Source organism: Natator depressus, chromosome 10 (assembly GCF_965152275.1).
Source record: "Natator depressus isolate rNatDep1 chromosome 10, rNatDep2.hap1, whole genome shotgun sequence".
In the NCBI taxonomy this organism is placed as follows: Eukaryota; Metazoa; Chordata; order Testudines; family Cheloniidae; genus Natator; species Natator depressus.
In genome coordinates, this window is record NC_134243.1 from 71,873,677 (window position 1) to 71,996,820 (window position 123,144).

General features: G+C 44.3%; 1 protein-coding gene and 2 long non-coding RNA genes across 11 annotated transcripts; 2 read left to right on the forward strand and 1 right to left on the reverse strand.

The window, feature by feature from the left end:
- Positions 1-10,912: 10,912 nt before the first annotated feature.
- Positions 10,913-11,484, reverse strand: LOC141995358 (uncharacterized). The gene is made up of 3 exons (XR_012641309.1): positions 11,306-11,484; positions 11,109-11,206; positions 10,913-11,022 (listed from the first exon to the last, which is right to left on the reverse strand). It is a non-coding gene; the product is annotated as an uncharacterized LOC141995358 (long non-coding RNA).
- Positions 11,485-12,531: 1,047 nt separating this feature from the next.
- LOC141995357 (uncharacterized) lies at positions 12,532-27,328 on the forward strand. Of its 5 annotated transcripts, none has more exons than XR_012641304.1 (5): positions 12,532-12,659; positions 15,279-15,355; positions 16,159-16,252; positions 20,827-20,884; positions 26,988-27,328. It is a non-coding gene; the product is annotated as an uncharacterized LOC141995357 (long non-coding RNA). The 5 variants fall into 5 exon arrangements; XR_012641305.1 differs by having other exon boundaries at positions 12,582-12,659; positions 15,283-15,355; XR_012641306.1 differs by lacking the exon at positions 12,532-12,659 and adding an exon at positions 13,187-13,239.
- A 2,591-nt stretch (positions 27,329-29,919) lies between these two features.
- On the forward strand, positions 29,920-114,731 carry CHD2 (chromodomain helicase DNA binding protein 2). 5 transcript variants are annotated; one of them, XM_074966509.1, is made up of 39 exons: positions 29,920-30,439; positions 30,774-30,902; positions 46,350-46,581; positions 50,987-51,073; positions 57,482-57,543; positions 59,086-59,208; positions 59,757-59,906; positions 60,746-60,879; positions 62,096-62,321; positions 66,114-66,214; positions 66,909-66,953; positions 67,093-67,268; positions 70,073-70,197; positions 71,113-71,329; positions 71,976-72,065; positions 73,181-73,371; positions 78,485-78,673; positions 79,537-79,699; positions 81,172-81,324; positions 82,359-82,430; positions 84,059-84,208; positions 85,129-85,277; positions 86,643-86,739; positions 87,597-87,689; positions 88,271-88,444; positions 89,575-89,750; positions 90,822-90,863; positions 91,776-91,915; positions 92,815-92,953; positions 93,100-93,250; positions 99,244-99,366; positions 101,020-101,148; positions 101,872-102,012; positions 103,476-103,610; positions 106,427-106,605; positions 107,500-107,599; positions 108,458-108,674; positions 109,334-109,583; positions 110,380-114,731. In XM_074966509.1, the coding sequence occupies exons 2-39, from the start codon at positions 30,841-30,843 to the stop codon at positions 110,711-110,713; spliced, it is 5,517 nt and encodes a 1,838-aa protein (XP_074822610.1). In that variant the 5' UTR covers positions 29,920-30,439; positions 30,774-30,840; the 3' UTR covers positions 110,714-114,731. The 5 variants fall into 5 exon arrangements, with proteins under 5 accessions (XP_074822610.1, XP_074822611.1, XP_074822612.1 ...); XM_074966510.1 differs by having other exon boundaries at positions 108,461-108,674; XM_074966511.1 differs by having other exon boundaries at positions 91,776-91,909.
- The last annotated feature ends 8,413 nt before the right edge of the window (positions 114,732-123,144 follow it).

The following is a 123,144-nucleotide window of genomic DNA, read 5'->3' on the forward strand; positions in this document are numbered from 1 at the left end:
GGCATACCAGCTTACTTTCACCTCTGGTCACACACAGAAGACATGGTCTCTGCCCAGAAGAGCTTACAAACTGTATAGTGGCTAAAACAAATTCCGAATTCCATCTTCCCAAACTCTGTGAAAGTTCAGAACTGATGTGAATCTTGAACTCCCAAGTTAAAGAACATGCAGGTCTTGAGTTTTGGTTTTGGTCCACTGACAAAAATTACACATCATATAAGAGAAATTAAAGCTATTGAGACAAATCCTGATTCTCTTACACATGCCACTGTTTCCAGTGGGACTGCTCATGTGAGTACAGTGAGCAATATTTGGGCCACAAAATCAAACTTCCAGACAAAGTAGGTTTATCTCTTACAGAAGTTTCAAAATGAATGGAGAAGTTTGCACCATGGGCCTGATTATTCCCTCATTTACACTGGTGTAAATTGGAATTAATTCCACTAAAGTCAATGGAGTAACATTGCTGTGATAGAGTAGTAAATCAGGCCCATCAACTCACTTTTTTGTGCATTTGTTCAAGCTTCATCACTTTAATTTGGTTAGGGTGTAGCATATTTATACACTACCTGAAAAAACAGTCAAATGCAATACAAAATAAAACTAAAACTAAATAAATATACAGCATAAAGGATGTAACATAGCCTTTATCTTGCTAAGAACTAAGTAATGTTTAAACATTTTCTGCATGGGGAATAAAGATAAAAAATGAAGGTAAAGCTTTTCTGATAGAGGGTGGGGGGAGAAAAATGAGAAGTGAGTAAGATGCTGTTGCCAAGAGTAATGCCTGAAACACCAGAACAGCTGATAAAGCTATTTGAGTACTGTGGTCCCCGACAGAATAAAACTGTAGCGGGATACTGTTTTTTTTTACCCAAAACCAAGAAGCAGAAGAGGAATAGATATTTAGGCTACAGAGCTGAGAACTCTGACATCCACATGTAACTCTAGAGACATTAAAGATTCCCTAAATAAAGACAGGATTTTTTTGTGGACATGTAATTCCAACTTGTGGGAGAGATTCTTGAGAGACACAGAGCTCATCTTAGAGAAATGCCTCCAAACAGCAAGGGCAGTTGAACTGCCAGGGAAAGGATCAAAATAACATCAGCCACTAGTACGGAAGAAGTACACAGTCTCAAGATAAAGGAATCCAGGATACAGGAGAGAGGCAAAGTGATTGAGAATGCAGGCATCATGGTTCAATGTATTTGCTGTGGAAAGCAACATCAGAGACAGAAAGAAAAATGCCCAGCCTATGTGCCACAATGCAAGGGGTGTTGGAAACAGAACCACTTTGTATCCCAATGCCGCAGCTACCTTAGAAAGAAAAAAGCAGCAGTACATGAAGTGACTGAGGATGTAGAGATATCCAATGAAAAGGAGAATATCTGCAGTGTGACTCTAGCACAGGGATCGGCAACCTCTGGCATGTGGTACACCAGGGAAAGCTGCCAGCGGGCCGAGCCGGTTTGTTTACCTGCAGCGTGTGAAGGATTGGCTGATTGCAGCTCCTACTGGCCGCGGTTCGCCGTCCCAGGCCAATGGGGGCTGCAGGAAGGGCGGCCAGCACATCCCTTGGCCCGTGCCGCTTCCCGAAGCCCCCATTGGCCTGGAGCAGCGAACCACGGCCAGTAGGAGCTGCGATCGGCCGAACCTGTGGATGCGGCAGGTAAACAAACTGGCCTGGCCTGCCAGCAGCTTTCCCTGGCGGGCCGCGGGCCAAAGGTTGCCGATCCCTGCTCTAGCAGATCCAAAGCCTCTCAATGTACAGGCACTGCAAAAGAAGGCTGCCAGCCATTCAACTGTCGTATTTGCAACTATGCCATCAGAACAACGATCAGTTTGATTCCAGCTGGATTGTGGAGCCAACTACAGCGTAATCCCAGCAACACTGATAAGCAGAAATATTAGGCTGGAGAAATGTGACCAAATGCTCGTGATGTATAATAAAACCATTCTAAGGCCAGTGGGCAAAAACAAGAGAGATTATCGTTTGGATTTTATAGTAGTAGACACACAGGAGTGCCACCCACTGTAGGGCAGCAGAGGAGTGCAAGCCAGGGATCTGATCACAGTACACCAGAATACCCCCAATGTGAGAGAGGAAGGAGAATGGTCACCATGGGCCATGTCCAACATTCTAAGAGAATCTAAGGACATATTTCAGGGAGATAGACATCTAGACAGCAAGATGAAGTTAGAAATAGACATCCATGTGCAGCCCATGAGACTACCAAAATAGTTGGTTCCAATAGACCGTATAGAGCCACTGAAGAGGGAGCTGGCAAGCCTGTAAAGAAGAGGCATTAGAATTGCTGAAACTAGCACAGAGTGGATCAGCAGCCTAGCAGTGGTGAGAAAACCTTCAGCTAAACTGAGAAGCTGCATTGACCCAAAACCACTTATCAGAGCATTGAAAAGAAGTCACTAATGACTGGAGACATACTATCTAATTTATCCACAGCAAAAGTGTTCAGTGTTTGCGATGTCAAGTATGGGTTCTGGCATATTGAGCTACATGAGCCATCCAGCCACTGGAAAATCTTTGCCACACCTTTTGGCAAGTACTGCTAGGTGTCAATGCCTGTGCCATCAGCCTGGCCTCAGAGGCCGGGGAACAGATGAGCACTGACAGAGTCCAGGTGTGGTGAAAACAAAGCTGGTATAGCCTGATCAATTAACATAATGGATGATGTATTGGGGTACAATTATGCACTTGTCACAGATACGTTCTTTTTCAGGCAGCTATTTAGAGTTAATTAAAAAGATAAAATTGGTGGAACACACACATATGAGCTTTAGTTAATACAGACAACTGGCGGATACATAAGTATAAGGATAAAATAAGTAGAATAAAGTGGTTTTCTGCATTGTCATATTTACAACCTTCCATTTTGCGTACTTACAATGTTACATTGTGGAGGCCATTAGAAACAAAGATGGAAGGGAAATTTGGTGGAACACATCAAAGAGTAGCTCCTGATTTAGTTTATACCCTTTCAGGGGCTTGATGAACCTGAAAAATAGGAAACTTTATTGGATCCTCCATACTCCATCTTTATGTAACTTATCGGGTACACAGCCATAGTCTGAATGACTGTTCATTACGGCAATGTTCCAAAAATGGAAACTGGAGTGATAACTGTCTGCCAAATCATAGTGTTTTAATATAAGTTTAAAATGAAGTTTGGAGTGGTGACTGCACGTCTAGTTTCCCCAACAGTTATAACTTGTTTAATTAGTTGCTGCACAATATTGTCCATTCATATTATAGGTTACTCTTTTCACGGAATTTTCCACTTTGATAACTGCACTGGAATCGATGAGATAGAAGCAGCTGGTCCTTTTGACCTATTCTGCAGTTGTACTTCTCCTCCTGGGCACACATATAGGAGGGATCTCCTCAAACACATGACACCTGCATACATACTGATAGCCCTCCACAGAGCAAGAGGCGCATGTGGGCACTTCAATTTGGTCACATAGATATACCACCCAGGGAGGCAAATTCAGTTGTTCTTTTGAGTCAACCTACTGGATGAACAGCAGCCAATGTGTTAAAAAAATCTGTATTAGGGTCAAACACTGGCAATGAAGTAGTGAATGCCACATACAAGAATGGGTTTTAAAGACCACACACACTGGGGGTGATAGGGACTATGTTTTGGGGCTTTTGGTTATGGACTTTTGCACTATATTTGCACTATATTGTTAATAAACTATGATGGACTGGAGGATAAACTCATATGGAATTACTGGGGACCCAAAAAGGAAACCAAGGTGAGGGGCCACTTGCAGGACTGCCCCAAGGCCACATGGGGAGTGTGTGTCCAGGATGAGGCCACTCATTTACATATCCCCTACACTGGACATCTGGTGACTTCTGAGAGACTCTGACTGGAACCTGAAAATTTGAGCATTGTTAAGGAAATGCCCAGACCAAAGGATGTGAAGGGGTCCAACAGGAAAGTAGAGTCAACAGTAAAGACAGCCAAGAGACTTATGACAAAGGCAAAATAGACAGGAAGAGATCTCTACCGTGATGTTGGACCCTCACAACATATCGTCCCAGGCACTAGATAGTAGTCCAGCATTGGGAGTGATGCGCCAGAGAACCAAAACTCTGCTTCCCATTATGGGATAGACTGTTGTAACCCAGTGGAGAGCTGATGGACATTACACAGAAGCTATTAAGAAAATGCCAAGCTAAGCAGGTGGCTCGCTACAACAAATGAGCCAAGTGAGCATAGGTGAGCAGGCCAGAGTCCAACCAGCACATAGCCACACAAAGCAGTGGTAAAAGGCAATTGGCCAAGCATCAGTGGGACACAGATCACATGAGGTAGCTACAGACCCAGGACAGTGGTGGAGACAAAACTGAAGAAACTTGTGTAGTAGTGACCGACAGTCAGTATTCTCAGACACATGGCGCAAGGCCAGGACCAGGAGGACTTAGAAAGAGCTTCAAGTATCAGCTGGCCTAATGTAGGAATCAGAAGAAACAAGGATTATGAGCAATACAGAGGACCAGCAGAATGAAGGCAGCCACAGGCTGGAAGCAACTCTCCTCCCCATCCTCCCACCCAGCGATAACACAAACAAGAAATTGGAGACGGTTCAAAGACCAGCATACTTGAAGGACTATGAGCCCTTATTTATTTGGTATATGCAATTCGGTCAAGACAAGCCACAGCGTTCTTATCAACGATGTTCAAGGCACAAAGACCTCCAGTAAGTTGAGACATTTTGCAGTCCTCCACAATATGTGTCATGGTTTGTGGTTGCCCACATTGACATAGTGGACTGTCTCTATAATGCCACTGAAATTCTGCGGCATGATGGCCTGGCAGTAAAGGCCATGTCCCTAGGGTGGGCTATGTGTTAGTAACCTCTGTCCCCAGCAAGTCAGCAAACACTGGCACAAAAGACACAATAACAAAAAATTAAAAGGAAAGAGGTAACAATCTGCATGGAGCTTGGAGGAAAGAGCACCAGTTGCAGGAGGGAAGAATTTGGAAAGGGTACCAGGAAGTCAGTATGTTTGCATGACTTGAATGCTGACTACACTTGCAGTTGGTCTGTAAATAGTTCTCTTAATAAAGACCCAGCGTAGTTTTCGAAACATGGAGTTCTCTTATGTTATTACCCAGCATGCAATACATGAAACAGAGATTGTATGCAGCTAATGCAAGTTAGAGCAGCCCCCAAGATGCTGTAACCTGCACCAGGGCTGGCACAGAGAAGGAACTAATAATTAAATACATAAATAATTGTTCTTTCCTCACTAAATTTTAGGGTTTCTGCTTTTCAGTTTAAATCTAAAACAACGTATAAAACACCAACTGTATTTTTTCAATAATTGATTTTAAAAATTAACTCTGAAAGAGAAGTGTCACATACTTTAAGGAAGTTTCAGTGGAATTTAGGTCCCATTCTTGCCATCCACTGTAATTTAAAGTTATAGCGTGTATCACTTCCTGTTCATGCTCTCTGTAGTTCAGTTTTTGGTCACATGTAGCAGCAATGTGGTAAGTGGCTTTTTTTTATGGTTGCAATGTGGAAATGTAAGCTTTTGTGAATTTTTAAAATGTTTGCACTCACTTCAGTTGCTCAAATTTACTGTATGCCATCACAATTTAAATAAATGTATAATAAACAGTTTTCTAGGAAGTACCAAAATGCCCCAAAATAAATAATGGAAATGAGAGAGACTAGAAGATGAACCCTAGAATTCCTGCTATTAGTCTTACTGGGATGTTGCATCCCTCAAACCTGGCTACAAATAAATATGTAAATAAAAACTCTTGTGTGTCCTATTTTTGTTTTATTCTTGTTTTAGCCTGGATATTTTTTAGCCTGTTGTCTTTTCTCTTCTTTTCCTTTCCTATTAATGTTCTACCAGGAAGTAAACATCTAGGTTCCAACCCTGCAAACACTTTCAGATATGAATAACTACATGCGCACGAGAAGTTCCATTGAGCTCAGTGGCACTAAAATTTGCAGGTTTGGGGCCCTGGTTTACAAAACCACAGAGCAGACTTTCTGCCCTCCATGTTCACCAGAAAGCTGACTTTCTACTCCTCTATCTGTAAAGAACAGTCCTTCTGCTATATTTTCCCACCAAGAAGCAGTAATATCCACTCTTCTACCCAACCAGGGAGCACATCTGACCTTCTTTCACACTATAAAGCAAAAAGAAAAGGAGTACTTGTGGCACCTTAGAGACTAACCAATTTATTTGAGCATAAGCTTTCGTGAGCTACAGCTCACTTCATCTTATGCTCAAATAAATTGGTTAGTCTCTAAGGTGCCACAAGTACTCCTTTTCTTTTTGCGAATACAGACTAACACGGCTGCTACTCTGAAAACTATAAAGCAAGCCGTTCCACCCCGTCCTTTCCCTCTTTCAAGAAAGAACCCACCTTGTTTCCCTCTGTCACCCCTGAGGCGCTGCCCATCCAATCTGTTCAGAAGGAAATACTCCTCTCAGATCAGAATCTTTCCATCCTCAAGGACCTGTTAGTGAAGAGTGATCTGACGCCCTCCCAGCCAACCAGATTCCTCCTGCTCCTAGGTTTAAGGAGCCTGATACTTAAGAAGTCATAGTTGGCCTCCAACTGCCCAAATTCCAACTGTCATAGAACTGCTGGGGTACCATTAAAAGCAATGAAATCTCAAGGCCCTACAGTTCCCCCGCCCCCCACCCCCAGAACCTTCCATAATCTTCTTTAGCATTGGTGGTGTTCTTGTTACATCCTCCTTACACAAAATGGAGGATGAGCCATCTCACTTTGTGAACGTGACAGAACTTGAAACAATTTTAAATGGCTGAAAAAGCACAAAGAAAGAAAAAACCCTGTATGTCAAACAAACTGGGCAGCTAAAGTACGTACATGCTCATTATAGCATGCTTATATATTTTCTGGTATTTCATGCCTGGTAAAGGGGAATATCGTGACTGACGCAGTGCGGGAGATAGCAGTAGAGCAACCCACCTGAGGGGGGATATCAGTGGACAGGGTAGTTGAACATAGATGTAACTGAGTGCTGTGTGATGTGGGGATGCATATGTTGAAGAAGAGGTAGCTAAACCCAGGTGTAGTGGGTGCGCAGAGGAATAGCTGAATACAGGTATGTGTCGAATTGGGCAGATAGAGGAATGGCTAGTTAAACAGACACGTGTGTATGTGAGGGGTAGAGGGAAGACCGAACACAATGGAAGGCCAGGATTTAGTCTTCCATTGTTAGGACTAAAGCCTGGCTGGGGGATTACCCACTTGATTATTGCTGCTTTGCCTTCCAGGAAGACAGAAGCACAGGAACATGGTGATGGATGGGAGATTTAAAAAAACACAAGGCCACACAAGAGGAATTTAAAAGGAAAGTGATCTGGACACAGCAGGATTGTGAGGCCAGAAGGGATCATTGTGATCTTCTAGTCTGATTTGCATAACACTTGGCCACAGAATGAGCCAGATATGTTCGGGGGGGGGGGGGGCACCGATTTCCTAACCAGCTGCTTCAATGTAAGGTCTGCCCATCTCCAGCCAGACGAAAGGGAGAGTCCCACCTACCACTTTTTAGACATAAAGAGCTGATATCAGAATTGGGAGTAAACAACAGACAGCCATCTTGGCCAATTGTACTTCAAAATGAAGATGCTGAGTATATGTGAAATGGGACATTTCACGAACCATTTACACAGGTTGAGGATCTGGCCCTTACCGTTTTTCGTGTTGTCAATTCATGATTTTATCCAAATTCTTGTGACATTTTATGGTTTTCTTAAAACCTCAGTTCCTGGAGTCACATGCATACATGACAATCTCAGCTTTCATTAAAAAAGTATGTTTCCAGCTCTCACAGTAACTTGAAAATATAATGCATGTGTACCCCCAAAGGGTCAAAAATAAGAGGGGAAATAAAAAAAATCCTGGGTGCTTTTTAATTTCATGATTTTTAAAACAATGTCATGATACTGAGGGGCTGGATTTATAATTTTTGAACACTTGCAACTGTCAATACTGTGCTTACATTAGGGAAATGGTAATAGTTTGCAATAAGGATGGAAATATAAATTAGTGTAGACATTTTTTGAGGTGAGGAGCAAAGAAGCTCTTTTAATTTTTTTATTGCTAATTTTCTTTCACTTTTAAAGTCTTTGGAGGTGATTTAGGAATAAATAAGAAATGAAAGAATAAAGTTCACAACACAGAGGGCACCCGTACAAGATAAGGGACAAAGCTACTCACATGCAAAATAGTTAGAATATCCATGGAACAAATTCTGGGAGAGTGGGAGTGATACCCAGGGCAGGCAAGGGCACAAGATGGTTTTGGTGGCACTGGTGAGGGTAGGGGGTAATGGCCAGGCTGGGTTGGAGTGTGAGGTGGTTTCCATGGCACTGGCCAGGGTAAGGGGTGATGCCCAAGCAGAGCTGGGAAACAAGGTGGTTTTGGTGGCACTGGCTGGGGAGGCGGCAATGCCCAGGCTGGGCTGGTGCATGAGTGAGATGGTTTGGGTGGCACTGGTCAGGGTAGGGGGCAATGCCTGGGGCATGAGGTGGTTCCGGTGGTACTGGCTGGGGTAGGAGATGATGCCTGAGGCAGGGCACGAGGCGGTTTTAGTGGCACTGGCCAGGGTAGGAGGCAATGCCTGGGCTGTCACATGAGGTGGTTTTGGTGACACTGGCCAGGGTAGATGAAGCCTGGCTCAGGCTGGGATATGGATTCAGTGGCACTGATTGGGGTAAGGGGTGATATCTGGCACAAGGTGGTTTTTCAATGGCACTGGCTGGGGTACAGAGCAATGTCTGGGCTGGGGTGTGAGGTGGTTTCAGTGGCACTGGCTAGGGTAAGAGGCAATGCCTGGACTGGGCTGGCACGTGAGGTGGTTTTGGTGACACTGGTCAGGGTAGGGGACGATGCCTGGCATGTGAGGTGATTCCAGTGGCACTGGGGGGGTGTAGAGGGTGGTGCCTGGGGTGGGGCACAAGGCAGTTTCAGTGGCACTGGCCAGGGTAGGGAGCACAAGGTTGTTTTGGTGTCACTGGCCAGGGTAGGGAGTGATACCCAGGCTGGGGCGTGAGATGGTTTCAGTAGTAGTGGCTGTGGTTGCGGGCAATGCTTGGGCTGGGCTGGGCCATGAGATGGTTTCAGTGGCACTGGCTGGAGTAGGAGGCGATGCCTAGGCTGGGGCATGAGGTAGATCTGATGGCACTGGCCAGGGTATGGAGTGATGCCTGGGGTGGGGCACGAGGTGGTTTTGGTGACACTGGCTGGGGTAGAGGGTGATGCCTGAGGTGGTTCCAATGGCACTGGCCAAGGTAGGGGGCAATGCCTGGGGTGTGAGGTGATTTTGGTGGGACTGGCCAGGGTAAGGGGGGGATGCCCAGGTTGGGGCTTGAGGTGGTTTCGGTGGCACTGGGCAGGGTTGGGGGAAAAGGCTGGGTTGTGCTGGGAGGTGGTTTTGGTGGCACTGTCTGGACTGGGTCAGGGATTGAGGTGGTTTTGTGGCGCTGACCAGGGTTGGGGGTGATGACTGAGGTAGGAGCGGGTCCGGAGGTGTTTTTTAGCCGGTAACATTGAACCCTGTGTCCAGAGCGCTCCACAGGCCGACCAGTCACAACTTCTATATCTTGATGCCAACTTTTCCCAATCTAGCGCTAAAAATTTCCCAAAACTGGTGAAAAATTCCCAGATAAAGTTTTTTATTTCAAAATCTCAAAGGAACGTAATATGTGTGTTTTAAATAACTATATAATATATATTATATCCAACTTATTCTTATTCGTTCGAGATATTTCACATTTATTATAATTTTTATACATATAGACATGTTTTTCAATTTTAAACTTATGTTACTTATACAGTAAATAAAATATTTAACACATGAGGAGTAGGACTGAAATTATAAAAAATGATGTATTTTACACAAATTTCACTATTTTAAAAATAAAAGTATTAATAAGTACAGCATGTGCCCTGCAGTGTACTGTACATTAAAGTTACTTTGAAAGTAAACATATGATTATAAAAAAGCAAACAGAAAGAACAAATAACACTCTTTTATTTAATTTTCCTTATTATTATAATCTCTGAGTTTTATCCATTTGCTGACTCATAGTCTGAGTCGTCACTAGGAACATCATTACCATCATGAATATTTTTACTAGTTTTATCACTGTCATTTTTACTGTACATATTTTTACAATGTAAATACAAGTGCTTAATAGTAATTACAAAATTAGAACATTTCTCTTGCTTTGCTTTCAAAGCTGACCTTATAACTACACTAGAATTGAGTGTTATGGTTGTCATATTTATTCCCTGAAGGAGATTCATTCACAAATACACTAAATTCATTAACTTTAAATTTTTCTACAAGTTCCTCAGTCTCAGTTTGCGCCAAAACGTTGCTAATTATAGCAGTACATTTATCTTTCTTTATTGTTACAGCCTCAGCAATTTTGGAATCAGGGAAACATTTTTTAACTACTTCAGTCAAGCGTTCTTCAGATTGAATACTGACATTGTGTGCAGCAAAGTAACAGGCCATTCTAATCTCTGCATTTTTAACTTGCTTTTCAAATTTTTGTGCTTTTTTAATTTCACAATCTTGTTTATTAAACATATCATCAATTTTCTTCTTATTAGATACTGTCTCAACCTTTTATGTTTTTTACCATTAGCGTTCTTATCTATCTCACTAGTACCTGCCTGGATTTTTACATCACAACATTTGCAATAAGCTAAAAAAGATTGTTTTCTACTTTCTGCAGCAGTCTTTGTATTTACCTTCTTGAAGCCACGAGTCTTGAAAGGCTTTTTTGAAAGTACATGGCTTCTCTTGGTGGAAGTTCACCCTGAGTCTTCAATAATCTGTCGGCGGCGCTATCCCGTTGTTTTCATTTTGACGTGGACGGATCTTTGTCTACTCCTGCAGTCCTCTTCATCTTCTCACCAGCCTTACAGTTCTCTTTATTCATTTTTTACGTAGATAAAAAATGGAAAGAGATATCTGAAATAATGGAATGCCATAATTAGTATAATGTATATTTCAATTTATATTTAAATCAAAGAAAGGAACATATTATATATTACTACCTAACACAGTAGGCGAAGATATTTAATATTTGCCTGGAGGAAGGTGCTGTTACAAATTTAGGAACAGCCCAATGCTCTGGTCCACATTCTCTGTGCAACTGCAAGCACGAAATACAAAATTTTAGAGATTTAATGACTAGAAACTAATCATAATCAGTAAGTATTGCAATATATTTAATTATTGGAAGGAACCTTACCTAGAAGATACATTTGATAACCATCCCTCATTACCCGCCAGCCAGCTGTTGCTGAGGTTGGTTTGTTGTGAGTGCATGTGTGCAGGCTTGTCACTTCACTTGTGCCGTCATGATACAGTACGCTGAAGCACCACCAATAGGAGAGCAGCATAGCCCGCTTATGAAAATCACGTGACAAATATTCACCAATCGAACTGAACACATTTTGAGGGAAATTTAAAAGAAGCACAAATATTTTACTTACTACTTTTTAAGAAAGCTTCCCAGGATTTTTGAGACTTGGACAGTCTTTTACTTTTTGTGAAATTTTCAAGGTGCCACAAGTCCTCCTTTTCTTTTTGCGAATGCAGACTAACACGGCTGTTATTCTGAAACCTTTCCCAGCATGGTTTAGGTTGTGAACGAAAATTCCCAATTTCCCAAGCTGAAACATTTTACTCCAAAGTTCCCCAGATCTTGGGAAATTTCCCAGGATGTAGCAGCACGGCAAGTGCTCACATGCGTCCCACCCTTCCCCCAAGCAGAGCCTGTGTAGGGCTTCGAAGAGGGGCACAGGACGCGCGCGAGGCCGTGGGTGACGGGAGGAGGAGCGAGAGAAGGAGCGGAGCCAATAGGGAGCGGCAGACGCGGCTCGCGCTCACCACACTGTGCTGCGACCGTTGAGGTTGCGGTGGGGCGGGCAGGTTGGAAAGACCAGTGAGAAGCGGCGGCCAATAAGCAAGCGGCGGCTGAGTTGCGCGCGGGCTCAGGATGGGAGGAGGAAGGAGGGAGGAGCGCAGCCAATGGTAGCGGCGCGCGCCGGGCCCGGAGGGGCGGGAGCATCGGGGCCGGCGGAGAGCAGTGGTTGGCGCACGCGCAGAAGGCAGGAAGGGGGGTGGAATGAGCGGTAGGCTGGGGGTAGAAGCGCAAGCCCAGCCCCTTCCCCGCCGCAGTGAGTACTGACTCGGGCGGCCATGTTGTGCGGGGGGAGGGGAGGAAGGAGTTGAGAGAAGACAGGAGAGACAGACTCTCTCTCACACACACCGCACAAGATGGCCGGGGAGGCAGCCGCAACCCGGCTCTCAGGTGGTTCGGCCGCCGCTCGGGTCGCCGGAGTCGGGGAGGCACCTGGGCACCGGCCTCGCGGGCCACTTCGGGCCCGGCACTCAGGGGTTCCGGGGAGACGGAGAGCGGCGAGCCGAGCGCTCCGTACGGGGCTGCGGGCGGGCGGAGGGCGATGGCGCCGAGCTGCGAATCTCTGTCGGCGCCTCGAGCTCGGCGGGCGGGCGGCGAGCCGTACGCCGCCGCAGGCAGGGCGAGGAGGGGAAACGGCGCCCGACGCTCCGGGCCGCCGCCGCCGGTCTCCGCATTGCTGGTGAGTGGTTCCGTCTCTGCGCCGCATTGTTCTTTGTCCTTGAGAGGAAAAACAAAATGTCCTTGGAGCCGGGCGGGGGAGGGGAGATTCCTGCCCCCCCCCCCGCCCTCCGCCCTGGGCTAGGAGAGCCGGGAGCGAGCACCCTCCAGCGCTGCAACCCCTTTTCGCTGAGGGGGGCGTCTCTCGCGCTGGGGGGCCGCGGGGTGCTGCAGAGCCGGAGGGAGCCCACGGCTCTGCGAGCTCCCTAAAGACTCGGCATGCAGAGCTCCCCTCCTGTGCAGCATTAAGGGGGCCCTGGCTCCTAGTCCCCACATGGAGTACTAAGGGGGGGGGGCTGCAAACCAGTCCCTGGGCCCTAGTGCAGGACTACTGGAGAGGGGGCGCACCCCAGTCCGTCTCCAGTGCACCATGGCAAGGGGGCATCTGCAGACCAGTTACTAACTCCAGTGCAACACTAACGAGGAGTGGGGCGGTAGACTTTACTATATGTTTAGCCCCAAGTCCTAAGGTCCTAAAATAGTTCTTTAAAGAACGTTTGTAGCTCCTTGCTGCTGAAAAGGGGATCTACTCTCCCTAGTTTGTAAGAACAAAGACGCCATGTCTGTTTCTTAAAAATAAAACTTGGGTTTTTTTTTTTTGTGGGGTGTTGGCTTTTAACTCTTTCTGCACCCGTGAGCGAAAGCAGGCTGCAGAAGAGAGAGCTTCAGTACTTTACTGAAACGGTCAATTAAATTTTTAATTTATCTAAAAGAATAGTTTGGAGACAGGGCTTTAAACAAAAGTCTGAGATTTAAGCGCAGTATAGTGCTGTGGTTAAACTGGCATTATATAAACTTAGAAATCTTCTAAAACAGCCTTGTTTATGCCAACTCTACAGTTTAAAGTTTAAAAAAAATTACGGTCGTGAATTAGACTGCTCTGCAGAAGGAAAATTGGTTTCTTAAAATGAATAATATGTGAAAGTAACTAATTGCAAATGACACTGAGAAATATGTAGTTACTAAAAAAAACACCTTTGCTAAAGTGTCATTTTGTGTTTGGTATTTAATTTATGCATTTTTCTGCTACTCAGGCTGCGGTTATTTGCATAGCATTTTGATCATTGTTCAAGTGTAACTGTTTTTATAATTTAGAGCTTGTGTTCATTAAAAGGAAAAGTTTAAATGGAATATTTAGTGTTTGCTTCATATTTGCTCACATATTTAATGATTACTCACGTTTTAGGATAATGTTCAAATACCAAATCTATAAAAAGTTACTGTAGAATATTACAAGGTAAATAAAGTAGCTACTCTTGTATTAATTGGAGATGGTATGTAGCCATATTTATTGTAATTTATCTAGTGTTGAGTCATAGAAGAATATTTTAAAGTCTTTGTGCTCTTTCTCAAAGACAACAGTTGAAAGGTAAATCTACAGTTTCATGATATTCCTTGTAAATGTGAATTGGGTATTATGAAAATGAAACTTGGATATTTTTAGAAATGTTTGTTTAAAAACATGATTGTGTTAATCTTGCACACAAATTTGTGTGCCTTCATTTTAGGTTTGAATTGTAATGGTTTTATAACTACAGTTACATCTCTGCAGTATTAGGGTATGACAGTTTGCTGAAAAGAAAGTTCTAGGTGAAAGTCTGCTGTATTTTTAGCACAATGACTTTTTTTAAAAAAAGCTTCAGTGGTTTTTCCTTCAAATGCTGTTTCAGCTTCAATAGGTAAATTGGTTTTGAAAACAAAATTGCTAAACCGTTTTTTTTTAAACTTTAAAGGATTTGCATTCCATTTATATTAGCAGGTACTGAGAATTGAATTTACTCGTAAGAGTCCTCAGTGTGTAATATGTATGACTTTAAAATACTGACTCTTCATAGAATTATCTGTGAAGCTTTTACTAGGCTGGGGAATATTGAGGATGAATAACTGCCAACCAGTTAAGTTAAGCCTTTTGAGGAAAGGCAAACTTGGTGGTGTTTGTAGTGTTAAAGAGCAATGCTTGGGGACTGATTAAAGGTCAAAGATGCTGTAAGTTTTAAAAACTGTACTCTAAAGGGAAAAGCTGATATCTCACTTGGAGAGATCAAATAACTTGTGGCTAAAAATTCACAGAAGATGACGACAGCCATTTTAACATCATAGTTTGTTGATAGTGGGGATTTTATTTAACTTTGTATTGCTAAATTTTGTAAAGCTTATAAGGGCTTTTGCATTTTATGGAGTAAAGGAGAGTATTGAGGGAAACTATAAAAATACTACTTGCTTTTGCTTTATGAAATATGTTACAGTTTTGATTTCATCTTTATGGTTAATGGTCTGGTAGTGGTAAAAATAATGGGAGAGGGACAGTCAATTTACCTCTTGTCATGCAAAAAATATGGACTGTGCATGTGATGTTTCATAATCCCACCCCATCATCAGTCTGTCTCTTCAGATGTAAAAACACCAATATTTTTGTTGCCACAGAGATTATAATAACGTATATGGCCAATACTGTCTTGATTTAGTATTAACTCAGTACTCTCTTAAAAATTGCTGTTCTTTTTATATTTTTACAAGTAATTTTTACAACCTTTTTTAGAGCAAAACAGTAACATTTGTGTTTTTTTGTCTTTTTTTTAAGATAGAACTCCATAAATGTTTACCTACTTGATGGCTGACTGGCTTCCAGGAGGATTGTACAGACATAATTTTTTTTAGGTAAGAATGGGTTGTTCTAAGTTTTACACAGCATCATTACCACTTTCAGTTACTTTCTCATTCTTGGGGGTTTATGTTTAATTGTCTACTGCTGTGCTTTACTAGAAAAGGTAAAAGTGACCTTTGTTTTGCAAGTCTTATTAAATTGAATGGGGTACGCTACAAAATTATTTGGATTTTAAATGGTATGTCTTAATGTAGGTATAAGATGCAAAAAATGCCTCGTTTTAAAATTTAATGTAAAGTGTGTTTAGGCATTGTGTCAAATTAATTTTGTTCTAATAGCTTAAAAGGTGAATTCATCTATAACAGTCTTGACTGAAATTTGGTGAAAAAGCTCATCGCTTTACTTCGAAAACTTCCTATTTCATTTACCCTTTTTCCTAAGTGAAAAAATGTACTGAATTTTGTAAATCATTTGTATTCTGCATTCTAAATTTAAATAAAAACAAGTTCACCTAGGCATATTGTAGATTTTAAACATGGCATCAAAAACTGAATAACCAACGTACACACTAATTACAAGAAGTGTCTCGGGGCCTAGCTGTTTTTTGAAGAGCATGAACATTTAAGGTTCTTTAAAGAATTTATTTACATTTATTATTTCTAATTTTGTACCACGATGTTACTCTCCATGTGCTTGTTTTATACTTTAGATGAGAACTTTAATATGCAGTCACTAAAAAGTTGTGTTTAAAGAAATATACTAATACATTTAGATAGTCCTATGGCAGAAGCGTAGGTGGAATTTCTTAGATAGCTTTTGATCTTTTAAACAAACTTCTTTGTTTCTTTTTTAAAAGGGTTGTACCTGGGTACTGTTTCTTGGTTCCAGTGGCTGGTCCCTTAAACCTGGAATAAAAGGAAACGTTCAAAATTCTGTAGTGTTCATGTCAGGTACGTAATATTAGTGATTCTGTTAATCTCTTAAAATTCATTTTTTCAGCAAATAAGCAGTAAATTTATGCTGTGGTATTTGTTTAAGTCATTAAAGGGTACATAGCACAGTAAATGAATGGTGTCTTGCTCAGGAATTGCATTCAAATTTTAGTGCATAGTAAATACAGTTTATAGTATTCTTAACGTGCCCTCTAAATACAATCTTTTCTCAAGATTATGGCACAGTCCATTCAGTAAAAGGAGATGGATCTGTTTGTACCATCTAAAATATATTGCATAGTAACATAGAAATATCTGCCTTGGGTTTCTAAATTCTTTACTTTTATTTGCTATGTTTCTCCATATTAAGCAGCACATAAGTGTATATATAAAGTTAATGAGTTAAACTTCAGGAATACATTGTCCCTGAATTCATTACTTCATGATCATATTGCAAGTTTTTTCTGTTTGGGCTTTCATGCACTTAATTTAAAAAAATTCTTTTGGATGTTTTACCCTCTAAAACCCTAATGCTATAAAAATGAGAAGCCAAAGCACTAGTAGTGCCAGATACCTTGTTATTTCTACAACTTAAGTAGACTAATTTTCAACTACCTTTGAATTTGAGACACCTCTTTATCTTACCTTTTTAGATTGATGAAAGGTAATATGGTTCAAATGTAACTCGGAGTTGTCGATCTTACTTGGTGCTTGTATTAATAACAGATTTCTTCTTACAGGTTACCATACTAATGTACAAATTCAGGTCATGAAATCTTAAGATCATCTTGATGAAGAGATTTAAATTAACTGAGAATCCTTAAAATGAATCTTAATTAATTATATATGTTAAAGTGTACCCCCAAAACTGTTTTACATAAAACTAAAAATTAGCAAAAATCAACACAATTTTCATAAGATCTCCCACCTGATAGTGTACAGATATCCATTCTAGCTTAGATGTAAATTTTAGCCTGTTCCAGCTAATTGCTTTAACTGTTCAGATACAGATATAACTTTTCAAGTGTCTCTGCTTGTAGCAGTTGAAAGTCAGTCTCCATTTTACCTACACCAAGAAGTCTTGCCAGTATGACACACACATCAAACTAATTACTATAGAGAAGTGGTCATATAGCTTACAATGTAAGCACACTGCAGGAAAACAAATTTTGAATGAGGATGCTGTGTAAAATTTAACAAGTCAGTCATGTAATTGTATAATATGAAACTTGAGAATTAGGAATCCTTATAAGAAATTATCTGGCATCTTTGATAGCATGCATGTGACTTCTGATGTGAATCTTCAGTCTACTGGAACAGAATGCTACGAAGTCCAGGCCTCTCAAATAATCTACCGATGAAAAAGCCAAGGACAGGCTTGTAATTATAGTAGAACAGTGTACACAAATCCTGGTGCTAATTCTGACACTTAATCTGTGAAATTCATGATTTTTATTCCTTTGGTCAAGCCTTTTTAAGATCCAAAATCATCAGTCATGGTTGACCTATTCATAAATACAAATATAAGTTAGACATCATGGGTTGACCGGTTTGGCTAACGCACACTTTTATAAGGGCATTTGGAAAAGAATCCTTTCATCTTAATGACCTTGAACTCGTCCTGTACCACCATGGTATTCTTTGTACTGAATATATTGTGAAAACTATGGTCTCCAATGTTCTCTAATCATTTTGACTGTTTAGATCCTCACTTCTTGTCCATTTAATTCAAATCTTACATCTTTTGATCTACTATATTGGCAGCTGTTCGTTAAATACATTGTATAGACCTCCGTCAACTCTGTACACACCTCTAGGAAACCAAGGAAAGATCTGACTTTCAGACACCTGAGAGCATGTTAACGTGTCATGGAATTCATAAAACAGTTTGTTTATGCTTTGGAATCATTGTAGTCCCTGTTGCATTTAACCAGAAAACATGACATCTAAAAACAAGTGAGCCTCACCTTGACTGCACTGCATCACAGTAAAGAGACCATGTTAGACGTACAAGACTCCTTTAGAGCTAGATAGCGTGCCATCCCTTAGGGAGAGGAGCCATTGTCTATGGAGCAGACTATTCTGTCTCTAAGGCTGCCAGTTGTATAACTTGTAGAATGAGATATTAGTGCAAAGGACATCCATAAGGCTGTCTGGAAATTTCAGATACTTTGATTTGGGGAAGTGTTTTTTTTTTTTAAGTACACTTGGTCTGTAGAGTTACAACCATTAGTCTAATTGAAAATCTTATTTTTATTCAGATATCAAGTTAAACTATAAATGGGAGATGCAAATGGAATTTGGCTTAAATTAATATTTACTAGTGACCAGTTTCCTAAGTGGAATGCATGGCATAAAACTTAAGCATTTTAGTGGTGCATTTGAGTTCATTAATTGGTGTTTTTCTATGATTATAAGATAAATAGCTGTTTTGGTATATCTGAGTGTCAGTATGATAACATTTAAAGTTGGAAATTGAAAGTATAATGGGCATGTAGTTGGACAATTGTGAAAAACTATCACTAGTGAAAATGCAAGAAATATGATTATTGCCATCCCACTGCTACTTTCTCTTTTTTTTGCTGGCAACATTCTTTTTCAGTTCATCCAGTAGACACTTTTTTGACAACTATCTGCTTACCAAATGTTAGCTGCTTCTTCCACAATTGTACTGACTTTAAAATAACATTAATGTTCTCAAATCTGCTTTCTTTGTAATTGAACTGTGGTATGTCTGTGTTTGACTGGGCCATTATAACCTGAGTAGAGCCAAATGATTATTGCCCAGTAGAGTTGTCATGAAAATAACCAGATGTTTAAACGAGAACAAAAATGATCTCTGAACCTAGATAATAGATGCCTAGATAATGTGATACACTATTAGAAGTTTCTAAGATTGGACTTTGAAGTTCAACCTTTCACCATAGCTTTGTTTAGTTGCCTTTTATGAAGTCTCTAGTGCTAGCTGTTTTCTTTGAAGAGGGAAGTGATAGATGTAAACACTCAATTGGACAAGCAAACTTATCTTTGTGTTATAACACAGAATTTGAGGTTGCTTTGCAGAGGAACCTCTATCAGTTGTTTGAATGAGAAATTAAATACACTGAATAAAAGAAATACTGCTGAATGCTGTATACTGTTGGATCTAATAGCAGTGGTTGGATCACATTTTAATACACATTTTAGTCCTATAAACTCCTTATATATTCTACTTAGGTAAACTGTCAGTTGCATACGGGCTACCAGTCAAGTTTGATGGATACCCAGATGTGTGGAAAGAAACCAGGCTTTATGAACAAAATTATAATTACGTTGTTAGAACTAGTTCATTTAAAACATGTTTAAAATGGAAATCTGATGTGGGAAGGGGAAAATATGAAATGAAGGGAGTAACTTGAAGGAAAAAGTATGAAGTAAAATATCAGAATCTAGAAATCTGTACATTAAATATTAAAACTATTGAGAATTTATTATGAATACATTCATATCAAAGGTTACATTTCTCTTGAAAATAGATTTTGAAGGTGATGGGAGAAACTTTGTTGGCCAACTGCTGTTAGCAAGAGAATTTTTGACTCATTTGATATAAATTAGATTAAGGCCAGCATTAAGGAGTTAGGTGATCTAGGAGCCTAAATCCTGTTGACTTTCAATGAATCATATGCTCCTTAGTCTCTTAAATGTTTTTGAAAATTTTATTCTTAATTTTTAAATAGTTCTTTGTCATGGGGGAGATCTAGGATTCAGACAGCATCTGTATCAATTATTGGCTCAGCTGAGAAGCGTAACTTATTTAAAATTTTCTAGTTGTGTAATCACAAAGAGCTTTTGGTGTGTGTTTGCTTTCTGGAGGCTTTACGGGTGGTTGTAGGTGGAGCCATTTACTTTCTTGTCTCTGATAGTGTACTGATATTCTAATACCTATTGATATGGGTTGTCAGTAGGCTCTTACTGAGATAATCAGTTCTGAAGCTGATCACATGTAGAAAACTGGACAATGGGTATAGAGTTTTGCTATGCTGTTGTAGCTGCCTTACAAGGAAAATTGGGTGCATGGCAAAATTTGGTAAATACATGTACTATATTTAACTGCAGTATCATTTTTTTGGTAATTAGCAAACTTAAGAAAGTGAATGAAGTGAAAGATGTAGGCCGAAACCATCAGGGCATTTCACACACGAATCCATTTCAGATTCCACTGGTGCCTGGTTAGTCTTCCCATCTACTTGGTTTCCAAAAGTGCTATACATAGCCTCTTTTCAAATCGCACCTCTGATGTGTCACTGAAGATTAATGTATCCAGGATATGGTGGGTAGTTCTAAATTGTGGAAGAGTTTCCATAAGATCTTTGCCTTCTCAAATTGCCTAGCAGTACGCTGAGGTGCAAATTGTGATTAGGGCATGTCCTCTGACAAGTGCTGTATGCTTTTTGGTCTTCTTTTATTGGGTACATACTCCCCCCCCAACCACATGGGATTGTGGTGGCAGCTTTTTGCTAGGCACTTCCTGGTGTTTACATAAAAATCAGTGAATTTTAAGTTTTATTTAGTGATTTCCGATATGTTTTCTTAATGTATGTTTTCCCCTACAGGTGTGGTGAGGAATTGATCTCAGTATGCACAAAATAGCTGATGTTGCTTGAAGCACTGGTAAGTTATTCTTAATATACTTACATGTGATTTAAAATATATGATTTATAGCTATAATGTTTAATTTGTTGAAAAATTGATTGAAAATGTCCTTAAACTCGATTGAATTGAAGCATATTTTAAATAAAAATAGGTTTATTTAAAAGTACCAGAGTCCTAAACTCTTCTTATTTTGGTGATGTTATGAAATGCACTTTTTATATGGTATTTTCAATCAATCTTAAATCTTTCATATAATGCTGTGGCACTCTTGATCTTCCATTTTTGTGACTTGACTTCTTGATGAGAACAAAGGTTAAAACATTAAATCCTGTATTTGTACAGACTACAATATATCAAATATGTTACCTTGTACAAATAGTACAATACTTCATCAATATTATGTCTCAATTTGTGGTAAAAATAGAAAATCACATAACAGAATGAATGTCTTAATTATCCTATTAATACCATTAGCCAAGCGTTGTCCTTCTGTGCTCCTATCAACAGCAGCAAGGGTCCTTAAGCAGACTAGTTAGTAACTATCTCCAGGGAGTTTTCTAAGACTCAGCTCTTTTTCCCCTTCTTATTCCAGAGATCTCTAATTTCACAAAGGATGCTATATGAGTTTAGGGTATGGCCTGCCACATTGAGCAACTAGTTTATAGGGTCTCATTTAGGAATAGTCCTCTGTGTTGTCAAAATGCATAGTTGTCAGGTTTGAGTAGGAGAGAAGAGTTGATTATATCTAGTGCCACCATTTGGGATGAAAATGGGAATACAACTTCCTTATTGAATTATATTTTAAAAAGAATGTACCCTGGGACTACTTTGAATGACCTTTAAAACAGGTACTGAGAGTCAAGTTTCTTTTATCTGCCCAAATTTAAGTCCTCTTGTTCACTCCGTATCTCTGCATACCGTTATCTTTGCCCTAATTTTCAGTGCATTTTGTGTTTATGCTGAATCAAACTGCATCAAAAGTCCTGCCTTGTCTAGACAACCCCTGGAGCGTATTGTAAACAGAAAATTGGTGAAGGAGGTATACGTCTTTATTTTAATTATAAAAATAATTGGGGGTAGTGACATACTCTTCTGGCTCCTTCTCATTCATTAAAAGCCTTTGTTCTTAATTTAAATTAAGCTGTTTAGAATCTCCAAACTGCCAACCTAGAGTACTGCAGAATACAAGGAGCTTGCTGCCAAATGTAGGTGCAGCTAGTATTGTGTGTGGTGTCTTGCTTTTTTAATTCTTCACTGGCCACATATCGTTCCTATTTATTTATTTATTGTTCCTTGTACCCTGCCCACTGTACTTGTCTTCTCTTTTTTGTACTGCTTTTTCTAATGTTTCCTACACATGGAACGGTATCTCTTACTATGTCGCATGTAATCTTTTAAACCCACTTTTGCCATGCTATCCACCAGAAACCATTGTGCTGTCTTCCTCCTCAGTCCTCTTACCCTGTCTTGACCTCTGTTAAAAGTATGGGAACCTGTATAACTTCTTGGTATGTCATGGAAAGGAGGGGTGAAGGTTGACATTAACAACAAAGTTAAATTTCACCCCAACTTTCCCTATACCCTTTCTTTGTGTTCCTCTTCTTTCTTTAATTTGGATTATAAACTCATTTTAGTAGGGTTATGTTTCCCAGCAGCAGTTGAAGACATCCCAATTACCCTGTACATTGGGAAGTTATTCACTTCCTTATGGTGGTTTGTAAAAATCTCTAGGACAGAGACAGGAGCCCTGAACTTAATTTGAGGAAGAATTATCTTTAGAATGTTTTCCTTTAAAATGTGTTTGTAATTTAAGTTTAAACTTAGGGCTAGTGATTTGGGTTTGAAAGTTCTTGAATAAGAAATAAAAGCATTTGAGTTCACCATAAACCTTCTTTTTGGAGTTGGTGTACTCTACATGACATTTTGAAATTTTATGTGGGCTGTTACCTTTAATCCAGCCCAACAACTCTTTAAGGTGCTGTCCTGTTTGTGTTTGCAAATTTTGTCCTCAACTTGATTTCAGAGCTACCCTTCAGAAGTTACTTAACCTCAAAACAGTCTAGATCTATAAGATGTGACCAAAGATTCTTGAACCTTTAACTTCAGGTAGAATATAAATCCTTGAGAGCTGGAATAAAACTTCCCTGAGCTAAGAATGCCTTGTCCTATTTCAAGTTACATCATGAACATCAGTGTCATATATCAGAACCCAACAGTTCCAAATGTGTAAAGTTATGATTGGCTCATTGTCTAGTTCAATAGCCTTTCATCCCTGAGACAGCCTTAAAAAAAAAACAAAACAAACAAAACACCTCCTATCCTTACGTAGGCAAAACTCATATTGATGTCGATGGAAGTGAACTAGTTTTTCCCTTGGAGACCATCTGTAGTGCTTACCTATCCACATTTTTTAACTGGATAAAACTACAGTGAGCCTTCTGAGATCAATAAAGGACCTTCTTGTATTTTGTTCTCTTCATGAAGATTTACCTTCTCGTACGGGTGAGAATGTCACCTATTTCCACATCCTACAATGAAAGAGTGGCACTAATGTACAAGTCCATTATAGCTCTGTCTCTCTGAGGAAGACCTGCTTTGGTAAACGTTGGCAACGTAAAAGCCTCAAGTTTTAAACTTAGGAACTTGTTCCTGCCCATTTACCTTTACTGGGATTTCCCTCTTAAATAGCTTTCCTTTGTTGTGAAGTTATAACTTCTAAAAAATTCTAATATACAGAAAAGTCTAAGCATGAAAAAGCTTGACAGTCTTCCTAGTTAGCCTTCTTTGTTTGAAATAAGAATCTTATAACTTTGGTATTTTATATATACATGTTGTTGATATATAAGTATATATTATGCTTGCATGTTTGGACTTCCCTACTGTACTTTAGGGAACTGTGAAGGGTTTTTGACAAACATGAGAGGTAAAACTGAACACTTATTTTTGGCTACAAAAGATTGAAATTTTATTTGTTGTAGTGGACTCTTACAAAAAATTCATCTTTCTAAATTAGAGCAAAAAGTTAATATGTATTGTGAGAGTGTGAAGAGAAGATAAATTTAGAAATTCTAAAATTTCAAATCTGTTTGGTGCTTGAATATTTACCCAGGTATTGCAGTGGACTGTTAATAAAGTTTGGCATTTCTTTATTTTGATGATGTGAAGGAAACCTGCCAAGCATTGTATTAACTGCTTTGAGTAACCTAAATATAAATCTTGTTTAATTAGAAATAAAAATACAATAGCTAGTAGGTAAGTGTACTTCTTGAGTGATGGCTAACACTATGACTACAGAGGGACATAAAGAGAACATAAGCTTCATGTAGTAAAAAGAAGAATCTTAGTCATAGATGAGTGTGACTGTTTAAAAACAAACCTAAAGCCACTGTAGAAATCTTATTGGAGGAGGAATCTAACTTGGGAAAACGTGTTAAAATGTTTACTAGATGTACCCTAAAAACGTAACACACTGTTGTAGCTGTGTAGCTTGAAGAATTGGGTCCAAATTATTTTAGATTTACTGAATGCTGTTCATACTTTCCCCTTATTGTAACTCCTTTAATTGCAGGATCTTGTTACAAAAATAGTAACGTTAGATAAGTGTATGCATCTGAAGGTGGTGGTGGTGGTATTTTCAAGATGAGAGATTCAGATTACCACTATGTCAATTGTTTGCAAACTCATTGGTACAACCAAATATGGCTGAACCAAGCAGAGATACCTTAGGGCTGATGTCTTTTATCCAATCACTTACATTTGCTTTGCACTCAGTGGAATGACCCAACAAAAGTAGGTTTTCATGGGTTGAGCTGGAAAAAGTGTACTATGATTATCAGATCAACACTTGGCTTCCCTTATTTCTTACAACAGGAGCAGTAACCATAAAAAGAAACTTGGTGAATTTCATTATGTACTGGGTATCCACTTCACTTACCCCAGCATTCACAAATATTTGACACTGGCAAGAATTGTATCAGTGTTAGTCTCAGGGTATTAGAGAGAGAAGGTGGGTTTTATTGGACCAGAAGATGGTCCAATAAAGGCTATTATATCACCCACTTTGTCTCACTAACAAGAATTGACAGTGTGGTTATATCATATTTTGATGCCTTAGTCAGATTTCATTAGTTCCTAAAAATATTTTGAAACATGGACTAATCTCCAAGTGCCTAAATTGGTTTAAATCTAAATTAATATATACAATATATGATGCATAAAAAACTTGTAGTAAGTTTTTCAGTTTATAGAATATTAGTTGTTAATAGCTACCCCCCCCCCCCACTAAAGTAGAAATACCACTTGAATTAAAAAAAAACAAATTAATGACAAAACCTAAAAAACCTTGTGGTGTGTGAGGTTGAAGATGGGAAGATGCTGTGATTTGAATATTCTGCCCACCCTCAACTTGTTACCTATATGATGCAACTAAAAGTTGAATGTAAATAGCTGCTCCTGTATTCCACTTATGTGGAATAGAGATATATATAATGTATCTGAAATGGGGGAAAAAATCAGTTCATCCATATAGGAATACTGGGATATGAAATATAGTAAATGGCAGATTGTTAACCTGGAACAGGAAGTTTGCTCTAAGGACTTTATAGTTAGATTTTACATAGTTTGACAGGATATTCTGAAATGAGAATAGTGGCACTAGAATGATGAGGCGAAACACTAGATGATTCCACTCAATTCTGTTGTCTTTTTAATTAATTTTTTTTTGCAGCTTTTCTTACCTGGAAAGATTATGCCTGGAGGTGTTTTTTTTAGGGGGACCAGATAGTGGTAGAATTGGCTGTAAAATTAAACTGTGTTAAGTTAAAAAGCCACATTCAAAAGAATAAATCGAAAGAAGGAAATAAAAGGTCACAAATGTAAAGTTAGAATGCAAATTCACTATTGAGGAAACAATTATTGAAAACCATTTCTTGTACAGTTCAGAGGGTTTCGCTTACAATTAGCACTTCGTAGATGGCTTGTAGGCTTTTTGAGTTTTTTGTCGTTCTGCCATTTAGTTGTTTCCTGTACTTAAGGCTTATGTTTATATGGGTGCAAATAGCAGTTTAAAAAGGTACATTAGTTCATTTGTCTTTGGACCACATTTGGTTTGTGTTTCAGTAGCAATGATGTAATTTAAAGTCAAGAGGCAAGAGAACTTGACCTGTTGGGCCAAATGTCCACTTTTAATGGCAGTCACAATAATGCTTCATCTGGACACTTCTAACTTTGTCACTGATCTGGTGCCTTAAGCCTTGTTGCTGCCTTATGAAGAGCAAACATTGAGTATATGGCTGGAGGAAGCATGGTTGGACATTATGCTGGTTGTGTTAAAGGCAATGAGACAAAGCAGTGTAATTTTGCATAATTTTTATCTGATTTTGACACGTTTGCTCTTCCAGTAGCTACTGGAATGACCATTCCATCTATTTTCTGATACTTGGTCACTTTAAAATGGCCATTACCATAGGTGTTCCTCTTTCTAGACAAGAAGACTATAGCCAAGATGGCACAATTTAGGAATTTCTGTTGACTCCAGTCAACACCTTCATATAGTATCCTAGCTTTCATACCTTTTGACATTATTGGGTTTGATTACTTGTGTGTTTTAAGCAGAGAGAGGGACAATCATTGAAAATTTCATCTAATAGCAAAAAATTAAGGTTAGTTTCAACTTGATTTGAGATCATTACTGTTTGGCTAGAAGTATTGTCTTTTACATTAACTTTAGTGGATAGGTCAATCCAGTAAAGTTTGTCACCAGAGGTAAAATTCTCTGTATTTCCAATCTATATTTAATGTTTTAATAGTTCCCTATGCAAAATTTTAGAACAGAGTTCACTGTGCTCAAAAGGTTTCTTGAACTCTTAATTTTTCCTGTAGTATTTATTTGTATTTTTGGAAACTGTTACCTGACATACTGCTGGATGTGCCCATGTTAGTTGGTGACAAAAGCAGGTGTTCTGGCATGTATAATTATATTGAACCAAATTCATGAAGCCTTGGTTCTAAAATTCATGTTTAAAATGCCTTCAAGGTACATAGTTGAATGTTGTCTGTTTTAGTTTAAGGATAAATTATCTATATTCCAACAGCATTTTTCTTTTAATTTTTTTTTATAAAGAGTCAAGTCAGATGAAGAGTGTCAAATGGAGTCTACGAATGGGAAACCAAGATGGCAGTTCCACTGTTGATTGAGAGGTTGAGGAAATGGACTAATGCATGAGTGCTGTGATATATCCATCCAAGACAGGGACATTTTAACATGGACTTCAGTGTTACTAAACCAGAGAAGATTTGGGTTTGTGATCATCCTACCAAAATGGACTTGAATTTCTAAAGGGTGTTGTACAAGCGAACAGAAAATGGATTTGTTTTTGAGGTGTGGGTGGCAAAATTTTATACTCCAAGAAATTGTACTTAACAGGGGAATTAAGTTGATATCCAGTATATTACTACCTATTTGGGCAAAATGTATTGTTATGCTGTTTTTAAGTGACTTATTTAATAAATGGTTTTTTTACACTTTATTCTTGGTTTGTCTTTTTCCTGGCTGAAAAATACTTAGAATGTATTGATGTTTAGGTGCATTACATTTCTTTGATCATTGGATTCTGAAAATGAGAAATATTTTTAAAGCTGGTAAATACTGAGGGCTTTGTAAGCTTTATGAAATACTTAATTTAAATATGGCTATATTTGGTTTCAAAGACTCTTCAGTTTGTCTCAATTTCCAATATTTTATTTTTAGTTATCCATGGAGTTAAAATGTTCAGTTTTTTTATTTTGTTCAGAACCTGGTCAGTTGTCAGTCCTTTTGTTAAATTTTCTGAGGCTATCATAGGATGGTACAAATTTCAAATATATTGGCAAACCGGGCAATAAAATGCATGGTCACTGGCTTGCAGTGAAGGGTCATCCTGAACTATCTTTGTTTTTGTTGTTTGTGTGGAGGGGTTTGGGTGTGTGTGCACAAAACCTTTATAGTGAACTTCAAATGAGTTGCCTGAACAACTTCTTTGCTAAATTTTAGGTGCTTTGTGTTGGAAACTTGTTACATTTTGGATTGATTTAAAAAAACAGCCCTACACCATTCTAAAAAAATTTACTTCCATGGAGTTGAGTACCTTGGCTTAATGAGTGTTTAAACCAATCTATTAAAAATTATTAAAATTAGTCTGTACAAGTGTCCAATACATTTCATGGCCATCCTCTATACTGTGAATTTCTTGTTGACTTAATAACTCCGTACAAATAAGTGTCAAGTGGAGTTATTTTGATCTTATTACTAGATAAAAAACAACAAAGTTAACCTATGTGAGGTAGTATTTTTAAAAGTCAGTTATTCAAAAATCACTTTAGCGCTTACAAGAAACATATGTTCAACCATTGGCTACAGAGAAACAATTGTATACTTAAATTTCATCTTCAACAGGTAGCCCAACTTTTCTCCTCACAGTTGAATACCGGGATAGACCTGGTGTTAATTGAGATAATCTGTACAAAAGGGATCTCCAGATGATAAATATTATACATTTAGCATGAGATACATTTAACTGTCATTCATTGAGATAAATTGGTGGAAATCTTCATTCTTAACATATGATAATGGCTGTTCATAACTGTTTAATCTTGCAGTGTTGAATGTACACACTTACCTAGCCAGTCTTGTTTCTGCCATTTATTATATGGTGCAGTTGAGTATTAGATTGTCTAAAAAAGACTGAGTATTCAAACTAGTAGATTTTCTTTGTACTGTTCAAGTTCAGTTTGGAATTAGTGCTCTTTTTACATTGTAATTTATTTCCTTAATTTGTGGTGTGTGTGCAGAGGGTCACTAGCTTTCTTCTATATTTATATAATCACTCACCAGTCAATATTGCACTATATTGGTATAGCACATCAAATTTACACAACCCTCATTTAATTGCATTGAAGAGACAGGATGGATTGACTGAGGGCAAGAATGGGAAGGATATGGAGGAGTTGAAATAAAATAACTTGGGTTTTACTGGTAGAGCTTGCTATTGGCCATTGGTTGGGTTAGTGTACAATTTTTGATGCACTTAGTATAAAGCCCAAATCAAAACATTACCAAAAAATCTGGAACACTGACGCCTGATTCCAATATCTTGTAAAATGGATAATAACTGTGTGAAAAGTTCAGGTGACACTTATAGTTGGCTATCACTTTTGCTTGTTGGGGGAGGAGTGGTGGGCATAAGGGCATCTCTTGTGCTTAGATTATCTCCAATTCCTCAATGAGTGGTGTTTTGTCTACCAGGATGTAGTATCTGAGAATTTACTTGGCTTGTAATGAATAACTAGTTCTGCACCTTGAATTCTACATTACTGTAAAAAGTCCACTTTGGGATGTTATGGTGTATTATAAACAATAATGGGTTAAGGAATGGACAATACTTATCTGGGTGCTATATCTTCTTTGCTGTAGTGTCTTCAGTTAATGAATTAAAATAACATAGCTATTTAATTTTACTCTTCTCAAGAACCACTAGGGAGGCGCTGTTGAGTTGAAAGGGTTACTGGCAAATTGCTTTCTTTAGGGTGTAGTATCTTCCCATTTTCCAAGCTTATATTATAGGTATTGAGTGACAAGGGAAGGGATTATTGATTGAAGATAGATGTTTTTGATTGAATTTTAAAAAAAATTGCTACCCATTGGGTGGGGTTGACTTCCAAGGAGGGTTGTTGCTCAAATCTGGTTTTTACTCCCTTTTCCATTCTTTCAAAATGGCTTGTTACAGCACCACTTCCTGTCCAGGGAGGAAGTAATTTTAGCCCATGGACTGAAATATTTAGCAAATCTTTAAAACAAAAGAAACAAATTACATTTCTTTCTGGCTGGAAAAGGGTGCCTGAGCCAGATGGGGTTAAGGTGCCCCCTCAGATGGGGTGGTTTGAAGAAGCCAAGGATGTGGGGGGGTGGCAGGCACCCTTTAGGTGGAGGCTATCTCTTTTTTTTTGGTAGAAATGAAGGGGTGGGTCTATGGTACATCACCTGAGTTGTGGGGTAAATGTAGAGAGTGTCAATCAAAGGCAGAGCTCAGAGCTGGGAAGGAGCTCTAGATGGCGGCTGTGCCTTAGAGAGAGCGCGCTGAGCTCCGTGCCTTCCCAACACTTTACGCAACTTTCCCTAACTTTCAGGCAGCCTCAGGGGGCCACCAGAGCCCCTTACCTGTTCTAGGCACGAATCGGGGGCAAATTCAGCCTTTTTCGGGCAGAAAAGCAGCTTTTGGGGGCTCTCTTTTCGTGCCTTGCTGGAAAGAAGAAGCCGTGGAGAGAGCCCAGGTCGTTGTTTTTCCAGCTTAGAAGCCATGGCGTACCTCCATTTTTGTGCGCTCTCCTAATGAGCTTTTCCCCCGGACATTTTTTGTACTAATTATCGCTGCTTTTTACTTTCACGGCAGTATATTTTTGGGGATTAGAATCTATTTATTTTTTTTATTATCTGAAAATATATAGTTATCGTTTTAACCTCCAAATATTTTGGATCTGATGTTTTTCCACTACCCGAAACTAATATCGGCTTGGTCCTGGCGGTGGTGCATGGATCAGGTAGGTGGGCAATTAATATTAATTTTCAGATTTCTGCCGTTTTTGAGTACTTTGACTTTTCGACCGATTTGAGCTGTATTGGGATGACGCAATAAAATAGAGATTTTTTTGCTTCCTCTGTTACTTTGGGAAAGTTTGCAGGATGCTGCTCTGGGCTGTTTCTCTTCCTATTTTTTCTTTTTAAAATGAATATTATTGTTTTAAATGTCCGTTTTCCTGTGCTGATCAGTGTTGTGTATTGTTATAACTATCATTGCAGCGTCAGGACTTTGTTCTTGATAACGAAAGCCAATGAAACAAACTGGGACCTTACCTTTCTTTCAACTTTTGACAGTAAATACCTGGGCACAGGACATCAAAGCAAACACAGATACCCCCCTTAAATATTTAAGAATTAAAAGATGATGAGAAATGAGGACAAAAGCCAAGGAGAGGAGGGTTCAGTACACAGCAATGCATCGAGGTATGATCTATCAACTTTATTTTTTTAAAAACCTCTGAATACAGTGTTTACCTTGACAGCTTTGGGTCACTGTCCATACTTAATACAAAACATTTAACTGATTTTGATTCCTTTTTTAAGGAATGACCTTGAGATTGTTAATATGCCACACCCTAATTTTTTTTGGTAGCAATTTCTGAAAGTTGTGTTGTGACTTAAGGGCCCATGTCAGAGTCAAAAGGTAATGTACCTTTATTCAAGGGAGTCTCTTTCTCTGTTATGCTTTTTAAGTTTCTGAATTTCAGTTTTTAGGTTTTTTGTTCTGTGAAAAACGACCTTGTCGGTTTAGCCATTGCTGCATTGCACCATTTTACATACAAGGCAAATTTTTCTTTGAAGAATCTCAGAAGTCTAAACTTTAACTGAGGGCCATACAGAAGCCTAGTAGTAGTAAATTATAGTAAATAGACACTAGAGAAACTTACATGAATGAAAAAAAGTTCATTTTAAAATATAAACTAAAAAGTGCCTGTTTGATTGATGCTCCTTACTTTATATTTTATTTGGGCTTACTGAACTTTGATACTGTTTAGGTATTTTAGGATATTTTGATACAATTTAACCAAACTTTCCCCTGGTGGTGATAGTATTTCATGTTTTATAAAATCTAACCTAGGATTGTTAATGGGAACCTTGGTGTCCTTTGATAGCTTGTTTTGTATATTTTTGCTCATAATGTGTGTTGAAATAAAAGTAAAGTAATGATATTCTTTTCAGATATTTTATAAATTTAACTTTGATTTGTGGAACAGTACAAAATACTGAAAATACAGCTAATATTTGATACTTACAACAACATTAAGTCCTTTGTTTTGTTCTTCATTTAGCTTTTAACATTATATTTTAAACAAAATATGTTGGCTTAATCTAATGTTGAAGTCTAAAAACTTTGCATTGCTCTTCTGTCGTTTGTCAATACACTGCATTTTGCCTGTTTTTGTTAACTTTTATTAAATCGTGGCCTATTCATTTTTCCTTGAGTATCTTTTAAGTAATTATCAATAAAATGAATTCTAAAACTCTTTGCTATCAATATGTGCACTATGTAAGTTTTTATCAAATGTATGAATAAGATTCTTTGTCCAATAATATTTAACCTATTCTTGAACATTATATGAACTTGAAATATTGTGGTAGAAACACAGTTATGACCACGTTATTTTGTTATAACCTTTTAAAACTTAATTTTGCATGCCAATCAGGAATGTTTTTAAATTGCAATGTAATAAAAGGTGTTAAAATGGAAATAGGTAAGTTTGTTTGATTTAAAATGGTATTGTTAAATTGGTTTAAAAATACCAAATCACATACACACAGTATATACAAGGACTTGCATTATTTAAATATGTTTGACACATTCTTAACCTTAATTGTAAGGTTGTAATTATGTTTGTAAGTGAAGCTGCAAAAATCCTGACTTTGTGAAGAAAAAGTTGGTTTGCTTTTTAATCTAAATGTCACTGAAAAATGTGGGTTATTAGTAGTAAGAGCAACAGCAATCAGAATAAATACATTTTAGGAGTGTAGGAACATTATGCCAAATAAAGTGAAGTCTAATAACTGGGTATAATGGGTGAATAAGTGGGATCACACAGACACACGACCTTTGATTTTTTTTTCTGTCCCAAGGGTGTAATATTTGCATAGCATCACGTGTAAATTTTTCTCTTTTGTAGCAAAGATCATGTGTCTAGCATCATTGATAGAGCCATGTGTTTCACCGTTGTATTAAATAAAAAAGTAAAATGCCTACCATTTTTATCCCCCTTTCCTCAGACTTCACCAGAATAAACTTACTGCTGGTAATATCTACTCACCTGTAGTGTGGGAGCAATTGAAGAGAGCACATTTATAAATGAGCCTTATTTTCTGAGCTGTGAGTCAGCTGAATGTCTAAAATACTCTACTTCCTAAGGTTGACTTTAAGATATGGGGGAAATGATTTCTAGGAAGTAAAGCCTTCAGCTTGCTTTACTGTAACTTTGAAACACATTGATGTCTGCACGGATCATGCTTCTGACTTGACTCCCCTCTCACAGTTTTGTTGGACTAGCTTATAAGCATTAGGTAATGTGTGAAGTCATATTACACAATCATGCCTTGATTGGAGGCTACAGTAATGACAATGGATGAGTAAGGTGGATATGAGTGACTGGTGCCACTGATCTGAGGTTATGAGAAGCAAAAATACAGATGGGGAAACTGTGTGTTTGGTAGAGAGTGCATTAGTATAATGTCTGGGGAATATGACTGGAATTGTGATTCCTGCATTTCCATTCTTAGGAAAGGAAAAAAACCTTATCTGAACAAACACAAACTCCTCTGGGAGTTGACTTGAAAGAGACATTATTCCTGAGGGGAAATGATGTTAGTTTAACTCTTACAAAAAGTTTAGTAGAGTCTGCACATATGTAGGCCTTTCTTGGGACCTTTTGGATGAATAGCAACACCTGTTCTTCTTGTATTTCAGGGTACAGACCGTAACCTAATTGTCAAGCTTTCCAACTTAACTGTTAAGCTCGCTCACTTGATTTAAGTTGCTTCACCCAGGATGAAAGCTGGGATGTTGTCAGTAACTCAAAATTTTAAATAATGGAACAGAATGTTGGCAGTAATGTTTCTTTAAAAATATTTTTCTTGCATCTTCTGCCTTTTTTCTAATGCTTTTTTTTAAAAAAAAAAGCAGATCATGTGAAGAGGAGCAGTTACATGTACATTAGGTTACATACAATAAATTTTTAATGTAACCTAATGTTAACTTCACAAATACTGGTATCTGAAATACAAATAAGATTAAAATCTAGGAATTGGCAATCCTGTACAACAATAGTATAAATAACATAAGATAAGGACATGCCATATAGATCCAACTTCTGCTTAAATCCCTTGGAATTTCCTTATTGCAGTTACCTTCTCGCATCCCTAACCATAATGAAATGGACATGGCTTGTATTTTTATTATGTAAGAGATGCTGCAGCAGTACAAACAGTTGTATTTGCTTCCAACTTGCACTTCGTTATAAAATACAATTTGGAAATATTAGTTCTGTGTGAATGGATTTAGACCTGATTTCCATTGAGAGCTTTGAAGTTTTAGATCTGTAATCTGTTGTCCTCTTGGCAAACGGCTTCTTTTGTAGAACTGATTGCTGCAGACTTTGTAGACCAGAACACATTCAGTTTGTGGCAGCCATTTTATGAAGTAGTTTCATATAAAAGAGGATTTTATCTGGGGAAAATAAAGAAGTGAAACAAAAATTAACACTGATCTGGTTTCATCAGCAATTAGTGTTTCTTATCTTGTTAGTGCTCAAAAGGAAACTAGCCACTCTTGGAAGGAAAGAAAAATGATTAAACGCCTGGCATTTTGGTGCAGGTCCAGTTCAGTCACAAAATGGCTGTTCCTTTGTGCCGCATAGCTGACAGACATACTGCATTGCACTGTGTGTACTCTGAAAACAGCAGGAAGTTGCTGGTGGGGAGTTCAAAGGCCATCTTGTTTTTGCTGTGGAATCTGATTGGCTGTTAGCTCACTTGGTAACAGGACGGTCAACACTCTGGGGCCTCTGTGGAAGCAGAGCTCTACCTTCTAGTGATGTCAGCATAAGCTTGCTTTTCAGAGCCTCCCCCACTCTTGGCAAGAGAATTACTGCCTGCTCAGCCAGCAGGGAAAACAGCGTTTGCATGCACAGCATTCATCCCAGTGTGTGTGTGTGAGAGAGAGAGAGAGCGAGAGAGAACGTGCATGCATGCAGTAGATCTACAGTGAATTTCCTCACACCCTCTTTATGGACATTTTTAATATAAATAGTTCATTATTTTCAGAAGCAAGTAGGCAACTGAAAATTAATAGGGTTATTTTTAGTAGAATTTTCCTTTATTATTTTTTTTTAAATTTGGTGTTCCCTTTAGCGTTCCTTGAACAGCTGGATATTTTTTATAACTTTACAAATCTTAAATGGATGAAGCTCCATAAGTGTGTAAATGCTTTTAGCCTGGTCATATTTTACTCTTTTAAAGAAAACACAGGAGAAGCAATGCTGGACATGTTTAACAAGATACATTTTTAACATCGTCTGGCTACAGATTCCTTCTCTTGGTTCCTCTGTTTACAATCTAATTGGTTATTACTGTGAGTGCTTTTTGTTCCAGTCCTGCAGTACCACTTACATAATCTGGTCCTCTCTGGCCGGGCAAAAGCAGTGTTTTTTTTTAAACTTTTTAACCTTCTGCTAACTTCTAATATGAAGGGGTTTTTTAAAAACAAAAACCAAGCAATCCAGGTTATGTCAGTGCAGGGGCAGAGAAGAAAATGTGCAATAAATTTGGTTTTGTTGTATTATAATGTAATCTACATGGAACACAAAGGGGTGGTTCATTTTTATTTTAAGGAAGTAACTTATCTCATAAATACATGATTCAGAGCTTTTAAACTACAGTATTTTCTGTTTTTTGAGCATGGCTAGAACTGTGCAAAGAATATATAGAACACTTTAATTTCTTGAAGTTTACAAGAGTTTGAAATATTTTTAAATATTTATGAACTGTTTCGTTAACTCAAATAAAAACTTAATTCAGACTTCTTTGAAATAATCAAACACTATGCATTCTCTAACTGTATTATCCTGAGTGTTTTGTGTAACAGAAGTGGGGAAGACAATAAAGAGATCAACTGTGATTTCATAATCGTACAGAAACTGCCTTCATTTATCACGGCCAACTAAGGGCTCATTTACACTAGAAAATTAGATCAACCCAGCTGCCTTGCTCAGGGGTGTGAAAAACTCACATCCCTGAGCAATGTATTAAGCTGATCTAAGTCCCGTTGTAGACAGTGCTAGATGGATGGAAGAATCCACCTTTCAGGGAGGTGGAATACCTGTGCCAACAGGAAAACCCCTCCCATTGGCATAGGTAATATTCGCAATTTTTATTAAAGCTAATGTTAAATTATATAACTTATCTACACTGAAGTGCTACATTTGAACACTTGCAGCACTGGAGGTGTTTTGCTCTACAGTTTCAAGTGTAGACAAGCCCCAAGTGTGTCTTTACTGCAGAGTTTCCACAGGCTTTTTTACCTGGGTGTTGCCCCTACCTGCTCCCATCCATACATAAAATCTCTTGCCTGAGTTTAGTGATGCTTTCAACACAGGCTAGCTTTCACAGCTGGAGATGTATCTTTAGAGTCTGGGTTCTGCTTTTACTTGTCATCCTGCCCATTTTGCAGTGAGGTCTAAGTCAGTCAAGTGCTGATAATTCTGTGCCAAAGGCACTGCCTTTCTGCAGTTCCCCCTTCTGCTCAGGACAGATAAGGTCTCCCACTATTCACTGGGAAAAGAGTCATAAAGAGGTGTATCTTGGGTGTGCCCCCAGAAGTCTTAAAAGCGCACAGGGGAAGTGCAGCACCAGGTGAGAACACTAACTCATTTCAGTGCTCCTGAGCTAGGCTGACCCAAATGCCCAGTGCCAGGCTAACTGTACTGAAGACATATACTGTCTTTTGTACCACTACATTTGAAATGCACTAGTATGATGTTGAGCTGATTTGGGGCAGGGAAAGAGAGGTAATAGTGGCAAGGTGTCAGTTAACATTAAGGGTATGTGTACACTTAAACCACGATAGCATTACAGCTGTACCACTGTAATGCTTCAGTGTAGATGCAGAAGGGGTTCTACCACTGGTGTAGGTTATCTGCCTCCCTGAGAGTCGGTACCTAGCACTGTCTGTGGCCGGGGGTGGCATAGTTCGTGCTCTCACTCTCAAAAGTGTGGATTTTTCACACCCGTGAGAGAAGTAGCCAGTGTAAGTTCCCAGTGTAGATCAGCCCTTAGAAACTGAATCATCAATCCCCAGAACAGTGTCATTCCAAACTCTGCCCCCTCCCCCTTTCTTCAGTGCCTCTCACCTCTGTTCTATAGGTTTCAGAGTAGCAGCCCTCTTAGTCTGTATTCGCAAAAAGAAAAGGAGTAGTTGTGGCACCTTATAGAAGCCACTTGAAGAGATGACAGGAGATCTATTTATTCAGCCTTCTGCCTCGCAAAACACTTCACACTTAACTAAGTACTGGGTACTTTACAGCAGTGATTTTGAACAATTCATTGCTTGCTATTCCCCAACCCTGCCACACCCAAAACCAGTTCTGTATGTGACAGTGGAAAGATTCTGCCAACTGTTTACTGCTCTAAAATATTTGTGAAGCTATAAGTGTTTACGCTTCCTTACATTTCTTTCATTTTTAGGCATAGAAAGATCAACATAATTCCTTATATTTTAATATTCTGTAAAAACTAATACTGGAGTTTGTAGGAACAATTGGATATTTTTTGTTCTGTGAGGGAGTCCCACCTCTTAACTGTGAATCTGCCACCTTTTCAGATCTCCTTTCATCATTACTGTATTTGGAGAGGTGTGGCTGTCACCTGATGTCTGCAGGGGATGCACTCTAATAGATTATTGTCCTAACTCCTCCAGCCATAACTGCCTTTAAAGATCACTTGTGATAGAATCGTATAGCAGGCCTCCAGTGTCCGTGTAAACCCATTATTTCTGGGTTTTGTACTGGACACACAGATGTAACTGGCTGAAGTTTTAAACCATGAAGGGGGAAAGCCTGAGTCCAAATTTTACTTGTTCTTCTAAGGCCTGTTTCTTTAATATAAGACTTGTCAGGGTTTCATGCACAATAAAAAAAAAAAAAAAAAAAGTCTCGTTCTGGTACATACTAAAACCAATTAGCCATTTTGAGCAGAAGAGCTGTTGGTGTGTATATTTCCCCTAAAGCATTTGCATGTTCACTACACTGTGTTGCTGACTACATGCAGAGTCCCTTTTGAATTGGCCATTGTGCTTCATGCTGACTGTGCTGACATGGAGCTAAAGTGGCAGTTAAAATGATTGAGTGATGTATGAAATAGCTTCTGTCCTGCTGTCCCTTTCCTAAAGGAAAATGTGTTATCTAATGCAAGTATCCGAGGGGTAGCCGTGTTAGTCTATATCCACAAACACAACGAGGAGTCTGGTGGCACATTAAAGTCTAACAGATTTATTTCGGCATAAGCTTTTGTGAGTAAAAACCCACTTCTTCAGATGCCACCAGACTCCTCGTTTTTATCTAATCCAAAGGGCACGGATATCTAGTAGGCAAAAAGACAGGCAATCTTCTCTTTTCCCATTATGCACAGGTATTATAAGGTTCTCAACAGTGGGTGCTGCGTGAGTGGGAACAGTGAGGCAGTCACAACTGAGTTATATGCTGCTCTTGGTGAACATTAAACATGTTAGTACTTTCGGACACCACCACATTCTTGGGGAAGAGGAGATCTCTTTCAGAGCCCTGAAGACTTTCCTTTCACTCAGGGTGAACTGGAAAGAGTCTGTCTTTGGTGTTTCTCAGGGCTGGTCTATGCTACCAGTTAAGTCGATGTAACTTACATTGCTTGGGTGTGAAAAAGACACCCCCGCCCCGCCCCCCCCCCCCCCCCCCCGGTGACGCAAATTACAGGAACCTAAACACTGTCCACGCTGGCGCTGTGTTGGCGGGAGATGCACTCTCGCTGACACAGCTTCCACCTCTCATGGAGGTGAAGTAATTATGCTGACGGGAGAGCGCTCTCCTGTCCGCATAGCGTGTTTGCACCAGACGCTCTACAGCAGTGCAGCTGTGCCGATGTAGTGGTGTAGTGTAGATGTGCCCTCGGTGACATTCCTTAATCAAGTAGAGAGGGTGTGACTGCTTTTATCACTGGAATGATCGATTCTTTTGACCCCTACTAAATATCCTGTATCCTAGGCATTTCCAACTTCTAACTCATGGATCAGTGAGCAACTGAGCCCTGTTTTCCACATATTAAGGCAACTAGTTAACCAACTTCCCCAAATATTTTTATTTCTGAATACAGTTTGCTGAGCTGTTGAATGAGGCGGATGATGCTGTCTCTAAATCTAAAACTCTCTCTCTTTTAGAGAGATCTGGTGCAACTTAGATATCTTTGTTCCAGTTTTAATGAAGGCAAAGCTGTTTATTAGACAGTCAGTGTCAATGAAGAGATTGGGCAGAAACAGAGTGAGGTACCTCAAATGCTGCTTTTCAGTGTGGTCATTTTTCCTTCAGTCTCTAAATCTGTGCCTATAATGGTGAAAAAGACAATTCCTCTTTATAAAGGAAGAGGAAGAATAAACATCTCAAACCTAAAGCCAGTTAGCAGGTCTTAAAATAGTGCTCTGCTCTGAAAAGTGACTAAAAATTATGTGGATTTTCATGTTGGTCTCTCAGTAATCCCTATAGCACAGGGATCGGCAACCTTTGTCACGCGCCTGCCAGGGTAAGCTCCCTGGTGGGCTGGGCCAGGCCCGTTTGTTTACCTGCTGCGTCCGCAGGTTCAGTGCAGGCCAAGGGTTGTGCTGGCTGCCGCTTCCCACAGCCCTTGTTGGCCTGGACCAGCGAATCACGGCCAGTGGGAGCTGTGATCGGCTGAACCTGCGGACGCGGCAGGTAAACAAACCGGCCCGGCCTGCGAAGGGGGCTTACCCTGGCAGGCTGCGTGCCAAAGGTTGCCCATCCCTGCTATAGCAAATATGTTCCATTTTCCAAGATAATGGATACACTTTTGAAAAGTAAGCCTAGCAAAGTTAAGATGGTTTTCCTTCTAATATGTCGTCATAAGTAATAAAGTTACTGCAAGTCAAATTAGACCTACTACACGTGAGTAACTGAAACTTCATAAGCATTTCTCTTCATGCTTCAGAAGAAATAATATGCAGCTCACTCCCTTCTGTGATACTGTTCTGAAGTGTGACATGAGTAAGAAGCAGTAAAAATAGACCATATGATTCCAAGTGCACAAAAGGAGCAGATATGTGCAAGAAGGTACCATTCTACGAGGTCACTTTTCAGAGTGGAGTCCTGCTTTAACTTTGTCTAATATGAATAAGACCTGGTCAGATGTAGGAAGTTTGAATGAAAATTCTGCATTGTATCAAAATGCTCTTGGGAACTACTCATACAATTACTGCTTTTGCTGTGCCTTTAAGGATGGCAGTCCAGATTCTGTTTCTGTTGTGCGTGAGAGACTTCGTTTTAATAAAGCTCTTTTTCATGGGCACTCTGCTCATTTCTACCAGTGCATCTTTACCTGATCAGCAGGATCTCCTATTTTTTCCTATATTTCCTTTTGGCCTCTACACAACTCTGCAAGTGCATCTCACTTTGTAACCTGCAACACCCACTGGTATTGCCGTCCTGAACAGAATCTAGTTGTGCTATATTATGTAAATATAGGTGTAGTGTCTTTGTAGTGGAAATAATAGATTTATAAAACACCTGTCAGTCAGGATATCACACCATACTTTACAAAGCAAAGAACTTTAGAGAGAGGTATGCAGATATGAACCATTTATTTAGCTCAGTAAGTGCTTGTGCTTTGGTTCTGCCTCTGGAGCCTTAGGTGTTAACACCTATCTTGCAGAGAGGGAGGCAGTGTTGGCCAAAAGATCATGCTTTCACTTAATGCTTCACAAAAAGTGTCTTGAAAGCTCAGTTTTTCTGTGAACATCTATCTCAAGCTAGCCTTGAAATTGGAACAAGGATGGTGACAGCTAGGACACCAGTTGTGAGCATATAGTTCTTAATAATTAATTGTATTCTAGTAGCACCAAAAAGATCCTATTGTCTGGGTGCTATACAAACAAAATCAAAAACATAGGCAGTAATTTACAGTCTTACCAGTACTGGACATTAGAGCTGGTACTAAAGTCTGTTGTGTGCTTACCATGTTCTGATATAACCTGCTATTTTCAGATGCTTATAAATTTGCCAAACTTTACCATTCTGTTAGAAATTTTCAGTACTTGCTCTCTATTTAATGCTGAATTTCTTTTGAAAGTTTCAGCATAAATGGTTTAGCTTTTACTGAAAACGAAGTTGGGCAAAACAGGTTGGGTTTTTTTACATATGTTTTTCTTGAAAGAGTGTTAGAGCCTCCATCCTTCAGAGCAGGAGCTGGATATTTGGCAAGGGCAGCCTGGGATGCCTTTTGTTGTGGCCATGAACATCACATTTTCTCAAGTTAGCCTCTGGAAGTCACTTTTTGTACGTGCTCTGTAGAGGCTTGCTCCTAAAAATCTCTGAAGACTCAAGCATGCTCGAGCTCCCTCTTCCTCTTCTCTTTCCCCCTTTCTCCCCCTCCTCCCCACCCCCATCTGCACCAAACATGCTCATAGGTACAGAGCTAGAGCAAAAGATAAAATGCAGGCACTCACATAGTGAGGAGGAGGAACTGCAGCATTCCTTTCTTTCTTTTGGTGTGTACTTCTATCCATGTTATTGAGCAAGGCCTCACACCCTTGCCTTAGGAGGCAGGCAAGTATCATTATCTTAATTTACAGATGGGATACCTCAGAGTTTGCATAAGGTCATGTCAGGCTGAGAATAAAACCTTATCTCTAATTGGGGTAGTTCCAAGTCTCATCCACTTTCTCACGCTGCCTTTCATGCTCCATGTGCCCCAGGTCTATGCCTGGTTGTACTGACTGTAGCCACTAGACCACATTCCTCTCCAGAATCAGGATTAGAATCCAGGAATTCTGATACCCAGTGTTTTGCTACTGCTACCAAATAGTTGTGTAAGCCACTGGCAAAATGTGTGCTGCTACATCTTTGTGGATGGTCAGGATAATAGCCTACTGCTGCTACCAGTTGCACCATTAGCTCAAATTAAGAGGTCAGAAGTGTGGTTTGGGGTTTAAACACTACTGATGAGGGCGAACAATATGATTTTATGTGATGGAATCTTATCACTTTGTGCGTAATTTCCTAGGTTTTATAAAAAGCAAAAACTGTTCTAAAAAAAACAACCAAAAGTGGTAAAGTCAACCACTCAAAAGTTAGGAAATGCTAGAACTAAGGTTGTATGGGGAGCTTTAATTTGACTCCCTTGTGTATATGCTGGAAAGTAAGCCACCTTCTTTGAGTGCTATCCCTGTCTCCACTTCAAGGGTCGGTATGTTTTTGAACTCCTTGTTTTTTTTGGAAGAGGCCTCAATTTCAGATTTTGCTCCAAACTCCACAAAAACCTCTCTGTGGCCCTGTGAAAACATATCCCTCACCTTCACTCTCTAGTTACATCATGCAAAGAAATTTGGGGTGCTATTTATATTAAAAAAAAAAAAAAAAAAAAAAAAACTACACAAAATTGTGTTGTACTGCCCAGCTGTAAAATGGTAGAGCAGTCATTATGACACCCAACCCCTGCTACAATTTTTTTGCAGATTTCTTAAGATGCATGTTTGCGAAAAGGTGACCCAGTCAGCTCCTAGTGTTGCTGTTAAACTAGTTCTTTCTTGAACGCAGATAAGATTATTTCCTTTTATTCTTCAGCAGTGGGTCAGTTTTTCCCAGATCAGAAATATCTGCCTCATGAGTAAAGAGTTACAGACTGGAGTACATCTTGGAAATGTGGAATCATCTTTTCTGAGTCTTGGTGGATCTAGATTTGTAGACACACTCCCCATAAAGGGGCCAATCCAACTCACACTTAGCTCAATAGATGTTTGTCCTTTGACTTTAGTGGGTGTTGGGTTGGGCCCAAAGTGATTTCCAGATATGTACTATTTCTTAGTGTAATTGAAAGTTGCCTTGTTCTAGTGCCCATTTTTAGCATCCAAAAAAGATTATCTCTCAAAAATAGACACTGGAAGAGAGGGACTTTAATCTCCAATTGTGTACAGGTCTAAGGATTAACAAGCACATACTTGCATCTGATGAAGTGGGTTTTAGCCCACGCATTTTAGTCTCTAAGGTGCCACAAGGACTCCTCGTTGTTTTTGCTGATACAGACTAACACGGCTACCACTCTGAAACCAAGCACATACTGTTGGCTCATTGGCTGGGGTATATTTGCTTCCTGATATTGTTGAAGATGGCTATGATCCACTTTGTGGAATTTACTTTCATATTTTAATGAAATTAAAAAAGATTAAATTGAAGTATTAGGAAGAAAAGTTAAGGTGGTTATTGACAAGCACATGCCCTTTGTTTCACTAACAGGTTTCAGGGGCTTTTAAAAAGGGAATTGCTTGCCAGAATCTTAGAAAATGAAGAAATATAACATACTCAGCTGCAATATTTTGAGCAAGATTATATGCATGTTCAGACACACCTGCAAATGTATGGCTGATTCCTCTCTCTAAAGAAATGACAATTTTGAGATTTCACTATTCTTAATCCTTATTTGCATTATGGTATTACCCACAGTGTGGTAGATGTGGTCTCCGCCCCAGAAGAGGTCAGAACCTTGACAGATAAAGGGCTTCAGGGAGGGATAATAGGTAATTTTGTGTGTTTAAATAAATAGCAGCTATGCCACCTGGACCTCAACCCAGCCGTTATTGTTGTTTAACTTCTTGTAGCCAATGCTAGTAGAGCTGTTTGAAAATATGATTCTCCCTCCCCCCAATTTTGATTTTCAGTGGAAATTTGAATACAAAAATATTTCGGCCAAATGTTGAAATATTTCGATTTGGAAATGCTGCAGCTTTACCTCATGGGGGTTGTAGTTTGGGCACCTCAAGCTTCCATTCTCCTCTCTAGAGTGCACTCCCAGGTTGGACTGCATTTCCCATGATGCACCCTATAGTCACCTCTTAGAGAGGGGAGGCGTTTCACCGTGGGAGTCCCTTGCCATGGTGCATTTATGGAAGATGTAGGCCAGCTGGGGAGCTTGGCCGATAAAGAATGGGGACATGAAGCAATGGAATTACAGCTCCCATGAGGCACCCTGGCAGCATGTCCAAATGGAAATATTTCAGTTTTTGAGTGTTTGGATTTTTGACTAAAAATTGAAAATTTCCACAGAAAGCAGGTACTTTTCTTGAAAAATGTTGTCTTGTGGGAAAATTGGGTTTTCAGTAAAAATCAGTTTCAGCAGAAAATATTCAACTAGCCCTAATTGCTAGTAAATGGGTCTAGAGTGGGCTATTTTCAAGAGAAAGAGAGGGAGTGGCCTTAGGAATGAATTCAGTGAGGCCATTCCAAGAGAAGTGGACAAATGGGGGGGGGGGGGGTGGAATGAGGCTGGGTTTACAGCAGGGGGCAATGTGAAAAGACCTTGCTTATTTATTGGCTCAGGGCAAAGGTGGGGAGAGTCTGGAAGGTGGTGAGGACAAGAAACTTGAATCCTTCCATTGGCTTCCATTTTTCCATCACCTCAAGTTCAAGGAGGTTTGACATTTTTTGAGTGCAGGCATGGAAAATGAGGTTAGCAAGAGTTGTTTTTGTGTGGATTAGAAGTGGGGGCATAAGCAATGGGAGTGTTGGAGAGGCCAATGACAAAGTGGCTTGTCTTGTTTTTCCAGTTCTCCTATAACAGAGCAGGGAAAAGGGGTAACAGCTTCTGAATTTCATATTCCCCCCACTTTTAAAGCCAAACTGAAGTCGGCAAAGCAGACTTTAAAGATGAGCTCGTTACTCATTACTTAGAAGTTGGTCATTTCTCTTCCTCCAGGTTTTGAAATCTTCCCTTATAGCTAATTTTTTCTTTTAATTTCACATTCTTCCATTTTGAGACACAAAACAAACCAGAAGTCACAAGAGCAGGGACAAATCATAAGATGGTGGAAGAGCAATCTTCTAAAATGGTGACTGGAAGTCTGGCTGAGTGCCCAGAAGATCTGGCGGAATTTCTGGAGCAGTTTTTCATGCAGTGTTGCACTGCTGCCCTCTGCCAGCAATCTGGGAAAATGCAGTTCTGTTCTTCGGTAGTGATTTACTGTACTTAGTCAATTGTCTGGGATGTATGTATTCACGACTGGCTAGGGATATAGTCTCAGTGTGGCTAGGAGACCTGTATTTTGTAGGAAGGAGATCTAGTTTTTACAAGGACTCATAAAAGAATTCCTTTTAAAAATAGAACCCTTTTTATTTCCATATTTGAATCTTTTCTATTTATATGTGGAAAGATTTATGAATTTTATTTTATTGTCTATTGATAGCTACTGTGCAAAAGTATATTGATTTCTGAGATTTTTTTCATTGTATTATATTATGATATTCTTGCTTGTGCCTTTTTAAAAAGTACTGATACTGCTGAAATTAATCAATCTGGACAAAAACTAGATACATTTGTTCTTTTATAATTTTTAAAAGGGGACAAATTAAAAACTACGTTCCCCTCTTGGAACTGTGCTGACTCTTTTTCTTCCAGTATTCTAGGTTGTTTACAAACAAAGAACCAAAAGTTAATCTCTTTCCCATTGAGTTTATACTCTTATTTTAACAACATTCTTTTTAGTTTGTTGTAGGGCCAGGTGTGATGCCATGATCACTAACTCTAGCTGCTCTTCTTCACTCTCTGTCATGTGCATAATCTGCTGTGCTGCAATGAGTTTCTCTTCCTCGGTTGGGTTGCGGTTTGAGAGGCTGGGAAAATAGGAAAGGAAATAAAAAGTATACTAGTTCTAGGAGAGATGGGCACTGCAGAGTGAGGCCTCTGGTGGCATTACGTGAATTGTTGGATTTTTAATCCAGCATGACCTCTGTTCTCTCCCTTTGGATACCTCTGGCACTACAGATCACATACAAATGAACTGTACGAAAACACTTGGTATCTGTAGTTAAACTCCCATGCCTGATGAAGGTTCCTTTTGAATCTAAGAAAATCAGATGCTCCCATTTAGGGCAGACACGGATTCCTCTTGCCGTTTGAGTTGATTAAAAAGACATCTGTTCCAGGCTCCCTAACGTTTTTAATAACACAATAAGAGAAATCCCAGCAGCAGTAATGTAACCATTTCAACAGGAACTCAGCCAGCCAACCACATACAGAAACGCCTTTCCACCACTCCACTGTTAAACTTGCTTTTTCTGGGGCATATCTCATTATTACCACTGAAGCATCTGTTACTGGCCCCTCTCTGAGATGGGATACTAGACCAGGTGGAGCACTGGTCTGATCTGGTATGGTCCTAATTTGGCTGCTAAATTGGAAAGGGATGGAGTTCTATACCAGAGCTCATGCCCACTCATTTTTAATCTGTTGGTGTGACCCATGGAGACTGCATGCCATGCTCCATCTTGCTCTGAGCAGAACAAGTCCTTGCAATGAGAGTGCGCTTCCTTGAGGCAGCCTTGATGCTGCTCTTTCTGCAGCCGGTCTTTGGTGCTTTAGTTGACCGGAGGTAGGTACTGGATAGTGACATGAAGTCCATCTGCTTCCCTCATGTACCAAACGTGTGTCCTCCACTGGGAGAGCAATTGCATCTGGATGTCACTCTAATGTAGCAGTGCAGAGTATTCTTGTTGGACATGGGGATTTACACCCCTAGTTAGGCTTTTAAAAATGTGCCTAATATTGTACCTTGGATACAGTCGTAGCGCAGTTAAAATTAATTCCTTCTTTCTTTACCATTAGTCACTCAGCATCTGAAGAGGCCTCTGGCTCCGACTCTGCAAGCCAATCTGAAAGCGAGCAGGGGAGCGAACAGGGCAGTGAGCATGGCAGCGAGACAAACAGCAGCTCAGAGTCCTCCGAAAGCCAATCTGAATCTGAAAGCGAGTCAACAGGTTCGAAATCCCAGCAGACCCCACCTGAAACCAAAGAAAAACCAGCCAGCAAGAAGGAAAGGATAGCAGATGTAAAAAAGGTATTGTCCCTGTCACTTTAACTAGCCATGTATATATAACCTAACCAGGTACTGTCAAACCCTTGCTCAGAATGAAGGACCAGAGAGCAGTACACTAGCAAAACTGTTGTTGGCCTCCAGGCCACTTTGCCAGCCTTCTGAGAAAAAGGCACCCTCCTGATGCTGGCTTCCTTGGTCAGTCACTCCCTGTATATCTCATCCAGCTTGTGTGATGTATGCAAATAGGAGATTCCGTGTGACAGCTTGAGATTTACGCTGTGGGGCTGGGATAGATAGTGACGGGGCTGACTGACAGAATGAAGGAGGCAGACATGAACTGTCAGTAAAAAGGTTTCATTATTTCATCTGGCTCCCCCTCATGTAGGTAAAAGTAGTAAAGCTTCCTAGTGGAACATGCCCAAAGATGGGAACCTGTGTCCAATATTCATGGGTGCCATGTTCCCTTCAGCTCACTATTTTAATTCCATCATTGTGGGTCTAAAAGGAAGTGGATTTCCTGTTGCCTAATTCGTCTGGATCTGTAGTATTCAGCCTTTTCCATATTGGGCATCCCTCCTCCCAGCTGATCCCCCTCAGTTGTAGCCAGCGTCCTTGTCCCATTTAGCCATATAGGAAGGGTGGGGGATGGCAACTCCCTGACACTTGTTGGTGTACTCACCCTGGTGTCGTGTCGTGACCCCCAGGTTGAGAACTCATGCTTGGACTAAGTTTTTTATCCTGGTGTGGATACAGCCAGGACTGTAAAACAGCAGATTTATCTGGGTTATTATTTTTGAAGAAATAATCTGGTTATTTGCAGTCTCAATAGTCAAAAGCAGTAGAGAGTGAGTTGGGGGAAAAGAGGGAGGGTGTCCATTAGGGCAGGGGTTCTCAACTTTTTGATTTCTGAGGCCCCCACAACATGCTGTAAAAACTCCCATGTCCCACTTGTCCCATAACAACTGTTTTTCTGCATATAAAAGCCAGGACCAGCATTAGGAGGTAGCAATCAGGGCAACAGCCGGGGGGCCCCACACCATAGGGGACCCCATGAAGCTAAGTTGCTCAGGCTTCAGCTTCAGCCCTGGGTGGCGGGGCTCGGAGCCCTGGGTTTCAGCCCCATTCCTTGGGGCTTCGGCTTTCTGCCATGGGCCCCAGCAAGTCTAATGCCGGCCCTGCTTGGCGGAACCCGTGAAACCTGCTTGCAGCCCCCCAGGGGGCTCCATACCTCGCTGCATTTAGGGTGTGGAAACCCAGCAAATGTAGCGGACTTGCAGAAAAGGAGTCAGGTCAGACTAACCAGTCTATACATTTTGTGCTGTATGACTGTATGATTATTGCCATTTGTGGTTTGAAGTCCCAGATTGCGAAGTCCAAATACAACACATTCACGTAAGTCAGTTCTTGGAGAAAGCTACTTTGTTTGCTAGGTCTTGGGGAAGCATGGTGCCTGAAGCCGAAACTCTTCAAGTGCCTGCAGGGAGAAAAACAGTGAATTTTAATTGTTCACAATGGATGTTCCATCTCAGCTGCCTGAGAACCATTATGCTGCCTGCTCGGGTTTTAGTTAAGCCTCACATGTTAAGAGTGGCAAGGATGGATGTATTTTTTAAGGCAGTAACAGTAACACAAAACTTAACTTTCTGTTTTATTGTTGTTTAGTGGGGGCCGAAGGAAGTTATGTCTCTTCCTTTATGGACTCTTAGCAGCACATCTCTAGAAGATGAACATCAAAACATATCTGAGAAAAAACAGATCCATATGCAGGATTCTAAATAACATACACAAGACATGTAACAGGTTGGGGGACTTTCAAATGAGAAAAGTGCCCATCTTCCTTAATTCCTGTAACAGAGGACATTTTGCTTCCTGCCTCTGCTGGGTGTAGCTGTTTGGGGCTATTGGAATTACATCCACTGGACTAACCAGTGCAATGAATTTTTATCATACCGTATTCACCTTACAGCTATGACCAGCGAGACTTCAGTCAGAATTGGGCCCCATGTGTTGGCGCTGTGCAAACAGATGGGGGAGTCGGTCCCTGCTCTGAAAACCTTTCAATTTAAGAGAGAAAGAGATTTGAATGGGATTATTTCCTTTGGTTTTTTTGTATCAATAGGAAAGTGATTGAACAGGCTTCTGATTTATTTCTGGGTATGTGTATGCCCAAGAGGTATATTTTCTACAAGAAACCTCTCCTTTGTAGTGTTTCTTTATAACCACTTGTAAATGTACCAGAACCCCGTGCTGGTGACAGTCCTGCCTTCATCATGCGTTCATCCCAGGTGTCACTTTTGTACCTGTTAGTATATTTAGATATCCTTCTCTTGCTAGTGCTTTTAAGGATACTTGTGGGATGGAGGCGAATATCTTTAGAAGATCATAAAATGGAGATAAAGTCTAATAGGGGCAATAAGGGGTTGCCAGATTAGACTCAGCAGGAGCATGTAAGCCCAGGTGATGAGATCATTTACAAATTACTAATTCTTGAGGTTTGTCTCTGTCCATTCTGGCTTCAGGTGTCTCACCAACAGTGTTCCCACTAATTTTTCCCATGCATGTGCAGAATTTTATGTGCACCAATATGGAGGCAGGTCTGGGACTGGGGGAGAGGCTCTCTCCCCGCTGCAGCCCTGAGTGCCTGTGTGTTGCTTAATAGGCTGCTGCAGGGCTGTGCAGCTTAGAGGGAACTTACTCACCAATATTAGTGTCCCATGTCATCCACATATCTGTACCTACACCTTCCGTCAGGTTGTAGTTGTCTCCTTTCTCCTCCAAAGGGCCTGGCCGCACAAGTATAACAGACCATACTTTTGTAAGCAGTTTGCAAAACTCTTATTTGACATGGTTACAGCAACATGGTTCTTGGAGCACTACCTGTACCAGTAACAGTGTCTAGCCACAGTGCGTTCCGGGAAGATGTGGGCAGGTATGCCATCTGACTTTATAATGGATAGAGTACCTTGGAGGATATGTGCACAGAATAGCACCAGCACTATCTGGGTTAGGGGACGTCCTATGTCACAGAATGCTGAGAGGAGGGACTGGCCAAATAGTTATGCAGGCATGGTTGGGGGATCCCATCTACATTGCAAAAACCCAGTGTTTCACACTGGTTACAGGAAGACAATTTGACAGCTTAGGCCTCTGGCAAGCGCAATACACCGTTAGCTGCTATAGTTAACCACATTATGTGTGATACAAGCTGTGTCCAGAGCCAACCATGTTACTAGCTGTTTAGAAACTCAGTTAAAAGCTATAGAGGGGGCTTTAGAGGCAGTCAGTACTCTATAAATGCTGTGTTGAGCTGTCAGGATAATGAAGGTCACCTGCTCTCAGGCAATCAGAAGTCCAGCTGAATTCCATTAGTACAGACCTGCAAGAGTGGGTGGAATTCCTAGCTCTGCAGGAGTTCTTCTTCCTGGGCCCTGCAAGATCCACTTGGCATCTTTGGAATACAAGTGTACACTGATCTACTGGGCTTTCAGGATAGCTGAGGTGACCCATATGTCATTGAGCTGTTCAGTTAGCCCAGTGGGGTTTTCCCTAGGGGAGAAATTGGGGCAGGTGCTTCTGGTCAGAGAGATTTGTCCTTTTGAGCCTGTAGAGTAGTGGTCCCCAAATTTTTCAAGGTCATGTCCCCCCTTACACCTGTTGGTGCCCCCTCCCTTTGGGGGCCGGGAGTGGGGCGGCAGGGTAAGGAGGCAGAGTCTGGGACTGCAGCTGGGGGTTGGGGCGAGAAGAGAGATGCAGTCGGGGGCTGGGAGCCAGGGTCACGGCTGGGGGCAGGGCCGAAGCGGGGCTGGGTGGCGCTCCCTCCTCACCCCTCATGGTGGCTCGTCTGGTCCCTGCTGCGCGCTCCTCCCCCCCCAATGTTCCTCCCTGCCCCCACAGTTTCGAGACCTCTGCTGTAGAGCCTCTTGCATGGGGAGAAGTACTGAGCATTGTCACAAGTCTAATGTAAATGGAGTGGGGAATTTTAAAAAGCTTTTAGTCTCTCTAGCTGAAATAAATAGCTCAGTTTGTTCATATGAAAATGCAGAGTTGTTCCTTCTTTGGTTCGTCTTTTGTATTCCAACAGGGACACTTGGAGAGACCGGGTATTCAAATACCTGTCCTTCTACAGCATAAATAAACCTTGAAGTTTTTTTGTAGCTGTGGGAGGGACAACTCAGTATAATAAATATAGTGGGAGACTGCTGAAATTAAACATGTTATAAAACATTGCTAGGCATACAGTCAAAAATGATCCATGATCCTTTCAGTCATGTTTCATAAGTTTCCATAACTTACCTAACCATCCCTCCCACCAAAAGCCCCGTACCGGTGCCATACTGATTCATCAGAAGTTCACTCTTAAACTTATCTAAAATGATAGCAATAATTGGGGTGAAGCAGGCCTTCTGATGGTCTGTTTATTTTGCAGATGTGGGAAGAATATCCTGATGTTTATGGGGTTAGGAGATCAAACCGAAGCAGACAAGAACCATCGCGATTTAATATAAAAGAAGAGGTAAGAAAAAAAAAAAAAAAAAGATGAGATGAGGGAATATTTAAAATAAAAAAAAAAAAAACCACAAAAGAACAAAGGCAGTTCTGATCTGTGTCACCTTTTAAACACTGAGTTCAAGGCAGATTTGTGGAAGCTGGATTTTGCAAATGAAGGTCCCAATCCTGCAGTCCAATCCACTTGGACAGAGGCTTGTGGAGTCACTGGACTCTGCAAGGCCATTCAGGTCTCCATGCATGGATCTGATTGCTGGAGTGGGGCCTAATGCAAGTCATGCTCTGTTGTAGAAACGTGGATCAGAGAGAGGGAGTCCGTGTAAAAAACATAAAGGAAACTTCCCAGAAACACCTTACAGCAATAAAACAGTCTTTGCTCTTTGTCCTCGAGTGGATCGCAGTGATTAGTGTGTTTGTGTGTGAGAGTTCAGCTTTATGAACCATCACTTCTTCCCCCTCCCCCCCCCCCCCCCCCCCCCGTATTGGGGAAAATCTTACATTTGAATTTAATGCGAGGGACAATGAAAGATGAGTTTGTTAGAGTCTGGCAGCCAGAACTTTAAATGATTCCAGCCATCAAAACATACTACAGAAATGGAGAAATTAGCTGCTGTGCTTGTTTCTGTCTACACAGTGCTTTTCATCTGCAGATCTCCAAGGAGGCTAAGCATCATTCTCCCTGTTTTACAGATGGGGAAACTGAAACACAGAGAGGTTCAGGCTGAAATGTTCAAAGTTAAGGGCCCTAAAGTGAGCAGCGTGATTTTTTTTCAGAGGGGCAAGGCACTTGTAGCTCCTTTTGGAATCTTCTGAAAATCAGGCCAGTTTAGGGGTAGGTGCTTATATATGGGTTTAGACACCTAACAACTAGGTACCAAGGTTTGAAAATTTTGGCCTAAATTACTTTCACTGTCATACAGTGCGTCAGGGAATAGACTCCAGATCTCCTGACTCCTAGTTTGGTACTTTATCCAGTAGATCATGTGATCTGCACCATGCAACTAAACTCAGAAAATTCCAGACTGCTGAATGCCCTGAATAGCAGCAGCAGGAGGTAAGAAGGGCATTTAGCACATAATTGACTTAGCTTTTGTTTTCCTTTTCAAGTTCCGCAAAGTCCAGACTCGCTGGCTGCCTCTCTGTGCGATGCCCCCAGCATGCACTATGCTGGTGATGTCACACCCATCACAGATCTCCGCTGCAGACCAGAGTGCCCTGTAGGGGGCTCAGGTAAGTCCCATCCTTTTTTGTTTTACAATATTACGTGGTTTTGCAAATGTTGTTTTCTTTTCCGATATCTTTAATTCCTTACTATATAAGGTACAGTTTGAAAAAAAAAAATCCAAGATATAAAAACTTTGCTATACCACACAATATTGTAAAAAACAAAAAAAACCCAAAACCTTCAGCCGCCCTCCCACGAAACCCCACTAAAAGAATCCCAATCAAATACAAATCCATACCTTTCCCTCAAAGCAGGGCCAACTGGTTCCTGTAGGGCGACTCCCATCTGCAGCAGAGTCTGATGGAGGGTGTGACTTGGTCACTAGCACAGCGTCGGGGCCTCACAATGAGGAGGAGATCAAAAGTCTTGATTTTGGAGACAAAAAGGTTAAGGGGGGATGGGGAGGATAGTTTATTTATGGCTTGATCCTGCATGGTGCTGAGCATTGTAGTCTCCTACTGAAGTCACTGGGAGCTCAGGATGCTCTGCACATTGTGGGTGGTTGTCACCTTGTGGGGTCAAGCCCATCATCAATGATGTGCTCTGCCCACTTGCTGTTTGGGGTTTCCATCACAATGTAAAGGAGCTTTTTATCTGCCTTCTTTCCTAAAACGTTGGTGTGGCTCTAGTGAAAAGCATTGATCAGGTATCATTGCAGGCTCACATTCTTTCACCAGATGACTTATCTGATTGAGAGGACAGTTCAGTCTCTAGGGACCATTCAGTCATAGGTCTCTCTGCTGAGACTGCCATCAGAGATGGTAACACTGACCTGGGCTAGAAGATCAGGAAGTGAAAGACAAGATTTATATGTTTGTTAAACATCTTTGCGAGACTTTTAGTAAAACATCCAGGAACTAGAGACTTTTGAAACTGTGTGACAGTGTGCAGGAAGAACCGTGCTCACCCATTAATTCTCTTGGTATTTAACAGAACAACAGTAAGTCATACTCGTGGGAAGTGGGAATTTCACAGCGGTTGCCCTTTGGAAATATTCTAAGGCATTCAGTAAATCAGTATGGGCTAACGGGCATAACTCTTTTGCGATAAGAAAGTTGTCTCATGATTGGAATGGTTAGGAGCCTGCAAAGCTGAGCACTCTTAGCACCCATATAATGAAAGAGAGGACTCTTGTTCTACCACACAACATATGTTGCTTTATTTTAAAAAACAATTCAAGAAATTGATTACTTTATTAATTCTCTGACTTATTTTAGTTTTTAAGGTTCAGATACTCCTGTTACTATCTAGTGGGATATTCCATCAAGCAGGAAAAAATTAACCTTTTCATCAATCTGGATTCCTCAGCATTTTGAGAGCAGCATAAAAGGACAACTGCAGCAAAGCTAGATGGTTTAAGAACCCAGGGGGTGTAGGAAGCCTGAATGATGATCAGCTGTAGAGAGCATTATTGGTGTTCATTCCTTATTAAATTGTTACAACGTGCTTGGGCCAGTACAAGACCCAAAATGAACAAATCCTTGTCTAGAAGAAATTACCACCTAAAACATGATCTGCAGTAGTTACCTGATCTACCATAGTGATTCTTAAACTTTTTAATACTGTGAGGTGAGCCAAAGACACTGTCATGGGCCATGCTAGGCTGCTTGGTTCTAAGTATTTTATTCTGTGGGCTGTCAGGAAGGTCTCTGTCGACCACAACTGTCTAACTGTTCTAACTGTCCCCTGAAGCAAATGGGGAGTTAGCAGAATTAGAGGGTGAGGGATGTGCTTATGGAAGCTACTCCCCTCGTTGGGGTGGGGTTTTTTGTTGTTGTTACAGCCGACTACACAGGCACGTTAAAGCACTGCCCCGGCAGAACTTTAACATTGGTAGTGAAGACATACCCTTAGAAAGAGTGTGTGCAACAAAATGGTATTGTTGTTCTCTTCCAAACTGGATTATTTTCTAACCCAAATTCCTGTGGCGAGAGTTTGACGGAATAAACTTAGCCCATTTTATTCATGTTTTTATCAAAAGATGAAGCAAAAAAATAGATGTGGTGAGGAAAGGGATAAAGCCGTTGCTTGAACGGGTCCCAAACCGGGGGCGGGGAAGGGGAGAATTACAGCATACTTTAAATAGTTGAGTGAGAAGGAAAGATCGCTAATGAAGGGCAGGAATGCATCCTATAGAAGTTTTTTAACCAAGCTTTATTCTTGGCAAAATAATAGAGAATCGATATCTAGTAGTGATTCATACATTCTCTTGCAATGACAGGACTGAAATCCATGGTGGATTCTGCTTAAACTTTGTTGCAGTGATATGGTTCATCATGTTTATCAGCCTGATTTACCAGATTGTTTTTTTTATTTTTAATTTTATGTTGATCGCAGTCAGATGGCACAATGCACGGATTCATAAACACAAGTTCACTACAAAATATTGTCACAGATAAAACTGTCTCAGATCATAGGGAGAGTTTTTCAAACAGTTGGATACAGTGCAAATAAGAAAAGAAACCAATGAGAGGGAAGAATGAAAAAGATTGAAGTAAAGGAATAGGAAGAAAGCGGAAGTGAGGGGTGCATTCTCCAGCGTCCATGAGCTGTCTCCTGAATGAACATTCCAGCTTACGCTGTTTCACAAAGTTCTTGTATTAATGTCACTGAGGTGTAAGCTTTGTTTGGTTGTTCCCTGCATTGTGACATCGGGCTGGATCATGCACTGGGCTGCAGGTGCTCACACCTCCCTGGAGGATTCAACCCCTTGCAGCTTCCAGCCTGCACAGTATTAGCTCTCAGGTTGTGATATGCTCTCAGGTTGTGGTATGAGAAATAGTACACCAAATTGGGTATACCTGGAATATTAATATCCCCTCATGCCTTCCCCAAACCAAATAATGGAGGCCAAATCCGTGTTTCAGAGGGGAAGGTAGAGAAAATATCTTTGCTGGGTGTTCTCTCCCAGGAGGTTTTAAAAAATTATTGCACTGGAAGGCTTAATCCTCAAGAGCTCGTGATAAGGTATGATATGGTTGGGTAGGTGGTGCAAATTGGAGTGCCAGCATACGAACAGTGGACACCATCTTTGGGTGTGTCAGCACTTTGAGCTTGGGGTGTAATTCCCCGCTTGAGGAGACATACCTGCACTAGCTCTGCTCGAATTAGCATGGTTAACGATCGTGTTGCTGTGGTGGTGGGTGGGGCAAGCCACTCTGTCTGAGATGCTAGGCATGTTCTTGTGGTGTCTAGCCCCTTCCCACTGCTCGTGCTGCCGAGGATATATTGTATCTGTAGCATGCTAGCTTGATCAAAGCTGGTTGTGGGTCTGTCTCCTGGAGCTGGGAATTACAGCCCCAGCTTGAAGCGGCCCTTTCTGAACGACAAACCAAAGCGATGGTCAGTTGTGACATGTCTATATATTGCAGCAAAAAGCAGTTTCCAGAGGAAGATTACAAATCAGCAAAATGCATAGAACAAATAATCTTTGCATCTCTTTCTGTAATTCTAATATGATCTTGAGAAATTTCTCATTGGATTCTGTGTCTTCCCCCCCCCCCCCCCCACTGATATGGGTGCATTGTGTTTTATATGTGTGTGTCAAGTGCACTAGACAGGGCGGTTTGTTCATGTGGGAGTGCCCTGTATCTGATAACCTGCTTATATGACTGGACCATGTTAAATAAAATAGGGTTTGGTGCGTGAATCGGTTGTCTTTTTTTACATTACCTCTGAGTTAATGACACCTTGGTAAAAAAGTATTACAGCAGTAGTCAGAGAATACATCTCGAGCTAAGAGCTAATCAGGAGGAATGACTTGATTTCAGGGTATTGGAGCATGCAGATTAAGAAGCATGAATGCAGCTTTTTCCTCAATCATCCAATTGCTGTCTTGTTGAGGGAGTAAAGAACAATAAAGTACAGACACATGATTCTAGTGGAGAGAATAACCTTTTTAAAGAAAGTTTCTTCCCTTTATTTTTCTCCCATACAAGATTTCTTGGTTCTGTCTGGGAACTGGAGGACTAAGAACTTCATGGTTTTAGCTTAACTGTACTGTTTTTACATTCGTAAAATGTGCCCATCAGACACTTAGTTCACATTCATAATTTTAAATAACAAAACACTCAAGTTGTAATGATCAGTGGCCTGCCCTGTGAATGGAACTAAACACAATTTTGCCAACCCCAAATGTTCAGAAATCGTGAGTCAGGCCCCAAAAACTCATGAGATTTTTTTTTTTCTTAAGAAAGGGTCCTTTGTCATTGCTGTCTTGTTTTTGCAGCTTTAAGACATGCCAGTGTCACATTTTCCAGGTTTTTCTCTGCAAACACTAGGGTGGGCTAGAAACTTTTTTTTTTTAATGAAAATAGGAATATTTTCATGTAGCTTAAGATTCTCATGTAATTGCATGGCTCCAGGAGCTAGGCCTTCAAGAAATACACCAGCTGTCATGAGGCACATGATAAAACCATGAGCGCTGACAACACTGTAAACATGTTCTCCACCAACATGTCTTCAGTCAAAAGCCTGAAACAATAGATGTACCTTACTCTGGGCCCTGAAAGAGAGCAAGATCTGGCTCTGACTGACCAAAGAACACCGGGTCATACCCTTCCACCCCCACTCTCACATACTAGGAATGATTTTCAGCCTTCAAATCTAGGAACTCTTCGCAAAAGCATCGCGGCCTATCATCTTTCTTCTACAGTGCATGTGATCTCTAGGACCCTAGCAGTGCATGACTTCATAGATTAAACTTGCCATTTGAAGTGCACCCTGAAGTAAGTTAGAAGCAAATGTACGCTTTGGAGAGTAGGTGTAATGTGAACCTTGCAGCTGCCACCACTAAGTACGCAGGCATTGGTTGTCGCTAGAAGTTGATCATTAGTCGTAGGTGGTTTGTAGCCTGTCCCTTCCGGAGGCTCCAGAACTGCAAGATGCATGTTACCCTAGAGCTTTTCACCCTTTCTTCTGAGTTGCATTTGTAATCCCTCATCCTCTGAAAGCAATTGCACTAACCTTGTGACCACTGTCTACAGAATCCAAAGTTAATGGTGTTGGGTAGCTGGTCACCTTTATTAAGTGGTATGGTTGCACAACAGTGTCACGTTTTAATACTAGCATTGCAGCAAGGGATAGTCCTTGGGCTGCTTTGAAGCTTAGACCATGTGTGTGTTTCAGTGGCTTCTTAAAGGAAAGAATATGGAGTGAAGTCTACAACCTGATCTTTTCTTTTAATTAAAGGCAAGTAGTGAATCTGAAAATGAAAGCCCAAAAAGAAGAGGCCAGAAGCAAATGAGAAAACCGTAAGTCTCTATGGAGAGGGTTTTGAATTGTTAAGGTTTTATTCTAAATTTTAACAGACAGTTGGCATTCAGCTATGTTTGAGGGACACTGTAAAGATAAACATACATAAAAATCATGTAATCGGTTTTCATTAATAACACTTCAAATTATAAAACCTGAAACAACTTGTAAAACAACCTGCCATTTATAAATCTGTTTGTTTACTTTTTTGCGCTTTACTCAGCTTCAGCAGGGAGCTGGTCAGCTTCGCTTTCTGCTGCTAGTTGGTTTCACCTCTTTTGGCTCTTTCATGCACTAGTTTAATGCTAATGTTTTTCAGGTTTCCAGCACTGGAAAGAAAACTTAAGTCCTGAGCCCCTAAAAAAAAAATTTTGATTAGAGATATTTGCATGTTTTTTTGGTCTTCATATTAGGTTTTATATTATTCTCTTATAAAATAAAATAAACTTCTGGAGAGCTCTCATGTTGTAAAATAACCCCTCCTCCCCCATCTGCTTGATGGTATTCCTTTACATTCATGTAATGTCACCTTTTCCATTCAACATGTTCCTACAGGCTTGTCTTCCCAATAAAAAGAGAATTTCATCCTTGTGAAAGCACACAAAATCTAGTTCCTTTTCTTATGCTCTTAAAAATCTTTAAGCATCTAGAGTTTTAAATAATTTGTGTGTGACCTGATACAATAAGGAGCAACAGAATAAGGTTCTATGAGAACCTAGAATATATATGTGAATGTGCCGTAACGTAGACCAGGGGTTCTCAACCTTTTCCTTCCTGAGCCTGCCTCCCCCAGCGTGCTATAAAAATTCCACGGCCCACTTGTGCCACAACTGTTTTTCTGCATATAAAAGCCAGGACCAGTGTTAAGGGGAAGCAAGCCGGACAGCTGCCCAGGACCCCATGCCACAGGAGGCCCCATGCAGCTAAGTTACTCAGGCTTCAGCCCCATGAGGTGGGGCTTTGGCTTTCGGCCCTGGACCCCAGCAAGTCTAATGCCAGCTCTGCTTGGCAGACCCCCTGAAACCTGCTCACGACCCCCCAGGGGGCCTCGGATCCCTGGTTGAGATCCACTGACTTAGACCACACTCACTATTCCAAAGCCAATGCTTTTCCGAAATATGTAGGCAGTAGTCCTAGAAACCACTCTTAGGGTTCCCCAGATAAGCTCAGCATGCATAAATAAATATTAAAAATAAAATGGAGTGCTTACATTTCAAGCTGTAAGAAATGGCAGCTCTAGTAAATGTACCATATTACTATGTTTCCAGCATTGCTTTGACTTTAGAAAATGCATAACTAGGTTGGGTAAAGTCTCGGTGATTGAGGTATAGGGCTAGAAGTAGGGAATCGCAACATGAAACGCAGGTGCTTTCCCTCATTACCAGTGCTGAACAAGTGATTATATTGCAGTTCCAGTGTTGAACTTTCTGTGTCCTGGAGCTCATGTGTTGGCATTTAAACCTGAGGACTTGAATCTTTGTTTAGCCAGCCAATGGCGTCAAAGTTCCAGTATCCCTCCTGACTTCTGTTTTTGTCCCTAGAGGTAAATGGAAAAGGGAGGCTTCTGGGGAAGAGGAGGATGAAAACGGTGCGGAGCAAGGCTCCAGTGCAGAAAGTGAACCAGAACAGAAGAAAGTTAAAGCCAGGAGACCAGTCCTGAGAAGGTGAGGAGGGATTGAATTTACTTTCCCTTTTATATTGTATGTCTCTTTAACTTCCACTGCTTTTAAAGGTACCCAGTAAGTGACATTCCATAGGAAATTGCTGTGGGAGCAGGTGTGTGTTCTGGGAGCAGCCAAGGGACAAATTAACAGTCAGCCAAAGTGTGCAACAGCCTCCTGGGGGAAGCGGTTGGAAACCTTATCCTTTGAGTAATTTATTAAATGACTGGCTAATATGCAGAAGGGACCAGTCCTGCCCTGAATGGAGAGGGCATTGTCTACATGCCCATACTGATCTTTTCCCTCGTTGTTGTTCTCGCTTATTCTGTGGTCTGATTCTCCTCTCATGTGAAACTGGTATACATTGGTGTAACTCTGCTGATGTTAGTGGAGTTGTTCCTGATTTACACTGGTGTACATGAGAGGCGATTCAGGCTTTAGGCATCTAATGTTTGGGATATACACTTCCTTGTGGACTGCGAAGGCCTGCTGAAATGCACTCCTTGTGTACAATGCACTGTATTATATCTTTTTATCAATACTCATTTTAGAGCAGTGGTCAAAGCCAGTGTTAAAAAGCCCCACAAGCCCCAACGTGGTAAGAGGAGAAAGAAACAAGACTCGTCTGAAGATGAAGATGATGAAGAAGACGATGAGACTCCCAAAAGGCAAACCCGGCGCAGAGCGGCTAAAAATGTCAGGTACTGCAGGGGTTTTGAGTTACGTAGTCATCAGAGCTGGGGCTTAGAAGTCAGGATACCTGGTTAATGTCAGACTTGCTGTGTGATTTGGAGCAAGGCAAGGAGTACCCTGCAGGCAAACCTCTACACTGCGTGGAACTCCACTGTCTCTTGTGTTGGGTTCTCTTTACAGGATCTGGTTCTTGGTCATTTAACCTCTTGATAGCTCATTGTATCCATTTACTATAAAGCATACAGTACTTGCTTACTACGTCAGATGGGTTTTGGGTGGTTTAGTTCATGTTTCTAAGATGCTTTGAGATCAGAGTAAAGATGCTACAGAAGTGCAAAGTATTAACAGAAACGGATGCAAAATTACCAGATGCAGATACTTGTCAGTAGCTAAAAGCTTGTAAAAGATGAGATACGGGTTCCCAGCATCTGGTGGACACCTATTGAAGCAGTCAACGTATTATTATTCTCATGCTTCAGGGAATAGACCAGCCTCTCACCAGTGAGGGATAGAAAGAAACATTCCCCGTAAGCAGGTTATTCCATAATTGCTGACTGCAGGGGTTTTTACCTCCTGAAGCAGCTGCTACTGTCAGAGGCAGGAGACTGAACTAGATGAACCACTGGTCTGATCTTGTATAACTATCCGTGTTTTTTTAAGAGGTAGAGAGTAAACTTTTAGCCAAGCTGAATGCCTTATTTGAGAAACTCGAGCAATGTATTACACAGTCAAACCCAAAATAAATGCTGGAGGGGCTTGCCTGTGCCATGCCATGCTGTGTGCGTATGGCTTTAGATTTAAGGAAAGACGAGAGCTTTTTATCAGCTTGGTATTTGGTCTTGTGCAGTTACAAAGAAGATGATGATTTTGAGACGGATTCCGATGACCTGATTGAGATGACCGGGGAAGGGGCCGACGAACAGCAGGACAACAGCGAGACCATTGAGAAAGTCATGGACATCAGGATTGGAAAGAAAGGAGGTGTGTAGCTTTGAGAGTCAGACTAGGATTCTGGGTCTAGTCACATCAATGCTCTGGTTCTCCTGCACTGGTGTAATGCTGCTGAAGTGTTTGGGTTTCCACTACTGGAGAAGGATTTTTAAATTTCCTTTTCCGTGTGTTTGTTGGCCCCCCTCAAAGAATTCTAGTAGATTGGTGAGGCATGATTTATTTCCCTTTACAAAAGTTGTGTTGACACTTCCCAAACACATTGTGTTCATCTGGGTGTCTGATAATTCTGTTCTTTACTATGGTTTCAATCAATTTGCATGGTACTGAAGTTAGGCTTACCGGCCTCTAATTGCCAGGATTGCCCCTGGAGCCTTTTAAAAAGACTGGCGTTACTTTAGCTATTCTCCATCATCTGGTACAGAGGCTGATTTTAAGCAGTTGGTTACATACCACAGTTAGTTGTTCTGCAGTTTCATATTTGAGTTCCTTCAGAACTCCTGCGTGAATATCATCTGGTCCTGGCAACTTATTACTGTTTAATACAGTGGTTCTCAAACTTTTGTACTGGTGACCCCTTTCACATACCAAGCTTCTGAGTGCGACCCCCTCCCCCCCATGAATAAAAAACACTTTTTAATATATTTAACACCATTATAAATGCTGAAGGCGAAGCGGGGTTTGGGGTGGAGACAGACAGCTCAGGACCCCTCATGTAATAATCTTGTGACCCCCTGAGGGGTCCCGACCCCCAGTTTGAGAATCCCTGGTTTAATATAATCAATTTATTCCAAAACCTCCTCTTTTGACAGCTCAGTCTGGGACAGTTCCTCAGATTTGTCACCTAAAAAGAATGGCTCAGGAGTGGGAATCTCCCTCACCTCCTCTGCAGTGAAGACCGATGGGAAGAATTCATTTAACTTCTCCACAATGGCCTTGTCTTCCTTGAGTGCTTCTTTAGCACCTCAATCATCCAGTGGCCCCACTGATTGTTCGGCAGGCTTCCTGTTTCTGATGTACTTTAAAAAAAAAAAAAAAAATTTCTAAGGGGCATTTTGTGTCGAGAGATACTTCTGTATGGTTGTAGTAGGATCAGGGGCTCTGTGGGATGTTCTGTGGGATGTGCTGCCATAAAAGACACACTAGCTAGAAAAACAACTCCCTGCTTCAACTCTGTTCAGTTTATTTCAGTGCCTGGCTAACAAAAGCACCAATTGCAAACCAATTTAATTTGCAACTTTTTTTTCAGCCACTGGTGCTTCTACCACTGTGTATGAGACTGAGGCTAACGGCAACCCCAGCGCTGACTTTGACCCTGAAAAGGATGAGGGAGAGGTTCAATACTTGATCAAGTGGAAGAGCTGGTCGTACATTCACAGCACGTGGGAGAGTGAAGAGTCCCTGCAGCAGCAGAAGGTGAAGGGCCTGAAAAAACTAGAGAACTTCAAGAAAAAAGAGGATGAAATCAAACAATGGTACGTTTTGCCTAAGACAAAAATCAGTGTGGAGCCTTGCTTAGGAGGTTCTTCAATAGCAGGGGCCACCTGAGCTTTGCCCAAGTGACGGCTGTTCAGACAACTTGCCAGAAGCTCATGCTGGATCACTGTTGTCATCTTCAATAAGGAGGGATATTGCTAGTCGTTATGATGGGAAATTGAAAAGCCTGAGAATTTCCTCGTTTGCCCCTCCCTCGCCCCAGCTGGGTTTCCTCCTGCAAAACCTATCCAGCTGAGGATAGGGTTCCAGAACTGTTTTCTTTGGCGCCCAACTGGACAAGACAAATCTCTCTTCTGTTCATCATAAGTTTCGTGGGTATTGTGCTTGTGGCCATGATGTAGGTCAGATTGGAGGCAGTACTCAGGGGCTTAGAAATCATCCAAATCTGAATATTGGGCCAAGTGCCAGAGGACTAGTCACATATGGATGCAGTGTGCGGAGGCTGCAGGTCCCAGCAAATGGGGGTGCCTGCACACCTGTGTAGCTGCATTCCGATCAAGACGAAACAGTACATGCTGGGACAACAGTCCACATCTTTGTATTGAAAAAGGGGGCAGCCGCAGGCCCCGTGGCTCAATCTTGGCTCACAAGTTGCTTCTTGGCTGCCCTGGTTGAGCAGAAATTCAGGGCTTGACTACACTCAGTTTTTATACCAGCTTAACTCTGTCAGTTTAGAAACCGAGCATGCCCTAGTGTGGCTGCAGGTACATCTGTATAAAAGTCCTTACATGGGGTTAGCATATTTAGGTAAGGGTCTAAACTGGTGGAGCTTAGTCAGCACAAAAACTATGCAAGGCTGCTCTAGTTGAGAACATTTATAGAGTCGCTTAATGCAGTGCTTCCCACTGCTGACCCCTGGGTTGTTAAGATGCAGGCTGTGTCTACCCTGCAGCTGGGACCGGGCCTCCCAGCTTGGGCAGGTAGACGCAAGTGGAGCTAGCTCACTGAAGTTAGCCATGTGGATGTTACGGCTCGGGCAGCAGCTGGGGTTCTCAAGCCCACTCAGCCTCTGGGCTGCACCTGGGTGGCTAGCCCAAGCTTCTGCTGCAATGTCCATGCTACTATTTTTAATGCGCTAGCTCAAGGGAAGCTAGCGTGAGTCTGCCTACTGGGGCACTGAGGCTCGCTCCCAGCCGCAGCGTGGCTAAACCCTCAGATATGGGAGAGACAAATGTAACTGTCGCATGATACAGCACAAATAGGCAATTAGACATAGTACTGAAAATACGTCATCCCATGTCGTGTGCAATGGTCAGACTTTAAAAACTTGCCAGTTTTGTCTTAGAGATGGTTTATTTCCAAATTTGCAAAATTCTCTCTCCTTTCTACAGAGAATCCCTGGGCTGTTACAGGTAGGGAGGTGACGTTGTTATCTAAGGCAATTGGCAAGGTTTACAGGGCAATCTCTGTATATGTTTTGCAATGTGATGTTTAGTTTGCAGAGTGCTGATTTTATTTAAGGGGTAGGTTGTTTTTGGAGCCAAGCCTTACTGCACTAACGGGGTCTGTTGATCTCTGGATCAGTGTATGTCCAACTGATGCTGGTAGAAGTCATTCATGTGTGTTAAGGGGAGACATCCCTAGCTCAAGAAGTATTATACCTGGAAAAATGGTGAATTGGTCAGTTTCTAACGCAGTAACTCAGTGGTGAGCTTTCGGCATGAACTTGCGGTAAGCCATAACCCAGTGGTAAAATTTTGCAAAAAGTACTCTAAGCAACGTTCTTTCTTTATGCTGAGCAGGCTACAAACTCCACAGAGTACTACATTTATTTGCCTTTGGGAAAACTTACACTTTTTTTTTTTTTTTTTTTTTAAGTCTTCTTACACTGAACTAACTCGGTGGGGGTGGCGAGGGGGTGGTCTCTCCCAGTATTGCATATCTGTGGGGTCCCAGAAGGAAGCCATTTGCTCTGTAGCAGCAACCTTAGAAGTCTGTGTGAGTGTGGGTGGGTCTGACTGACTTTCCCCTAGGCTTGCGGTTTCAGACCCTCCACCAGTTGCTCCCAGGAAGGAGCCCAAGCTGCAGTTCCCTCCTCCGTCGCCTCGTGGCATCAGCAACGGCTGTGTCCCTGGAAACCAAATGTGCAGGTGTGGGATGCCGTGGCTCTGTCAGGCCACAGCTGTTGAGCCTCTGCTCACCCAGGCTGGCACTGCAGAGCTGGGCCCCTCACCTGAGCTTCTGCATGAGGGGCATCCTCCCTCAACAGCACCGCTGCCACCACTGCCTCCTGGCTGGGCCAAGCGCAGTGTCCCCCCGAGACCAGAACGCTTTCGCTCCCCCCTGCAGCAAGGAGGGAGACCGCATGTACCCTGTTAGTGGGCAGAGGGCTGCAGGCAGAGCAGGGTCTTAAATGGCCACCCCATGTCCCTGCTGGAGCTCTAAGAGGAGACATGAGCCTGCACAATATATACAAGGTTGTGGCGAGGTCGTATGTGCGTGCTGTTTACAGGGAACATTGACCCTAAGTCCTGTTTTCGAAGGTGATTGAGGTACTTGGGCATCTAAATGCCAGTGACTTTCAGTGAGACTTAGTCTGTCTGCATTGCAGTGAGGTGTGTGACAGCAGCACGGGGACACACCTGAGCTAGGTTTGATGGAGGCAGCTAGAACAGCAACAGCAATGAGGCTGTGGCAGCCCCGGCTAGCTGCTCAAGGACATACCCAGGGCTTGTACAGCCCATGCTGCTGTCGATCTGAGCTAGCTCACGCTTCTGATTGCGGTGCAGACGTAGCCTAAGTCTCCTACGTGCCGAAGTCACTATTGAAAAGGGGACTTAAGCTCCTTGGTCCTGTAAGTCCTTTTGAAAATGTTACCCCATGTCCCTGTCGGAGAATAGATCTTCAAGTAGAAGAGACGCCTGTGAGGTTTCTTCGTGTGGGAGCTGCGAGCCTGTTGGCAACTTCATAGAAATGTAGGGCTGGAAGGGACCTCAAGACACCAAGTCCAGCCCCCTGTGCTGTGGCAGGTCCAAGTAAATCTATACCATCCCTGGCAGGTGTTTGGTGGGTTTTAAGAACAGGCTGGACAATGACTGGGATTCCACAACCTCCTTTGGAAGCCTATTCCAAAGCTTAACTACCTTTATTGGTAGGTTAGATAGCGGGAAAACCTTTCGATGTCTCCATTGTTTTAGATTAAGGCCATTCATTGCTTCTTGTCCGACCTTCAGAGGACATGGAGAGCAATTGATCACCATCTTTTTTGTAAAAGCCCTTAACATATTTGAAGATTGTTATCAGGTTTCCCCCTGCCCCCCAGTTGTTTTTTTCAGGACTAAACATGCCTAGTTTTCTTTAACCTTTCCTCATAGGTCAAGTTTTCTAAGTCTTCTGTTACTTTTGTTGCGCTTTCCTGGACCTCTCCAGTTTGTCCACATCTTTCTTGAAGTGTAGTGCCCAGAACTGGACACATTACTTCAGCTGTCATATCATCACAATATGTTGTGGGATACCGGCGTGCTGAGGGTTCCCTCCTTATGTAAAAGCTTATGTATTTTGGCTTTGTGGAGGAGCACAAAAGTTTCAGGGAAAATCATTATATACTTCTCTGTATTGTTTCATTATGAATAATCTGTTCTTTTAGAAGCATTAAGAGGAGTATTTGATAAGCAATTGTAAACTTGGATTGAGTTACCCTAACTCATGAAATTATATAGGCAGGTAGAGTTTTAACAGCTGGTCTTGAGCATCACTACCCACAAAGTGAGCAGAAGTAGAATTGTTCTTACATATGCGTCTCCCCCTACCCCCATTTCTTTTCTCTCCAGGCTAGCCAAGGTAACTCCTGAAGATGTGGAATACTTCAGCTGCCAACAGGAGCTTGCTGCAGAGTTGAACAAACAGTATCAGATAGTGGAGAGAGTGATCGGTAAGTGAAATAGTGCACCTTTCTAATAAAGGAATAGTAAAACCCAGGAATTCAAGTTTTACTTGGGTCACAAGAATGAGTGTGCGGTGTTTTCACACCTCTTTGGGGAATAAACTTGTGCTACATATCCTGTAATGTGTGGAAATCTAAAGGTTAAAGCACAGGAGATCTGGGTTCTAGTGATGCATCTGCAAACAACTTGAGCAAGTCACTTGCCCTCTCTTTGCCTCAGTTGTCCCAACTGTAAAGTGGGATTAATAATTCCTATTTCCTCAGGATGCCATGATTAATTTATTACTGTTCGTAAAGTGCTTTGAAATCTTTAGATGGAAGATTCTGTAGAAGAGCAAAAGTAGAGTGTTGTGGGGACCTCTCAGGATAACATGGTTTGACAGTGAAGCTTGCATGTCAGCTCAGGGTTTAGGTTTTTATGAGTAGTGACAAAATGTGGTGGTGTAGCTTTCAGAGCAGCTCAGTAACATCACACTGATCTCAGCAGGAGCTGTGAGTATCCAGCGCCTTTGGAAACTAGGCCTGAAGAGTTGAGTGGTATTTTCTAACAATCTTCCTATGCATTGCAGAGAACTTTTTAAAACCCCTCCTAACTGTTGGGAACTGTAGAATATCTTTTATGCATCTCATACTGGTGGTTAAGACACTAAAACTCTCCTTTGTTTGCTTCTGTAAAACGTAGCTGTGAAGACCAACAAGTCTGCAATGGGACATTCTGAGTTCCCAGGTAAAGTGGCCTTTAACTCCCTTTTTGTCTCCTCTAAACAATGCTATTAGCTGTGACATGTCTTGTGGCGGCAGCGGTCACTGTCATCACTGCCTTGGAGTTCAGTTGGTCATGGTTGCGTTTCTGTAATGTGTTGCAGCTCACAGTCGGAAATTGTCCTCTAATGAGCCTGAATATCTGTGCAAGTGGATGGGGTTGCCGTATGCAGAGTGCAGCTGGGAAGACGAGGCCTTGATTAGCAAGAAATTTCAACACTGCATTGACAGCTTCAACCATCGCAACAACTCCAAAACCATTCCCACTCGGGACTGCAAGGTTCGCACGCTTCCTTTCTCTCTTGTGGATGGGCTTGCTCTGGGTTTCTGAATGTCGAAGTTCTCGCTATATTTAGATGATATGTTGATGCAACATTTTCTACAGGGATGGCTATCACCTGAGGAGATCGCCTTTACCTTTCTCCCTCCCGCATGTCAGTTTTTTTTCCAGGGGTTCTCTGCACCCTTTTCAGTTCCTTCTCCCAATTCTCAAGGCCCTGAAACACATACACCATCTGTTCCTTGAAAAACAATGGCTGGGACTCCCTTTTGGAGAGCTATCCATACTGTCTCTTCAGCATGCTAAGGCCAGGCTGGCATAGAACAAGGCTGGCAGAGGCCTTGGCTGGCAGAATAAGGCCAGGCTGGCGGAGTCAAGAACTGGCTTGAGTTAACCCAGGAATTCAAGGGAAATAACAATGGAACTTTGTCAGTGGGAAGTGTCTGTAATAGGTTCCTACTAGGGCTGTTGATTAATCTCAGTTAACTCACACGATTAACTCAAAAAAATTAATCACGATTAAAAAAAATGTTTTGCAATTAATTGCACTATTAAACAATAGACTACCAAGTGAAACGTATTAAATAGTTTTGGATGTTTTCATACATTTTAAAATATATTAATTTCTTTTACAACACCAGAATACCAAGTGTACAGTGCTCGCTTTATATTATTTTTTATTACAAATATTTGCAGTGTAAAAATGATAAAGAAAAGAAATAGTATTTTTCAATTCACCTCATACAAGTATTGTAGTGCAATCTCTTTATTGTGAAAGTATAACTTACAAATGTAGATTTTTTTGTTTGTTACAGAACGTGCACTCAAAAACAAAACAATGTAAAACTTTAGAGCCTACAAGTCCACTCAGTCCTAGTTCTTCTCCAGCCAATCGCTAAGACAAACAAATTTGTTTACATTTACAGGAGATAATGCTGCCTGCTTCTTATTTACAATGTCACCTGAAAGTGAGAACAGGTGTTCACATGGCACTTTTGTAGCCAGCGCTGCAAGGTATTTACGTGTGAGATTTGCTAAACATTCGTATGCCCCTTCATGCTTTGGCCACTATTCCAGGGGACATGCTTCCATGCTGATGATACTCGTTAAAAAAAATAATGCATTAATTAAATTTGTGACTGAACTACTTGGGGGAGAACTGTATGTCTCCTGCTCTGTTTTACCTGCATTTCATGTTATAGCAGTGTCAGGTGATGACCCAGCACATGTTTGTTTTAAGAACACTTTCATGGCAGATTTGACAAAACACAAAGAAGGTACCAATGTGAGATTTCTAAAAATAGCTACAGCACTCAACCCAAGGTTTAAGAATCAATCTGAAGTGCCGTCCAAAATCTGAGAGGGACAAGGTATGGAGCATGCTTTTAGAAGTCTTAAAAAAGCAAAGTTTTTAAAAGTTTCTCCGATGCAGAAACTACAGAACCTGAACCCCCGAAAAAGAAAATCAACCTTCTGCTGGTGGCATCTGACTCAGATGATGAAAATGAACATGTGTTGGTCCGCTCTGCTTTGGATCGTTTTTGAGCAGAACCTGTCAGCAGCATGGACACCTGTCTTCCGGAATGTTGGTTGAAGCATGAAGGGACATATGAATCTTTAGCGCATCTGGCACGTAAATATCTTGCGATGCCAGCTAGAATGGTGCCATGTGAATTCCTGTTCTCACTTTCAGGTGACATTGTAAACAAGAAGCGGGCAGCATTATCTCCTGCAAATTGTAACCAGACTTGTTTGTCTGAGTGATTGGCTGAACAAGAAGTAGGACTGAGTGGACTTGTAGGCTCTAAAGTTTTACATGGCTTTATTTTTGAATTCAGTTATTTTTTGTACATAATTCTAAATTTGTGAGTTCAACTTTCATTATAAAGAGATTGCACTACAATACTTGTATGAGGTGAATTGAAATAAACTATTTCTTTTGTTATTTTACAGTGCAAATATTTGTAATAAAAAATAAATATAAAGTGAGCACTGCACACTTTGTATTCTGTGTTGTAATTGAAATGGATATATTTGAAAATTTAGAAAACATCAAAAAATATTTAAATAAATGGTATTCTATTGTTTAACAGCGCGATTAATCGTGCGATCAACTGTGATTCATTTTTTTAATCGCTTAACAGTCCTTGTTCCTACCCATCTAAAATACATCAGACTTCCTGGATATATATATATATATAAATATATATATATAAATACTCTCTTCCTTAGGAGGGAAAACAGACTTCTACAAGTGTTTTGGAATGAATGCTCACTGTTTTTGTACAATTTCTTTGTCTAATATCACAGATAGATAGATGAATCCCTTTGCATCTTATCCCATCTATAAATTGGGCACAATAATACATATAGGTGGAATGTGAGGCTTAATACTTGTAAAATGCTTCATGAGCCACATATAAAAGGGGAGTTCGAAATGCAAAGTTTTATTATTACTGAAAGAAAAGGCAACACACCAGGGAGGAAAAGGAATAGAGGATGTTGCACCATATCAATTAAAATGAAGGGGGAAGGGAGATCATAAAAGAATGAAGCAAAGAAAAGAGGCAGAGGGGGCTTTCCTGTAGCTCTAATACTCTGAGATTGGGCAGGCAAGCAGGAGGAGCTAGCAAGCTGTTGTTGCTGATGGCTCTTGTTGCTGCTGAGTGTGTGGCTAAATTGCAGTTACGAGTTCTCTCTCTCTATATACCGCATACCCATGTATCACCGAAGTTTTTATTCACTGAGTTTGAAGGCCTGCCTCATTCTTTTCTTCAGTGAGTTTAAGGAGTCTGCCTTTTTAGGTGTTGAAGCAGAGACCCAGGTTTGTTGCTTTGAAGAAACAGCCTTCTTACATTGGTGGCGAGAACCTGGAGCTCCGAGATTACCAGCTGGAGGGGCTCAACTGGCTTGCTCACTCGTGGTGCAAGTATGTAATGCTCTTGTTTTGGGTAATGCTCTAGTTTTGTTCAGGGTTGCAGCATTAACTTGTTTTTAGAGCTGTTGAGCCATATTTATTCATAATGTTTCCCTGTTACACCACAGCAGGATCTGGCCCTGTTGTTGTGATGTTTTGTATTTTTACCTGCCCTGCTTCAGCACCTTTAAAGCTTAGGATCTCAAACATTGTCACACGCATCCAGCAAAAATATCCAGGCTGCCTCCTAAAAGGGGAGGAAAAATTCTCTCTCTTTGGAAACAGAGGGGGAACCCAGTTGCATTGCTAGGATTCAGTATGAGCATGTGCACATGAAGCACCATCTTGATTTGACTGCATTGCTGTTTCTTTGGCACTGCAGGACTGGCAAATGGGGACCATCGTAATTGTGAGCTTAAGAGATACTGAGTGGAAAAAAAAAGATCTTCTCTCTTCATTGCCCTGTGGGGGATGGTCTGTTATGTGCATGGGCAGGTGTGTTTCTCTGACTCAATGCTGTGGAGATGGAATACTATGTTTGGTCCACTGGCCTGATCCAGTGTGGCAAACCCTGTTTTCCTGATAAAACATAAATCTCTCTCTCTTAGATTTCTTGAGCCATCTCCTGTAGGAGAGATCCACCATTTGAGAGAAACTCTTCTAAATGTGGTCACTGACTTTTTGTCTTTTGTCTTTGCATTTGCTTGCCAATTTGAGGGCAAATGCAGTCCAAACTTTGACCCTCTCAGTCATAAGTGATTCTCTGTAGAGCAGTTCAGTCTGAATTGCTTTGGGATCTTCTTGGCAGGATTTCAATGACCTTTTGCAAGGCATACATTTCATTCTCTGTCATTACTTGATGGCACTTAGTAAACTGGTACAGCATTATATTTATTACACCTTTATTTTTGTTTCTCCACCTTTCAGGAACAACAGCGTGATCTTGGCTGATGAAATGGGCTTGGGGAAGACTATCCAGACAATATCATTTCTCTCCTATCTCTTCTATCAGCATCAGCTGTACGGCCCCTTTCTGATAGTGGTGCCCTTGTCTACTCTGACTTCGTGGCAGAGGGAGTTTGAAATCTGGGCCCCAGAGATTAATGTGGTCGTTTACATAGGAGACATGATGAGTAGAAATACGGTGTGTAAATAAAAGGCTGGGGGGGCGTGCGGGGGAGAAAATCTCTGTGTGTAGATTATATGTAGCATGTGGTTCTGTAGTGAGGCAAACTCTGGGTTGACATTATAGCTATAACTGTGCAGTTTGACCAGGTTCACAACAGTAGAGGCCTCTGTGTCTCGGGCCTTCCCATTGCTTAAATAATGTGTGTACAGTGATTATTTTATTGAGCAATGGAGGTGCAGACAGGTAGGACTTTACTGGGCAATATAGGAAGCCTCAGGTTATGACTAATAATGAGACAGTGAATATTAAATGCCTACAGGTAATGGGAGGATTAAACTGCCAGGAGATCTGGTTTAAATTACTGGCTCTTCCGCAGACAGCTTCTCTGCGTTTGGGTAAATCGCATGATCTCTGTGCCTCAGTTCCCCATCTGTAAAAGGAGGACGATAATCCTTCCTCCTACCCACCCTTTGTCTCTCCCCTCTGTAGATTATGGACTCTTCAGGGGAGTCTGTCTCTTATCATGTGTCTGTACAGTACCTAGCACAGTGGACCACGTTCTTGGCTGGGACCTGTGGGTGCTACAGATAATAATAATGGTGTGTGCCCCTTTAGCAGCTCCAGTTGAAGTTTGTGTGTGAACTGTTGTCTTCTCTCCCAGATCCGTGAATATGAGTGGATCCATTCTCAGACTAAAAGGCTGAAGTTCAATGCACTTATCACAACATATGAGATCCTCCTCAAAGATAAGGTATGCAGTGGGGAAGGGGTATTCCACACACACTTCCTCGTGCTGCGCAAATGGGGCTGCCTCCGTCCAAACCAGGGTATGTCACACTGTGAGTAGAACATATGATGATCCAAAGCTGTTTCATTCCTCCCCCAACCCCACCCCTCTGGTGACTGAGAACACACAGATGCAGCCTACCATTACTTGGTGTGCTTACAAAACTATAGAGTCTAGTATAAATATAGCACAGTAGTAGTATTGTTCATGATTACACATACTTATAAGGCACCTCTCACTGTGGTATCTGGGCTAGCTGTATTTGTCTTAATTTGGATTATTAACGTACCCAGTAAGAAGAACAAAACGCTTCATTCCCTTGCTGCCCACGGCTGTTTAATGTGGGCTGGAGAGGGACGGTGTTGGAACTGGGGATGGTAGGGTTAATGCACTCCCCATATGAGAGGGATGATATCACATTGCTTTTACACTTACAAAAAGAGAGAGCTTCCTGGAGTGTGCCAGGAGGCTCTGCCAATGAGTCACTGAATCCTGTGTGAGAACCGAAAACTTGGGCGGGGGGGGGGGGGGAATGGAGTGGTGAATACACTGCTTTATTCCCCCGCCCCCCAGGCAGATTTGCTGCTCTGGTGTTGATGCTACCTCAGCACAGTGCATGCTGGAGCATGTGAGCACAGCAGGGACTCTGCAGTCATGGCGGGGATGGATTAAAGGAAGAGGAATGTGGGATAGGGAAGGGTTGTGCTTTAGAAATTTAAAAAGAAGAAGAAACGATCAATTTAAAATCCATCTGTTAGCTGAAATGTGTTTGAGGCATTTGATAACGTGTTAGCTTGTAAACGCTTCTGTTCACCTCTGAGTGGAGCCAGAATTGGTGTGGTGCGCTTGTCCCAAAGGCATGTCGCCAAAGGAAATGTTTCTTGGTTAAGCACACTGAAAGCAAAAGGTGCTCAGACACCACAGAGATGGGTGCGGTATAAGAATTTGAATAGAACATAATGGAATGCAATTACTGCAACACTACTCAGTTGACTTCAGGCCCACAGAGAAATTAACATAAAACACTTGCGGGGCCAGTCTGATCTGGTGTGTCCTTTGGTTTTGTTTTTTTGCTCCAGACTGTTCTGGGCAGCATTAATTGGGCCTTTCTGGGTGTGGACGAAGCCCATCGGTTGAAGAACGATGACTCTTTGCTGTATAAAACTCTGCTTGATTTCAAGTCCAACCACAGGCTCCTGATCACTGGGACCCCACTTCAGAATTCTCTCAAAGAGCTCTGGTCACTGCTGCACTTTATCATGCCGGAGAAGTAAGCCTCCTTACTGTGTACTTCAAAAGATACCAGTATGTGTTTGTTGTCAAATACCATCTCTTAACTAGACATGGAGTATGAAATGGCTTAGTTTTGGAAGACAGAAAGAGTGAGTAAAACTTGAAAGGGTTAGGGTCACAGAGGGGGAAAACACAATGAAGAGGGAAAATGGCAAGGGCTGAGAGGTAAATGAAGGGTGCAAAGAGCTAAACTGTGTTGGCAACAGGTGGGCTGGGTAATGTAAGACAACTCCTCCATCACTGTCTTCTGGGAGGGCAACATCCAAAGAGCCAAATGCCTGTTTTAAGCAACCATTTCCAAGGCTTCCATTAAAAAAAGGAGACCAGTGAATGAGACAGTAAAATAATGGAGAGGGCAAAAAAAGCAAATTTCAAAACTGTGAATCAAAATCTAGTCAGAAGATTCTTTCCACAGAGTGATCTACAAAACATACAAAAACTGCTGCCATGTGAGCATTGCTCAAGGACAGAATAAGGGGCCTTTGGGTAGACTGTGATTTTAACTGAGGAGGCTCCGTATGGAGCCACAAAGATCAAGGTGTAAAAACATTTTAAAATGCCATAGTCCCATTTTCAAAAGTGACTTGGGCTCTTAGAAGCCTAAATCTCATTGGCTGTCAATGAGATTTGGGCTCTTAAGCATCTGAGTCACTTTTGAAAATGAGATGTGGGCTCCTAAGTCACTTAGGTATTTTTTTAAAATTTTACCCTGTGGCTAATAATGTGATACAGGCCTTTTGCAGAAGTGAAGAAAAAGAGCTGGAGATCCTTTGGCTATAATTAAAAGGCTACGATTTAGAAATAGCAGTCGTGGATTCCGTGAATACTTCAGCTTGTGGCTTGCAGCAGGGGCTGCAGCTGGAGTCATGCGTCCCTGCTCTGCGGCTTGTGGCGGGGGCCATGTACACATGCACTGTTCCCAGGGCTCCAGCGGGGGCTGTAGCGAGGGCTGTGTGTCCTTTCTCCCCCAGCTGCGGTTGGGGCTGTGCTCCTGTGGCTGGGGTTAGAGCTGGGACTGTGTGCCCCTGCCCCACAGCTACGGTGACTGCGGCCGCTGGAGCCAGGGCTGGGGGGGGGCTCAGCCTGTCAGTGCCCCCGCATTGGCAGCTGTCATCCCCCCCCCAGCCTAGCCCTGCTCTGTTACTTTTAGTAAAATCATGGAAAGGTCATGGGCTCCCATGAATTTTTCTTTGTTGCCCGTGTCCTGTCCGTGACTTTTACTAAAAATAACTGTGACAGAATCTTAACCTTAGCTATAATGTACCTGCTACAGAGATTGTAACCTGCTGGAGTAAGGACCGTGTTCTGAGATACTGAATTATTTTGATGGCTAAATGGAAGTGGTGTTTTTCACTTCCTGTCTCGAACTGTTGCATAGTGTTTCTGTGCACTGTTTAGATTACCATTTAATTCAGCAGGTTTTGGATCAGGCCCTTAAACTGCTGACACGTTACACTCCCACAGCATCTACATCTCACCAATCTGTTACCCTGTGTACAGTTTGGAATCTGTGGGGTAAAGTATTAAGGACATATAAGGTGTTGATAGCAGATGGCTTAGAAACACAAGGCGGGTGAGGTAATATCTTTTATTGGCCCAACTTCTGTTGGTGAGAGACACAAGCTTTCGAGCCACGCAGAGCTTTTCTTCAGGTCTGGGAAAGGAACTTCCAGCATCACAGCAAAATACACGGTGCAACAGATAGTTTAGCATAAGTAATTAGTGCACATGGTAAGAGACCATTCAAGGTGAAATGGCCTTTTAACGCCCCTGCAGAAATAGGACAAAAAAGGGGGCTCGTGGGTTGCAGATCGTTGTAATAAGCCATAAATCCAGTGTCTTTATTAAGACCATGGTTTTTAGTGTCTAGTGAAGTTATGACTTTAAGCTCCCAGGTTCGTCTTTTGAAGGTGTTTTGCAGGTTTTCTTTGAGGATGGAGGACTGAGAAGTGAGATATGGAGTGATTGTTTTGTGAAAAGTGTTCACCCCCGGGTGAATCATGCTTGTCTTTTATCATTTTTCTGTGTGAGTTCATTCAGGAGTGCAGTGATTGTCTGGTTTTGCCCACTTAGTTATTATTTAATGTTTAGTGCACTGAATGAGGTACACCACATGTTGTGATAGGCATGTGTAGGACTCATGGATCTTGAAAGATGTGTTGGGAGTGGTACTGACAGTTGTAGCAGTGGAGTCTCCAGGTTTTACATCTGTAGTTCTGGCAGGGTCTGGTGTCACTTTAAGTTGGTGAGTCCTGATCTGTGAGGAATTTGCTTCTGATGAGGTTGGGGGTTGTTTGAAGGTCAGAAGAGGGGGTTCAGGAAAGATTTCTTTCAGGATGTGGTCCCTATTGAGTATGGGTTGCAACTCTTTAATGATACCCCGTATGGGTTCCAGCATGGGGTGATAGATGACAACTAGAGATGTGGAGTTGGAGGGTTTTTTTCCTGTATTAAAGCAGGTTCTCACGGGGTATTTGGGTGACCCCTTCCTGGATGCAGTCTACTTCTCTGGTGGAGTGTCCTTGTTTGGTGAAGGCGGTTCTGAGTTTAAGGTGTGTATTCAGGACGGTCTCCTCGGAACATATTTTGTGGTGTCTGAGGGCTTGGCTGTAGATAACAGATTTCTTTGTGTGTTTTGGGGTGGGGGGGTGTTACTGGATCTGTGAAGGTGAGTGTAGTGATCCATGGGTTTTTTGTATGTCATTATCTGTAGGGCTCTATTGCTGAAGCTGATCATGGTGTCCATAAAGTTGATGCTTGTGGTGTGGGAGTGATCTAGAGAGAGTTTGATGGATAGGTGGAAGTGGTTGAAGTTGTGGTGGAAATCTATGAGGAAATGTAGATAATCTGTCCAGAGGATGAAAATGTCATCAACATATCTCATTGGTTGAGATATTGGTTTTGTAGTGCCTTTGTCCAGAAATTCTTCCTCAAGGTGGCCCAAGAGGAGGTTGGCATATTGGGGAACTGTCCTAGTACTCATGTCTGTTTCTGTGGTTTGGACAATGTGTTTGCTGTTGAGTGTAAAATTCTTAAGGGTGAGGATGAAATGGGTGAGTTTAGTGACATTTGGGGTGCATATCTGAGTGTTTTCCGTTGTTTTGTAGATATTTGAGGCAGGCAGCAAAGCCATCGTGACATCGATGTTGGTGTATAGGGAGGTGACGTCCGTGGTGGCAAGGATGATGTTCTGAGGGAGGTTGTTAATGTTGCAGAGTTTCTGGAGGAAGCTGGTCCTTTGTGTGGTGAGTGGTTTGAGGATGGTTTCTATAAGTCTTAATATTCCTTCAGTAACAGTACCAGAGCTAGATATAATGGGTCTGGCTGGATTCCCGTGTTTGTGTATCTTAGGAAGCATGTAGAAGATCCCTGGGGCGAGTTTGTGGAAGATGAGGTTGTAGAGTTTCTCTTGGAGTTGTTTGGGGAAAGATTTGATGATATCCTTAAATTCCTGGGTGAATTGTGGTGGGTGGGGGTCTTCTTTGAGTTCTTTATAGTAGGTGGAGTCAGAGAGAAGCTTAAAGTCAGGGGAGAAGTTTGGGCTAGAAGGAAGGGATTACAGGGCAGTATTGCGAAGACCTGACTTCATTCAGTATAATATACATCAGTGATCTGAGAGTAGCAACGTGCTTTGAAATGATTACATTCCTGGTTAAAAAGAATGGAGTGAGGGAGAAATACAAAAGAGAGAATGATTTAGTGAGGTTAGGCAATGGCTTGCACAATTCACTGTGTAGATAATTGTTAGGTTCTAGAGCTAAAATCAAAGATGTGAAAAGGAGATCAGTATCTTCAAATGCTAAGGTATCTAGATGTTATGAATGTTCATTGTTTGCTACTGTTTTAAATAACACTTTCATATTGTACAGAAGTTCATATTTACCTCCGTAACTCAGAGTCACAGAAGAAATACTTCTACTGATCAAGAGGTCCCTGTTAACGAGACCTGTTGCTATTTACTGTGTCTTATGGGCAAGGAACATCTTGGGATTCTATAAGTTTGTGCAGAATGATCGTGAAGGTTATCAACCCCCGACTTCTGCACGTAGTGCTGGGCATTCCCCTTGCTATTACTCCAAAGCTTGTTCTCTAATCTCTCTCGAGGTTATTGTTGATGTCTCCATATCCTCTTGGTGACTGTTCTATTGTCTAATTGCTCTTCTTGTTAGGAAAGATTTCCCCATATCTAACCGTTCTTCAGCTTGAAGCTGCTCCTTTTTGTAGTACATCCAAACTAAGCCTCAACTGAGAATTTCCCCCCCTTTTCTTTTAATGTTACGTATTCTCCACGATTTTACTTCAGGGCAATTCCCCCACGTAACCGGGGAATTATTAGCAGAGTCCTTGATAAAAACAGATTCAGTGGTAGTTGTTTTTTCCAGAGTAGAATGTAGCTCTTGGTTGGAACGATGGATTTAATGTACTATCCTCCATTATCATCTTTCTCCAAAAGCTTCTTTGCCATGTTTATTCACTGTACTCCTTATTCCTAAACATAAGTGGGTTTATGTTTTGTGTGTTATGACCACTCATAGCTGCCATAAAAATATTTCCAAATGATGGCTGTTGTAGCCAGCTCTGGTTGGTTTAGCCCTGCCTTCTGAAGAGAGTCAGTTTTGTTAACAGTGGTTCTCCTGCAGTTCCATATAAATTTCTTGATGCTTCTTTTACTGAAGTGAATTTCCCTTTTACTCAAAGACTGCTGTTCTAGCTCCTTTCTCAAAGAACCAGAGACCATTAACAGTGTTGATCCTATAATCCCATTTTTGTTTCTTGGTGTAGGATATTTGTTATAGATAAACAAGGCATGGCCCTTTGTTCATGAGATCTAGGCTACATAGGAAGGCAGCAGCTTAGACAGTGGTTGGAGCAAGGACCTAGGACACCAGTGTGTTATTCCCAGTTGTGCCACTGTTTTAATTTTACCCCTCCTGTAAAATAGTGATCACTTATGTAGCTCACAGGGGTGTGGAATAAATAGCTTGTGGGGCATTTTGAGGTCCTCAGCAGACTGGCATTGTGTCAGTGTAAACACAGCAGATGGTAGTTAAGAGGCCTTCTAACCCACCACTCCTAAATTGTACCACCAGGTTTGAGTTCTGGGAGGATTTTGAAGATGATCATGGGAAAGGGAGAGAGAATGGCTACCAGAGCCTTCACAAAGTCCTGGAGCCTTTCCTTCTGCGCAGGGTGAAGAAGGATGTGGAAAAATCCCTGCCGGCCAAAGTGGAGCAGATTCTCCGGGTGGAAATGTCTGCCCTACAGAAGCAGTATTATAAGTAAGGCATTTACTGAGTTACTGAAGGTGCCCAGTGGAAACGAGTTTGGTGGGTTACTTCATTAGTGTGTCTAGTGGCCGTAGTTCTGTAGCCCAAGCCATTGTGGCAGTCTCCTTCAGTGGGGGCGGGGCTTTCTGGTGAGAAGCAGAGTAAGATAGTATCACATCTTGCCTATGTGTTGCCTGTCCCGAAGGCGGCGGTTCTCAACTTACTTATCATTGTAGGCCGTATGTGCGATCCACAGTGTGTTACCTGGGCCGCAGGGGCTGGGTGGCAGGGCAGCGGCAGCCAGGACCCTGACCCCCTGCCGTGGGGCCACCCCGGACCCCAGGGACTGGCTGGAAGCCCCCGACCCCTGTCATGCAGGGCAGGCCAGCAGTCCCTACCAGACCAAGCCCGGACCCCACCTCGCAGGCCTGCCTTTAGCACACAACTGAGCTGGGCCGCAGCTGTGTGCTAATGGGGCCCGTGGGCTGCGGGTTGAGAACCACTGCCCTAAGGAGATGCTACAAATCACCCCACTGGGTGGTTTGTTTTTAAAGTGGAGTGATGATGTAATTTATCTTGTCAGCATCCAGGGTGGGGACCATGCCTGTCTTATTTCTGTAAAGGCCTGTGCACGACCTTGTAATATTAAATGGCGCCTTATAATATTCCTCCCAGAAGGAGGAGGATTGGGATTTCAAGTGAGGAGTAAGAAGAGTTTCATGCGATAGAAAAGGAGATGGGGAGAGAGATAGGGGAACTGCTGCCCTGGCACAGTTGTCTCTAAAAGTTTCTCTGGAGAGTCCAGTCTGCACTGTCCCCCAGTGAAATGACAGGGCCTGACCTGAGGATTTTGTTTTGTCGACTGCTGCCTGCAGGTGGATTTTGACAAGAAATTACAAGGCTCTCTCGAAGGGGACAAGAGGAAGCACGTCGGGCTTCCTTAACATTGTGATGGAGCTGAAAAAGTGCTGTAACCATTGCTATCTCATTAAACCTCCGGAAGAAAACGAAAGGGAGACTGGCATGGAAATGCTGATGGTGGGTAGTTGTTTGGCGGGTAATTGCTTTCCCCTTTATTTCCCCCCATTTCTGCCTCCGTGCCAAAACAATATCTTGCAAGCAGAGTTCCTGTTGCCTCTGTCCCCTGGACATGCTCCCTACCTCCTCCCCATAGCCAAGCCGTGGCTTCTCCAGCCTTCCTCCCCGGTTAGGGGTGGTCTTGTGTCTAATTAGATTGGATGTCTAGAATAGGATGAATATACAGCCTAAGACAGGGGTCTCAAACACATGGCCTGCGGGCTGCATGCGGCCCGCGGGGCTATTTCCTGTGGCCCACCAAGCTCCCCGCACCCGCCCCCAGGCCAGGGATGGGTAAACTACAGCCTGCGGGCCAAATCTGGCCCGCGGGATTACCCTCCGTGGCGCCACGAGCCCCACACCGCTCCCTGAAGCAGCCGTCAGCAAGTCCCTGCGGCCAGGGGTGGAGAAGAGGGCTCTGTGCGTTGCTTTTGCCTCCAGGCACCACGCCCCGCAGATCCCGTTGGCCGGGAATGGGGAACCACGGCCAATGGGAGCTTTTGGGGAGGTACCTGGAGGAGCAGCAAGAGCAGCGCACAGAGCTCTCTGCCCAGCCCCGGGGCTGTAGGGAGGTGGTTCTGGCTGCTTCCCAGAGTGGAGTGGGGCCGGGGCCAGGGCAGGCAGGGAGCCTGCCCTGGCCCCCATGCGTGCCCTGCATCCCGGAGCTGCTCTAGGTAAGCAGTGCCGGGCAGGAGCCCGCACCCTGAACACCTCCTGCACCCCACACCTCAACCCCCTGGCCTGAGCCCCCTGCTGCACCCCAACCCCCTGCCCTGAGCCCCCTGCCGCACCCTACACCCCTCTTGCACCCCTGCCCTGAGCCCCCTGCACACCTCCTGCACTCCCTGCCCTGAGCCCCCTGCCGCACCCTGCACCCCAACCCCCTGCCGCACCCTGCACCCCAACCCCCTGCCACACCCCTCATCCCTCCTGGACCCCACACCCCAACTCACTGCCGCACCCTGCACACCACCTGCACCTCAGCTCCCTGCCCTTAGCCCCCGCCACACCCCGCACCCTTCCTGCTCCCCCTGGGGGCAGGGAGGGGGCGGAGTTGGGGTGGGGACTTTGGGGAAGGGGTTGGAATGGGGGCGGGACAGGGGTGGGGCCTCATAGAAGGGGTGGAGTGGGGGGAAGGCCAGGGGCAGCGAGGGGTGGGGTGTCAGTGATGCGGCCCTTAGTCCAATGCACTAGTCCTCATTTGGCCCTCATTGTCATTTGAGTTTGAGACCCCTGGGCTAAGATCATGCTTTGATGCTTTAGTCTCCGTCAAGCGGCTTCCGCTCTGTAAAGCTCTGTGATGGGGCTGGATTAATGCTGGGACAAACCTGACTTGAAGAACAAGGGCAGCCCGCTGTGCTGCACGTCGGTCTGTACAGTGCATACAGGGGCATGGTTGGAAGCATCTGTTGGAATGACGGTTACTTCTTCAGTCTCTAATCAGGAGCAGTGGAAAGCTAATTCTCTTGGACAAACTGCTGACCAGGCTGCGTGAGAGAGGTAACAGAGTCCTGATCTTCTCCCAGATGGTGAGGATGCTGGACATCTTGGCAGAATACTTGGCTATCAAGCACTACCCTTTCCAGGTGAGGCGGGTTAGTGGTAAGCACACACTCAGGGTTAACTTGAAAGTTCAAATTGGGGGGCACTCAGGGAACGTAAGTGATTTAAGTGCTCAGCCTCCCTGGGGCCAGTAGCTTCAACTACATAAGGCTCTAAAGCAAAGTGCACTAGTGCGAACTGGGAAGCTTCACTATATTCCAGCTCTTCTTAAGTGCTGATCAAGCCAAGAGAATGAGAGAGAGGTGCACTTGTGATGGGAGCATCTATGGAAGGGGAGAATTCGGTTCGTGGGTATTGATCATTAAAGTGCTGTGTGGTTTGGGTTCTGGCTACCAGAGAGATGGCTTTTGCTCCAGGCACTGTCTTTTGAGCAGATGCGCTTTTGCTAAATGTCCCAGGTGCGTAAATCTCTTGAGTCTGATAGCAGGGTGATTTCAGCAGAGAGCTTTCGCTTTGGAGCTGGCGTCCTTTGTTGGTGTGACAAAGCCCTTCAGGCTAGGCTGTAAAGACTGTGTGTTCTGCCCTGAGGTGAGCTGTGAATTGACCACTGGATCAACATAGCTTTGATATCCGTTCCGTTCCTTTTTGGCTGAGGCTGGCTCGCCAGCCCACCCGCGCCTTGTTTTTATAGAATTGTACGTGTGCCTGGCGGTTGCTACAAGGGGCGCGCTTTAAACATGCAAAAGCACAATAAATAAAGCCCTGGCTTTTGCAAAGCATCCCTTCTTCCTCCAGACATCTCCAATCAGCCTTGATCCTTCGATAAGCTCTAGAGAGGACTGTTAAGTGCAGCGATCCTGGCTGGGAGCCTGTAATGAGAGCTGAAGTGTCACCCACCGTGTGACTGCTGCCTAAGCATGCTCCCCGCCTCCCTCCCCCTTGGTGCAGCAGGTTAAAGCAGTGCAGTTATTTTTAATCAGCAGCTATTTTTAATGATTAAATGCTCCAACCTGAAGGTATGTAGGACAGGAGACTGGAGCTCCCAGAGCTTTGGGGCAGCAATTCCTCAGGGTTCCTTTACTTTCTTTCTTTCTATCATTATTGTTGATCTTTCCAGCGCTTGGACGGCTCAATCAAAGGGGAGATCCGAAAGCAAGCTCTGGATCACTTCAACGCAGAAGGCTCTGAGGTACGACAGCTCGGGGGGGTTTCTGGCTGAGGGAAAATAGCGTCAGAAGGGAATGGGATGGGACGCTTGAGCTTGTGCAAGTTCACAGTGCGGCCACAGCGGTCATTCGTCCCCATGGAGCTCTGGCTGTGTTTAGAGACACGGTAGTGGCATGTTTTGTATCCTGTGGCCATCTGTGTCGTGTGTGAAATGCCCCAATGCCTCACAAAGGGTGGGGCCTGAAAATCAGACTCAGAAAGAATCTGCCAAAGATCAAACCCCCTTAGACTTCTCCTCCTTTGACCTGGGAGTGAAGTGGTCACGCGATGACTTGCACAGGCTGGAGCATGAGGTTGTCTCTGCACTTGAAGTGTCAGAGGAAAGGGCGGCTAGAAGTGTAGGCAGGCAGTGGTGTCTGGTGGTTGCAGTGAAGGCTTAGGGACCAAAGGGCTTATGGCCTTGTAATCCCTCCCATCTGGGCATACTCGCCGGCTCACTCTTACCAGGCATGAGTCACTTGATTGCTTTGTGCCTCAGGCAATCCAGCCGTCTGAAAAAATGACTTTACTTGGAAAACCAGAGCTAACTGAGCAGATTGTAAAGAACAAAAGGAGACAAGGCCAGGTGCCTGGTATTAGCAGGGAGCTTAGAAAAAATCGGACTGAAAAAGCAGACTGCAATGCAGACAGGAGAGCAAGGGAGCTGGCACTGTTGGGGAGGAAAGGGATTCTCAGGGAGATGGACTCTAGAGAGGACTGCCTGAGCGAGGAGGGCCTGGCCCTGTCATTTCAGCAGCCTGGCCTTGTCCTGCCGCCCTGTGTGCCCAGCCAGCGAGTCGCAGAGTCCATGGCAGGCTTTGTTTTGTGTGGGGCCGATCACCCCGTAGAAGTGTCAGTGATGTGCACACGTGTTTGCCTGCTGCCGTCATGGGGGTCCAGGCACAGTTTGACCTTCAGAAGCTACAAGCCCAAAGTGCCTTTCCTTCCAAAGCCATTTCTGCATTCTGCTGCCCACAGCGGCACCTGCTGGGCTGCTTCTGCATCCTTACGTCTCGGTCACTAGCTGTAACTCACGTTATATGTGCTGCCGCCTGCCAGCTACGCCTTCCTCTGCCCGGGAGACGCTGATGGCTGTCACCTGCCCCCGCCCACCGCACTCTGATAGCCAGCAGTATCCCCTAAGATTACTAATACGAGAACTGCTTAAATGGATGGAGTGGGGATTCCTTCTTTATGCTGCATCTTTTTCCACCTCTCTCGCTGTGCTGCTCAAATACCAGAGTTCTCTGTCTTCCTCTTTTCTTTTCCATCTTTCTACAGAAGAGGAAGATCCTTCTCACCCGCTGCCCCTGCTCTGAGCACCTCATTATCCCAAACTGTCTTCAGACTCTGTCTCTTTTCTCTGTCCTGTGATGACTCTGAACTTCCTTTCTCTCTAATAAACCCCCACTCCCAGACCCTCTCCATTCTCCCTAAACTTTGCATTCAGTTGCACCTTCCTCTCCCTTGACCTGGCCACACATACAGGTGGGCCCTATAGGATATATTGTAACCTGCATTAGTTCCCTGGCTTTTGCACGTGTGTTTTAAGCAGCTGAGATCATTTTGTGTGAGCAATGCTGTACACAGGTATCTTATCATTGTATGCAGGACTTCTGTTTCTTGCTGTCAACACGAGCTGGCGGACTGGGAATTAACCTGGCTTCTGCAGACACCGTGGTTATCTTTGACTCGGACTGGAACCCCCAGAATGACTTGCAGGCTCAGGCTCGGGCTCACCGAATTGGACAGAAGAAGCAGGTCAGGAGAGCAGCCTCAGATCCATTTTTCTATGATTCAGTCCAGTCATATGCTGTAGCATGTGCGTCTGTGTCAGCCCGTGCAGAGCTGGGCATGTCCGGCTTATGTGACTGCAAATATATTCCTTCTGTTTGAGCTATATATCCTTCAGGTTCCCCAGAAACTCAGGGTAAGCTGGAAAACAGATGCAAAACCAAATCAGCCCAAGTTTGCTGGAAACAGGGCCTGGATTTTCTCAGTAGTCTCATGAATCTGGGTTGGGTATTGAGTTAATCACGAAACAAAGCAAATTTCACATGGTTCTTAGTTTCACAACTAAAATTGCACACAACTCTGGCATCAGGCATTGGTGTCAAGCAGGGGACACCGTCAAGGCTGGAAGGCCTAAAAGCTTATCGATAGAGCCAGTATGAGGCTTAGAGAGAGCAGGCATGTGTTCCATTTGTAGTTTTATTGTGAGTCTGTTGTGTTTTTGTTTATATACATACACACAAACATACACACACACACTGCTCTATCTCAAACTCTGGTTATGAGCTTGATGCAGGAATCACTGGCTGAGGTTCTCTGGGACTTAGATGATCATAAAGGTCATTTCTGGCCTTAAAATCTACGAACAATATTTTTCTGACGTGTCACTGAGCCTCTGATCTCGAAAGCAGGCTGGAGATCTGGGAAGAGTAGCCTTTCTTGTGAGTTTGGTGGGGCTGGAAGTCTCTTGAGAATAGCTATTCCCTTGGGGTTGTGTGTGTGTTGGATTAGGGGTTTAGATATACTATTTAGGATATAGCTTTGCAAAAAGGGACCATGCAGACAGGTTATTGCTACCTTCTGTTAAATAGCACAGGGTGCATTGTAATTTAGGCAGGACTATATTTTGCAGATGCACAAAATAGCTCTGCTTTTTCTTTGCCCTGCAGGTGAACATTTACCGCTTAGTCACAAAGGGGACAGTGGAAGAGGAGATCATCGAAAGGGCTAAGAAAAAGATGGTGTTAGATCATCTGGTGATCCAGCGTATGGACACCACGGGCCGTACTGTACTGGATAACAACTCTGGGAGATCCAAGTAAGTGCCTAAGTGAGGAGGAGAGCATCAGATGGAGTATGTGCCTCGTGGTGACTTGGGTAATTAGCTGATAGTGTAGTTGGCCAGCAAAAAAAAAAACTACGAATGGTAGCTTACCACTAACTTTGGCTCATGCAGTCATTGGTATGGAAACTATATGGGATGCCAAAGTTAGCCAGAAAATTAAAAGAACTGGTATTGAAGTCTCCTCTGTTTTTCATTCCATCTTTCTCTCCTTTTCTTTTCTTTCCCTCTCTGTTTGCTTTTGTGCCTCTGTTTATTGCCCCTCTCTTCTAGCTTGGTTGTCGGCCTGTTTTTTCTCCTTTTAGAGGCTGTGACTTTTTTCTTACAAGGCCCCCAAGGTCACTGGTACCTGAAGAAGTTGACAGTAGGTTATAAATGTCCCACACAATTGGTCTCTTTTCCATGCTGGCTCTACAGCTGTAACCAGCTAGGATCAGTTGGAGTCTTTTCCTGGCTTTTCACTTAAGCATCTGTTTAATATTGTGATCTGCAGTCTCTTCCGCTCTGAAGCTGGTGCTGTAGGGAGAAAATGGCCACGGGGACCATTTGGCTCTAGTTAACTTCTGCAGTTCCTGGTGCCTCAGGGGAAAAAGCACATAGCTGGGAGCGTGTAGAAGGAAGGGTCATTTCACTTGCTGGTTTCAGGAAGAATAGAGGGAGTCTGCTGGGTTTTGCAGACTGGTGGGTCTCCCGCCTTTACTGCTGCAGTGCAGTAGCACGTGCTTTGTGATACCAGTGCAATACAGGTATGGGAATCCAGAACTGACTCAGATGCGTATGCAAGGCTGGAAAGCACTTATGAGTGGGATCTTCAAGAATGGTTCTGGGGTTTGTGTGTCAGTATGAAAACTTGGTAGTGAATTTTACTCACCAAGTGTATCTTTCCCTGTGCCTCTCTCCCTGCACCCCCCCCTCCTTTCCAGAGGCTTTCCTTGTGTGTAATTAAAGCTCTCGGGAGCTCCTCCATTCTTCCCCACTTCATCCCCCTTAATGTACTCCTGAGGCCACATGTCAAGATAGCCATCCTTCTAGGACTGGGAATCCCTTGCTTGGAGCCCGTCAGCACTGCTGCTTAATTGGCCATGTGGCTCAGTATTGAGTCACTTGCTGTGCTGCCCTCCTTCCCCTGGGAATGGAGCATGCTGCCTTGACATTACTGCTAACCCCTGTCAGAACAGGGGGATAGATCAGGAACGGAGCACAAGGCGTTTTAGTGCAGGCTTGAGGACTTACATCGCAATCTTGGCCTAATGAGGGAGGCTTAGGTGTGTCTTTGTGCCGTAGCAAAGCAACTGTCTTGGTGGCTCCTGAGAGTCAACTGTGTTTGTTACTTTTTTGCAGCTCAAATCCTTTCAACAAAGAGGAGTTGACAGCTATTCTGAAGTTTGGAGCTGAGGATCTCTTCAAGGAGATTGAAGGGGAAGAATCGGAGCCACAGGTAGTTAAAATGAAAGTAACCTAGCTGTTCTCTGATGGTCTTCATGAACTTCACCTCATTGGCAGTACTGCATGAGGAAACTTGCATTTGTCCTGACTCTGTTGTATTTGCTCTTTGGATCAGAGAGAGCAGTTCAATAATAGGGTTTGTCAAACTGACCCCTGTCATGGGGGCACCAAGTTCAAGTTTCCAAAAAAGCTGAAGGGAGAGAACAATGGACTTGGGAGGCAGGGATGGGACAGACTGACTGTGGCGCTTCTGATGAGGTTCCTGAAATAAATGGTTGGCGTTTCAGTGGTAGAACCTTGTCCCCCGTCAGCCCTCTGCACATACCTCTGTAGTTCTGTGAATAACGAGTTAGTGTATTGTAACAGGGCCTAGCGAGTCCACTTCATCCCAGCTCCTCTTAGCCCCGTTCAGCTTTCCTTTCCTTTGTAGTTTCCACAGGAGTCAGTATGTGTCACCTCTTCCCCCATCCAGTGCAGGATTGTTTCTGACAATATGTTACCAAACGCTTTGAACAGCCCTGCAGGGAACAATTCCACAAATGAAAAGATAGCACTCGGGAATTTTTTTCCTGATGTTCAGGCTGTAGTTTTCTCACCCTCACCCGCCATTTCTCTTCATACCCTCTTGTACCATCTAAATAGTCTGTCCTCCTCCTCAGTGATGACACTCCATCAGTATTTTCAGCCCGTTAACTTGTCTCCCCCACCTCCCCTTGTTCACTTATCCAGGCAATGTGTGTTTAGCAATCACACCTCACAAGTCAATCCTTGAAACCCCAACTTCCGTTCTGTTGCTGTGCTTCTTCTGATTTTATCATCATTCTGTGATCATTTCTTTCTGACTGGCAGGAAATGGATATTGATGAGATTTTACGCCTGGCTGAAACACGAGAGAATGAAGTGTCCTCGAGCGCCACGGATGAACTTCTGTCTCAATTCAAGGTACAAAGCAGATAGATTTCCTAGAAACGAGTGAGTAAGAAGGACTGAATCCTAGCAGAGTAGGGTAGTGAGTGGCTATGAACGGTCTTTGCCAAGGTCAACCAGGTTTGTAAGGTCGGTGACAGGAGAAGGGACAGAACTGGCCAACAGTGCCCCTTCAGGCTGGCTTCATGGGGTCAGGCTTTAGCCAAACAAGCCAAACCCTTTGCAAGGTGCACGGAAGCAGGTGGTCCTCAACCAGCAGGAGGGGGGCTGATAGGTTTGGTGGGTGGGTAGCACTAAAGAAATGTGTGTGTATAGGTTTTAAAATGATCTTGGTGGTGGGGAAGAAAATCTTAAACTTCCTAACTTTGGGAACTGAAATGCTAATCTAGCAAAGGCTCCAGCCAAAGCTTATACATGCATGTACTACTCGATGGCTCATAGCTGGAAGAGATGACAAACAACAGGAACAGAATGATTGATGGACAGATTTCTTGGGGAAATGCCTCAAGAGAAAGAAGTTGAGACTGGACCAACATATCTCTGGTGACGTTACCACGGGGAGCTTCTAATCCCATGGGTGTGCTTTTGCTTATAAGGTAGCCAATTTTGCAACCATGGAGGAGGAAGAGACTGAGCTGGACGAGAGGTCCCAGAGGGACTGGGATGATATTATTCCTGAAGAGCAAAGGAAGAAAGTGGAGGAGGAGGAACGACAGAAGGAGTTGGAAGAAATCTATATGTTGCCCAGAATCCGCAGCTCCACTAAAAAGGTACAGCACTGCCTCGGGAAGCTGGGAAACAGAAGGTCACAGGGGGGCTAGTGGTGGGAAAGAGGGTCTTTGCCCAGTAACGGGTTTGTGGGATTTTGATTTTTCCCCCCCTATTGCTAGTTTGGAACAAAGTACAGAATGGGCCACAGGTCTGCCGTGTGGAGTACGGATTAGGCCCTGAGTCTGTAGTGCAGAGTATGTGTCCAGGATGAATTTGGTAGTGGTGTTTCTAATTCATCTTGTGCTTTATTTAAAAACAATAAATACTGAAACCCGGTTGCAGTAACAGATTGCAGCACAGGGGAAAATAGCCAACTGAATGGTGGGGACTAGACAGGAATTCATTTTTGATTGCATCGTAGGTCGTTCTCTAAATGGTTTTTTTCCCGTCTCCTCACTAAGCTTCACACTTCACCATGCTGTTAATGCTTAAACTCAGCCTGTCCCTTCACAACCAGAAGAGACCATACCCTTTCCAGGGTAACAGTCTAGGTCAGGGGTGGCCAAACGGTGGCTTGTGAGCCGCATGCGGCTCTTTTACAGTTAGTGTGGCTTGCAGAGCCCCCCCCGTCATCCCCTTTTCCACATACCAGACTCGGGGAAGGGGAGAGCTCAGGACCTCTGCCTTGCAGCAGGGTGGTGGGATAGGGGCTTCTGACCAGTGGGGATGCTTCCCGCGGGGCAGAAGCCTCGCGCTCCAGCAGTCGAACTTCAGAAGATTGTGGTATGCGGCTCGTAGGGTCAGTAAGCTTGGCCACCCCTGGTCTAGGTGCTAGGATGAATTCAAATCCTCTAGCAATAGGGTTCTGTAAGAAAACTCCACTAGAACATGGAACCTATGCTTCATTCGCACGCTCCAAATGAGGAGCTTAGCATTGTTGTCTGGAAATCTGTCAAAAGGAGATGAGCAAATACATGGGGGTCTTGGGCATCCAGGCACATCAAGGGGGGAAAAAAGGGAGGTTCCTCTTAAGACGGGATGACCCCGACGTTGATCTGTTCGGCCTTATTTCAGAATAAACACCAAGAGGTTCTGCACTTGCATTGCCAGCCCATGCCACTAGGGAGGAGTTGAAGGAGGTTGTAAATTAACCCTTGTTACCGTAGTGCTGTCTTTCTGGTTCATTCAGGCTCAGGCAAATGACAGTGATTCTGATGCTGAATCAAAGAGAAGGATACAAAGGTCATCTGGATCAGAGAGTGAGACGGATGATACCGATGATGATAAAAGGCCGAAGCGCCGGGGGCGCCCACGGAGCGTTAGGAAAGACACGGTGGAAGGATTTACTGATGCCGAAATCAGGAGGTCAGTGCTGAGCCCAGGAGACTGTTGGATGAGCACGTTGGGAAATTTTGCGCAGACGGCTAGGGTAGGGCCCTGCTTCAGCAAAGCATGTCAGCACCTGCATAACTGTAAGCCTGTGGCTGGTCCCAGTAAAGTCAGGTTAGATAGACTGTTTACATGATTAAAGTTAAGCAAGTGAAGAAGTGCTCTGCTGGACTGGGGCTATTGGCTCCCCAAAAACCTCCATTTCTTGGGGATCTTCCGTGCTCATGCTGTTGTACCATGGACATTTAATCAGTTCTAAATGACAATGGCAGGACGCCCGGTGCTTTATTAACTTAGTATTGTAACAGAAGAATTAGGGGAGAAATCGGCTTTACTGGCTCCAGCCATTCTCTGAACTTCTATATTGTCAGCTTTGCCACCTGCTGATGGCCTTTGTAGGCCTGTGAGAAACGAGCTGACAATCTTTAGTCTGATTCTAGTGAGACGTGCCTGTCTTTCACAAAAATTGCTCCTGAAATTGTTAGCCTCCATCAGTAATCTCCGGTGGACTGAGTGCGTTCATCAAATTCAGCATTAAGGTACATTGCTACAGGGGGTGTGCGGGAGGCTGGAACGGCTGGTAGTCATTCCATGGAGAAACCAAGGACTCCTGTCTCTGTGCTGTCCCACTGGCTTTGTTCAGGAGCACCAAATTTACCTGAAAGAAGAAAAGTTTCCTGGCAGTTTAAATTTAAACAAAAAGCAAATGTTGATATATTTGGGCAAAAATAGTAGCCCAAAAGAGTGAGTGCAGTAAGTCAGGGTAGTGAAGTTTCCCCTTCCCCCAGCATTACGTTTCTCGGATCAGCTGACGCATGCAATTCCAAGCCAGTTTTTGTCCTTGCCATCTCCGAGATAGAACTTCCTCTAATCTCTTCAGTCTTCGCAAAGTGCCTGCATCCTAAGGCTGTGTCCAGAGGTTAGGCCAGAGATGTTAAAGGGGATTTCTTGAGCTTTAACCAACTTCCCTTCATCTTTGAGTTGCTGGTTTTTAATCTGAGCCTCCATCAGTAATGCACTAAAATTTTGCTTTTCTTTTTTGCTTAGGTTTATCAAGGCTTATAAGAAGTTTGGGCTTCCACTCGAACGGTATGTACAAACTGTTCTCAGGATCAGAGCCAATCGCATATAGGCTAGTTGTAGTTCTGAATGCTACACTATGAAGAAAGTAAGCAGGAGACACAAATAGCCACATGAAGATCTCTGTGTATTCCTCTACCCCTAGGCACAATTAACTGATAAGCATCAAGTATGGCATAGGCTTCTTTGATGGGGCAAAGCCTGACTAGTCTGTCATATTCAGGGTGAATGGTGTGCAAGTGCTGACGTTGGAGACACAGGAATTGCCGGCTTCTTTGATGGGGCAAAGCCTGACTAGTCTGTCATATTCGGGGTGAATGGTGTGCAAGTGCTGACGTTGGAGACACAGGAATTGCCGGGTGATCCATCTTGTCTCAGATGATAGCCACTGGAGGATGTTTCAGATGAAGGCCCCCTCCTGCCCCGCGCATTCCTAGTGCATTACACAACACTCCAGGAGCAGGGTACACATGGTGTCATCTCCTGCAAAGCAGCCCTGTCCCAGTCTAGTCCCCTGTTATGTGATCACCTGCTTCTTGCTGTATCCTGCAGCTCTCAGGTACCAAAGCTTAACATGGGTCTTGCTCCAAGTGGTCTTAAAACCATTATTTACCTGGCAAGAAAAGGATCAGCAACCTGAAGAGTCCCAATAAAAGAGATCATCTCAGAGGCGTAGATGTGTTGGTTCTTCTAAGTAGCGGGGAGCTGAAGTTCGTTCTCTCTCTCTCTCTCTCTCACACACTTCCTTAAAAAAAAATATTTCCATGCCCAGTAGTGCAAATGCTATTGAAAGTGATATGCTTGATCTGGGAAGCTTCAGACACCTGAAAGAAGCAGACAGGCTCGGCCCTGTGTCTCTGAGCAACGCTATCAGCCAGGTGTTGAGTCTGATGCTTTCCCGATTCTTTTTTTCCCTCTCAGGCTGGAGTGCATTGCTCGCGATGCCGAGCTGGTGGACAAGTCCATAGCTGATCTGAAACGTCTAGGGGAACTTATTCACAACAGCTGTGTGTCGGCAATGCAGGAATACGAGGAGCAGCTGAAAGAAAACCCCGGTGAGGGTAAGCGAAAGGGACGGGTGCTGATTTCATTAACCTCTTGGTGTTGATGGGCCAAAGTGCTGATGGGGAACCATCCCCATTCTGGGTGAGATGGGACACCAGATTGACAGCACTGGAGGTTGTAGTCTGTTAGCCAAAGAACAGTACAAACTTCACCCAGGCTGCCTCTGCTACTGACCTGGAGGGAGCTACCTCTAAGAGTGAGAAACCTATTCCAGCCTCCAAGCTGAGTGTCTTTTGCGCTGACTGAAGGGTGTCAGTTCGAACTGTTAGCGTCTGGTGGACATGGGATTTCTAAGGCATGGGCTACGACTACCAACTCATTCCATGTTAGGTTGTGGAGCAGCCAGCAGACTGGGTTGCTTCCTGGGCTGGAATCAAACCAATAACATGTCCCCTACACTATACCTCTGAGCCAGCCAGTGCCCCCACAGCATTGGGTAAATACCCTGCAAGTGCTTCCAAGACTTGAGGAACATCCAGCCCTGTGTGTTGCCTCTGTGTGCTGTAGCTTTCTAGGAAGCAGGGTGGTTTGGTGGCTGGCACAGGAGGCAGGGAATCTGGAGACGTGGGTGTTATTGCCAGCTCTGCCATTAAGTCTCTGCAGGACCTCGCTGAACCGAGCTGGTAAAGTGGCTGAACTCCCGTGTTGTTGATTTATTTGTAATTAAGAAAATGATGACTTGGAAAGGGGCTTGGAGTGTAACGAATTACTCACGACCGCTCTCTGAAAGCAGAGCCTGCTTTTCAGGATCTACCTGAGCATTAGCAGCCAGCCCTAGATGTAAACAGAGGATGATGGGAGGAATGTAAAACTCTTGAATGTATCTGAGCCTTTTCCAGCGTTTTTTTATTCTGTCGAAGTGCTTTCAGCTGAAATGTTTGTTGCTGTTGAGCAGGGAAAGGGCCTGGGAAAAGGCGGGGTCCTACCCTCAAGATCTCTGGTGTCCAAGTCAACGTGAAATCCATCATCCAGCATGAAGAAGAGTTTGAAATGCTGCACAAATCCATTCCCACGGACCCGGAGGAGAAGAGAAAGTGAGTTGGCGTGACTGGGATGAAAGTGCAAGGAGCTTGGGGTTTTGGGCTGGCAAAAGGAAAGCCTGGGTTTGTAGATTTGCTTTGACACCGCAGTGTTGGAAAGGAGCCCCTCATCACTTCTCTCGTGTTTGAAATGCCTTCAGGTACTGCCTGACCTGCCGCGTCAAAGCTGCTCATTTTGATGTAGACTGGGGAGTGGAGGATGATTCTCGTTTATTGCTGGGAATTTATGAACATGGCTATGGAAACTGGGAGCTAATTAAAACGGACCCAGAACTGAAGTTAACTGATAAGGTAGGTCTTCATGTGTTGCTCGCTTTAGTTCCGGGGCTCAGGGAGAACGTTTGCTTCACCTCAAAAACGGATGTTTATATCGGTAAACACTTAAAACTATAATAATAATAAGGAAAACAATGACCATGATCTCTCTGGAATGCTGCATTCCCAGTGTATTGATGCTGGTTATGTTACGTTTCCCCCGTGGTTAATGCTGAGCTCAGATAGTGTCACTGCTGACAGACCCAGCAATATTTTTGTTAGCAAAAATCAGGTCGTGTCCTGGTATGAATGCGTGCCCTCAGGTGTGATGCTCAGAAAAGCATTTTAAAACTGAAATGAGCATCCCAGACTAAGGGTATGTCTACACTATGAAATTAGGTCGAATTTATAGAAGTCGGTTTTTTAGAAATCGGTTTTATATATTCGAGTGTGTGTGTCCCCACAAGAAAATGCTCTAAGTGCATTAACTCGGCGGAGGGCTTCCACAGCACCGAGGCAAGCATCGACTTCCGGAGTGTTGCACTGTGGGTAGCTATCCCTACAGTTCCCGCAGTCTCCGCTGCCCATTGGAATTCTGGGTTGAGATCCCAGTGCCTGATGGGGCTAAAACATTGTCGCGGGTGGTTCTGGGTACATATCGTCAGGCCCCCGTTCCCTCTCTCCCGCCGTGAAAGCAGCAGCAGACAATCATTTCACGCCTTTTTTCTTGAGTTACCTGTGCAGACGCCATACCACGGCAAGCATGGAGCCCACTCAGGTAACCGTCACTGTATGTCTCCTGGGTGCTGGCAGACGTGGTACTGCATTGCTACACAGCAGCAGCAACCCATTGCCTTGTGGCAGCAGACGGTACAATAGGACTGGTAGCCGTCATCGTTATGTCCGAGGTGCTCCTGGCCACATCGGCCAGGAGCGCCTGGGCAGACATGGGTGCAGAGACTACATTAGAAGTGACTTGACCAGGTCATTCTCTTCAGTCCTGCAGTCAGTCCTATTGAATCATCTTATGGTGAGCAGGCAGGCGATACGGATTGCTAGCAGTCCTATTGTACCATCTTCTGCCAGGCAGGCAAGAGATGAGGATGGCTAGCAGTCCTACTTCACCGTCTTCTGCCGAGCAGCCATGAGATGTGGATGGCTTGCAGTCCTTCTGCACCGTCTGCTGCCAGCCAAAGATGTAAAAGATAGATGGAGTGGATCAAAACAAGAAATAGACCAGATTTGTTTTGTACTCATTTGCTTCCCCCCGTCCCCCGTCTAGGGGACTCATTCCTCTAGGTCACACTGCAGTCACTCACAGAGAAGGTGCAGCGAGGTAAATCTAGCCATGTATCAATCAGAGGCCAGACCAACCTGCTTGTTCCAATAAGAACAATAACTTAGGTGCACCATTTCTTATTGGAACCCTCCGTGAAGTCCTGCCTGAAATACTCATTGATGTAAAGCCACCCCCTTTGTTGATTTTAATTCCCTGTAAGCCAACCCTGTAAGCCATTTCGTCAGTCGCCCCTCCCTCCGTCAGAGCAACGGCAGACAATCGTTCCGTGCCTTTTTTCTGTGCGGATGCCATACCAAGGCAAGCATGGAGGCCGCTCAGCTCACTTTGGCAATTAGGAGCACATTAAACATCACACGCATTATCCAGCAGTATATGCAGCACCAGAACCTGGCAGAGCGATACCGGGCGAGGAGGCGACGTCAGCGCGGTCATGTGAGTGATCAGGACATGGACACAGATTTCTCTGAAAGCATGGGCCCTGCCAATGCATGCATCATGATGCTAATGGGGCAGGTTCATGCTGTGGAACGCCGATTCTGGGCTCGGGAAACAAGCACAGGCTGGTGGGACCGCATAGTGTTGCAGGTCTGGGACGATTCCCAGTGGCTGCGAAAATTTCGCATGCGTAAGGGCACTTTCATGGAACTTTGTGACTTGCTTTCCCCTGCCCTGAAGCGCATGAATACCAAGATGAGAACAGCCCTCACAGTTGAGAAGCGAGTGGCGATAGCCCTGTGGAAGCTTGCAACGCCAGACAGCTACTGCTCAGTTGGGAATCAATTTGGAGTGGGCAAATCTACTGTGGGGACTGCTGTGATGCAAGTAGCCCACGCAATCAGAGATCTGCTGATATCAAGGGTAGTGACCCTGGGAAATGTGCAGGTCCTAGTGGATGGCTTTGCTGCAATGGGATTCCCTAACTGTGGTGGGGCCATAGACGGAACCCATATCCCTATCTTGGAACTGGAGCACCAAGCCGGTGAGTACATAAACCGCAAGGGGTATTTTTAAATAGTTCTGCAAGCTCTGGTGGATCACAAGGGACGTTTCACCAACATCAACGTGGGATGGCCGGGAAAGGTACATGATGCTCGCATCTTCAGGAACTCTGGTCTGTTTCAAAAGCTGCAGAAAGGGACTTTATTTCCAGACCAGAAAATAACTGTTGGGGATGTTGAAATGCCTATAGTTATTCTTGGGGACCCAGTCTACCCCTTAATGCCATGGCTCATGAAGCCGTACACAGGCAGCCTGGACAGTAGTCAGGAGCTGTTCAACTACAGGCTGAGCAAATGCGAAATGGTGGTAGAATGTGCATTTGGATGTTTAAAGGCGTGCTGGCGCAGTTTACTGACTCGCTTAGACCTCAGCAAAACCAATATTCCCACTGTTATTACTGCTTGCTGTGCGCTCCACAATATCTGTGAGAGTAAGGGGGAGACGTTTATGGCGGGGTGGGAGGTTGAGGCAAATCGCCTGGCTGCTGGTTACGCGCAGCCAGACACCAGGGCGGTTAGAAGAGCACAGGAGGGTGCGGTACGCATCAGAGAAGCTTTGAAAACCAGTTTCATGACTGGCCAGGCTACGGTGTGAAAGTTCTGTTTGTTTCTCCTTGATGAAACCCCCTGCCCCTTGGTTCACTCTACTTCCCTGTAAGCTAACCACCCTCCCCTCCTCCCTTCGATCACCACTTGCAGAGGCAATAAAGTCATTGTTGCTTCACATTCATGCATTCTTTATTCATTCATCACAGAAATAGGGGGATGGCTACCAAGGTAGCCTAGGAGGGGTGGTGGAGGAGGAAAGGAAAATGCCACACAGCACTTTAAAAGTTTACAACTTTAAAATTTATTGAATGCCAGCCTTCTGTTTTTTGGGCAATCCTCTGTGGCGGAGTGGCTGGTTGGCCGGAGGCCCCCCCACCGCGTTCTTGGGCGTCTGGGTGTGGAGGCTATGCAACTTGGGGAGGAGGGGGTTGGTTACACAGGGGCTGTAGTGGCAGTCTGTGCTCCAGCTGCCTTTGCTGCAGCTCAGCCATACACTGGAGCATACTGGTTTGATCCTCCAGCAGCCTCAGCATTGAATCCTGCCTCCTCTCATCACGCTGCCACCGCATTTGAGCTTCAGCCCTATCTTCAGCCCGCCACTTACTCTCTTCAGCCCGCCACCTCTCCTCCCGGTCATTTTGTGCTTTCCTGCACTCTGACATTATTTGCCTCCACGCATTCGTCTGTGCTCTGTCAGTGTGGGAGGAGAGCATGAGCTCAGAGAACATTTCATCACGAGTGCGTTTTTTTTTTCTTTCTAATCTTCACTAGCCTCTGGGAAGGAGAAGATCCTGTGATCATTGAAACACATGCAGCTGATGGAGAAAAAAAAAGGGACAGCGGTCTTTAAAAAGACACATTTTATAAAACAGTGGCTGCACTCTTTCAGGGTAAACCTTGCTGTTAACATTACATACATGGCACATGTGCTTTCGTTACAAGGTCGCATTTTGCCTCCCCCACCGCGTGGCTACCCCCTCAACCCTCCCCCCTCCCCATGGCTAACAGCGGGGAACATTTCAGTTCAGCCACAGGCAAACAGCCCAGCAGGAACGGGCTCCTCTGAGTGTCCCCTGAAGAAAAGCACCCTATTTCAACCAGGTGACCATGAATGATATCTCACTCTCCTGAGGATAACACAGAGAGATAAAGAACGGATGTTGTTTGAACGCCAGCAAACGTACACTGCAATGCTTTGTTGTACAATGATTCCCGAGTACATGTTACTGACCTGGAGTGGTAAAGTGTCCTACCATGAAGGATGCAATAAGGCTGCCCTCCCCAGAAACCTTTTGCAAAGGCTTTGGGAGTACATCCAGGAGAGCCGCGAATGCCAGGGCAAATTAATCCTTTCACGTGCTTGCTTTTAAACCATGTATAGTATTTTAAAAGATACACTCACCGGAGGTCCCTTCTGTGCCTGCTGGGTCCAGGAGGCAGCCGTGGGTGGGTTCGGGGGGTACTGGTTCCATGTCCAGGGTGAGAAACAGTTCCTGGCTGTCGGTAAAACCGGTTTCTCCGCTTGCTTGCTGTGAGCTATCTACAACCTCATCATCATCTTCTTCTTCTTCGTCCCCAAAACCTGCTTCCGTGTTGCCTCCATCTCCATTGAAGGAGTCAAACAACACGGCTGGGGTAGTGGTGGCTGAACCCCCTAAAATGGCATGCAGCTCATCATAGAAGCGGCATGTTTGGGGCTCTGACCCGGAGCGGCCGTTCGCTTCTGGTTTTCTGGTAGGCTTGCCTCAGCTCCTTAAGTTTCACGCGGCACTGCTTCGGGTCCCTGTTATGGCCTATGTCCTTCATGCCTTGGGAGATTTTGACAAAGGTTTTGGCATTTCGAAAACTGGAACCGAGTTCTGAAAGCACGGATTCCTCTTCCCATACAGTGATCAGATCCCGTACCTCCCGTTCAGTCCATGCTGGAGCTCTTTTGCGATTCTGGGACTCCATCATGGTCACCTCTGCTGATGAGCTCTGCATGGTCACCTGCAGCTTGCCATGCTGGCCAAAAAGGAAATGAGATTCAAAAGTTCGCGGTTCTTTTCCTGTCTACCTGGCCAGTGCATCTGAGTTGAGAGTGCTGTCCAGAGCGGTCACAATGGAGCACTCTGGGATAGCTCCCGGAGGCCAATACCGTCGAATTGTGTCCACAGTACCCCAAATTCGACCCGGCAAAGCCGATTTAAGCGCTAATACACTTGTCGGGGTGGAGTAAGGAAATCGATTTTAAGAGCCCTTTAAGTCGAAATGAAGGGCTTCATCGTGTGGATGGGTGCAGGCTTACATCGATTTAACGCTGCTAAATTCGACCTAAAGTCCTAGTGTAGACCAGGGCACAGTCGTGGGAATCTCTTCCTTGCAGTGGTGGTACAGAAGAGCCCCTCTAATTCTCCCTCTGCTAACGCACTGGGCTGGTGAGTCTCACCCCGAAAACAGCAGCTTCACCTTACTTCACAACACAAATGCCCCGGCTGAGTCACTGCTGTATGTTAGTCAGACCACTTCGTTGTTTAAAGAAAACAGCGATAACGATCAAGCAGAGCTCCATTTTTATTTGTTTATAAAGGCACAAACCAGTGAAACCAACTTTACAGAAATAGCTTTTTTCTCAAGTTACTAATGATCCATTACTTTTACCAAATATGCTACACAGTACTAGCCTACTGTGAAACGATACCCTAAATAAATTCGGCTTGTCAAAACAAGGGATCAGAGTGTCTGTTGCAACACAGGCTTCTTGATGTGTTTTGCAATGTGTTTGCTTGCTTGCTAGAGAAGTTCTTTTGTAATCCAAGATAGCGGCAGTTGAAGTTCCTACCAGACTGTGCTCACACATGCCCTGTCACTTCAATACCAGCACGAGGGCGCCCTCCCTCTCCTCCCCCCGAATTGGTAGAGTTCTGCCTGCTGGCTTATGAAAGGGGGAGACTTGTGAGGGAGTTCTTTGGCCTAGTTCCTCGTACGGATTTAGGCATCTAACTCCCATTGGGAGTTAGCCACCTAAATATCTTTGAGGATCTGGGCCTTTGTCCCTGGGAGAGCAGGGTAAGGCAGTTCCCCTGAGAAGCTGAGATTTTCTCACTCCCTTGCTGGATGCTAGGGGAGGAGATTGTTACTCACGCTTGTCTGCTCACTTCAAGGCTTGATAGGTGCATGTGGGTGTTTTGTTTTTATCAAAGATCCTACCTGTTGAGACAGATAAGAAGCCTCAGGGAAAGCAGCTCCAGACCCGTGTCGATTATCTGCTGAAATTGCTGAAGAAAGATCTGGAGAAGAAGGAAACTGTGAAAGATGGGGAAGAGGTGAGTGAGGGGATGGCTGAGTGCCCCTAGGGGGGGGACATTGGACACTGCTTAGAAGGAAACTACCTCTTGCATTTCTAGCTCATGAAATATTCTGTTTGAATGGACTTTGGCTGTGTTCTCTGATCCCTTCATCCGATTGAACCTGGAGCTGGTGGGGTTGGCTCTCAGATCCTAGGGCCAGGCTCACTTGGCAGGTCTGTCACTTAGGAAAAGGTATCTTTTTACCTGTAAGCTGAGTGTGCTTGATGTGTGAGACACTGAGCATCATACATAGGATTCCATGATTCTCATTTTACCAACTCACTTGTCAGAAGCAGAAGTGAACTCTAAAGCGATGTGCACAGATTTTATGAAAAACTACGGCTTACATAGCCCCCACTAGCAAGGAGCTGTGGAGATAGATAGAGAATGTACCCAGAATAAAGTTCTTTTTATCCCAGCCTTCTTCCTCCTGGATACTGCAATGTGGGTGTCACATTAAATACCCACTGGCAGCAGGCACCAGCTCTCCTTCATTTGCCCCGTCACCAGACTGCTTGCTGCCAGCAATTCACTCGTACTGATTCTCTGTGTGTTCAGAATAGTCCTTTGAGCCTTCGAACCTTAGATGGATTTCCTCGTGCTAGCCAAAATGGGACCGGCTGATGGAGGTTGTAGTTCTAAATAGTGGCTCGGTGTCCTTTCCCGTGGCCCATTGAATGGTCTAATGCTCCAAATGGACACCTAGTGCCTAGAGTAGCGGAGGGCAAACTACAGCCTGCGGGCCACATCTGGCCCGCGGGATCGTCCTCCCTGGCTCTTGAGCTCCCCGCCAGGGAGGCTAGCCCCCGGCCCCTCCCCCGTTGTCCCCCCTCCCACGCAGCTGTGTGCTCCTGCAGGGCACGGCAGCACAGCGCAGCAGAGTGTCTGGCTCTGGCCGGGCGGCGTGGCTGCCAGACATGCTGCTCTGAGCGGCATGGTAAGGGGGCCGGGGGTCAGTCAGGGAGCAGGGGGAGGTTAGATAGGTGTGGGAGTCCCGGGGGGGCCTGTCAGGGGTGGGGGTGTGGATAGGGGACAGGAAGCGGGGGTGGCGGGGGAGGGTTGGAAAAGCGTGGGAGTCCTGGGGGGGGCCTGTCAGCGGGCAGGGCTGTGGATAGGGGTCGAGGCAGTCAGGGGACAGGGAGCCGGGGGGTTGGATAGGGGGTGGGGTCCCTGGGGGGCGGTTAGGGGTCGGGACACGCAGGGGATGGGGAACAGGGAGGGTTGGATAGGGGGTGTGGTTCTGGGGGCCTGTCAAGGGGTGGGGGTGTGGATAGGGAGTCAGGGGACAGGGAGCAGCAGGGGTTGGATGGGGGTGGGTTCCCGGGGGGGTGATTGGGGCAGGGGGTCCCGGGAGGGGGCGGTCAGGGGACAAGGAGTAGGGGGGTTGGATGGGTCGGGGGTACTCAGCAGGGCAGTTGGGGGGTGGGAAGTGGGAGGGATCGGATGGGGGAGGGGCCAGGCTGTTTGGGGAGGCACAGCCTTCTCTACCCAGCCCTCCATACAGTTTTGTAACCCCAATGTGGACCCTGGGCCAAAAAGTTTGCCCACCCCTGGCCTAGAGGAAGAGAGATGGTGTTTCTGTTTCAGGAAGTTGTTTTCAAGCCCTAACTGGTTTCTCTTCTTCCCCAGACCAAACTGAAGAAGAGGAAACCACGCGTGAAGAAAGAGAACAAAGCTCCCAAAGTCAAAGATGAGCATGGAAATGACCTGTCCTCTCCTCGGCACTCGGACAACCAGTCAGAAGAGGGTGAAGTCAAGGTGTGTTGACCCAGATGGAGGGGGCTTTTACAAAGCTGCTTGAACTGTGTTGGTGCTTCAGAAACGACACTTGAAAAGCACCTGTTGCAACTTCCCCAAACAACCCCTAGGGGAACTGCAGAGCGTTACACTGAAATGGGGGCCTGGCAGATCTGCCCTGGGAACAGGTTCTGTTGCTTGGGAACATAGGAGGTGGTGAGGCCTTCTCCACCCACCTCATTAAGCCAATGCTCGGAGCATTGTGGACGGGCTCCAGAGTGGGCCACTTTCAGCCTTTGTTGGCTTAGAGACTGTCCTCCTCAGAAAACCTGCCATTGGTGAAGCCAGAGTTTACCAAGATCATTTGGGTCCTGGAAAAACCCTCTCTTTGAGTCGCTCTGCACATAATTTAAAGGTTTCTTAATGTTTCTGATCAGTATCTACCTTGAAGAGCTGAGCCAATGGACTCGCTAAATTAAATTAGGGAGTGTGATATGTAGCTACAGTTTGCTAGTCAGCTGCAGAATGATGCTGGTTTGATGGAATAACCTTAGAGGCAGGGTTTGTGGGGGTCGGGCGGATGGCTGCTCTGGACTTGCTTAGGTTAATTAGAGCTAGGAAAAGTTTGAATGAGCAGCAAGAATCAGGTGCTCTTGCAGGATATAGGTTTATAGAGTAAAATGTGTCTGAGTTGAGGGGCTCTGACTTTGTGAACGAAGTTTGAGCCTGTGACTACTTTCCTAGGAGGATGGCTTGGAAAAGAGCCCAGTGAAAAAGAAACAGAAGAAGAAAGAGAACAAAGAGAACAAGGAAAAACAGTCAACCACAAAGAAAGAAAAGGAAGGCGAAAAAGAGAAAAAGAAAACAAAGGATAAGAAGGAGAAGGTACCAGGCATATCTTACATGTAACCTTTAGAAACATGTTGGAGATCACATTCAGGATTTCAGATTTGAATCCTGCACATGCCAATACCTGTCAAGGAGAGCAGTTTGTCTGAGAGGGCAATGAAGTCTCTCCAGGGAATATTCGCAGAGATGGACACACTATGAGATTGAACATTCCTAAAGACCCCTAGGATGCTAGGGCATCCTTTACTCGTGAACATTGGGGAGGGCTCTTTGCCTCTCAGCCTCCAGAATTTTTTGGAGTGAGAGTTTACCCTGAATAGGAGGGAAAAGATACCTGCAGTGAGGAATGGAAAAGGTGACCTATTCTGTGGTTTGGGAACTAACTATAGAGCGTGAAACGGAGTGAGCTATTTTCAGACTGACTTGAAAAGACAGCTATCCCCAAACAGAAGAATATCCCGGAATGGCTGGCATTCAGAAAAGGAGAGAAAAGAGTTTGGAGCTTATTGTTCAAAGGGTGTAAGGCTTTAATTAGTCTTGGTGTTGGCAGGCTGTGTCTGAATTGCTCAAGACTTCAAATCTATCCATAATAACCCGACCTACGCAGGGGTCATGAAATAATACGTTGGCTGTTCCCATGGTGGCAGGGGTTGATTCTGCCAGCACAGGCGTCAGGCTATGCGGGAAATGTAACTCAATTGCCCCTTGGACATTGGGTCACTGCTGCCATGGGCTGGATTCAGACTAGGGACAGGTGAAAGGCTCCATAATAGTGACTTGGGGTACTTGAGGTATAGACCAAATGCTAGTGTATTATGACTCTGCGGTCTTAAGTCAAAGATGAGACCTTATTTCAAATCTAGGGGAAGTCTCCTTCCCAGTGAAATGCGGCATGGCCTTCAGCTGCTAACAGGAATAAGAGAGAAATGATCGTTTCTGAGGCTGAAGCTCAGGATCAGTTGCTTTGAGACTTAGGTTCGGTTGACAGCTCTTGCACCAATTTCCTGGGCAAGTTTGGGCAGCTCAACGTTTTCACTAGCAGTCAGTGATTTGGGGTGACCAACTGAAGAGCTGTTGGGCTTGATTTCCAGAGGCTCTGAGCATGTGCAGTTCCCACTGATTTACAGCGGAATTTCAGGCCCTTCTAAATATCAGGCCGTGGGGGGGGGGGGGGGCTCTGCCCTTCCCAGGGGATACGCACCCACTGTGTGACCCTAATTCTCCAGTGCAGTCCCTCACAGGCGGGTTTAGCCTCTCCCTGTGTACGGAGCCCAAATCACTGGTGCCACTTCTGAAAACGTTGGCCCAGGTGTGTCTGTGCTCCAGTTTCCTCTCACAGGTGTGATTCATGACTCTAAAGCACTTGGAGAGCTTTGGGAGGAAGGTGCTGCAGAGGGGCATGCAATTTTGGTAGTCGTCACCGAGGATTTCACAGTGGGCCATTCAGAATCCCCAGGTTCGGCTCACTGTCAAAGTGCTATCATTTTGTTCTTTTCAAGGCCAAAGGTAGTGAGACCAAGTCTGGAAGCAAAGGGAAGCGATCTCAAGGTCCTGTCCACATTACAGCAGGGAGTGAGCCCATCCCCATTGGAGAAGATGAGGATGATGATCTGGACCAGGAAACGTTCAGCATAGTGAGTATCTTCTTCTGGAGACAAGGGCACAACAGTGGGTGTGCTGGGGTTTCCTGGCACACTAACACCACTGTAAGTTATGAATATCTGCGGCTTCGTTTGCCTAAGTGCCCGGGTTTGAGCAGCACTAACTACCCTAACCTGGACCCCACTGCTAAGCAAGCAGCCCTTGGGGATTCTATAGACTCAGTACACTCCACTCCTGGAAGGAAAGGTGCACTTCACATTGCTTAACAGTGATCCCCTGCAGCTAATTAGAGAGCACTGTGGACAAGTGGCAAAAGGAGTCCCAGCCAGGACTTCTCCTTGGCTGAAAGGATGGTGGCTCTGACGTGGGACCTCAAATGGGAGAAACATCAAGGCCTCCTTAGGGAGCCATCCTCCCAGAAAACAAGCACAGTATTAAAAACAGGTTTGGAATATCTCCTCTCTAGATTCTGTGCCACTTAGTTGCACTGGTAATGCATGCTCTCATTTCATCTCTCTGTTGGGAACACGACAGAAGGGGGCATAGCAGAGGAAGTACAGCACCCTGATCCACTGTAGCACCCTTTTTTCAAACCAAGGCTTTCTGTTCCTACAGCTGGGTTGACCGCCATAGGCCAAATGTTGTGACCCTGTAGCCGTGAGTGGCAGACTCTTTTCCTCAGCAACCAAGGGATTAACAGGTTATTCCTGGGCTGGAAGAATACTGAGGCCATCCTAGAGTAACTTTGTATGTCCTGTAGATCCACAGTTGCTCGATGAGTTGTAGTAGCAGGTTCCAGTGTAAGTGCTTTCCAAGCTGTGTAACTGAAAACTCAGCAATGTGCCGCCGCTGCAGACTGGTGAGCATGGCTGCAAACACAGGACTTAATATAGTCTCTTATGCTGGACTCTCACTTGCCTGGCTTGTGTATTTAAAAGGGGTGCAATCAACTTGAAATCCAGTCAGTTTTTTAAAACAAATTAGTTTCAGATACTGTTTTTACTCTTTAGGCCCCTTGCTCATTGTCTGGTTTTTTTCCAGTCCCTTTTTATTTAAAAAATAAAAACAAAACGGTTCTTGGTTGTTCTCTGAAAGACTCTCACAAACAATGGGAAAGTGACTAACTTACTGACTAAAAGTACTCCTGAGGGAATTCTGCACCAAAAAAATAAAAATTCTGCCACAGTATTTTAAAATTCTGGAAATTTTATTTGTCAAATAAATGTGGAGGCTCCAGCATGGCATTGGGGAGCACAGGCCACTCGCTGCCCAGATGTGGGAGATCACTGTGCAGCTCCCTCACAGCACTTGGACTCAGCGGTGAGGCTGCACCCAACCCTGACATAGCACAAGGACCAGGCCTGCCCTAGAAATACCCCAGGGGCCTGCCCCTCCATGCCAGGTGCACCAGGTGTGGGCAGGCAAGCTCAGCAAGACAGGATCCAAGTCTGGAGGGGCTTAATGGGGGGGGGAGCCAGGTGTGGGTTGAGAGGGTTGTGTGTGGGACAGTCTGGGTGCGGGGGGGATCTGGATGCACAGGGGTTTGTTGGGGGGTTCTGGGTGCAGTGGTAATGGGACTCTGGAAGGGGTCCAGGTGAAGATGGTTGGGGCTCAGCGGGGGGGTCTGGGTGTGAGGGGATAGAACTCAGCAGGGGGTCTGGGTGTGGGGGGCTCAGTGGGGGGTCCAGATGCTGGGGGAGTGGGGCTCAGTGGGGTGGGGATCTTGGTGCAGTGGTTGGGGCTTGGTGGGGTGGGGATCTGGGTGGGGATGGCTCGTCGGGGTGGGGCTCATCAGGGGGTTCTGAGTGTGGGGTGGGGGGGTGAGGCTTGGGAGGGTGTGGGTATGAGGGAGTCTGGATGCACAGGGGTTGGGCAGATGGAGGAGCAGCAGTTCCCTGTACAGTGATCCCTCCCCCTGTAGCTGAGGAGCGATGGGTGCAGGAAGTGTGGGTAGGGCGGGGTAGAGTTTGCAGAGCTTCCTGCAGCTGGGAGAGAAATCTGGGGGTGGGTTTGACCCAGCCCTGGATGCCATGCAGGGGAATAGGAAGTCCTGTCCTGCCCAGCCCAGCCGGGGCTAACAGCTGAGCCTGGCGCAGGGTAGGAGCCACCAGCCAGGTCTTTCCCAGTCCCATCCCCTGCCCCACAGTGATTTACCTCTCTGCCAGCTGCCCTGGGCACTCAAAACATACTGCTGGGGAGGGTTGTATGACCGCTCTTGTGGCTTCCCTTTGCTTCCCCGTCAGAAAGTCATTTTTCTGTGGGGAAGCAAAGAAATCTGCAGAGAACATAAATTCTGCGCATGCGCAGTGGCATAGATTTTCTCCAGGAGTGAAAAATGTTTGGGGGAAACTGACTATAGGCAAAGTGCTGTTACATGCACAAAGTAGAGGAAAAATGATGGTTTCCTCTCATTTCTTTCAGTTTTGTTAACAGCAGTAGTTAAAAAACCTTTTTATCTGTCAGTGTGATTTTTGTGAGTGATCTTGAACCTATGTATTTTATCTTTAGTGCATAAATAGTAACATGTCCCTTGATTATGCATGTAGTCCTCAGGATATCAGACTGAGTGCATGCTGAATACTTGCAGAGCACATTGTGTGCTTCCAGAATGAGGAGAGGGGTGGGTGGATGATGTTGAGGACAAGCTCTCATTGCTTTATGCTGCATGTCTTTCGAAGTCTGCTGTTTGCATGGGGGACATCTCCTTATTTTAAAACTAAATGAAGGATGACTAACAGCTGGTATTAGTGAATTTTCCCCGCCAGCGATTGGTTGAGAGAAGGTCAACAGAGAGGGTAGAACCCATGCATGAAATTAAAGAATTTTTGCTCTGTGTTGCTCACCCAAGTGCAAAGAGAGGATGAGGCCAGTGAAAAAGGCACTGAAGCAACTGGACAAGCCAGATAAGGGACTGACAGTGCAAGAACAGCTGGAGCATACTCGCAACTGCCTCCTGAAAATTGGCGATCGCATCTCAGAGTGCCTTAAAGCCTACTCTGACCAGGAGCACATCAAACTGTGGAGAAGGTAACAGACCATTTAGTTTTTCTTTGGCTAGTTTGTGAATATTTAAGTGAATTCAGTGCTCACGGAGGGTGCTGGATTTTACAGCTCAGGACGCAACGTTCCCCTTCCAGTGTTTCACCCAGCCTGTTTCAAAGACCCTCTTGAAAGCTGACTGGGGGACGGTATGTGTGTCAGGAACCACGGCCCATTCTGTCCTGGGCCTCTCGGACACTAGGGCTTCATCTACATTAAAAAGTGTCACCAGTTTAAAATAAATCAATTTAAAAATGGGTTTGGCGAAGCTGATGCACACCCTGTGCAGACACCTGTGCGTTTCAGTTGGAGAGGTGCTGATATCAGTGTAGCTTAAATCACATTCCTTACAGAAAAGAAACAGCATTCGTGATGAAATGGGTATTGGATTTTAGGTCTTTGCCTGGTAACAGTCAGAGATTCAGTTAGAGTCCAGCAGCAGGATGCTTTCTTTTTGAAAATATTTTCGTTCTTATCATCTTAACAGCTTTCCTTGCAAGATAGAAGGGATTCTTTCTCCACTCCCCATGTGGGTGTTTTTATAATTTCCATTGCTTGTTATACGGCCTTGTGCTCTGAGTGGAGGACAGGCCCAAGATTATTGATATAAAGGCTGGAAGAGTGTTTTACAAGGAGAGATGTTTTTGCAGCTAAGGCACTGGACTGGGACTCTGGCGTCCTGGGTTCATTTCTCAGCTTTTCCACAGACTCCCTGTGTAATCCTGGGCAAATCATTTCATCTCTCTGTACCCCCTGCCATCTGCCAGATGAAGGGAATAATTGCTAATCCTTAGCTCGGTGTTCTTTTGCAGATTGTACAAATGAGGCAGACAAGTTAAACTGCTGTTTAGTAACTAATAGAAAAACTTACTGTCCTTTCAGGAACCTCTGGATATTTGTGTCCAAGTTCACAGAATTTGATGCCAGAAAATTGCACAAACTCTACAAAATGGCTCACAAAAAAAGATCCCAGGAAGAGGAGGTAAGATCTGAAATGTGCTCCCTTGGTGAGGAAGAGTCTGTATAGAACAGGGAGTTTTCGCATCTCTTGCCTGGCCTTAGCCACTATTTGTGATGCTGTTGCAGTTACATAACCACACAGTCCTACTGGTACCATGGCTTATGGTGACTGATACACTATAAATCTTTGGGTCAAAATTCAAGGGCTCTTGTCTCCTGAGAATTGTGTTTGTGAAGCTGCACCATGGGCTCGGCAACGGATGCATTTATACTCTTTCAGATTGGTTGCTTTTTTAGATGTCAGTGCTTTCTAGCTCTTGTAGGACAGTGCAGGGTTATTAGGCCCCTGATTGGCTTTCTCTGTAACTCTTTGCTTTGTTTACCTCCACCTTCACTCCTTATTTCTCTGTTTTATAAACTACACAGTGCTAGCCATTTGATACTCTTTTTACATGTGGAAGCTCCTCTCTCCTTTCGTCCAGTCATTATTGTTGCCTCCTGCTGGACTATTCCTGTTGGTGTGGCACATTGGGTTGTCTCCAACTCAAGAGTAGAAATCGGGGCTGATGCAGTCTGTCAGGATTAAGATGTGTTGGCACAGATGTGTGTGTGGTGGAAACTTGCACATCTCCTTCCTTACACTGGGTCTGGCTCAAACGCTAGTGATTCCTTACTCTTTCTTGAGCACAAAAGTAATTCACAGCACAATCCCAGTGAAGATGCAGGTCTCCAGTTGGCCGGGAATCCCCCTGCTCTAAATGAATCCAGAGTGCAACAGACAGGGTTTCACAACCTGCCAGAGGCATCCCGGGGAACTGAATGGGGGAAGCATCGTATCTTTTTCATTCCATTGTATTGGAAGAGTCTCCCTTGTTCTCAGCAGGAGCAGAAGAAGAAGGAGGACATGGCTGGCAGCAAAAGGCTATTCCGCCCAGAGCCTTCTGGCTCCAGCCGGGATTCCCTCATGTCTCAGTCTCACCTGCCTCCCAACCCTCATTCTCAGAAACTCCACCTGCCCCCCTCGCACCCTCAGCAGATGCACGGGCACCAGCGGGACAACTACAGTCACCCTAACAAGAGACACTTCAGTAACGCAGGTGGGTCCTTCATGAGAGAGTCAGGATGAGGCTAGCAGGTCCCCTGTCCATCCCAAGCCAAGGCCTGATTGTTCCTTGCAGTACATCCTCCAGGGCTTTTGTCCAGTCAAGTTTTAAGTTCTGGGGTTCCCGAGGGAGAGGGTGAGAGAGAGAGAACAGACCACATGCAACAGATAGGAGTCATATTACTTAAAGCATGACTGCAAGGTGCTCAGATGCTATAGGGATATAGAATAGAATTAGGGTATTTCCCCCTGATATTCAAGGTGAATTTTACTTTTGTTAATTTCTTCCTTTTACCTTAAGCCCTTTAAAAGACTCCTCTTTAAATCGGTATTTACTGCCATCAATGACTGGTTGTATTATAAAAATGCTGTGTCTAAACCTCAGAAGGGACTTTATAGAACCCACAAAGCTTCCATCAATGACTTGTTGTATTATAAACATGCTGTGTCTAAGCCTCAGGAGGGACTTTATAGAACCCACAAAGCTGCCATCTGGAAGCTTGAATAAGACAAACAAAAAACATTGCCCGGAATTACCACCTGCTACTGACTGCAAGCTTGCCACCTGTGTCATGGTCTGTTCTGACCTGCGACTGGAGAGTAGGGTAGGTGATGGTGAGACCGACTCTCAGGCCTGTGTTTTTCTTACTGCAGATCGAGGAGACTGGCAGAGAGATCGGAAATTTAACTATGGTGGCAACAGCAACCAGGTCTGGGGTGGAGAACGGCATCACCAGTACGAGCAGCACTGGTACAAGGATCACCACTACGGGGATCGTCGGTCTCGTGGCGACCCCCACCGAAGCTCCGGGAACTACCGACCAAATAACCTCTCCCGCAAGAGGCCGTATGAGCAGTACAACAGTGACCGAGACCACAGGGGACACAGAGATTATTACGACAGGTAACTGTTAATGTGGATTATCACAAAGTGGAGTTTGCAACCATTCACCCAGCCACTGTACATACATTTCCTGCTTGCCACAAGGGGGAGCCAGGGAGCTCAGTGGAATGGGGTGGGTGTGCTGTTGGCACTTGCATTCTGGATTCAAATCCAACGCAGACTTAGTCACCTAATTGGGTTCTTGTTTCTTCTCTGCCTCGCTGAAGTTGGCATCATTGCTTGGGTTCTCATTTCTGCCTTGCCATCCGATTAGCTTAGACATGAACTCTAGTCTGCTTTTTTCCACCAGAAGGCTTTAGACTCCAAGCATGACAGTCCGGTGTTGGGTCTCGGCTTGTATGTGTTTCCAGTCAGGAGTTGCCAACCCATGTGTGTTAGAAGCTCACTGGGAGGGTATTTAGGTGACTTTACTTTTCTTCCCTCCCTCCCCTTATTTTCGATCACCCCTGTTCTATCCAATTCTGGCTTTACCCTGTAAATCCCTTTTCCCCGACCCTGCTGCTAGTTCTCTTCTCCCCTACATGCAGACACACCCAGGTAGCATTCTCCCAAGAATGCTTTTAAAGGCTTCAAGTCTCTCTACTAAGATTCCTGGCTTTCTCAGGCAAAGGACACCTAGTCTTGTTTGTTTGCAGAGTGCTATCCACACCTACAGGGCTGAGTAAATAATCACCAGCAGCATTATTCAGGGGTGGAATTTGGAACATTCCTTGGATATTTCAGGATGGGATATGGGGGACTGCATAAGTATGCTCTTGAGATGATATTGTTTTGTGTGTTCGTTTTTTACATCTAGACACCATCACGATTCCAAGCGGCGAAGATCTGAGGAGTTCAGGCCCCAGAACTACCACCAGCAGGAATTCAGAAGAATGTCTGATCACAGGCCACCCATGGGATACCACGGCCAGGGACCTTCGGACCATTACCGGTCCTTCCATACAGACAAATCGGGGGATTACAAACAACCGCTTCCTCCTCCTCACTCCCAAGTCTCGGACCCTCGCTCACCCCCATCTCAAAAATCCCCTCATGAGTCCAAGTCACCCCTGGATCACAGGTCGCCCCTGGACAGGTCATTAGAACAGAAAAACAATCCAGATTATAATTGGAATGTTCGAAAAACATAAAGCGACTGGGAGAGGAGGGAGAGAGCGCATCCGAAATACTTGGTCTGATGCAACAGCGGCTGCTTTTCCAAACCGCTAACCGGAGACTCTGAACATGCTGCTATTGTCTTGCTGGGTGAAGGAGGATTTGGGGGAGTGGGCGGGGGCTCTCCCCAGCTGTTAGTTCTGGTCTGGATTCCTTTTTCATATCCCCCTTCTCCAGTCTGGCATTGGAACTGGATCCATTGCCCGCAGGGGGGAACAGGTGTCATTCTTTGCTTTAGTTTTGTTTTTCGTTGAAGGCTGCATCCGACAGACTCTTGTGAATGTTTCACAGCTGCGGAGCTTTCCCCAGAACCAAGAACGTGGATTGATGCTGCTTAAGACTTTGTAGACAGCTTTGTATGCCCAGCCTGACGTGACGTTACGTGACACATGCTGCTGTGGGGTGGGCATAACCCAGTCAGGCTGGGGTTTATGTGTAACCAGTGTGTGGGTGGGATGCATTTGGAGATGGACAGGAGGGCTCTCTTAGAGTAAATAACTGACCCTGCTCTTATGGTCCTCTGAGAGGAAGGGGGAACTTGGGGCCCCTCCAGAGTGACTCTAAAAGGTAGGAGTGGGAATCCATCACTTCCCTGCCCACGTGGCCATTTCTCATGTCTTGATCCATTTCAAGAGACTAGTTCTGCTTTGTGCACTATCATGCTCTCTCTGCAGCACAGACAGGGACATAGGAAACATTCACCTCGGTAATCTTAAAACAGGTGGAGGTCCTCAATATTCAGAGTCCCTGAGCAGAGCCTTAATTCCCCCTTCAAACCAGTGAGACGGGAAATGGCAGTTACAGTATTTCCCAGTGGAAGGGGCTCAGGAAGCCGTAACACAAACTCTCTTGCCCCATTTCTCTGTCGCTGCTGCTAATAAGGATGTTCCTTATGTAGTCATATTGGCTGGAAGCTGAATGGTTTGTGGTGGAGGAATGGCTCTGGGAGTCAGGGATCCTGGCTTCTATACTCCTCTGCTGCTGACCTGCTCTGATCCTGGGGCAGATCACTTCTCTGCACTTCAGTTTGCCCAACTGGAGAATGGTGATCCCAGTCTTTACTCCTCCTTGTAGTACATTTTGGGTAAGAAGCTGTATGCTGGGCTTGGCGAGGGCACCATGCAGAGCTAAATGTGAATGCAGTTGGCTATTTGGGGTTTTCCATGCAGAGCTCTATCTTTGCACAAAGCAGTGAGCTGGCCACCTACCTGCCAGAGTTCCAGTGATCTGTGCTAACTCTATGAGGAGAGGAAAGTAGCTGCATTGAATGAACTTGTGTATCTTTAAATTGGGAACTTGCATAAGCGCTCCGCACTTGCATTTCTGGTGAGCAATAGACCAAGGAGAACCCTAAACTCTCAGTGTTTAAAATCCTCGTAGCAGCCCTTCCCCCCAAGTCAGTAGATGTCTAATAAGCCCAAGAAGGGTAAGGGGAGTGGAATGGTTTGCAGCCAGATGAATAGGCTTCACTGCAAACATTCATCGAAGTGTTAGGATCGCGGTGCAGCGTGAAGGGGTGATGTCCCGCACGGAAGGATTTGCCAGAACGCTTCCAGTAAGTCAGGAGTAGCCAAAGCACTCGCCACATGTAGAGCAGGAGGAGTTCCTAATTTCAGCTCCATCATCTTTACTATGGCGTCAAGGCGCATGGAGACTGCAGGTCCCTAATGCCAGGCTCTGCCTTGAGATGAGCAACCAGGCCATTCAGATTAAATTGGCACATTTCGGGTCGGGACCTGTAGTCTATGTGAACTGCAGCTGTGTACTGAAGACAAGGCCAGTGGCAAACTGCTCAATTTAATGCAAAGGGTGCAGAGCTTGGGTTCCTGAAAAGGTGGCAGGGTTACCCTCATTTGGGCAAAATCAGAACACGCTTCCCTTTAAAGGCCCGAGATGAGCTGGATTTTTAATTTCCTGCCTGTGTTTTACTGGTAAATTATCTTGAATGTGCAGAGCCCAGAGTAAGGACCAGAATGGCCTTCGGGAAGAATTTCCCTGTGGCGCTTGTAGGGGTGAACAGCCATATACATCCAAAGCAGCTGAGGCGCCTGCCCAAGCAAGGGAGCTGACTTCCTTCCTGCTGCGTCTTCCTGAATGAATGTAGGTCACAATTATTGTTGGAGACCCCGGGGCGGGTGCTTATGACAAAGGCCCCGCCTGCTTGGAGGTGAGGCCGTTAAGGTAGGTCTCGGTTGAGGCAAAGGTGTTAACTCTTCCGTTGGCAGTTTGGAAGGTACACGCAAATCAACACTAATAATGCCCAAGCTTCCTGTCTGCTTGGTGCTGACGGGATGAAGTCCCTGAAATCTGTTACGATCATTGTATGCTTGATCCATTCTGAGCCGATTGGTTTAATGAGGGTATCTCTGTCGCAGGAGATCATTCAAAAGCAACCATGGTTTGCTGCAAATGGGAACAGTGTGATTCTGGGTCACAGTGACATATGCATAACCTGTGTACAAAAGTTTGTATACCCAGCGGGGTGGCTGTATCCAACTCTTCCACCCCATTAATTTAACCGCTTCAGTGCCAAGGGACATGCAGAGCGTGACCTTTATAAGAGGTCTGACCGTGTAGCCCAGTGGGGTTGTATGTCCTGTCAGTGGCACCCAGAGGCATCTCAGAACTAAGCCTAAGGAGGATTTAGGAGGGTACTGAAATGTGGCTGTTCGGTAGCAGGGGAAATGCTGTGCTTCCCATTCTTTGAGCTTTCCACAAAACTAAACAGAAGCAAAGTGGCTTTGCTTGCTACAAGGGAACCAGGACTGGCAACCTCATGCTGCACTGATGCCTCTTCCAGGGCACTGCAAGAATTTCTCTGCAATAGAAGGAAGGGAGTGGGGACTAGCCGCCTGTCTTTCCCCCTTTCGTAGTGGAGGGCAGAGATAGTGTCTCTCCCGGCATGTTTTCAGTAAGCTACGATGGCAGGTGGACACTATCATGTTCACAGTGGGTCCTTTCTTTTCAAATAGAGGTGTTGGCTTATAATGTGAATACTAAATTCACCTCCTTGCCAGGAGGAGCAAAGAGTGATTTACGTTGTTTTTCATTCACATTCATGAAATCCTAACAAAATGTTACGTGCCATAAAGTTGTAGCAAAAGGCAGTACTGGCCAGACCAGTGTTACGGTTGGTGCAAAACAACCATAAGCCCAACGACGGGTTTGCTGCATCCGAATCAAGGGGCTTGGCCTCCAGGGGTTCCAATCAGTATGAAAAGTATTTTGGTTTTTCTTAAAACAGAAGGAAACAAAAAATGCAAATGTGAAAGCTTTGTCCACATCCTTTTGAGTTGCACTTGGAAGTCATGTAGGCCTCATGCTAAAGGAAGGATTATTTTGAGTTCTGTCGTGGTGGGTGGATCTTAACTGGCTTTGGTTTTACAGAAGCTGGAGAAATCAAATCTGAGGGAAATAATCCCTTCCCACAGGCGTGCACCCTGTGTCCCAAATAAGGGACCACAAAATCAACCATTGGAAATAGGCAGTTGAATGACAATGGGGGTGGGAAGGGGACAGCCCCACAGCCATAAATTTCAGTGTGGTGTTCATGTCAATGTGTGGTGCAGCTGCTCCCACTAAGCCAGCCAGTGAATTGCTCTCGTCTCACTGAAGGGAAAAGTTGCAACGTCTTGGTTTGGTTTTGGTTTATTTCAGCTGTTCAGAGTGACATCAAAAACCCCATTGGAAACCGTGTAAAAATTGCATCACTTATGAATTTGCACCAGAACACAAGTCCCACAGACCAAAAATCTGCTCTCCACAGGTGGTGTTGGGGCAGTGCCCAGCTTAAGTGGGTACTTTACAGCTCTTTGAGATCTTTACATGAACTTTAAGTGATCCAAAAAAAAAAGTACTAGTCTACTTTCATCCATTTCCCCCGCACCTTCCCCTGAGCAAAGGGGGAGAAGGACTCTTACTGTAAAATTGTGGACTTTTAAACCTGTTGACTAAAACAGTAATTAATATTAATTTATATTTGTGAAAAAAATGCCACTGTCCTAGTGATTTCTGATGTAAATATGTTGTTTATATAGTATGTATTAAATTTTCCTACACTGTAAAACTGCTGTACTTTTGATTCTTGTATATTAAAAAGTGTTACTGAGATTTTCAGAACCTCGCCGGCTTGTTGTATCTGGTGTGTGCAGTACAGTTGCTTGCTAAAATACGGCATGTCTCTAAACTCCTGTGGGCTTTAATTTCGGTGGGGTTTGAGCACCGTCCATGTCTAAGAAAAATATGCATTTTTTTAAATGTTTTAAAACCCTATTGTAGCCTCTCTGGATTGTTACAGTGCCCTTATCACCACGGTATCGGAGGGCTAGATCCTCAGAGGTATTTAGGTGCCTAACTCCCATTGATTTCAAGGGGAATTAGGAGTCTAAATGCCTTTGGGGCTCTGGGGCGGTGTAGTGCATGCCGGCCTGCACAGAGTGAATTTCTCCCTGCCTGTTCAAACTAGAGAGACTGAAAAGAATTTCCAGCTGGGCCGGGGAGGCTCCGTGGTTCCTCACTGCTGATTTACACTAAAACTCCCTGGAGCTGGCAAGGATGGCGCTGACTTTTATTTACTTTGAGCATATTCTGTGACCGGGATTTTTCCTTTTATTGGCGGATAAGGTAGCAAAAGCTCCATTTGCTCAGTGACGTGTTGGGCTCCGGGGTGCCGCAGTGTCGGCCATGAGCTCCCACCAAAGCAGTTGCTGTCTCTCCTCTTGGAGCCCCCTCGCCCACTAATCAAGACATCAACAATTGGTAGGAAAGGGCTCAAGAGCTCCCCCTGCTGTGCCTGCAGCTGTATATCCACCTGTTCATGATCGTGGCTGGTGCTGTGATACACAAGCGTCAAACCAAAGCTTCCATTGTAACAAAAAGTAACTGGAGTTCCAGTGATGGGGGAGGGAGGGGACAAAAAATGGGCAGGGGTGTGTGTGTGAGAGAGAGATTTCTTGTATTGCAGTGGGAGAGGTAGTAAATTTAAAAGAAAATTTAATGTCACGGAAGATTCTCAGCGGTATGTTAACTATCGCACGTCTATTTTAAATGAGGGCATAAAGAAGGGTGATTTTCTTCTCGAGGCTTCAACTTTCCGTCTTGGGTTAAATGAGCAGATTTTCACAGGCTTACAGCAAGAGGAATTATTTATTATTTGCTTTGTGGTAAACCCTGGGAGCCCTAATCATGGACCAGGACCCCATTATGCTAAGAGCTGTAAGAACACAGAACAAAGAGGCGGGCCCTGCCCCAAGGACTTTAAGCAAAGATGTTGCTTACACCCAAAGCAACATCTAAGGTGACCCAAAAATACATTGCAGTGTTGCTATCTTATTGCGTGTCTCACTGTATTTGGTTGGGGTTTTTTTGTTCAAGCCCCAGCTCCTGGATTCATGTAATTGTGGGAATCTTGACTCGGATTTAAAAAAAAAAAAAAGTTTCTTGCCCTCATGGTTGTGGAGAAGAACTTAAAATTTGACCCAAATTCAACTGGATGGCTCAAAAACCAAAAGACAAACCCACAACGTATCATTTTTTAAAATCAAGACTTTCAAGCCAACCTCTGATTTGAGGCCTATCTTGTGATTATTTTCTTATTACTTTTCATAAAGAAACAATAAAAAGAGAATGAGTTGCAGCTTGTATATATCACTAAATACTGCACAGTTCACAGGCTAGTCAATCAAATTGTGCAATTACCAACTTTACCACTTGTCAAAGCTGTAAGACCAGACAATACAAAATCAGACACTATTACACAGACAGAACATGTTAGGGTGGGGGTAATAATAAAAAAAAGACATACACAAATAGGCAGAAAAGGGAAGGAGGGGACTGGAGGGGGGATGGAAAAAGTGGTCAAGAGCAATGGAAGTCTGACATTATTTGAGCTATCAGCATCCATTATCTAAATGTTATCAAGGAATGGGATCCAAATTTCTTCAAATACGTATATTTGCTCGCTGTGGGTAAGCTGCTATTTCTTTGCTGCTAACTGAGACCGGTGTGAATGCTGCTGCCTTGTTCTGGGTATAATCCTAGTCCCTTTTTGTAAAAACATGCACTTTGTGACCCTCAGGAATCAAAGTCGGTGGTGTAGTTTAAACCCAGCCTAGTAGGTACATAACTTAGGATATAATTTTCAGATGAGGCTTGATTATTGAAGCCAAGCCCTATTTGCACTCTTGTATCCACCTGCCTAATACATGGACAGTCCCATAACCTATGGATCAGGGTTCCTTTTTTCTTTATTACAATCCCAACAAATACCAGCGCACAAAGACCCCATCTTGCACAATCTCAGTGGCATCCAATACATTTTGAATAGAACCTTCTGCTGTATCAGGGATAACGTGAGAGCCACAGAAGCATCTTTAACATTCCATAACATTGAATCGGTCTTTGGGGCTCCTGTAAGAGCTGGGATAACTCCCCTCCCCGCGTTTTCACAAAGAACTCCAGACCAGCGGAGTTCCTCTTCATTAGTAAAGCATACAGAGTGGACATTTTATCCTCACTAGTTTGTTAAAGTTTCCGGGTACTCTTCTACATAGGAATTTACCACGTTTGTTACGGATAAGGCCTGACTCATTTTTTACGGTTCAGGGTTGGCCACACTGGTAATGCATGGCTTTCCAGGCTTTCTTTACCCAGAATGTAGCTTGGGTGGGGGCAGGGTGTGAAGAAACCTGGGATGTGGGCCTACTGAAGACCCTACATGGGGGTTTACCAAACATGTTCACAGTGTGGGTCACATCTTGGATGGTCTCTAGGGAAGACTTTTCTCCCATTGTGACCACACTGACCATCAAAACACTTCCCTCCCCTTCTTCCCCCAGCATCCCTGTGGCAAATAAAGCCATTGCCCAGAGAGAAAGGTAACACTAGGAAAGCATGCGTTCCAGCTGCTTTCTATGCAGTGTGTTGCCCCTTTCCCTAAAGGGTAGTCCTTCAAGGTTGGTCTTCATTTTATCATCGCTCCCTTCCGGTGTCTTGTTCCTCTTTCTTCCTCCCCTTGCTCTTGTCTGCCATCTGATTCCCCCTTGCAATGCTCCTCTGTTAGCTGGTCCTCCCTCCCTGCACACATTTTCCTCCAACCTGTTGCTCCTGTCCTTCCTGGGACAGGCGGACCAGACACTTGGTGGTCTTCCCCCTCTGCTTCCCTGGACATACCACTCAGCTGCCTCATTTCTCTTCTGTCAGTGGCTGGCTGCTGCGCTCCTGCTGATGGCGCTTCTCCCGGACAGCTATTCCTGTTTCCTCTCTACCGTATATAGTAGAAGCTCCTTGCTTTTCCAGACGTCCATGCTGTCTACAGTGAACAGCCTGGGCACCTGGCCACAACAGCCAGCGTCAAGCAAGACCAGCGAGAGATCTGAGGAGCAGCTTGAGAACCAATGCCCTCGCGAACTGGGTTACATCTGTTTGTGCAAGCTTTGAAACTATGGAGAGCTAAGTACAATTCAGTCATTTGTGCAGAAGCAAAAGCGGTGACAGGCTGGGGAAAGAGATCAAAGAAGGGGGCAGCTGGCCAGCATCTAAGCAGCAGAGGCTGAACAATATTAAGCTTTGCAGCTGTTTATAGGGACATGTGACAACCTGGTGGTCATCATACAGCAGGTGGGAGAAAAAGCAGACCCTGATCTTATTGTCTGGGAGTGGCAATGAGGGTCCCATTTTGCTGGAGAGAACTTGCAGTGTTCCCAGCACCTGAAGGGAGTTCTCCACGCTATCTCTAAGCTCATGGTCTCCTTCCTTCAGTGGGACTTGGGACATGGGCCCCTCCCTCCCCCATCCAATTAAAATGGGCTCAAGATAATTAACATGCACCTTGAGAACCCATCATCCCCACTGTAATGCACCCCACAAGCACAGCTGCGTCTAATCCCACAGGATTTGCACCCTTGCTACAAGAGAACAGGAAGTGATTATGTGCTACAGCCCCAGTAAAGCAGCCCATGAGCTGCTCCAACTTGCTTCATTTTCAGTAGCTTTTCCCTCCTCCTATGTCATCTGAGGCACTTGGAGTCCATGCCGTAACTCTGGGCCCAGCTAAAATCTAGTGCAGGGGACAAAGCTATTTCTGAGTTGTAAGAGCTCATTATAAAAAGGGTTCTTACTTTTCACACCTGTAGCCACTGGCTTCAGGCTTTTCCACTCGCCGTGCCTCTGAGCTGAGCCAAGTTTCAGCCAGGAGTGAAATTTCACAGCTGAGTTTTATGCCCCTAAAAAATGGATTTTATAATGGAAACACTGACACAGCTGTTAACTGTAGCAATTTGGCAGTGGGGGCAGTCTCAGTTCCAGAGAGGCCCAGGGCTGGAGGAGCAGGGGAGCGGGCTGCGCTCAGGCCTGAGGTGTCTTGGCAGAGCTGTGTGTGGAGGGGGGAAAGGAGAGCTTGCACAAAACTGGCTTAGGGCTCTTAATTTCTTACTTTCATGAGTGCTAATTTCACCTCCTTGGGCTCTCCTACACTCTCCTGCCATCTCCATGGGTACGTCTTCCTTGCAAACCTGGGTGATCAGCAGGCTTCTGGGTCAGCCTAGTCCCGCTGTGAGCAGCCCCACTGCACAGTGCTACCTGAATCCTCGGGGCGGTGCTCCCCTGGGTGTTCACGGGGGTGTAGCTCTTGGAGCTTTGTGCTGCAGCTGTGATTCTTCCCCAGGGAATTGTGGGAAAACGTCTCTTTCGGGGCACACATCATGAATTGTGGGAAGACTCTGGAGGCTTATCAGCACTTAAGTTATTCAGCTGGTGCCCTCCCTGCAAAATGGGCAAGTTCCCTGCTGGAGTCAAAGCCGCACTCAAGACCAAACACATCCCCTGAGGTGGGCCAGGTAGCCCAGGTTGAAGGCATCATATCACTTGAGTAGAGGTTTTGTGTGTGAATGGGAGGGGATTGGGGCAACACCCAGCCCGAGTAAGAGCCTGGGCTAACTGTGCAGTGAAGACAGACTGTCTCTTTATATGGCCCCCACCACCCCAGTATCTGAGCAGCTTCCATTTCTTCCCATCTCCCCTCTGTACATCGGTTCCGCCTGTCCCCCGTGCCTAGAAGAGCCTTGCAAGTGCTGGTCCTGACGAGCGCTCTCACCTCGTTCGGTGAAGCCCCGCCTCACAGAAGAGGGTTCTTGCTTTTGATCCATTGTCCCATCCCCTCTATTTGTATTTGAAAGAAGCTGGAGGCTCCCCAGGAAGGAGCCTGAGCCCTGACTCTGCTGTGCTGTGAGGCACAAGGGCTCTCCCCGGGGTGCTCATTTTTAACTGAAAATGAAAATACTGAATATACGTGAGCAATGTGAAGGGCGCCCCCTATGCTGAGGGCACTGAGTCAGCGCTTACTCTGCCCTTCCCTTGCTCCCGGGGAGAACGCAAGGGTGGGTGCTTTGCCTCTGTGCAGAGTGTCTCAGCCAGGGACAGCAGCCACAGTGGGATGGAGTTGGCTAGTGGTTGGAGCACAGGACCGGGAGTCAGGACTTCTGGGTACTGACCCACAGTTTGGCTTGGGCCCAGTCACTTCCCTTATGTCTCAATGTCCCCATCGGTAAAGTGGGGATAATCTTCCCTACTTTATGGGCTGCTTACCTAGTGCTTTGGGTGGAAGGTGCTGGAGCAGCTAAGAAGAAGAAAATATCAATGGTGGGCAGCTACAGGCACTTGTTCTTAAAATAAAAGCCTCCAGGCTGGGCAGGGACACAAGTGCTGTAATCACTGAGTGCTGATTTACAATAGTAATAAGCTCTCCAAGCTGGCTACAGTGACACCCCTGCCTCTTACTGGAAAGGGAACTGCTTGGTTTGCCAGGCCAAGGTCCCATCATGCCTGGCACCAAACACAGGCCCATCAATTATGGGCAACAGAAAGGCCATTTCTTTGCATTTACATGGAAACTGCACATTTGGCTGATCCCAATCTGGAATTCTAACCACTGAGTCCCAAAGGGACATAGCCAAGGTGTTCACCTGGCTCGCTTAGGTGCATGATTCCAGCCGGAACTATGGTGCTCTGTTCCTTTTCATAGCTCTGCTGCACGGGCACCATCTGGTAGCCAGCTGGGCAGCAGGTGATGCCAAGTAAACGCAGGGGTTTGAATACCAAGGGCTGGGTTACTAAACCCACCAGCACGGAGTGAATGCATAGTGCAACTGCTGTGCAATGGGGGGGGTGTGATCTGCTCCCCAGATCTGTCCTGCCCCATCACAGGGACCTCGCCCAGCTGCCGTACTGGAAGAGCTGCTGACTCTGTGTTGCTGTCAGCGAGGTTATGAAGATAAAAATCTGTGACTTCACAGCAAATCCAAGGAGGAAAGGTTCTTTCCTGTGACAACTTTCAGCTCCTAGTAGTTCAGCAGGTCTGGCCCTTCCTGGTGTGCAGTCAGACACCCAGGGTAAACCACAGGAATTCGATTGTCTCTAAAGCAAGGAGATGAGACATGCAGTGCAGTTCAGCATGCCTCGAGCCTCCTGTTGGAGTTGAAGCAGGTGCTACCATGAAATTAAAGTGGGGGCCCAAGCCTCTAAGTACCAGAAGAGAGCATGCAATGCCCTACCGCTCTTCCATAAGAATAATCCTTGGTGCTTTCCATCCATCAGTCCCAAGGTGTAATTACCTCCATTTTACAGATGGGGAAACTGAGGCACAGACTTTTTTTAAGTGTCTGGCCGAAGGGCATTCAGTGCCTCAACCTGCACTAGAACCCAGTCTCCCAGCCTCAAAACTGTCTTTGTTATCGGGCTATGCTGCTCCCTATAGAATTGGTTTCTAAATTAAGGGATTGTCCCCTGAGCCTGGGAGGCTCTCGCACGTCAGCGGCAGGGCCCCGCCCCAGCACTGCCTGTTACGCGCTCCCTGGCTGAGCAATCCCCTCATGGCCCGAATCACAAAGCCATTTACTGATCGGGAACACAGAGCCCCAGTGATTAGCTGCCATGGTAGCTGCCATAGCTGGCGCCTCCTTTGAGGGCACTTTCCATAAAACGATAAGTGCAAAGAGCCAGTTAGCCTGAGTTTTTGCTCTCTGCAGCAGCAGGAGGGACACCAAGCCCACATGCTGTTCTAGAGACAGCCCTCTAGAGGGCAGCAGATTCTCAAAGAAAAGCCATTTGCAGGTGACGCATCTGCTCCAGTTCCAAAGCAGACAGGATGTTGCACATCCAAGAGGCACCTGCACCGGGCACGTCTGCATTCCAGCCAGGCTCTGCATCGGCCCCCTGTCGGACAGGTGCAGCTCCCAGTGAAGCCAATGGGTGCTACGTGTGCACAGCCCAGCGTGGAGTTTAACCCATAATGCATGGCTAGGCTCTCCCGTAGCTTCTAATTTAGGCCTTCGAGTGAAAGCTCCTGCCAAGGAGACTGTTCTGGAAGGGGAGCAGGTCACCAGAGCAACTGAGTGGCTTTGGCGTGACCCGTTCCTGGCTGGGACATTGAGAGACCACAATAAAACGGTGCAGAAAGCACGTGCTGGCAGGTGCAGAATTCCAGGCTCATGCCTCTGCAAGGCAGAAGCACCGTATAGTCCTGCGTGCTGCATTGCCCCAGCCAGCTGCAGGGGTGCTGCCATAACCTGGGGAGCAAAGGCTTAATGAGGGCCATGTGGTCACTGATTGGGCAGGGGCCTGGGGTGGGTGCTGATGCTGACAGCTCCCCTAGGAACATCAGTCTGTGAATGCAACTAGTGGCAAACAGCTGCCGGTAGTTGTTGCTGCAGGTTTAGGGACCTTGCAGCACCTGTAAACCCCCCCCCGGCCCCAGTACTTCAGCTTCCTCGTGTGTGTAAAATGAGGCTTAGCAGGTTTACCTGCTCTCAGAGATGTGGCAAGACTCGGCTGAGAGCAGTGACTGGAAGGTGAATGGAAATGCAAAGAACCAGTGCTGCTAGCATAACCCACAGCTTAGCGTGTGGTACTTGTCCCCCCTATGCCCAAGCCACGGGCTGGTACAGCCCCAGCGAGAGAGTTTCAGCCTGTAGCTCAAACCATAGAGACTCATGCTCTAGCTCTGGGAGCCCCCTTTCTGCCAGCCTCTGCCTGAAGCAACCCTGGAGTTTTACCTGCTGCTGTCTCTTCACGGGAGTTAGCAGGTTGAGGTAGATGCCACTTCAGTCCTGCTGTAGCACTTCTAGTGTAGACTAGCCTGAGTCAAGCTAAATCCTAAGCGCACTTCACAAAATTGCCACCGCCGCTGCCTTGTAACGCAGAGGGGTAAGGACTGCACTGCCGTAGATTGACATGAACCCAGCACAGCTTTGTGCCTTAATGGGCTGTTAACTAATTAACATGCAGGTGCAGATAAATAAGGAGCATAGCAGGCCTAGGAAGGGGTGAGTAGAAGAGGGTGGTGCAGGGCTCTGAAGTGGCCTTCATTTGGCCTGCATCTCAGGGCCTTCCTGGCAGTTTCAGGAGCTAGGCT

Excerpts from the sequence above, each read along its gene's own strand:
- CHD2 (XM_074966509.1), top strand. The coding sequence starts at position 30,841 with ATGATGAGAAATGAGGACAAAAGCCAAGGAGAGGAGGGTTCAGTACAC. Across the intron at positions 72,066-73,180 it reads AGATCCTCCTCAAAGATAAG|ACTGTTCTGGGCAGCATTAA; the intron begins GTATGCAGTGGG and ends TTTTTGCTCCAG. Across the intron at positions 108,675-109,333 it reads GAGACACTTCAGTAACGCAG|ATCGAGGAGACTGGCAGAGA; the intron begins GTGGGTCCTTCA and ends TTCTTACTGCAG.